Source organism: Folsomia candida, unplaced genomic scaffold (assembly GCF_002217175.1).
Source record: "Folsomia candida strain VU population unplaced genomic scaffold, ASM221717v1 Fcan01_Sc043, whole genome shotgun sequence".
In the NCBI taxonomy this organism is placed as follows: domain Eukaryota; kingdom Metazoa; phylum Arthropoda; class Collembola; order Entomobryomorpha; family Isotomidae; genus Folsomia; species Folsomia candida.
The window spans coordinates 682,785-820,784 of NW_019091235.1; the positions used below are offsets into that span (position 1 = coordinate 682,785).

The window sequence follows — 138,000 nt, forward strand, 5'->3', positions numbered from 1 at the left end:
CGTATTTATTACAAATAGACACCACTAAAGGCTCTGCAAATTCTTGGCTTGCGTCGGGATTCATATAGTATTTTTTCGTGAAATGTGATGTATGCTACTTTGAAATAACCATTACTTCGCACTAAAGTTCTTTTACTGCTGCTTCTCTTGCCCCATAGCAGGATCGTATTCCAATTACAAATTAACATGGAAAAGCATGTGCAATTTGTTGCAATTATACTATTTTGTTTTATAAAATGTCAATCAAGTAATGGATCTCTTTCGGTATTTCGCACCCTGCTAAACAAATTGGGAACTTGCGACGTTCAAGTTCTCCATGATGGACCAGACGAAAAAGTTGATTGGTTCAATATCAACGTCCCGGCAAAAATCATCTACATGTCACGATTTTACTGGATTCGTGAGGAATCCCTGCAGATCGACATATTCAAATCACGAGTGCTTTCACACTGCAAATTTGCAATATTTATATCAAAATATGGAATAAGTGAAAACGTCATTGAAACACAGTTGGAGTTAGGTGACTGGATTGAACAGATGAGTACTGGGCACTTGTTTTATGCGGACAACCACGAGAGAATTCATGTACGAGGTAATCGCGTTGTAATTACTTTTGTTACTACAGAAACTAACCGACATCGAATTGCCCGAGTTTATTTTTTTGCGAAATCCTATTTTAGAATTACCGTCTTATTTGTTGCGAATGAAAATGAATTTCAAATGTGCGCGTGGTCTACTATTAAGTGGGAAAAAATGATGTCAAACTATTCCTCCTTGAACGAAAACTTGATCTGTTTGGAAAAAAAATCCGATACTATTACCTTTTTTAATGATATTCAAATTATTTCCACGGTTCCGCCATCCTGGTGCCAATTGAATCTAGAAAAAAGATCATCTGTTTTAGGGGGCAGTGCTAATGAAGAAAAAATGAAAACTTCCATTATCTCTGACCGTATTAGTTCTCATGTCGAAAAAATTATCAACGACATATTCCTGGCGGCAAACGAAACACTTGGTATGGTCAATATATGTTCAGAGTTGTTTCCAATATTAGTCGCCACCACATCCTCACCAACCTTGTTTTCTCGTGAAATTACGTTTGTAATCACTGAAAATGTAGGCTATCAATATTTAACGTGTTATAGAGAGCACTATATTACTTTCGATTTGTTCATTACGCCATTTAAGCCATCGTTATGGGTGACACTGGTTACAACACTAACCTTGATTACTCTAATTACAACTGGCTACGTCTATTGGAAAAAAATTTCGTTCGTCCCGTGGCTCTTTCTCCTTGCTACAATGTTTGAAGATGGTCACCTGCCTTGGATAGCAAGAGGCAATTTGTACTTACGCCTAGCTCTTGGTTCTTGGTGTATTATGTCTGTGATTCTCACAAATTGCTATAATGGAATAATGATATCAGAACTTAATTCACCTCTAAAAGCCACACGACCTTCTCTATTTAAACACCTCTTGTGTGGAAGAATGGGTGCTAGTGATATATCCAAATTCATCCAAAGCTATTCAGCACAACGAATAAGACACACCAATTATACGGCAGTGAAAAATAGAATTTCAAAATATGGTTATGACCGAGTTGCGTATTACATGCTACACTTAGAGAAGTTAGAGCTTAACTACGTATACCTCATGTTAGGGCATTCATTGCCTATTCATCAATTTAGTAACCCAATTCCATCAAACAAGTGCTTCGATTTGATTTCTTTACCTCAGGGGTATGTTTCAGGGTATCCTAGGCATCCTGAATTTTTGGTATACTTGCACCACACTCTAAGAGATAGATTGGTTGTCGCTTGGCGGTCAAATTCTGTTGATGAAAAGATCCTTAGCATATTTAATTTATTTGATCCAAGACACTCCCATTATCCTAAAGGTTTCCAATATTCGAACAAAAACCAGACGTTAGCCCAGTTGCGAACGAGTGTGGAAAGTGAGTTGGTGGAATGCAGAAAGTCGGTGTTCATTTCAAAATCAGATCTAATTGCTACAGAATTTCAATTTCTGGAGAGGCATTATCCCACTAGAAAATTTTACCGGGGGAAAGAAATCCTGGAGACGATGCCTTCAGGTTGGTGCTTCTATTATTCGGGATTTTCCAAGGTACCGAAATATTTCAATGACGTGGTTGAGTCCGGAATATTTCGGCGATTACGAGAAGAGGAAATGTATCGGAGACGTTTATTTCGGAAGCCTGTGAGACAGGCTAAGATAGAACCACCGGTTGGATTGGGTGGCGCAATTTTAACGGTGTTCATAATTCGCGGAATTGCCTGTTCTGGAGCTTGTGTTGTCTTTTTGATCGAAATTCGTTATAAAATTTACGTTTTGATTGCGAAAATTTTACAATTTATTTGCAACAAAGTATCCAATAGTTTCTTGAAGGTTTGCGTAAGGAGAGTAATTAAGTGCTTTTATTAATGTGGTTTCATGTATGTATACATGTTTTAGTAGTTTCGTTATTTAAGGTCTACTTTATGCATCAAACTCACAATAAAAAACCCACACGCGCCGTTCATATGTACCTATGTATGTAGGTACCTAGGTTCATACGTGTAAATTGTACTAAGTAACAGAAAAAACTTATCCTAACCTGTCCAAAATATAAAATGTCCCTTATCGGGGTTAGTGCAACCTTTCTGGCACTCTAAATAAAAGTTGTGCTAAAATTACATACTTATTTTAAGTACATAAATGGATTTAAAATGAGAATGACACAACAATTGGGTAAAATTTGCACAACCATTTCGTAGAATTAATCTAAAGTTGGCAAAAGAACCCAAAATTGTCTAAAGTTTATCCAACCGTTGTGCAAATTTTTCGTACAACGACACTATCTATACATATGTACATGTACGTATTTATCTTATTAGTCATCAAGGTACAAGTAATCGTTGAGATTAATGTATGCGTATTCTCAGTCGTTACAAGCTTTGCATGTACGTTGTTTATGAATTGTGGAAATAAATTTAATTACAATCTATGTAAATTGACAAGCATTTGAACAAATTTAGCTTGAGTCCAAAATTTCAATTACAAGTTTGATTCATAAATATTTTTGTTAGTTTTACTTTTATTGAGTTACTTATAAGTTCAATATCGATTAAACTTTTAGTTTGGTTGGATCATGAAATTTTTAAAGGTTGAAAGTGTTCATAATATCAACTTCTTGTTTAGTGGTTTACGTCAATAACTATGTACATACATACATACCATGGAGGAAGTTGGGTAAGGATTTATGTATATACAATTATACATTTTTGTATGAATTTTCCTCCGAGGTTGAATATTTACATTTTTACATATGAATTGAATCCATGTACGCAATGTTTATCGACTTATATTATTACTGGTACATATGCATGATGTAGATAAGGTAGATGAGACTACACAATTTATCTGGAAAACATTTATTACATGTAAGTAGTTATTACAAATTAAACTCAAATTGCGGAAGTTGCAGTTCCAAAGTATTTATTGTATTGCAAAATAATATTTTTATGACCAAAGTGTGGCAATTTGGTTAACCACATTATGGTAATCGCAGCAGAATTTAGTATCTACATCCCATTTCACAGGGGCAAATGTGGGACCAAAGAATTGAACAAAACATAACTGCACACAATTTAGACCGTGATACAGTAAAATATCAGTTGATTACAAAAATGCAAATACTATACGGCGTAGGATTTTTAATCTGCCTCTATATTTTGCGATATTATCTTAACTTTTACAAAAAGTGGCGAAATGGTCCACCAGGTAAATAGGACGGCTAATTTACATAAGTGCGAAGTTGAGTAGAACTGAAGTAAAATATTTTTAGGGCCATTTCCTCTCCCACTTGTTGGAAATTTGTTGCAACTGGCGAGACTTGGGGGACAACCATCGAAAGCAATTTCTACCCTGTCAAAAGTTTACGGGGATATCTATCGACTTCACGTTGGAGTAAAAGACATTGGTGAGAGATAAATATGTACATAAGTATTTACCGCTTAAAAATGTGCCTTTTTCTACTTAAAATACTTATATTGAAATTTTCTTCTTTAGTCGTGGTAAGTTCAGTGGACACAATTATTGACGTTATAAGCCGAGAAGAAGCCCTTGCTAGAGATTCTGATGTTGGGCTTTTTCATGAACGAAGTATGGGACAAAATACAGGCAAGTTTTTGTCTTAAATAGAAGAAGGATAAGGGCTTATCCATACGTCATCAAAAATTCTCGATTTTATCACCCACCCACCCAACGTAAACCTTAAGGGATAGGGAATTTTAACATGGGAAAGATAGGAAGACCAAAACCACTGGACGTTCCCTAACAATAAAAGCTAAATAATTGAATGTAATCCGATCCGATCTGGACTCCCAATTTTATGGCTCTATTTTAACAAATTTGTTAACAAAATAACAAAAGGACTGCAAGTAACTGCGAACTAACGAAATTGCTTTTCCTGACCACTTGTAAATACCAATTTCAACATCCCTCCATGAATAAGATGGCAGCTTGCTGTAGAGATCTTGGACCAAGGAATGTCATAAATGATACCTGTTCATAACCCGTTACAAACAAGTAAATAGTGTGACGTTTTTGAGACATTTACATTTAAAACGTAAAAGATGCCAGGGTATTAATGTAATATCTACTGTTAATTTACGACAAATAATTAGCTCTATACAAAATATGTCTATTTATGAATCCATTAATACATAATACCTTCACAGGAATTGTAACCTCTAATGGAGAAACCTGGAAAAAAACTTCGGGCCTGGACTTTCAAAACCTTGAGTAAAGTCGGACTCAGCAAATTTTCTGGAATTGAGGACACCATTCATGCGCAATGCGGCAGTATAATTGCTGTTTGGGAGAAGGCCTTATCCTCATCGGAGATGCCATTCGCAGAAGTCGAAGTCTCAGATCATGTCATGATGATGCCATTTTTCAAGGTCATCTTCACCTCAGTGATGGGGGCTGATAGGATCAATGACGCCAAGAATGGGGCCCTACTCACCGAGATGATTCACTTGAATATGGAGTACATAATGGGCCTCTCGTCTTTTGCGGCCGGGCTGGATGTCGCATTTCCATTTTTGAGTCGAATTTTTTCGAACGCGACGGGGCGCAAGGTGCAAGATAAGTTACATTCAGCGGCAAGAAAAGCGGGCCAAGTAAGTGAAAAATATGTACATACGTTGATAAAAGTGAAATTGGTATAAAAATCTGACCTTATTGTTGTCAGAGTCTCCTTGACGATGTTAGAAATGAAGCATTAAGCTCATCAGTGGCACACAAGGGAATGTCAGCTAGCCTTGCACACGCATTTTTGAACGTGATGCAAAACAATCCATTAGATCCAGATTTTACAGGTAGGATATTTACCATACGTATAAATTAAATATGTACATAAATATTTGTGCACACATGCCACGCTAAATCAGTATCGGTGTAAGCGTAAACGATCTTAACAAATTATAGTAGACCAGAAAATCTAGTTCTCTCTTCGTGTAATCTCCGATAATTATGAAATTAGTGTTAGTCGATTACAATTTTAAGGTGTATGATGTCTGCAAAAGAAACTGTTTTACCTCCCAATGTAAAGAAAATGTTTGCATCCAAACATAAGAAAATGTGGAGTGAATTTGGGAAATAATAAATTTGCCAACTTTGTGCATCATCGTTTCTCCTCTTTAGAAATGTACAAATATGTATGTAGTGTCGTTTTTAAATTTCATACTAATTAAATTTATAAGCAATGGGCACCTTTAATCAGAAGTTGTATGTGTATACATACCCTTGGAGACCTCCATTGTTAGTAATCTAAAATGCTATAAATCTTTCAGATTTTCATTTCACCAGCATTTACATGGACTTACTGCAAGGGTCCGGGGAAAGTACGAGTGCTTACGTGCAGTGCCTCCTCTTGCACTGCGTCACCCATCCATACTGGCAAGAAAAGATTGTAAGCGAGATTTACAGCGTCATCGGGGACGGAGTATCACCCAAATTGGAGCATCAGCGTCGGTAATGTTAAGGAACGAACAGTGGGGCTCCTCAGACACATCTCAAAAAATTCGCTTGATTCGCTTGGTTAAAAATTTCGCTGCATTAAGCGAATTAGCGAAGCAAATCTGACTGAACTCTTTTCGCTTAATAATTCGCTCCAGAATTCGCTACAGTAAAGGGAGACAAACAGACAAAGTGAGACTGTGCGCGAATTTTAAAATTTACAACAGCAGCAGGTGAGGAGCAAAAAAGTAAGCGACACTAACTCTACTCTGGAGCTTCGCTTCCCCAGATTTTCGCTCGCTTAGAATGGCGAGCTCTGATTGGTTGTTCAAGTGACGGTGATGATGCACCTTCGCTAACACAAGCGAAATTTCTAACCAAGCGAAGCAAGCGAGATTTTTGAGAACTGTCTGAGGAGGCCCAGTGTAAAAACCCTGACGCATTTTTCTTATCATTCTAAAAACATGCCTGTAATCAAAACGGTAGAATGCCAAACACTGAAGCCTTCATGCTTGAAGTCCACAGGACGGCTATACTAACACCGAACCTGGTTCCACATTGGTCCACGGCGGACTTTAAATATGGCGAATTTACCATCCCAAAAGTAAATATTTATTTAGCAGAATCTTATATTTAAAAGAATACATACACCAAAGAGAACGATATTTTTAATTCGCACTTTTACATATGTTTGCAGAACACTTTGCTAATGGCTGATATTGTGTCGGCTCATTCTGATCCACGAATCTGGAAGAATCCGAGCGAATTCGACCCATCTCGATTCCTTCGTCCGAACGGTGAAGGGCTCTGCTTGAAAACTAAACGTCAATGTCTACCGTTTGGAGCTGGTATGTCCGGTGGTCTGATTTATTGCATCCGTTCACTTTACGTATTACATATTATACAACTAATTTCTTTAAGTGTTTATGAAATTTTGGGTTTCAAATTTATATGTAATGTAATTTTGTAATTCTTTTTTGAACTTGACACGTTTTAAGGAAAACGTCGCTGTCCCGGCGAGCCTTTCGCTGATGCCATGGCGTTCCTCTTCTTCCTCAGTATCCTTAAAACTTTTAAACTTGGCACAGCTCCTGGACAAAGCCTGCCAAAACTTAGAATGAATGAAGGCGCTGCAACGTTCCCGCTTCCGTTTAAAATGACCATTTTCAAACGCGAAAAACTGGACAGGACTTACTAATATATTATATCAAATTAATTGACATCGAGAAACTTAAATAAATCTACCCATCAATTTCGGATCAAGCGTGACTATTTATTTTGAACTTTTAATATGCATAGTGTGATAATAGTACAAACCTTATTTAATTATACACTACCCCACTTTTCCACTGCTTCTTCTTCCATTCATCAAAAGCAGGGACACGGTTTGATTAAAGCAGAAATTCTCAATAACCAATGGCGTCCCTTTGTCTACAAAATTTTGCCCAAATTGTATTTTTACTGCTGTGCAGGACGCCAGCTCCTTCCGAATGGTAGCCTTTCTCCGAATACCGTAGCTCAACCCGCGATTCAAGTCGGACAGTATTTTGGTCGAATTCGTATTTACGTTCGCCGCCAGCGTCTCGATGACCAAATTATTTACAGTGGCGTCCACCAGGAGGAGGGGGAATATTAGGAAGCCCGGCATCGGGATTTGCGAATACAGTTTGATGCACACGAACATGGAGAAAACCTGAATTTGCGGTGCCACGCCGATCATGGCCGGCACGAGTTGTCCCTTCAGTGCGTGGTTCAGCGTCTTCTCGACAAGGCGAAGGCATCGGTATGTATGGATAACTTTGCCGATATGGATTTCCGTTGTGGGATCCTCTCCAAGTTTCCGCAACTCGTGTACCATTCTACCCGGGAGTTTAAAAAGTTTAAAAACTTAGCACTCCAAAAAATGTGTATACATATTTACTAATTTTTGTACCACCCTGTACTCAAGTTTTATACCGTACTTTTCGAAATATTCCAAGTAGTCTAGCATGCACACGATGGCAACCATGAAGGCATAAATGATATAGAAGGACCCGTCGTACGCGTGGTGGAGCCAGATCCAAAAATCCGCCCCAATCATGAGTACATGGACCCAGCAGGGTGGCGGGATCCAAACCCCTTTATCGCAGTAGGGCGACATGCTTCCAAGGAATGGGAGAGCGCAAGGATTGTGGAGCTGAATTGCCACCACGATTAGCGGGATTAGGACGGCTGTTGTTTCCAGCAAGTTCAAAAATGCTAGCATGCATCTGTCCCGCGTGCCAGGTTGACGGGAGGGGTTCTCTATAAAAGTTTTAGAAGGAAGAACAATTATCAATTGGCTATTACACAACTGGGTAAACGCCGTCAGGCGGACACACTCTTCAAACTTAAATCTGCTTAAATAAAGAAGTGTATTAAAAAAATTCAAAAAATTCAGATACAATTATGTACACAATTATGCATGTACATTGATCGAAATATTTTGAAATTAAGTTTTTTCGGTATATGAAAATACCTTCATCAGGTAATAGATACATGGGACAGCCATGGGCGCAAGAATTATAACTTAAAATTAAGACGTATAACTTAACTTATAATTCTAAATATCTATACGTCGCCTTATGGCGTTTCTATGACTTGCAACTTATAAAATAAGTCATACGTCATAATTTTAAGTTATAAGTTCATGGCTGCCCCACGTATGTAATAAATTATAGTAAAATCATGAATGACATGCAAATATTTGATTTTGAAAATACGGATAATCGTAGTTTGGGAATTTTAGTCAGAGTTACCAATTAGTTAAAACTGGCCGCAATGGTACAAACGAGAGCCATTTCAAAGATTACAAATTTCTAAAATTATAAAATTTCGAGATCTTTCTATTTGTGAAAAAATTAATGCATATTTATTTCCAAATTAAGAAACAGTAAATCTTTAAAGTTTTAACATTCGACAAATCAAACGTCCTACATTTCAAACGTTCAAAAATGTCAAACGTTACAAGTGTTACAACTTTTAGAAAAAGTCACACCTTATTTAATAATTTCGTGACTGATTACCTCTGATAAGCATCTTTTCGAACTTGAAGCACGCATTCAGCATTCTGCACGGTTCGCTCAGCATCCCTCTTACTGGCCAGTACCACCTGGCCAAAACCGTGATGAGGAATAACATGAGGAAGACGAGGCCTTGCGACTTTTCTGCGACGGTGTCCTGCCCCAGGGAAATTTTCAATGTGATCCCGACCGTGTAAAGGAGTCCTGCCATTAGCTGAATTTTCTGATAGAAGAGACCCAATTTTGTGCAACGGTGTGGCACGAGGAGTTCCAGATTTGGCTCCCATCGAGCCAATGTGCACTTTAATAGCTTACAAATTCTTAGGTGATGGAGCAACAAGGGTTTGAACGTGGTTGTTAACATTTTCCCGTAGGTAGAATTACAATTTACTAACGGAATTTAGGTGTGTGTTGCCCGACCACGTCACAACTATATCAATTGTAATTCCTTAATATTTTTAGCCCCATTTAGAATTATGTATCTCGTCCCAAACAACCCAGATTTAGAATAAGGGTTCGTTTTCCAATTAACCAATTAATTAATTAAGTAACTACGCACTTCTGTACGTCAGTAGAAATTGTCATTAATCTCCCAAATTCATGAGATATGGATTTTAGGTGATAGCGGTAACTTCGAGGTCGCGCTGGTCCGATAAACGATTATTTTTTGAATGGAGAAATTCACATGTTCATGTTAAATTAATATTTTACGGCCTTATTTATATCGGAAATATGTAACTCTACTCAGGGCAGCTTAATTTGCGGACGAGTAATTAATTGCAGCAAATTACCCACTTATTTATATATGCATACATAAATATGTACGAATTACAGCATGCACTGCAAGGAAGGGACCTTGCATGCAGGATACACTCCATCTCATGTTTGCTTTACATTCTTAAATATTTAAATCGCATCCCTTATGTATACTCCTTAATTGTGCATAACGGTATCAGTAGGCCAATTGCTTACCTAAATTAGTACATGTATGTTTGATTGAGCGAGGACATACCTTATCCTCAACCCTATAAATTTTGGAGGATGTTATTTCTAGTCTTGCTTTTCAATAATTTTGTTAGCCAACCTAACCTAACCCAAAACTTTAACTTCATACTTACAAATGTTAAGAGTCTCATTGCGTTCTTAGTTAAGTTTCATATATGTCCATTAGTAGATCATAAAACTGTGCATTTTGTGTACAAACTAGATTAAATCTTTGTAATAAAGTTATGTACATATGTGCATATGTACATACGTCGCTTGGTAACTAGGGAATTCAGAACCGGACCCTTTTCTGAAAACCGGTTTTCGGTTTTTCCGGTTTTCCACCCACCAAAACCGTTTTTCCAAAACAATATTTTGTGCACTATAGGGGTAGAAAAATTAAATATGTGGGTATCGTAGGTTTAACAGCCCTAACCGTAAGAACAATGGCTTAACGGAAAGATGCACGAAAAACGTCAAACTAATTAAAGAATTTACCTTCTCTAATTCTTTGAGGAGATAAATATGCTAACTTAATGGATTATTTGTTAACGTAATATGAAGATGCCAATTAATTCTAAATATGTAACCGAAGCCTAGTTTTATTCTAAAAATTATAGGAAAGCACTATCCAGTTCGATATGTAATCCAGAAGAAAATGCTAGATTCGTAGGAAATGAGATAAAAAAAGAGACCAGTGTATCAACTTTAAGATTTTACCCATTTGCAAGGTTGAATATTTTTAGCGAATGCCTACACGAGCAACCTTACTGTAACATTTGCATTGGATTTCGACCGGAGAAATTTTTGTCTATTCATGGACAAGATAAGCATTTTCTTAAATGCACAAGTCGGACAGCACATAAATACATACATATTTACACATGTATGACTTTTCAAAATACGCATTCTTGCAATTTTCAGCCAAAACTTAAAGCTGTTAAAATGCTATAACTTCAGGTTTTTGCACGGGGTTCTAGGTTAGAACCACATTCGAAATTTATTAGAAAATATAATTTACGCAAATAGAAATTTGAAGTTCCGAATATTAATTTATGAATGAAGCACGGAAGAGGTTACAAAGTGGTTATCACAGTGGGATACGAACCCACGACCACGGCCGAATAATTTATGTAGTTTTTCAAATTCATTGCTTTTAATTTTGTTGATTATTTTTGCAACTTTTTAAATTGTGTTAATCCAAAAAAAATAGCAAAATTCTGTTAAAAATTATCCAATGGTTTTGCAAAATAATTACAGGCCTTCATTTTAAGCATGAACGTTATTAATTTTGTTTAAATAGCTTCAAAATTAGAAAAATGATAGCGTTTAAAAATTTTAAATTTTGGCGAAAATCCGGTTTTCAGATTTGCCAAAACCGGTTTTCGGTTTCACCGAAAACCAGTTTTTCTCCGGTTTTTCCGGTTTTGAAAAACCGGTGTTGAATCCCCTATTGGTAACCTCTTACAATTAGTTAAGTAGTTCATTATTTACCACAGTTCACGAACATGCAAAGAAAGTAGAGACATTTGAAACACAATGAGTAAAATAAATAAATTACTTATCTATGCGGCACCCCCACTAACATCTACCCGGTAGCTGTTAGAGGGGGTGGGAGTGGAATTATCTGTATAAACCTCGAGTTGATTTATTTTTATTTTTACATCCAACTATGTATAAGTTTGCATAAGAGTTAATTATTTTAATACACATTAAACCACCAGCATAGCCTTACTTTAGTATAAATATACATACATACATAGCTACATACATATTTACATACATAATAAACTTGAAATACAATTTTGCGGGTTGTGTTGTTTTTTAGGTACATACTTATCTAAATTTACATAAGTCTGCAAGTACGTATCCACATATGTATACATGTGTCTAACTCTGAATTGCAACATTGAATAAGTAATTTAAATTATTTGCAGACCACAATAAATATTATCAAATAGATCTTACAACCAACTAATCCAAAGTATTGAATTATGTATATTACTAAATATTTTTCATAATTAAAGATGTTAATAATTATCCTTTATACATACATATGTAAATATGTATTTATATACTTTCTTATACACACCGTATCTGCATGTGAAACCTGCAAAAAAATTATTCATCTGCATAAATCTCTGCCAATTTTGGTTGATATGGACTCCCCGTGAAAATAAACTCTCGTCCATTTCTCAAACTAAATAAATATGCAAATGAGATTACAGGCCGGATTGTATAGAGCAAGCATCCTAACCTCTGCTCTGTTTTGGGAGAAACTAAATATTTAGCTAATTGCAAGAAATTACAGTAAAAAAAGTTGTATTTTGCATTTAAAATATCTAAAGCTATTTTAAGCTCTAGATTTTCAAGTCGCAACAACTACTTCTAGCCACTATTGTTTCGTATGTACCCATACATATTTAGGTGGCGTCGTTAGATGATGCAAATTTTTTGCCCGTTCTTCCAGTTTTTTGCACCTTGTATTTTTTCCTTTGTATTACAAGAAATACAACGGCAAACCTCCACGAAACGAAACACTGATCTTCTCCACTCAACCAGGAAAATCACCAATGCGACACCAAAAAGTATCATTACAAGCACTAGAAACCCTTCCAACGCAGAAATTGATACTGCTTCCTCCTCTTCAAAAACAATCTTCTTCCTTACCCGAAAAAGTCGACTAATAACCGCTTTACGGTACAAGTCCCGATTTTTCAAAGCCTTCACCTGAGCTATCAATATCTTCAGATTTTCTAGTTCCTCCCACCTTTCATACAACCCAGACTGGGCTAACTGCCCAAATCCAATCGATATTAAGGGCAACAACATTTTGCCGCCGATACAGATTGGATTATTTATAAAAAATATGGGCGCCTCCAAACTTCTGACTACGTGGACATCCCCCATCAACCCGATAGCAGATAACATCTCGACTAATTCATTTTCCGCATTTATAACTGCAAACGTATCGGAAACTTTGTTAACCTCTCCGGACCCAAATTTCACCCTTAATGATTCAGAAATGCTGAGACCTACGGCGAATGAGGACGAACTGTCGATGAATTTCGTCCTCTTTTTTACCTGAGTCAAAGTATGGAATAGATTTGATCCTGGTTTTGTAGTATTGATGACATCGTCAATAAGGAAATTTGTCAACATGGACCTGTACCCGGAATCATATACCCGCGTTGTGGTAATAATCTGAATTTGTGAGTCCACCAATGACTCCAGCGTTGAGGGAAGAATTGGAGGAAGAGTTATTATTAGGGAGGAAAATATGGATCCTTGATAAAATACGGAACCCACGAGGAAAAACATGAGGACCCGGAGGACCACAAATAACACAGAGGACACCCCCATCAATCTTATTATGGCGGGAGTCTCATGGTATTGCCCGCACAGACAGGAGAAGATCCAATACATGCTTTGAGAAAAAATTGACCCAAAATCTCTCCAAACCCCAGACTTGCTATATTTAGTACCCGCCAAGAGAGCAGATACGAGAAGAAAACTAGCACCTGACGCGGCCCACGTGGGGACATCAAGGGGCGAAGTGAAACCCTGGAAACCATCAACTCTCGACTTTTTGTAGGACACAGCGGCCAGTTTAAACTGATAGTATTGTGGACAATGAGACAGCCAAGAATAATGTTCTCTTGAGTCATGGAAGAAATTGTAGCAGCGACATGATAAAAAATTTTATGTCCGCTGTCCTTCTGATATTGGGGATACTTAATCCCAAATATTGCCACATCGGTAAAGTTAAGTTTCCTCCCAAGGGCTAACTGAGCGCAAATGAACTTTCGCGAAAATGCTCTGACTCCCCGTTTGATGGCGCTGCAGGTTTCTTTATTTGGATTAAACTGAGACATTCCATCCGACTCAATCATGAAGCCGTGCAGGTTAGAATTTTGTACTTTCCAGAAAGAGTAGAGGGAATCAATACCGCCAGAATTAGGATGTGGGACTTCAATTAATTTTAATCTGCAGGTGTAACAGACTACAGAGATGTTGACGGAGTTTGTTGAGGATTTAAGAGGATGGTAAATTACGAAAAGAGCTGAGGACAGTTTTCCCTCTAAATTGATTTGGAAATATCGTATTATCACGACAAGAAACATGTATGTCGGGTTCTCCCCGCAGGTGTGTAACCCGTTTTGGGTTCTGTAAAATATTTCGCGAGTTTGTAATTTGGGAAGAAATATGATAGAAATCTGGGTAGCGAAATGCCCCAAATTTTTTGGACAGGTGCGTCGGCAATTCTGGTAGTAACGGTTGTCCCTGATGTCATTGTTGGGCAGGTGGTGCAACAGTTTAGGAAATTTTGAATTGTACAGGAGAAATTTGAAGAGGTTACGGTTCCAAAATTTGTGATATGAGTTGTTGAAATTTCCTAAGATGTGAAGGACGGAACTTTGGGGGAATATGCGATCAATGTTGGTAATCTCGATTTTGCTGCAGTCAGAGATAGGGATTAGGTGGAGGAATATGCTCAAGTATATTTTGAAGAGCATATTATTTGATTTTCTGGGGAATGTTACATTGCAGAGTTCAAATTTTAGTGTGCTAGAGTCCGAAAGGCTGACTGATAACCCTAACGTGTGAATGTCCTTCGTTTATTTAGTTGGACACGAATTTAATAACGCAAAGTGATTTCTATCGAGTCTTATATGTAAGTTGATGCGTGTAGATGCGTGTTCAGATGTATGGAGGGACATGTACGTAGTTCAGGAATATTTAATGAAGAGAAAGTGTCCAATAGTTAGATATTCAGAAATTTTCTAAATGAATTAAGCATGTGGAACATATCGTAAAGTCAGCGCCGTATTTAGATACGTAATATTGGTACACTCTTAGAAATGGGGTTACGATTATAACCAAAAAGTAAACGTATGTGACTCTACCGCCGTGGTTATAAATTTGTCACCAACTGGTTACAATTGTCTCCGACTAATTATAAAGTTTCACCGACTTGGTATTAAATTGTCACCAGAGCTAATAAATTTATAACCGGTTGGTGACAAATTTATAACCACGGCGGTAGAGTCACATACGTTTACTTTTTGGTTATAATCGTAACCCCATTTCTAAGAGTGTACATATTTACATAAAGTCAGCCAAAAGAAAATGATAAATAACAATTTTAATCATCCGAATATTTTATCAAAACTAAATTACTTCGACAAACAAGCCAATAACGCTATATGTTGAAATTGAAAGTCTGTAGTTCTTGCATATTTTATTCTGCGGGGCATTACACCGAATTGATATTTACACTCTTAGAAAGTTGGTATTACATAATTACTGACCGGAGCACATATGTATGACTTTTCTGGTACTGGTATTAAAAACATGCATTATCGCAACATCCTCAATACGACGAATCAAGAAGTAATCATGGGTACCAATAAATACACATGTATAAAAATACGTGGGTTATTAAAGGGTTTTATTTTTTACGTATTTACATTTGTATGTAGATATGTCTGTAGATATGTAAATCGTCACGAGGTGACTGCGTGACTTGAGTGAAGAAAACTGCCCGTCACATCGAGGATAAAAAAATATTCCAGCCGTCCTTTGCCACAGATGTTGTAATTTATATTCCCAGTTCCGAATTATTTAGTCGTGGAGGCTAGTGTTCTCAATGGTCCGGTCCACGGACCGGACCGGACCGATAACTCCGGTTCGGTCCGGTCCTGGTCCTGGGCTTAGACCGGACCAGGACCGATAAAAAATTTCGGTCCGGTCTCGGTCCTGACTGTTTAGGACCGGACCGATAACCTTCGGACGATAACTTTTGGAGAAAATGTGAAACGGCTACAACATAGCGCTTTAATTTTATGACCACATATATCTATTATATCTGGCTTTTGAATTAGCTTATTAACCTCTTTCGTATCAATGATTTTTGTGTAAAATTTCCTTGGGTACGATGTTGATTTTTTAATTACACCGAATAGCAACCAATGAAAATCTTCATGATTTCCTACAAAAGACGGTATGTTTATTTCAACCAGTTTCCAAGTACCGGTATAGAGAAAATTCCATAATTTGGGATGATTTTAAACAATCGACTATTAACCATCTAATTTGCCACAAAATTGCCAAACAAATACTCAGATTTTTTAGAATTTTTTTTTAGTTTTAGCAGTACGCAAATGTGTGTACTTCATCTTTGAAACGTTAAAATTAACAGAAATAAGTATGAAATAAGCCAAGCCAGCTTGCCCTTTCTCAAATGTTTCACCCTACTGCTACATTGCGTTTGCTACAGTTTATGACGTTGTTTACTTGCTTTCACTCTTGTCGGTCGCACACATGCCGACCACTTTCATCTATCTAATTTTTTTTGCAAGGTTGGGGATAATTGTTATTTATTTACCAAAATTTATGGTAGATTCGCCAACCAATATTTGTAACAGATGTAAGCTTAGATTTAACTTAGCGTGCGATTCATTCTGAGATTAATCTCTGTAAATTTCCAAATTTTTCACAAATCGTTTTAAAATTTGTCCCATTTTTAGTCATCGTTTAACGTAAAGAGTATTTATTCAATGGTCAGGTTCAAAAAGTTCATGTGGATCATTAAATTTTATATTGCGCCGCAGGGAATAACAAAATTTCTTTTACTCAATCAGATAAAAGACAGTAGGTGAGACATTAGTAATGGCACACTACTGAAAATTTGGTGACCCTCATAATCTGTACTTGTGAAAACTTGTCACTATCTTTAAATCTATCAAAAAAATAAAATTCTAATAAGAACTTCGAATTTTACGACGTTAAAATAAATTTTGAAAATTAAATGTAAACTTAAATTTTTCTGTGAAGCAACTAACGTGTTCTGAAGTAACTTGTAAAATCCGTAAGGTTTGTCTAATATTGAAAGCGAAATCTTATCGGTCCGACCGGGACCGACCGATAAGACTCGGTCCGGTCCCGGTCCGGTCCCGGTCCTGTCAAAAAATATCGGTCCGGTTTCGGTCTAAGCTTATCGGTCTTCGGTCCGGTCCTGATCCTGCACTGGACCGGACCGAACCGGACCATTGAGAACACTAGTGGAGGCATTTACGTTAATGCACTTATGTGAATGTAAATATTTTTGGGTAATGATTACGGAGAGGGTCCGCCACCAAGGGGTAATAAGTCAAAAACTCATATTTTCATGAAAAAATCTTATAGTCAGATAATAAAAATGCCTACATGAGTTCGACAACCAAGTTCTTTTGTTAAATATGATCTTATGTACATGATAACCCTGAATTCACATAATACTTAAATTCCCTTCAGTCATACAAGTATAAATATTATCCTCCAAAAACCCCAGGCGAATCCGGCATTTATAAAACCACCCCCACCCCCACCCAAATCCACCCCCACCCCCACCTAAATCCACCCTCACCCCACCCCACCCCCATCCACCCCCACCCCCATCCACCCCCACCTAAATCCACCCTCACCCCCACCCCACCCCCACCCCCATCCACCCCCACCCCCATCCACCCCCACCCCCATCCACCCCCAACCCCATCCACCCCCACCCCCACCCCACCCCCACCCAAATCCACCCCCACCTAAATCCACCCTCACCCCCACTCCACCCCCACCCCCATCGGTTGCAGTTTAGGGTGAAAAAGTTAAAATTTAAAATGCTTATGAAGACAACTATGGCAAGTAAATTCCTTACCCCAGGAATAGTTAAACCTTTCTAAATTCACAATATATATAATTGTATATTCACAACCAGGCGAAAAGGGTTAAATCGAATGTAGCTATTTTTACACGACAACTTGTTCATATCCATACATATATGTACATATGTACGACCGAGACCTTATAAATATTACTCCACCTAATCTTTACGACATTTTTAAAAGGCTTAATTCCAGCTTCAGCGTGAAAAAATATGCATGTGTGAAACTTGATCTTTCCCAATCTTTAGTCGCACATCGTGAAATTCCTCTTGAAAATTTCAAAAAAATGTCAAAAGCGATTATATGGAAAGTATGTAATTATGAAGCTTTTTGTTAAGACCGTTTTCAAAAATATGTATTGTCCTAATATCTGCGAAATATTAAAAAAATGCAGCAAATTTTGAGAGCCGCAATTTGACGCTACTGGCACCGATACCACTGGAATGGAGAATTAAACGTTTTCGCGAACCTGTGGCGTCCCAAACTTTCTGACTTTTTCGCATCTACCCAATTACCGCATTAAATGTTGTTTCGAAAGAGTTGCTGGAAAATGACAAGCTTAAAAACTTAATTTAAATGTTTAGAATCATCCTTCGTGTCGTAAATTCTAAATTTCATGCTGTACAGACCGCTATGTCGACATTTTTAAGTTGAAAATTTCAACAAAAGTTTGTCTACACGGTCAAAATTGGTTGGGATCAACTGCTCTGGTCATATGCTGCATGTTCCTGTCGATTTTTCGCTAATTTAAAAAATAAGATTACCATTGTCCTTTTGTTCCTTCACGGTCCGTGAGAACTTATGCAAATCTGTGAATCACGGATTTGCATAAGTTCTCACATAGCCCCGTTGACTTTTCTTTTTTTTACCCCGAAACGAAACCCAGCGTTCGTTCAAGTGCAAAGCAGCTGTTGAAATCGAGACAAAAAAGTTATTTTCGGAATCGAAAATTTCGCTCGATAAATCAAATAATTTGCAGCTGCAAATTCAAATTCACGTTTTAAGCTTAAATTCCCCAAAAGAAACGAAGTAAGTCTTACACTGCCAATTAATCAGAGTTATGAACTACTTATTTATTTTACTAATGTTGTGTATTTTGTATTTAATGATGATATTATTGTACGATGTATTTTCCTCGGCAGTCTAACAACTTATCAAACCAAGTCGTGTTAAGCTGTCCGTGGACCTTAAATCATGTCGCACTCAATCGTTGCCAAGTCGCACGTTAGTAAATATAACGACACTCAATTTTTTTTTTGTATTTCATCCTTGGACTTAGAATTTAGCTCTTATCTTTCAGGTGGAGACCGAGGAGCACGAATTTCTCTGGACCATCGACAACTTCGACTTTCTCTCTGCCAATCCGGAACTTCTGGACGCACACGTTCTTCCCGTCACCATCGTCTCCAGCAAGGACAAGATCTCGACATGGAAAGTGTTCTTGTCGCAGGAGGAGGAAAAGACGTCACTATTCTTCCAATTAGTAGGATACACTGGGCTGGACGGGAAGATTTCCATCGCCATGAAGGTCCGCGTGCAGAATGGACCGTTTGCAAAGTTTGAATGGGGTAAGAAATCCATGAGTCAATTCCCAGAGGCCTTTGTAATTTTGTAAAATCCGTAAATTCTGTAAATTTACAACCTTCTATAAATATTCCAAGGAAAATTGACCAAGAAATTTATATAAACTTTTTACTTTGCAAAAGTTTGTAAAATTATTTTGCGAAACGCACGGATTTTACCAAACCAATGACTGCGCGAATTCTCTCAATAATTTAATCTCATATTTCTTTTTACTAATAATCCTTCCATTCGTAGTAATGTCCCCCCGTAACTTCACATTGGGCAAAGAAGATAAGGTCAAGTGTAACATGGGAAAATATATTGGAGACTCGCCCATTAAGTTGGATCAATGCATCGCTGAAAATTTGTCCTTAGAAGAAATTTGTCACCAACGTGGCGACAACATGTTGAAGTTGGTCATCACCATGAAGATCTTTGGCCAACAGAGCTTAACAGTTACGAAGAACGATCCGCCCCCTCGCGCCCTGGAAATGGAACAAGCACAAAGTATGCTGAACCATAAGGAGGTCATGTTGGCCATGCTGGAAACCGGGGTGGGAAGCGACGTGACCTTTGAAACGAGGGACGGCCAACGGATCGAGGCGCACACGTGCATCCTGACCATGCAAAGTGCCGTCTTCGCCGCTATGTTTGCCGCTACTTGTGAGATGAAGGAGAAGACGGACGGAGTCGTCAAGCTGGTCGACATGGGGGGCGAGGGGCTCAAAATCTTGTTAAAGTTTCTTTACTCTGGTATTTTGGACAAGACGTGGGGCAAGTTTTATGAAGAGATTGTGAATGCAGCGAATAAGGTGGGAACTTATGTATGATAATTACTCTGGACTTTACACTCGTCAAAATCCATGCATTTTTTTAAATCATTTCTCGGCTCTGGGAATTGATTTCGAAATTCTGAAGGACAAAGTTGTACTCAATGAGTGAATGATGTCGAGTTTTTAAATCAGTTTTGATGAACTTCTCCTTAAAATTGTGATCTCATCCTTCAAAAACTGTCGAAATCTGGGGTGTATATTTAAAAAAAATTGACAACTCTTCTTTGCTCTGCAAATTTGTCATCCAGAATTTTAAAATAAATTCCCAGAGCCAAGATAGGAATTAAAAAGTGTGACGAGTTTGACCCTTGTGGCGATAAGTCAACGTTACTGTAGAATTCAGCAGGTTGAATTTATATACTTCTCGGAAGGGTGACATTATTTTTAAGAGCTTATCTGTCATTTTGATATGTTTTATTTTTCCAGTATCAAATCACACGATTGATCGCGATATGCGACAAGCTGCTTCCAACCGTTGTCTCCTGGGAAAATTGCGTCGAGCTGTTGAAATTTAGCGAATTACATGGGATGACTAAGGCGATGGAGAAAATCAAGAAGTTTATGAAGGGGTGAGTAAATATTGATTATTATGGATAAAATTGTATCCCTATTTTTGTTAAATAAAGATAAAAATAATTAATATTTTGCTTGCTGTTTGTTTAGAGATCCAGAAAAATTGCTGCAATTGTGGCACGTTGCTGCGTTTGGGAGTCGTCTTGAAGCCGGACCGTCGAGTTATTCAGTTCCTGAGAACGATACTTATCACCAGCGAGACCGTCGACGCGATGACATTCTACGTTGCGAACTTGATAAAGATGATGATGATTTCCCGGAGTGTTAATTATGTATTTGGTAACCATGTTTCGTCTGACTTCGTTTAACGGACACATATGTAAATTAACTATAATTTTATTATCTTTGTTGACGATTCTTGGGAATTGAATTTCTATGAAATGCTTGTCATGTGACTCTTGAAAATAATGAGACCTTTTTGAAAGGTAAATTTGCCCTGAATTCTATATTAAGTAAACTGCTCTAAATATCGCGTGTTTTCCACCATAAATAAATGCATACTTAAAAACAGTACCTCCACCTCTGGTAATTTGTTAATTATGTTAATTTGTCCCTTAATGTTTTAACCATTTCCAAGAAGTTGATGTGATAAACGAGTGGATAAGTCATGTCCTAAATAATATAAGTAGCAGACAGACAAAGTTTTATCCTCCTCCCCAAACCCATGCTTACATAACTGACCCTTCGACTTTTCAGGTAGGAAAGACGCTTTACAGACACAATAATTCCCGTCTGGCAATTAAAAATCCAGTGCATATGCACCCGTCCCAACTTTTAAATGAACCTTTCCAACCCACATGTTACAAAATCAACCTTTTTTACCCAACAAGTTCACCTTCTGGACATATTAAATAATCAGCGTCCCTTCACTTCTCTCCAGTGCTCGCTTGCTCTCCTTCGAATCCACATCACACAAAATTTTTGTGACACAAATCCTCCCATAAACCACCCACAAATAAACTGAAACTACACTTTCAAATCAATTTTATCCCTTAATAACTTGTTAAATAAATAGTTCTTCGTGCTTTTTATTAAATTCCACCAATGGATAAAGATGAAAGTCCTGGTAAGTAAAAATAATTTCGTAAAAAGTGTCGTGTCCGCGGAAGCTGTTGGGACATTGTAGGATAGGGGGGCGGGTCGGGTTTATAAAACAGATGATGGGGGCAATTCCCTCCCTCTGTCCCCTCTAGCTTCCGCGTCAGTTCAAATCCTTGTAAGAAATTTAATTTTAATTATTTCATCATCTTCTCTTTCGGATAATTCAGACTCCGACTCCTTCCGTTCCGACCGTGAGCTGGACGTGCGTCATAATGTTCCTATTCCCTGCTCCGGTTATAACTCAGATACCAGTTTCCACCCCACGGGATACTTAGACATGTCTGAACTTTTGCAGACCTCACCAACCGCCACGGGCGAGACAAGTTCCGCCGCAACCGCCACGGGCGAGACAAGTTCCGCCGCAACCGCCACGGGCGAGACAAGTTCCGCCGCAACCGCCACGGGCGAGACAAGTTCCGCCGCAACCGCCACGGGCGAGACAAGTTCCGCCGCAACCGCCACGGGCGAGACAAGTTCCGCCGCAACCGCCACGGGCGATACAAGTTCCGCCGCAACCGCCACGGGCGAGACTAGTGCCGCTGCCCCGCCACCGCCAATGCCTCCACCACCGCCCGTCTGGGACCGCCCCACGAGAGACACGGCTGCAGTTGTTCAGACCTCTACGACAACCACCGCCGCCGTCACGAGCGAGACATGTGCCGCCGACCCGCGGCAACCGCGGCCAAAATCGCCACTGCCCTCCATCCCACGTGTCATTGACGACGGCCGTGTCCCTGACCCCTCCACCACGCGTGTCATTGACGACGGCGCTATCCCTGGCCCCTCCAGGGTAATTGTGGAAAGGATAATTGTGGACGAAAATGACGACAGTACCTCCGAAGCCGAGCAATTTATCGTATGTGAACGTGGTGCACTAAAAAGAAAGAGCGACCCTCAAGTTGAAAAGAAGAAGGAGCAAAAATATGACGCGGACGATGAGAACAGTGATCCCATCACTGAAACATCATACCTTGCTGACGAGGTGGCTGATATCGCTGTCACCTCCAGTAGCGGCATCACTTCCACGACCGCCGTTAGTGACGCACCCGTCCCAGGCACCTCCGCCAGTTGCCCCGCCCTCCCGGAGGACAAAAAGACTGAGGAGAAATCTAAGGAGGACCAAAGTCCTGATCCAGGTACCCTGACTGAAGACGATCTTGACGACGCTGTTTATGACGAACCTGGAGAGGGGGCGAATGCCGGGGCTGAAGGTGGAGATCCTGGAGAGGGGGCGAATGCCGGGGCTGAAGGTGACGAACTTATGCCGGATGCCGGGGCTGAAGGTGGAGATCCTGGAGAGGGGGCGAATTACCTAGTTCCCCGTCTCGCACCTGACGCAACGGTGAATGGCCGAGTTGCCCGTAACACACCCGAAGAAGGGGGGAGTGATCGGGCTGAAAGTGACGAACCTGACGAGGGGGCGCATGGCCAAGTTGGACGTGACGTACCTGACGAGGGGGCAAGTGACCAGGATAAAGATGACTCACCTGGCGCAGACTCAGTTAGCCGGGCGTCGGACTCGTCTGAATATGTAAGTCACATATTTAAATCCTACTTTAAACCCAAATTTTGTGGAAATTAAGTTTTAAACTTGAAATTCTCACCAAATTAAACTTCCAACTACATAAATTTGTACATTTTTTTCAGATTGACGTCGAAACTATTGACACATCTGAACCTGTAAGTCACATACATAAATCAGTTGTGCACTTATTTGAAATACAATTTTTTAGAAATTGTTTAACATTAATTTCTAATCAAATTTAAATTCTTTACAGATTGACATCGAAAGTATTGGCACATCTGAACCTGTAAGTCACAGAAATTAGTTATGCATGCACTTAAAATTTTTTGAAAATTACTTAAAATTCGTAAATTAAATTTCTACCTGAATTTGAATACTTTACAGATTGAGATCGTAAGTACTGAACCCTCCGACGGTGAGGACGAGAACGCCGATGGCCTCGGACTTGGAAACTAGAACGGGACAAGGACGACATGGATTTTATACTGGCTTGTGACTGCTAATTAATTTTAATGTGGCTAATTTACATATTTTTAAATACTTCCTCTTATAATGTATCGACATATTTTTCAATTTCTATTTACGAAAACAAGTTTTTCGAGTTAAGAAAATTGCGTATTTATTTATGTACATATTTATTTGTGACAAAATTCTGAGTGAGTAACAGTTTATGATACGCGTCCGTAATTTATTTTAAAATTTAAAAACTTAAAAATTACTGAAATTGATGTATGTGTGCTATACATGTAAAACTTGAATTGGTCGAAATGCAGACAAAATAGTTGTTTTGATGTTCTTAATAATTTTAATCTTTTTGGATAAGTTTAGTAAATGTGCAAATGAGGTGGAGTTGGATAAGTTTTGTTTTGAGATAATAATGAAAGGGAGACTAATTATAAGGCTAAGATAAGATTTTAATCGACATAATTTTATAATTTATTCAAGTTTACATTAATTATGCAGTTACAATTTTACTGATGGGATTTTTTAAAATTTATCTTTGTCGATGCAAATTTCGTTTTCATTGTGCTGATGTATTTATATAAGTCTGCATTAAAAACAGTTTTTTTAAAGTGTATTCTGAACGTGTGTACGTATTTATTTGTTTCTATGAAATGAAAATACATAAATACATATGTTTTTATAAATGTACATATGTATAGGTACACTTTTTGAATCAAAATTTTGTCAACGTTTTTAGAAATGTTTGATTATTTCATAAAGTACTGAAAACTATTGCATATTATTTAGTATTTTGTACATATTTACATACATGTTCATTGTTCGTTTCTATTTTTATGTATGGCCCCTTGGAATATTTTTATGTATTTGTTTATGGGAAGACTTTGTCCGTCTGTAAGCAGGGTAACTCGGGAACGAATCGAGATAATCGGTTTGCGGAATCATACGTATGGCCTCAGTGGGAGGATCCCATCAACTGTTGGGGTAAATTGGACCCCTCTCCTTCTCGGCGTCAAGGGGTGCGGTCGGGGCAAATTGAGACTTTATTTAAATTGAATTTATGGATGAAACACAGATAAAGTAAGTCCTCCCACGATGTCATGGATGTGGTTTGGGTAAAGTGAAGCTACTTTCCTAAGGTTTATTTACTCCCAAAACTCAGAGAGAGTTTGACATCGTTCGGAACGCTACTAGTGTAATCTGTATACTGGTTCTCCTTCGCAAGCATTCCCTGTAACACATACTGTATATGATCATACGTCGGAATGAATGAAAAATGACTTTTTCCATTTATTGGCCTACAGTCGCCAAACTTTCTGAGAATGTTTATGGTCACAAGTAGGTCAAAGCATATTTTCTCATATTGGTCATATTTTCGGGTTTTGGGACATATTCATATTCCCAATCATATTTCGGGGTATTTTCGTTCATTTTATCATTTTTGGCCAAATTCTAAGACTTGGCAACCAAATCGACAAAAAATGACAAAAAATTCAGTTTTTTCACAATGATTCATTGTGAGAAACTTTCAGAAATTTACGTTCACTTTCGCCTAAGGTGATTTAATTCATTGGGAATGCATTAAATCACCCCAGAACTTGTTTATTTGATAAAAAATGAGCATTACAAGAAAATATATCAGAAAATTAAGCCAAAAATTTAAAAAATAAAGTCATTTTTATAGTCATATTTTGGGGATTTTTACGGTAATTTTTCATTCATATTTTGAGGTTTTATCGGTCATTCATATCCGACGTTTGTTATGATATACATGCATGGATTCAACTGGTAAAATACCACCAAGTTGGTTAATCACAACGTATACGTTGAAATACGTATATGTGTATGTATATACCTGTCTTTAATAATTATTATAACCGTAGCTTCCTCAGTCATCAATGGGGAAAATACGCTTTTACCACCCACCCACCTATTTTGGGTGGGAAATGGGAAAAATGGCACACAGTTTTGACGAAATCTGATGAAAACAACTTGTTTAAAGCTTAACATTTTTAAAATTTGGCATGATACTCGTATTCACCTTTAAATTACGAGAGAATAAGTTGGTAATACGGTTTAATTCGAGTAATATTTAAAATTAACATGCATTCGGATGTGAAAAATAATCAAAACTGTTCAATGCATTGCATATCAAAATTTTCAGAAATTAGTGGAGATGACGAATATGACGTCACATTCCATCTTTGCAGGTTTTCCCCACTTTTTCCCCCTGCCGTGCGAAAATATAGTTTTGGACGGGAAAAACGAAACCCCGGCGATTCATATTTATGAATTGCTAGGGAACTTTTCTCAAGTCGAGTTTGCATACATACATTACGTCACCATTGAAACAAAAATGTAGAACCAGGTCAATAGAATTTCAAACTTCAATGGGGGAATATCTGTCTGTTTTTCTGACCTCGTGAGCGGGTTAGTAGATGAATGTAATGTGTATATACAATCCTCGCATTTAGGCGTGTCACCTCATTTGCATAAATCTCACTATGCCCATTTTCGGCGATACGTGCTTTCCGTGTTGAATAAACTCTGTCTCTCGCGAATGCGTCAAATTATGCAAATGAGGTGACCTGACCGGCTATAAAAATTCTTTAGTACGTACATATTTGTGTGTAAAATTTTTATTTATGTATGCGTACTTATGCAGTGGCGGCAGAAGCAGGGGGACAGGGGTCATTGTCCGCCCCGAAATTCAACAAAATCTTATCTTGCCCATATTAATATGTAAGTCCCTCGTCCTCTTATCTCACAATGCTAATGTCCTCACATTTGCCCCAACTTCCGCCGCCCGCGCCCCCGTATGATGTATTTATATGCACGCTATTTGCTCTGCCATAAGCATTTTTGCTATCAATGTCTTCATAGAATTTCTAATTTTTAAATACATAAGTATCTTTCGTATGTAAAAACGGTTTATGTATGTACGTGACAAACCTTAAACGAATATTATACATGCGCTCGTGCACATTAAGAAGATTAACTTGGGCTAGTTAATTATTAACTGGAGGAACTTTAGCTAGTTACTTTTAAAGTTTTGTCCGTCTGTCCATTGATATGTAGTTCGCATTTACCCAGATTTATGTACATTGAGCTACATTTAAGGTGATTGCATGTCAAATTGACCCAGTCACATTGACCCACGACAAATTGACCCGCACATATTAAGAGACAAAAGGCATCAAAAAGCCAAAACATAAAAGGCTGACTTCTTTGCACACACTGCTTGGACTACACTGTGCGGTAATCTTCCAAATCTGAACAAAATAAAATTTTTATCAACCGTTTGACGACATTTTCTTAATTTTTGCCCCCATTGAGTGGGTGTGGCAGGCGCAAATGTGGTCATACAATTAAAACACTTCAGCCTTTGCTCCTGGGGCAAGATCGCGACGGCGCCCCTCTGGTAGAATTTTTAACGTCAGCCTCACATACATAAGAAAAAGAGGACAATTATGTCCAGGTATAGCGTGGGGTCAATTTGTCGTTGGGTCAATATGTGCGGGTCAATTTGACGCGTCACCATTTAAGGTAAAGCATAGGCTATAGTTAAAAAACGTTAGGTCGCCTGGTTGTAACTCATTATGCTCAGTAAGTCGGAAAGATAATGACGTATTTACGGCTTGTTTGTCAGGCTATCGCCAGTTTATTACATCGATTGTGTCAGTTATATACGTTTGAAATGCTTATCATGCACGGAACCTCGAAAGTATCCATATATGTACCAATATGTAAAATGGAACTAATCAACTTAATGTAAAGACCACTGTCTTTACAATCTCCAAACAGGAAAACTTTGCATAAAAGTTTAAAAAATAAAATATTATTGTCTGTAACTCATTGCACGTATGTAGACATCGCAAACATGGAGATCTACAACTTAGCTCACTACATTAGTTTATTTTCGGGTTGTGTCGTAAACCTCATAAATTACGAAAATATTAATATTCCATCCACCATAAAAATCCCAATTTGGATCACAAGATTCACAACGATTCCATTTTGCAATAACGCCGAATCTGAGTATGGTGCCTTCTTTTCACTGCGTTACAAATTTATTCTGCTTGACAGTAACCAAGAATCGATTCCGAAATGTGTCCCTGTCGAAAAAAAGTCTAAAACACCCCATCGAAAAAATTCGGGCCATCCACGAGGTTGGAAATGCTTGACACGTTTCTACATTTATCCCCCAAAAGGAAAACCTGCCGGGGTCTTACCTCCGAATTTATACGAAGAACGTTTCATCTTGGAGGAAATATATAAAACGTCCGGAAATTACAGAACACACTATCACATTTTAGTACAACATGTTGCTGCTGATCTTAAATTGTGGGCGGCTGAAATGAGGAAAATTATGCATGGATATTCCGGGATTAATATGCTTTTACTTTTAACAAGGAACAATTTAATAGAAAATTTTATGTTCTGCTGTCGATATTGTCGCGGCTGCTTCCAAATAAGCAAGGTGGCAGAAGTGTATAACAAAATTAGCGGTAAAACACCCTGGTGTATTCTTGGCTATAAAAACCCTTTGGTGCATGGAAACATTCATTTCTCAGAAATATCAAGGGGCAATATTAAACGGGATAGTATTCTTTTAAACTTAGTCTTGGGCGGGAACGCCTCATTAAGTTTTTATGACGTAAAGTGCCTCCCATTAAGAGAAGAGATGCCTTCAAGTTTTGGGGAAAATACGATATTTTTGCAAGACCAGTGTTCGTCTGATGTAATTATTCGTCCAACAATTATGACGAAATATAACGTCAGTGTTGAACTAGTGACAAATTTATATCCGTATGGATTTCTTCGTTGCTCGAAAGCCCGTATGCCCCAGACATCTCTTAGAAATCTGGTAAATGTGTTCCCCATGAACGTCTGGATTTGTGTAATAGCGACTTTAATTTTGCCGGGTTTATTCATTCTCCTAGTTTCAAAGGAACACTGGTACAATAATTTATACCTATTACTAACCGGCTATTATATTCTTCTAGAACAACACTCTCCAAACGCGGTTAATTCAAAGCGAGAAACGCACATCTACTTCGTTTCTGCCACGTGGATTCTAATGTCGCTCGTGATAACCAACTTAATCCGAGGAGATAACGTGCACAGTACGATATCCCCAATTCGGGTCCAACCTTACGAGAATTTTAGGCAATTGATCAAGAACAGATTTACATTTGTAGATGAGACAACGACAATCGAAATGATGGGGATGAAGATGTATAACTCAGGTTTTTACGCGGCAGAAGCACTCGCCCTGCTAACGATCGAAACATCCTCAAGTGTGGTTTCAATACAGATACGGAAAGACATGAGGGATTTAGGCGTTTTGAAGAATTATACGGGAACAAAGGTCGACATTTGGACAAAGTTCCCGACACAAATTATGGAAACTTCGAGCACTTTTTCTTGTGCAGAGGAGAAAATTGCGTATCTCTGTTGGCTGGGGAAATTACAAGAGACTAAAGCTTTACTAGAGAAATATCGACCTGGGCCAGAATACAGTATTGGAAAAGAATACGTGGCTGTCGTTCCGAGTGGGTGGGTGCTTCGGAATGTCATAGATCCCCAGGTTTTGAGCAGAATTAAAGCTTTGCATGAATCTGGCATTGCAAAGAAATAGTGGTGGTATGAGGACATGGCGAAAAAATTAAAAAATCGTAAAGCAGGACTAAAAACCGAGCCAGGGCCGTTAACCTTGTGGGGAAATATTTCGCAGATCTTCGTCCTATTTTGTCAAGTCTCTTTCGGAACAATGGGGATATTTCTAGCAGAAAAAAGTTATCATGTTTACAGGAAAATTAAATGGGTGTGGGTACAATCTTGGTTTGTTTTATATTTTATGTTGCTGAAAAATATTTTTTATAAATTGTGTAAGCGCTAATGGAATCGCATACCTGGATAATTTTGTGTCTTACAAACAGAGCTAGGTGATTATTGGTTTTTGAGGGTGGATTAAGGATTATGGATTAACCACAAAACAATGTGGATTGTGATTAAATTATTTTCGTGAGATTAATTCATGTCAGGATTAATCCGGATTAATTTATAAATTCTGAAAACTTCGGGATTATGGATTATGGATTAATAATCCGGATTAATTTGGTGATTAATGATTTTTACACTATATCTAGCGCAAAAAATTTCAACTATGTGGTTTCACATAAAAATGACGCCAGTTTCAATTGATATATGTATGTAGCACAGGGCAGCGAGAACATGTTGATTCTTCAAATGGTAGCTGACAGAACAACATTGTGAGACTTCAAGCTAAACTGTGGGATGAATGGAACTATGGGAATTGAACTGAGTAATCCAGATTGAGAATTAATCATGAATACGTAATCATGATTTGGATTAATCTGGATTAATAATCATGATTAGTAATCATGATTGGGATTAATCAGGATTAGTAATCCGTAATCACTATTATGGATTAATGAAATCAAATGGGATTATTCCCGGATTAATTCTAATTCCAGAAAAATCGGGATTATGGATTGGGATTAATCTACAAAAAACTGACATTGCCGGATTAGGGATTATGGATTAATAATCCATAATCCGGGATTAAAATCTATAATCCTTAATCAGGATTATCTCAGCTCTGCTTACAAGTGACATGGTTTGCAACGGGTACATGTTAAATAATTAGATTTATAACTCATTGAACTTATTTAATGTTAGTACTTACTTGAACTAACAAAAATATATATATGTAATGATAATGATCGAATCTACTCATTGAAAATTAGGGATAGGTTAATTATATGAGGGTAAGTTTATTTTGTGACAATTAAATACATAAATCATACATAGAGCTACATATGAAAACTGTTTTCATATGTAGCTCTATGTTTTGAGAAAACATAATCAAAAATAAATCTTTTAAAAAAATTCATTAAAATTGCAATAAAATACTTGAAGCAAAGATTGCATATATCTAAAACAACAACAGTAAATTAACCATTTGCATCGTGCAAAACTGCTGGAAAATTAATGGGGTCAGCCCATCCACAAAATTTTGACCAAATCGTACTTTCAGTTGGGTAAATGAAGCCAACATCTTTCTATTCAAACGCCTATTTTCTCCCATTTTACAATTCCGCAACCATTTCACGCTTCCCGTGTAAATCTTTCCCGCTCCGGAATAGAAGACCAAATTGAACGTCATCACCATTAAAGTTTCCATCACGATGAAAGCAAATATTAAGGAGTTCATCCCTTGGCGGAGACGGATGCACGCAAATCCCCCAAGAATTTCAAGCACGGGGCTGAATGATACGATCACGGGCAATATGCGACCCTGTACGCAGGCGTTGAACAATTTCTCAAATGTTTGAAGCTCTCTATATTTTAGCGTAAATTTTGCGTTGCAAAACAGCTGCGAAGATTCCAGCCACAAGTGGATCATTCCACCGAATAAGAGACAAGCTATGAAGACGCCCGTAGTAATGATCAAGTAGTGTAACGCGGCAAATTCAAACATGGCCAAACTTAGGCGCGCAAGTATTGGAACTGTTTCAGTTTGGCAGGACGTCTGCGGGAGCAATATTGAACCCAGGAATGGCTGCTGGCAAGGGACGAAGAAGACTAGTAGAGCGATAGTGGCGGAAAATGAGAAATATGATATGTCCATGGTGTAAAAGACGAGTTGCACGATGTTTTCGACGACACGGTGGGACTTTTTAGGTGGACCTATATAATTAAATTGTGGAATTAGCTTAATTCAAATTTCCATTATTCGCAGTGTTTACTGTATAATAACTATTGCACGAAATTTCTGCAAGAAACTGTTTTTTTTACAGGCATAATTTCTTGTCGGAACGTAACAGATGTATGAAAGTTGCGCCATCTAGCGGAATATACTTATCATTAAGTATAGCGCAAAGGGTCAACCGCAAGGTGGCGCCTATTTCTTGAATTTCCTGCAGTTTCTTGCAGAGCAGTGTAAAAAAACGTGAAAATAATGCAAGAAATAAAATTATTCAGCCAATCACACCCTTGTCCCCATCAATGGATCGTTTGGTGATGATATTCAGAACCAGCGGGATTCCTTGATTGGCGTCATAAGAAAGGAGCGTAGCGATGTAGGGTATATTGAACAGTGCAGAATTTAGCTTTGTTACACGGTCAGAATTGTCAATCTGCCAAACAATTCCAAACGTTTGAACCACTACGTAGATTAGATAGACCGCATAACTTATACGATCCAACAACGCGGAGTACCATTTTCTCCCCGTCACGAGTTGCTTATCTTCGTCAAACGTGAAGGGCAGCCAGACAAAACGGTCGGCATGGGAGAAAGTTCGTTTCAAAAAAGGGAGCAGGATTTCTGACAACATTTTGGTAATTATCAATCTGTATCCACCAACGGCAGAAGTTATTTAGTGTGAAATTTACACTACACAAATTATTAATGAGACATGCCCTTTATACGTACGGAAAAAAGGTGAAATTGCTAATAATTAAGAATAATTTCGTACTTTAGGAAAGTATGTATACGCGTTTTTCTCCAAGATTTCAATAGGAAATACGTACTTCACTGGTTTTATTTCACTTTGAAAATATCTGGAGTGCGACTGGTATCTAGATATGGATGCGTGCTATATATATTATAAATAAATTGTTCAGAGTTGATTTAGTTACATATTTATTGACATGAAACGGGTCGGGCCGGAAGCACAATACGCACTATATTGAGAATATGTACATACATATTTACTTATGAAAAAGGTATGTACAAGCGTCGCTTATTTTCTATACTCGCTGGTCAGGATGTTATTGCATCTAAATTTCTATGTAAATTATTCATCCAACACTATACTTTTCGTTACCATTTCCATTCATCGAAATATTACTAACCTTTGCTATTAAGTCTTTAACACTATTCTATGCAATACACACAAATGTGATAAGCCACATAGGCGAAATTCACTGCTTTCTCATTTTCAGGAATATGTACATAAATGTAAAAATACTTATATATTCATGTAAGCTAGATATGTAAAGACGAAATAAAACGTATCCATATACGGTCATCATATCATTTCTAGAGCTAAATGCTACGAAACCCAGATCTTGGTTTCGTGACCGGCTAAATTGTATTCTAAGGAACGACAAGGGGGAAATAAAACACGTCATTATCATAATAACGGTGTCATCTATGCTTTAGTTCGTTCCAAGGATACTTCATTGTCAAACATTAAACTAGCACATATATTTGTTTGATACATAAGCACAACCAATTATTTTTTCTCAAGGACTAACTAAAGTGTCGATGTAAATGCTACCTTCAGTTTTATTCTGCTCTTGATGCTTTTTCGCATATCCAAGTTATTCTAAGCTAAACATATTAATCTCTACTACGACATGATTTATATAGGTATATACTTATTTAATTGACAAAGCATGCAAGATCCGACCAGCATTATTCTTAGTTAATTTCTCCGTATTCGTAAAAACTGACTTGGTTTGGTAGAGCAATTCTTTTACATAATTATTAAAAACATAATGTTGCAGCTCACTTCACTGATACTTATTTTGCTTACATTGCACTTACAAATCTGCTCGGCAAGTTTCTGGTTAATTCGTAACTATTTTTATCACTGTAACATCCAATTTGTAGAGTTGAGTGAAAATTTTAGACACGTAGAGGATCCTCCCCCATATTTCTATGATGTTTTAACCAAAAATCCGACCTCACCCGTTATCTTCAATCAAATTGAGATGACCAACACCACAAAGAAGAGGGAAGTTGGATCGGTCGGCTCACAACATGGACGATCTGGTCGGCTGTACATTGTCGTTCTCCACATCAGCGGTGCTAGATCAATGAGCAGTAGAAAAATATTTTACAGACTTCATCAAACCATTCTGCGTAATTTCAACCCAAACTATATATTTCAACACACTGACGACCCATGGAATTCTATAAATGTCAAATATTACTTTGACCATTTGGGTAGCTCAAAACTGACAATTTTCAGCACGAGTTTACCGCGAAAAATTTTCATACCTTGTCTAACTTGCCTGCCCTCAAGAATTGTAGGAATGAGTACAATACCAATTAATGAACTCGAAGTGGTCTGGTGGTCAGAAAATAATAATTTGCGACAACAGATAGTCGAACTTTGGGATGATGGTGATCTGAACGAAACAAATTGTGGAGTCAATTATGTCCCGCACAAAAATACGTGGCCGAGCTTCTGCAAAATTGTACATCTCTATCAAAATTTGAACTTCACAAGTGTGCGCAATGAAAGATTTCCAGTATCTGTATTGGCAATGTGGCAATCCCTATATAAAACCATTCATATTCTAATCAGGAACCCCTGGTTTTATTCCCCATTCTCAGTTGAGTTCGAGTATGTGAAATTTTCTGTTATAACACAATATCCGAATGCATTACAAGGCATGAACGCCTATTTACTACCGTTCAGTGTCCCTGTGTGGGTGGGACTTCTAGTTTCGTGTGTTACACTTTGTCTAATTGCACAAGTGCAGAACTATACGACAAGTGCCTTCGAAATCATGAGAAAAATTTGTTTGAATATTTTTAAGGCTGCTGCAATACTATTAGGCCAAATAAATTCAAGCAATTTGAACATTTTTAACAGACGATCTTTTGGTGCTCCAATACTTATGGTTTGGTTATTCTGTGGAAGGTACATAATCATGGATAATCTATACACGGGATCAATATTTTCTTATTTAAGTGCTATTAAACCTCCAATAGTGCCAGAAACATTAACCGAATTGGTGGAGAGTAACATTCCAATTGTTTCAACGAGCAGTTTAACAAGTCAAGAATCGATTTTGAAAAAAGTCATCATCCCTAATTACGTGGATAATTTGAAGATTGCAAACAAGTCGATTGAATTATTGCAAAAATTGGTTTCAAAAATAGTTTTTGTCAATGCATATAGTGCGTACGTGAAATTTTTTAAGAACATCTTAACATTGGACTTGTTGACATATTTTAACACATCTATAGACACAAGTCGAACTTATGCCATTATTGATGCTGATGCCGAATTTAGCATTTTTACCGATCTCTTAAAAGCAAATGGAAGGCGATTAGTGATTAATGGGCAGGGAGACATGCCATTTGTTTATGTCTCGACAAGTTTTGGTCTAAGGAACTGTTTTCATCAACTATTTTCCAGAAAACTTAGTCAACTAGCGGCGTCTGGTATTGAAGCGAGATGGCCAAAAGTCAGACAAATAGGAAATTCAGTGCATGTGTTGAGGGGAGTATGGGGCGACGATTATAAAACACATTTATCCAAGTATATGTCGGGAAGTAAACGTTCGAATAAGTCGCTGAGCAAGGAGGGGCCCATTACTTTGAAAACGGTGGAAACCATTTTTGTGCTATGCTCAATACTTCAAATTTTTGCATTCATTAGTTTTATCATAGAACGTAGAAAAGTAGTATCGTATTTTCTTAAGTATATTGTCAATTAAATATTATGTAAATAAAAAGAAATATGTAAATTGTGGAATGGAATGTGAGGGTTGGGGTGGGGGTGGATGGGGGTGGGGGTGGATTTAGGTGGGGGTGGGGGTGGATTTGGGTGGGGGTGGATTTAGGTGGGGGTGGGGGTGGATTTGGGTGGGGGTGGGGGTGGTTTTATAAATGCCGGATGGAATATGCTCACGGGGATTTTATTCAGTCCACGCTCAAATTCATTTGCAAGTAAGGTTTTTTAATCTGTGATCAACTCTCTGATTAATCAATTCAAGTTTTGCACAATTATGTATTCTTGCCTATGAGCAGAAACGCAAGAAAGATTTTGGAATCCGACGACTTTACCAACCTGCGGCTGGAATGTTTGATCGAAATTATTCAGCAGGCTTCACTTAGGGTCGGGAATGAGATGGAAGTCTTTGAGGCTGTGAATCGGTGAGAATAGGAAAAATTTATTAAATGAATAAATTAAAACTAAACTAAATAGCTTAAACATGATAATTCGTGTACGGTTATTTCTAAATATCCAGGTGGGGCCTGGCCGAGTGCACGCGTCAGTCTCTGGATCCGGAAAATACTGAAAATCTTCGAAATTGTCTCGCCAAACCGTTGACTCACATCCGATTTCCATTAATGAATCCTAAAGAGTTTGCTCTGAAAGTCACGCCAAAGAAACTTCTCACTATGGATGAGTCAATGGAGCTGCTCACATCGTTTCTTGTCCCACTAGTGAAAGGTGACTAACAAATTTTAAATGACCAATTTCATGTATTTACATATCAATAAGTCAATTTTCTCCGGTTGCTAGAAATATGCTCCCAGCTGGAAGATTTGTTTCAAATCCTCGCACATACATAAGAACATCATTCTGACACGGGCAATTTCTGGAGCTACACGAGGCGTTGGAAATGCAAACGGCAGCGAAACGATTATGTAAGTATAGTCATGGAAAAATGTTTGCAGTAAATATTAGTAAATCTACTACTTCAAGAACCGCTGGCGGATGATGGTTCGTCGCACGCGAGCTATTAATAGCTCGCAATATTTGTTTTAATGAGCGCTCCTTTATACGCCCGTTATAGCCCGTCACGTCAAACAGAGAATTGAAACATTAATGCTTTAATTAATTCGCTAATTAACTACTAATTTGAATTAGATAATTAGTGAAGTGGGCACCTCCTTTTCACTCTCTTATCTCCAGAGAGAAAAGGAGGTGTCAACTTCTCAACTGTGTTACTGACCAGCGATTCTTTTTTAAATAAAGTATTAATATTTTTAATGATAATTAATCTAATCTTTTGTTTTCAGGATTTGCGCAAAAGAAGATGTCGTACTGAAATTCATTTCAATCCCGAAAGAATGTTTTTACGTACATTCTGGCTAGGCATAATTACAATTTGATTCAGTGCACTGTCTCATTCGCTAACGAAGTCAGGAATATGGGCACCATTGTCTGCAAATTCGATCCTTACGAGAGTGGGAATGATTACTTGCGCCTTTCCATAAATCCAGCTTGTAAACTCGACGTCGTGGACGGCTGGGTCAAGATGACGATAAGTTTTTCCGGTCGATACGGATATCATAAGGCGTCACGCGGCATGTCCACTTTTAGGGAAAGCTCGGACTTGGCGCAACAACTATTTCCAGCCAACGGGTACAACAGGGTGATTACAAATTATGCAGGATTGCCCACTGTTCCCACTAGTAGTATAGTATAGTATTTATTGATATATGGCCAGCAGCCCTCATCAACTTTAAATATTACAGAGTTAGATATGTAAATGTGAATGTAATGTAGAGAGTAGTCAGAGGAATAGTGGGAAAACCTAGCTAGGATGGAGAGCTAGGAAAACCACTATCACCTCTGGGAATGTGGCCCAGAGGTCCATTCGGCTCTGACTACAGAGACACCCAGGCAGGACAAATGAGTGATAGAGATCATAGGTAGATCTCACGGGAGAGTGGTGATATCCAAATGAGGACGGCACCGTGAAGGCGGAAGCAAGACGAATGAAGGTTGTTGGGCGGGGCGTCCACGGACCACAAAATACCCTAGCGCCCTTTCGGGCTCGGGCTAAGTGTCCCCATATGGCCTCAGCCGGGGCCGATCGACACTACCCACTTGCCCCTTCATCCCTTACAGCACAACCGGGTCATGGGACCCCCGTAGCCCCGACTACGCTGCCCACCGCCGCTCCCACTCTTCCACCAACCACCCCCCATGGTCACCACCCCGACATATCAAACAATGACCTACCTGGGGGAGTCCTCCTGGCGTAGATCCTCCCGTGCGCTGAGTCCGGCGAGATCCGTCTTCGCCTGATGGCTCAGCTTGTCGTTGCTGGGACGGGTGTGGCAGGGGGTGTTACCAGGCACGCAGGTGGGGGGTGTGAGTGGACGAGGCTCACATGGCGAAATGGCCTTGGGACACACTTTACTAGCCCTGGCACACCCGCGACCCAGATGGAAGAGGATCCAGTTGCAGAGCGAGAGAGAGACACGTCGTGCACGGTTGGATGCCAAAGAGGAACTTTCACTGTTCCCACTATGGAAGAAAGTGTCCTTATTAAACGAGTTGAGGGCGACCGACTCCCAGTTAATCATGGGTTTATTGAGAAACTGGAATTTGAAGTGGTTTAGGATTTGACGTTTTTTTGCCACTTTTGGCAATGTTTGCTTTTTCTTATTTTCCAATAATACTTCAAATTTTACTATTTTAGTTGAGTACGAGTACATGCGTTGATACATTTAAGTAATTTAATTTTCATGTTCAACTTATGAAGAATATTCTGAATCAGAATTTCTGATCGACTAATAAATCAATACAATATCTACATACTTATCTTTGTTAGTCCTTATTTTATCAAGCCACAAAATTACGAGATTTGCTATAAGGGGACGTTCATAAACTTCATAACGCAAATTTTGGCTTTTTTGGACACCCACCCCTATGTAACGCTGGTGTCACAAAAACTGGAAGCCCACCCCCCCCCCCCCTTTGTCACGTAACGCAAGTTTGTAATTGCAACCTTTGAGTGAGACAAATTCTCAGTGTTGGTTTGGATTAAGGTGTTCAAAATGTGACTTAATTCAAGCGTGTATAAATTCAAATTCTTAATGACGGAAAATTCCAGTTTATTTTAAGTATGATATTTGAATGCATTGAAAAATTTCTTTAACTATAGATAATTCAGACCAATACTAAATGCCTACATACATAATTACTTTTTGGATTTAGAATGAAATTTTAAGCATACATACATATATGTATTCATGTTCGAGTTAAATAGTATCATTGACATGTAAAGTAAATCCTAGTTAGCTATTTGCTTTGTATGCAAGTCCAATTCATACAAAAATACTTTTGACTTAAAAGCAGCGTTTCTGATATATTATCCTTTCCTCGTCTTTTTAGTGTTTTAATTTCAAAAGTATTTCCACTTTTATTATCTAATATGAAAAATGAATAAGACTTTTAACATTGGAAGAATTATAACTTGACGATTTTGATGAACTCTTTATACACGCATGTACATACTTTATGGCGAAACAAACCCTTTTTGAAATTTTCGTTCTTAATAATATGTTCATGTTATTCGATGTGTATAAAATTTCAAGTTTACAAGCTAAGTCTTACGAGTAGGGTTGGTCATCCGACGGATCGGGGATCGAATAAGCAGGCCATCGGATCGGATATTCCATCGTGTCGGATAATCCGATCGGATATCTTGGTCAATCCGATCCGAATCCGAGTAATCCGACGGATATCCGATCGGATCGGATAATTGTGTGTAAATTTTAAAAACACAGTTAAATCCATACAAACATTAATAATAAAGTTATTTATGCAAGTGCTACTTTCCTTCTGTCATTATTTACTTAAGATTAATTACTTTAGAAATTTATTACTTAATTTATTACAAGCAAAAATCGAGAAAGCAAAATTAATTGGTAATTTAATTGGTGCTGGAATTTAACTACCTTGTGGCAATGTAAGGGTAATTAGTATTTAATTAATCCATTTGCTTCAATTGAGTCGTAAACAAGGCAGTCGCTGGTCGTGAACTTCACGACGTGAAGCAATTAATTTCTAAAATTTGAAAGCTTATTGTATACAATCTTAATTCGAGAGATTTTTTTGAACGATGCAAGTTGCCCCATAGGGGAGACAAAGAAGAAAGCGGAGCAACAACTGCATGAATGAATGCATGCATGAACATGTACATGCTGCTACCCCACATACATACATCACTCATCAATAGTGGTTATCATGATAAGTGATCGTGATAAACACTATTAATTAATTATTTTAGTGTGAGAAACTCCACCCACAGCGAGTGGCATATTAATTCGAATGTATTTTTGACGCTGAATCCGAATCCTTCAATAGCTTGGCGTTAATTGTAGAAGTTAACGGGGTTTATGGAACTTAACGGGAGCGTGAAGCGTGGGAATTTAAATAGTTAGCTATGCAGTTACTCCCACGCGACGGGAACTTAAGTAATTAGCTATTCAACTACCCCCACAAATGGAAATTAAATTGTACTGTGACCAGGTTAATTAAAATGCAGTATGACTTGGGCAAACCCTCACTCTGATGTATGTATATAGTATGACAAAGTCTCCACTGGGAATTATTTAAAGTATAGTATGACGGATTTTTCGCTTTGGGCACACCCCCCACTGGAACTCTAGAACCCGGCCTTGGCCGGGCTATACGCTAGTACTTTTATAATCATGCAAGCCTAAAAATTAAACTAACCTAAAAATTATATTGTGCGGACAAAAACAAATTCGCGTTACAGTAACATGTATCAGCTCACCCACCCTCCCCCTGTCACGCTGCGTAACGGAATTTCTAGTACCCACCCACCCCTCTTTGCGTTATGAAGTTTATGAACGTCCCCTAAGGATTTATTTTTGCCTGTTCCTTGTGTTCGCCGATTTGTAGAAGTTTCCCCACAAATCCGTCATTCATTGCCGCTACATATTGCGAACTAAATAGAGAAGGGTGCGTAGTTATACTGGGATTTGTTCACCATTTTGGAAGCTAAATTTCAGATCTCATCTTAAAGGGACGTTCATAAATTATGTAGCGCGAGAGGTGGTAGGGGGAGGGAGGTCTAAGCCTCCAATTATAGCATGTGCCTACGTGACACATGTTAACGGGGGGAAGTCTAGAAAATCGCGATTTTTGCGATTTTATATAACAGGCTGTGAGCGACCCTCCATTCAATCTTGATCCCCCTCTCGCGTGGCATAATTTATGGACGGTCCATTGCACTCGAATCATATAATTTATGTTTCGAGTGCTGGTTTTATGTTACATAAAACCACAACAAGGGAGAGTAATTAGCAAATATGTAATGATGTGGACATAAAAAGATTTTTGATGAGCAGAGAGTTTTATCAAAATGCCTATAGATATGAATGATGAATAAATAAAAAATTTCAAGTTAAAACATACACAATTTCCGTTTCAATAAAAACATACCTAGTAAAATGTAATTTGAGAAAGCAGTTTATTTCGACGTCCATAAAATTAAATCAAGTATTTGTAAAGAGTAAAAGTACACAAACTTTAGCTAAAATGAAATGCACATGCGGTACACTCGAAATGGTTACAACAAAAGCGTATTTCAGCATCACAGACTTTACATAATCATTTTTCACTTTTGAAACCTAATTAATACATATCCGTCTTCCAAAATTTTCTAGACAACACTAGACATGCCACGGAACAAATTGGTTACAAATTCGAAATGACACATCAAAGCAAAACTTGAATTTTTCCACTGGTTCCAACGGGGTGCAAAATTTCAGCAAGATTGACGGCGGGATGACCACATAACATGAAAACCCTCTCCTACTCACGGACTGAGAGTGGAACGCCACGACCGGCATCTTCCAGAACTCGATCTGTGAAAAAGTATTTAACAATTAAAGTTTGTCTTTCCTTCCGTACAATTTTTTAAATCACCTTGTCCTTCCCGTCGTCCATCTTTTTGATCAATTTCAATTCGAACATGTACTTCGCCGCGACTTCCATGCTGCCCAACACCGTCATCCAAAAGTAGACTGTATCATCGCCACGAATTTCATTATGCAGCACAAATATTTCCTCATCCTCCTCCAAGATTTCTACCGGCCAGGAGCCCTCAGCTGAGGAAAATTAGAACAGAATCATTAACGCGATTCAACACATTATTCACGCTTGGTAAAATTGTAAAATCTGTAAATTCTGTAACTTTTACAGATATTTATAGAGGAAATTAGCTCAAAAATTTTTGGGGGTCGGATTATTTGGTAAACGTTTGTACCATTATTTTACAAAATTTCCGCATTATAATTTGCATCCGTTATTGTCTAAATTCGTGCAAAACTTAAATACGTACCTAATAACTTGCCATCTTCCAAAATTGACAGGCAACGTCGCGTTGATGATCGCAAGTAGTATTTGTGGCGTTGATTTAAATGCTTTGCGTAATCCGACATGGCCACTCTTGAATTGCGGCAAGGTAAATTGTCCGTCGAGTTGCAAATAATGTTCCTGCATTAATTTAGTGAATTATTTACACAAAATTAAATAAACTGACAAAAAATGGTAAATAATTAATTACCGATGGTAACAACTTTTAATGTGTATTTCCAAATCTGTAGCGGAAATTATTTCAACACAGCCGGCTTTCTTGTGTGGACACGCATATTTCAACGAGAGCTATGGAATAATTAAATGTTTACATTAATTAGGAAATATTTAGGTCGGAATCTTGTATTTATTTAAGTAAACCAACCGGTCGGGCAAGTCCGTTCTTCGTAAAGTTGGATCCTGGCAAATCCACGTCACAAACGTAACACTGCTTGACCTTCTTGATGCAGATGTCGCAAATGTAGTGACCATTCGAACAACGGTGGAGGGGGGAAGGGTCCAGACAGTTGTTGCAGTAGACGAGGTCCGGGAGGTCCCCCATATTTCCGCGAACGGGTGGTAGTGCCATTGCCATTTCCTGTTGTGGGGGAAGAAACAATTTGCAATTAAAATAGTGCAGAAGCTTAATTAGTAAACAAAATATTAATTGCAAACCGTGAAATTCGAATTTGTAGAGTATTATCAATTATGAAGGGATAAAAATTGTAAATTCTGTGAAAATAGTAAAAGCAAGCAAGCACAACAGCTGCAAAATTTGTATTTGCTCGTTCCTAAGAAAGAAACTGGGGTATCGCAATACGCCCCGGTTCGAGCAGCTCGATCAAATCCGCATTTTTTGTCGTTTGTTCGATTCGTTCGTTGAGCAGATGTTTTCGAGCTATTTTTCGAATTAGTTTTCGAGTTAAGTTATTAACTCTGCAGCATAAAAATTGATTACAAAATCGTTGACAAGGTATTATCGAAGCTTTTGCGTGACAAAGTGGGTATTTTTTTAATTGCGAATCGAATTATGGTTTATTTAAAGTGACCAACAAACTAATAATTGTGCATACATTTAATACTTTTTATGCTTTATATTTTACAGGATAAAAATCGCCCCAAACGGTTCACAGTTTAACAAAGAATTTGGAATTGGGATCTTTACACGAGGAGGACAAGAATGAGTTTTCCAAGTTTAGGTAAATGTTAATCACACATGAAATTATGCAACTTTTTCGTGTATTGAAATGATAAAGCGCGCTGAAAAACAGAAATTGTTGTCTGTTTTACGTGTTGATTTCACAATTCTTATTATTTATCTGAAATTTTAGTCGTGGAAGGTGTCGGCGACTCAGGAGACATTAACAGCGGCATGTCAATGGCGTTAAGAAATCCTTTAGTAAGTCAGTCATTCCACACTTATCATTGCATTTAATTTAATTAATTACTGACCATCTAATTCTGAATATCCCTCCCTCCCTCCCTCCCGCAGATTCTCGACGGCATTTTCGCCAATCTTGATCTCGCTGATTTAAAAAACTCCCGTCTCGTGTGCCGAGTCTGGAGCGACGTGGGCGCCACTGCGCTGAGCAAACGGACCTTCCTCCGCGCCCTTAAGATGGTCAGCTACGAAGGCTCCAAGTTTTCCGTGATACCTCCCGTGCACGAAAAGTTACTCCGCCGTCTCTCCTTCAACTACAACTCCGAAGCATTCGACCCATCCGTTCCCCCCAGAAAGACGAGCGAGGTCTCCACAAGAATTTTTACCTGTGTCCCCCATCTTTCCCAGCTCACCCGAGAGATCGACCTCCTCGTCAACGAGAGAAAATATGCCAACGCTTTTCTCGACGGGGTCCGAAGGCTTAAGTCATCCTCAAATATTCGCCACATTTCCATCGGGATCGAGTGGACGGGGTCCAGTGCGGGGAAAGGCGAGTATAAAGTGCGCAGAAAAATTCCCCCTCAAAACAACCTAACGTCAATCTGGTTCGTCGTTTATGGAGACGTACCGAAATTCGGATTCCATGCATTTCAGCCACTACTCCAAGCCTTGATGGATGCTGCGCCCAATTTGACTTTTCTGGACGTGACCCCCACGTTCTATCCGAATTTGGAGGGGTGTACGAATCTAAAGATATTAAAATTTTGCGTAGTTAAGTCAACTCCTCCCACGTTTTTTGATGTGGCGGCAGGAATGAAGATGTTGGGGCAGGTGAAGGATTCCTTGAGGAATTTATGTATGAGGTATTATGGAGAGGTCGAGCTTGTTAAACTTCCTGAGGTAAAGATAATCGAATACAATTAATTAATGTATGTTCCGTGTGTTAGGGGACGTTCATAAATTATGCAACGTAAGAGGGGTCTAAGGCTCCATGTTAAAGAGGGGGGGTCTAGAATATCTGGATTTTTGCATTATATAATTTATGGACAGCCCATGATTGATTACTTCTGTAATTAATTACTATAACACTAATTTTTGTACAAACAGCTGGCCCAGGATCTTGAAGTACCTGTGATGTCGAAACTTGTCTCTCTCTTAATCTGCCAATCACCAGTGTACCTCTTTGAAGACTTCTATAATCAAGACCGTCTCCCAAGTCTAAAACACCTCACGCTCCAAATCGACGTAGAGGCGTGGAAGTTGTCGACTTATTTGAGCCTGTGGAAGCGGCATGATGGAGTTACATCGCTAGTCTTAACGCTGGATAGGATTTGGTGGATGAGGGACACATTTTCGGAACGGATTGCTCACCTATTTCCATCCATGAAGAAATTAGAGTTAACCATTATCCTGCCAAGAGCCGAGATCACACAGGAGATCAACAGACTGCTGGAACCTTTCAAAATATGGGATCTCAAAGAAGTTGATGTACTCGCCAAGTCGGTTGTTGCTTCATCGTCGATAGTTGCTGTCCTTCGGAACATGTCGATGTGGAAAGGTATTTATACACTTTTAAATAATTCGGAGACAAATCGTCACCCGTGGAGGTACTTCTATTTTTTGGTGAGACGTTTTGTCACCAATGGAAAATTAGTCGAAAACTCGTGTTCCAAACGGACATGGTTATTTTTCAAATTTTGAATGTATTTTTGGTGACAAAACATCTCCTTAAGCATTACTGAAAAATAGTGCACTATTTAAGTACCTCTGAGGGTGACAGTTTGTTTCCAGGGTTTAAATTTTTTTTAGAGAGTGCATGCTTTTATACATACTTGTTACTTCGTATACTTATCATATAAAATTTAAGTTTCCTAATTTTATACATTATAATTTTTTGCAGGTGTTAGACGTGTCCATTTCAAAGAAACCTACGTCACCCAGGCGGACTTTACCCCCTGCATTCAAGACCTTGTTCTATACAGTGGAGGATTTGAAAGCGTGAAAATAACTGGTTACAATTTTGAGCCCAGGGTGCGTCGATAAACCAGAATTATTAAGCATGCAGTAAAAAATGTGCATAAACATTTATCATTTTTTATGCAGGTTCCGGAAATTCTGGACACAGTACAACCAATCTTTGACGGCGCTGGAGTTCCTATTCAGCTAATTGGAGGTGTGATTCGTGACGATGATGATGACTAGTTTACAGCAATTAAATACTAATTAAATTTGGGATTTATTTGACAAATGACATGTAGTGTTCTATGATAATAATATGTAATCGTTTCGCATTTATGGTGTATTCGGAATTATTAGACGATCAGTCAAAGTATTTTTAGTTTGTTAGTGACGTAATTTGTAGGGAAATTTGACAATAAATTGTTCAGTGCATGACTTTCATTGTTATTTATACTTTGAATTATTATTATTATCACAAATACATTGTAATATTATCATCAGTATAAATGAATCATATAGTTTTGATATGTTTTTAAACTAGAAATTCGGATTAGGTTCGGATGGGTATTTCCATTTTGCATTTAGTACTGGTTGTTGATTTTTCGCTATGTAGTTCCTGATTGAAATTTACGACAAGATTAAACTATTCCGTGTTTATTATTTTTGAAGAATTAATTCAGGTTGGTAAAACAAAACATGAAAAACGACGGAAAAAATGCTAGATTTGCAAATTAAATATCGTAGTGTGATTTAATTTTTAATGCAGGATAGGCAATACGTGTCGCAGATTTATGGTTGAATGCTTAAAATGTACAATGAAAACTGCCCAACACGAAACACAAATTCAATTGGGTCAATAATTTTTAATTATGGCGAAACGAGGTCTCGGGCAAAAAGTCGCAAGGACGCTCAAAATCCGCTTCTTCCACAGAAAGGCTCCGGAAACTAGAGGAACCAATAATGAGAGATCCGCGATTGAAACTGTCCTATATAGCAGATGAGATGGGTGTTCCAAAACCAGCAATTTGTTCCATGTTAACTGAAGACTTAGGTATGAAAATGGTTTCCGTCCGTTGGGTACCAAAATTGCTTTCGGCATCTCACAAACTTAAAGAAAAACATCAGGGGAAAACGGTTTTCGGATGATAATGAAATCAAGTCGTAAATTTTGGCATATTTTCGAGGTAAATTTTAATGAGTTATTGCTAGTGTTAATGTTAACCTACAGAACTGAAAAAAATCACAGCATCCTAAAAGTATTTGAAGTTTGTTATTTCATCAAAAGTTTGGTCAGAAACAGTGCGGAACATACCTTTTGAAAATTAATAATAAAACACCCACGTAGGTATTTATACTGTGGTAACGCAATATATAATTTTACTGGAAAGCTGGTATCTCATTTTTTGCCTCAGCTTACTTAAGCACAATAAACATATATGTAAATTCAGGGCCTCCGCGTGCAGGTGGTAGGTGGTGACGCGCACCAGGGCCGGGCCCCGAAGGGGCCGGGCCCACGTTTTAGAAAATTATGGATTTCATAAGATTCTTGGGATTTTCTTGAATTCACATGTTTTCGCCTGTTGCTGAATTCTTAAATTAATTTTGACTGATATTCAGGACTTTTCAAATCGTTCTAAATTTTCGTATCTTGCCCGATTTCAAAAATTTATAAACTTATTTGTTCAATATTATTCTCTTCCTTAAAACTCTGATTTACAATTTCGTGCTATTTATGAATTTTAAAAATGCCAAAACCCAAAAATTTTGTAGTTCAAAGTTTTTGAAAAGTAGAATTTTTAAAAATTATTTGTATGCTTAATTTAATTCCGAACAAACGTATAGTTTAATTTCTTAAATCAGTTTAAAATTCGAAAAGAGTTTTAGCAAACTCTTATGTTTACTGAAAAGTTTCTTAATTTAAGTTCAATTTAATTACAAATTCCGCCAACGGTAGCTCAGTTAACAAAACGCAAAAATGTGGGTCTGCTTATTTATCTACAGAAGAATTTAAAATTACTCAGTCGGGCCAATTCATATCACACTTCCTCATTGTTTATATGGAGCGTACTCACGTGAACCTTCGCATATCTCGCATATCTCGCAAATTGAGCATAGCAACATAACTTGCGAAGTTTTGCCAGAAACGCGAGATTTCGCAAAAATTTTGCTGGAAAACCATGGGATTTTTTCGAAAATTTACCCAGCAATTGGGCTTATTTCGCAAAATTATTTCGCATACTCATCCTCACCGTCGCCAGTAAGAGAAATTAAAGAAATCCATGGATACAATACAAAAATATGTGTTTTTCAGTAGATTTGCAAGATTGACGAGATTTGCGAAGTCATATTTTGCGAATCCCCTCACGACAGAAATATTTTGATCTTCGCAAGTTTGCTAAATGAGTTGCGATGGGAAATAAGAAGTTGTCGTGAGTACGCCCATGGTTTGATTAGCTAAAATTTTCAATCAAAGTACGTTTTAAGTTATGACTTTCAACTAAGAAATACTTTCGCAATATTAAAGTAATAAATTGATGCTTTGCTGATAGCCGTGGGGGTTAGCTGCTATTTTTGATGGCAGTGAGCTTATCTAGGGCGAAATTAAATAAAGATTGAACTGTCCATACCCACGCGGGTACGGGTAGTTCTAGCTAAGCACAAAATAGGCGGGTATGCTGGTAACAGTAATCTGGGGACCCAATTAAGCGCTGATTAAAAATTACAAAAAATAGACAAAGGGCCGGGCCTGTCTAAATTTCCCCAGGGCCGGGATTTTTACGCTTACGCACTGTGTAAATTAGGAGCACGTTTGTTTAACATACCAAGTGTGACGCATCTTGTACAAATAATACAGTTATATAGTTAGTAAGACGACAATGCTTAAACGAGGTACAATTTAAAGTATAATTAAGTACAATTATACGGAACGGAATATTGAATTCATAATTATATAACTGAGTATATTCAATGGCATGGATTATTTGGCTTTTATCAGTATTTACATACATTTTAAATCACAATTTCGCAACGAATGGCGCCTGGTGATAAGTTTTGACATAGTAAAGCCCACTATTCCCCGGCTTGAGGTGGTACCCCATTTCCACCTGCGTTTCAGACTGGACGGTTTTATCACACGGACGAACAATGACACCGGGACGCCCCTCGATTTGACTCACTTCCGGCGCCCTTTCTAAAACCTGGTCCGTAACGAAGAAGCCTGGATTCGTGATGGACCACGTGAAGAGGTCGTACGCGAGGGAATGGTTTCCGCGGGCCGTTCTTCTACAGCTGTGTCCGTAATTGGGGTAAAAGTCGATCGACCCGAGGGGGAGGAGGGTGCCGTAGTAGTTTTTCGCCCCGGAAACCAATGGCCATAAAAGTTCGATGGATGAGTTACCGTCGGTGTGGATGATGTCGACGGTTTCGGCGTCGTCGCGACAAATTTGGCGATATCCGGGCAGACTAGTTTGAAATCCAGGACCGGCGGGGTCAAGTCCTGAAAGGGAGAAAACTGGTTATAATCGTAATTTGTTTTAAATTCAGTCGGATGTTTGCAACTTTGCAAGTTGTGTAAAATTATTTCGTACAAACTTTTACGAAAGAAAGAACCATTTGAGTTTACTGGATTACAAATTTCGGAGCGAATTCTACAATTTATGTATTTAATTGTGCATTTGAAAATATGTTGCTGACCTGTTATCCGATCGAATACCCGGGTAGGAAGTGAAACCGGTTGGGAACGAAATATTGACAAGATGTAGGAACCCCATCCACGAGATGAAGTCTGGAAATAAATAAGTACATACATCAGCATGTTCAAGTTGTACTTGCAAAAAGCAAATTGCGTCGAGAAGAAATTACAAAATATGTAAACCTATCTGCACAAGCTACGCAAAGTTGTTAAATTTGCAAAGATTTGCTTTGTGAAGCTTTCGCAATTTTACATTACACTCCCATTTAGGTAGCATAAAACAGGTTGAAAACTACCCTGTCACATTTTAAATTTCCGAGCATGGTCAGAATTTGTAATTTTACCAATTTTTATTTTACATAACAAAATCAACCAGTTTGCAAAATAATTAACTTTGCAAAATTTGTCGCAAAATACACTTACCTTTAGTCTCATGCCCGCCTCATGGCCCGCTCTCCCCATTAAATGTGCCCCCAAACTGTGCCCAATTCCCCAAAGGTAGGGCTCTTTGACGCCAAGACGGACCATATTTTCATACACGATCTTCGCCACGTTGCCCAACCAGCGCCCAATTTCTAAGCAATTTGCGGCCGCTTGGCGATACCCGCCGTGCATGGCGTGGATTCGACCCGCTCTGGCGGCCACGGCCCAGTCCAGCACGGCGACAAGTTGGGCGTTGTCGACTTGGAGAAGCGCGACTTTTAGGGCCTCCACCCACCTCGCGGAGCCCGCCGATTCAAGTCCGTGAGTCAGAAAAATTACGCGACCACATTTCAGTTCGGCGAAATTCTCGAAATCTTCTCGTATCTTGGCGACGTCATTGTTGTATTTGGAGCTTCGGAGGTGTGTGGCGAAAGTACCGTCCGAGTTGGTAGACCCCGCAAAAAAGTGGAGTTGTGGCGTGAGTTGATCGAAATCGATAGGGGATGGCATTCCATCGTAGAGGAGGCGATCTCCGGTCCGGTGAAGGTTTTTGGCCATTTGTTAAATAGTTCACCTGGTCAAATTGAAAGAAATTAGGTAATTCATTCATGCAGTCCTTGGTAAAATTGTAAATAGTGTAAAATCCGTAAATTCTTCACTTTTACCAATATTTCGAAGAAACCTAGCGTATAAATGTTAGTAAACTTGCATATGTAAATTCATATGCACTCCGATCATAGGCGTCTTTTTATTTTGTAAATGCTTATAAAATTATTTTATCTATGCATAAAACTCGAGATTTTACAAGTTACCAGTGCATTATTTGGTTGTAAAGTTAAAAAGCATTATATTTACAAATACACATGTAAGGAGGACGCCGCCACACATATGTATGTATATGTATTTACATACATATGCACTTATGAAAATATGCATAAATAAATATGTTGCACGTACATTAATACGATTAAGTGACTAATTCCTCAAATTATGTACAATTTGTACCAAATTTACCTGTCCAGGCAAACTTACTATTAATACTTAATAGCGGATCGAAGTAGTGAAGTAGTAAAATCTTACCTCAACTCTGTATGTATTCCGGTACAACTTTGACGTTTGTTAAAGGCAAATTTTATAATTGTGTATGTATTGACACTATGCAAAATGTAATTAAATGTTTAATTAATTATTTGATCACGTTACAAATTTCGGCTGAGTTAAAGATTGTATTGTATTTTCACTGTAAATTCTAGAAAAAAAAATATTTTTAGGATTTAAAAATTTTACGTACTCTTTACTATGAAAAAATGAATGTCCAAAAAATTAAACATTCCCATTCACATTGTTTAAAACTCAATTTGTGTATTTATGTAAGAAGTACTTTTGTGACAACGTTTATGTAATTATTTCCACCGACGTGGAAATCGTACAAATATACTTCTGCATTGGCAAACTCATCCTCAGCTGGATGACTAACACAGTAAAGTAAAACCATGTGTTGTGTGTGAATACCATGCTCGGTTTACGTAATAAAATTTGGGCATGACGCATGCATCAAGGCCGAATCATAGAGGAATTCGTGGAACACAAAATGCATGATGCATCTGTATTATGCATCTTTGTTAGACAGATGAAAATGTGGGCTAATTCTGTTGTACATACATGCATACCTATGTTTGTTATAAACATAGACAATGCATATAAATTGGTGTTATGTTACGATGGAATGCTTTGTTAGGAGAACCGTAAGAACGAATAGGTATTTATTCATACATATTTATGTCCATTTCCCTAACATTTAAATACGCTGGACTAACTTTACCCCATCCGCAATAATGTAAGGAACCCAACGAGTTTTACAGTTTGCTTGGGTAGAGAAATTTTTAAAACTTTTTTTAGGCACATTTAGAATGCATTAAATTCGAATGGGGACTGAAAAACGTGCATACACGGTCCATAAACCGAAGTATATTTACATACATTGCACATATGTCATAAATATGTATCTACTCACTATAGTCTTGGAATTTAAGACAAAACCAAAGCCAAATATAGTACTGCTTATTTATGTAGTATACATTCAAGTATGTACAGTCAAACTTATTTATTTCAGAGCTTCAAATATGTAATTCAGTATTTACATCTTTACGATGTACATTTTAGAACATAAATATGTTTCATTATAAGAGGCTACGGACTAAAAAGACTCCTATCATAAAGGCTACTTTTTCCTAAACTCGAGGCAAATTAAGACAGGACAAATTAAAACAATTTAACTGGATGATATAAGATAATCTCAGGGCCCATTAATAGCCACGCTTTTTTCACCCAATAAAGCCATGTAAAATAAATTTGATTAAAATTTATTCAAGGTGGTTGAGTAAAATTTGGGATGACACAACTGGTTGTGTAAAACTTACCAAATGAAGATTAAAATGTATCCAATGTTGTCGAATTTTCGCTCAAAATTGTACAAATTTTACCTTCGTCGGGTGAATTTTGCACAACCCGTTATGTCATCGCAAATTTTATTGAATTTTGTTTAGTATGTAAATTATTATGTGATATGTAAATGTGGGTTTACCCTGAAAAGTACCCAGTGAAGTATTTAATATTAATAATACTGAATGTTGCCCAGATAAATTATTTTATGCACCCAAAATAAACCCAAAAATGCCCAATAACATCGTGATAACGACTTTGGTATTAAAAACATGAATTAGCCATTTACTTCTTCCACATTATTCAAAAATAAGTTTTACATAGTAAGCATAAAAAGTATTACCTTCCCCTTCCCTCTGAATTTTAAATGTACTCGTGTTCCTAGCTCTTCCCTCCTCTCAGCTCTCAAATTTCTAGTCCTGATCCTCCCCTCTCCTTACCAAATCCTCCAATTTTTAGTCCTCCTCCTCCCATCTCCTAACCCCGATTCCTCAAATTTTTACTCCTCCCCTCCTCTCCCCTAAGTTTGGAGCAAAAACACTAACTACTCCAACTCTTTACTTCCCCTCACTCAAAAATGAGGACGAAGGGCAAAAATCCCACCACTGTTACAAACACACATTAAAATATAACATACATTTCAATTGTATTTAAGAACAATTAATATTTACAACAATAAGGAATGCTAGAAATCATATCAGACATATGTATACCAGGGTAGAGTATGGTATTTTTTCAAATTTATCAATTTATAGAATTTGAAAAAGTTTCACTTGCATCATGACAACTCTGATCTGCAATATTTTCCGTTTAAAATTCTTAAGACGAGTAATACAGCGGACTAAAAAAATTATTAACCTTTCTAAAATCCGTTTTCTCCTCCCAATCCCAATCTCTAAAATAAATATGACACAACAAACACACACAGAGGTGCTCAATATATAAAAAATGGTAAGAATATTAGAATTGAGTTCCTGTTGGACAACTGTGTCCTCCAAGTGAATACCGATACCTTTATCCGTATGTAAATTAATGTACAGGTCCTCCCAAAATTGATAAAACCCTCCCTCAATAATTTTCGCAATTCTTCCCTTAAATCGGTCACCTATCGGGCCCAATTTTGTAACCAATATGTACGCCCTGCTGGGGAAAATGGTGTCACTAGTTTCCAAATATGGTTTCCTACTCAAGTGTGACTTCTTCCCTCCCAGAATATTGAGTAAAAATTGTCTCGACTTGATATAAATGGACGGTGCTACAAAGGCAGTTTTGTTACAGCGGGCGACAATTCCCGAAATTCGAGAGGCGTTGATTACCTTGAATATTTGTGTAATCCTACCAAATTCCTGTTTCAAGAATTCTACTTGAATTTGCTGAATAAGATTTTGATTGTTCTCGATATAAGAGGTCCAATTGTACGCTGGACAAATTTGTATTAAGTCGGAATCAAGTGGACTTGCCAAAGATCGCGTGCTACTAGGTTACTTACCGCAACCATTAGCTCTGCAGAGAGTGATTTAGTCCATTTTATATAATGAAAAAAGATTTCTAAATCAAACTCGCTCCCAACGGCCCGCCAATTTGTCCTGGTTTGTGGAATTGAACTTGTTGTGAGTAGCTTACGAGTAGACCCGCTGTATATGTGAAACCCGCCATTTACTAATTGATCAAACATTTTTGGTGGGCTGGATACAAAAGGCGCGGTAGTATCTTCGGTGACGATACTTTTGTAAATATCAACTACTACGAAACTCGCTAACGTCCAGAGAGCAATTAGTTTCAAGGATGTGGGACTCCTAAACATTACAATCAACGTGGAGCTGGATTTCTCCACCACGATCAGCCCCATCTCCAGAGCCGCATTAAGGATCGCGTATCCTAACTCGTACCAAGTTAGGGGTGCAAATTTTTTGTAATTTTGAACAAGCATAATGATTGGTAAGAAAATACAAAAAGTCATTAAGGAATACCAAACGGACGCTGAAGGGTTTAAGATAACCCCAATAGTTGATCCGAACTTGCGTTAGGGACGAGCACGTGACCAACGAGAAAGACCTATTTCCCACGAGAATTGGAAAGTTGTCGGACAAATCATCTGAATATTCGGGAAGCGGGAATCTCCTGTCCTGCATATTTGCCTGTATGCCTAGTCTGTGTTTTTCTATGGATGCATTACCATTATGAGCTAAGTAACTCAGCACGAGATCTAGTGCCTCGTCAAGTAAGGATATTTTAAAATAATCAATGATTGACAAAAATATTTCCCTTTTGCTTAGATGTTTCCAAGGAAACCAGATCACCAGATCGGCATGTTGAACGAATCTCATGCACCTTGTGATCAGGGCATCCAACTCTAAGCTTTCTGCTAACCTGAGTCCCTTGCAAAAAGCGGTGAAATTACGTTCAACAAGATAACTGTTGTCTGTGTTTTTGACCATTGCAAAAAACAGACATAATGGCTGCCTAAAGAGCATACTAACGAAAATTGAGGATTGTTTGTAAGATCTACCCGTATCACCAAATATTACGACCAAGCTGAAATCAAAGTAGGAAAAGTATTTATGACGAGGTTTCATGTCCCAGTTAGTGTGGAATTTATCCTCTGACTTTATAATATAGCTTTGGACGATTTCGTAATTCTGAGAAAACCCGGGCGGGATGATTATGATGTATATCAGACAGGGATTGTGATAATGAGATCGGAATATTGGGTGGATGGGTTGAATGAGTAGGTTGGCTTGGATAGGGTTCGGCCTAGATTAATTATTTGAGCTGAAACTATGCCAAAGTTAAGGAATTATTTGTGTCTCAACTTACGCATCTTCCATTGCTGTATATTTGCTTAACTGGTACGGTGTGTTAATATTCCGAGGTACGTGAAAATTTCCGAAGTGAGCAATGCTTAAGTAGCAGGAGGAAAGTGAATGCACATTTTCCTCGAAATTTGAAATTTCGAAAAAACTTTGAGCCAAGGGGATATTGGTGATGCAAAGCTGTATAGTTATAGTGATTTTGCATAGAATGGCTGTCATGTTTACCGATATGTTAATAGCCACGTAAAAGCGTCACAGGCTGCGGATTAATAAATTCCAGAACATTTCCACCTCTTTAAATGAGGTAGTTCTTGAGATAAATTTTCATGGTGACGATGCGTTAAGAACTGATTTTATTAACAAGTAATTATTATTAAATATTAAAATTTTAATCCGAGTAAAGGTATCCCAACTAGGTTTTATATAAATGAAGTCACGATAGTTGAAGTTTTTAATAAATATGCGAATCCAAGCATACTATTTGGTCGCAAGGGTAGTGAAACCTAGAGACAAATTCATGTACGTGCTTACGTAGGTAACTTCTGAACAGTAGGTAGTGTCACGAAATATTAAGTGCGATTAAAATACCCTATTAATGAATTGAGGAGAGTCTATGCTGACTAAGGATACCACGTATGTGTCAACAAGTCCAAGGTGAGTACCTGCCTACAACGCGTGCACCAAAATGCGAACCATATGTACACTAGGTTTAAAGCAGTCCTCATGAGGGAAGAAAACATGCTCAAGATGTACTGATCAAAAATGGTGTTAAGATTGTCTTAAAATTTTATTGTCGAACTGAAATTTTATTACACCTCATTTTGTCAATGACACCTTAACTATTTGATATATATGATAAACTGTTGGGTTTCAAAATTTAAAAAAAATCCAAGTGTTTCAGCTCCTTTCGTTTAGGACACGTTAACCACTTCCACGAACAGTGCCGCAGAAGCATGGGGACATACATATTTATGGACAGTGGAAATTTTGCCGGAGGGAAATGCAAAACATTTGGGTATCATTGGTGCCAGAGTGACAGGAGAGGAGACTCACCTGGAGGTCACGAGATCCAGGAGTTCCTCGCAAATTCCTCTGGCAAGATCGACCACCGGTCAAAATGATCGTTCCGTCAGCTCAAAAATGAGCTTCACTGTAGCAGAGCTCGGCGGGTATCAAGGATATTGGATATTGAAAGGCGAGAACTTGGCCTAGATGTTTGAGGTTGAAGGGCGAGAATTCAACATGTAGAACCTCCACAGATATTGGAGGTTTGGAGGTTGTAGGGCGAGAATTTGTCACCGATATGGATACTTGGAGCTTGGAAGTAGAGATTTTGGAGGCCAGATTTTGTCCTGGATATGGATGTATATATCCGGCTATTTAGAGGTTTTCACTCGATATCCGCCGAGCTCTGCACTGTAGCGAAGAAACCCCTATTAAACTGCGTGGGGCGTAAAACAATAGGACAATTAGATCATGATATATACTCGTAACTTTCCAACTTTCTAAGCTGTCCTCGGATAAAATAGCCAGATAGGATAGCGTTGGCACGTGTACAAATTACGGACTAACTTAAGTTAGTCCGTAATAATTTTTAATTTCCTATTTCGTTTTTGTGTATCAACAGAGCTGGGAAAATCTAGATTAAAATAATCAAGATTAAGATTAAGAATAATTAATCTTAATCCATAATCTTAATCAAGAAATTTGTTCGTATTAATCAATAATTTTAATCTTAATCTCACGTCAATTTAATTTAATTTTTAATTTTTAATCTTTCAATATTCGACTTTAATTTTAATCAGGATTAATATTATGATTAAAATTATGCCATCTGTTACTTGAGTCCTTGTAAATCTTTAAATTTCAACGCACGATCATCTCTCAGCACTGGAACCATTTTTAAAAATCAAAACAATTCTAAATTGACAGGTTCTCTTTTGAAAGGAACGTTATTTAAAATTGTGTTCTTTAAACAGATTAAAAAGTTTGTTGCCATTAAAAAAATTAAGTTAATTTTAAAAAATTATTTTTTGAAATATAAAAACGCGTTGCATTTGAGGTGAGACTGATTTTTACTCGTATTACAAGTTATTGTATTCCCCTTAATTTACTAGATAAAACTTTAATAATTTAGAATAACAATTATATGAAGTGCTGATACTTCATGCTTTTCTCAAATTTTAGAACTTATGATATAACTAGCGTAGAAGCCCGTCTCCCACCGGGCGAGAGTGAATTTAGTTTTTACAATTCTACCGACTAAAATATTATATATATATATAAAATATTATATGTAATATCGGTAGGGATATCAGGATATTGGGATATCGGTAGGGATATCGGGATATTGGGGGCATATCTTACCCAGATAATCTCCTCCCCCAGATAACCACCACTTCTAGTTAATCACCACCCCTAGATTACCACCACCCCCAGATAACCACCACCCCCAGATAACCACCACCCCCAGCTAACCACCACCCCTAGATAATCACCACCCCCAGATAACCACCACCCCTAGATAATCACCACCCCCAGATAATCACCACCCCCTGATAATAAAAATGGCACGCCCAAGACTTTTCCTGCTTTCACTTCCGTCACGGACAAACTTCCGTCACAGACAAATTTACTTTCACTTCCGTTGCCAACAGACATTCTCGCTTATAATATAGATAATAAGATATCGATGTAAACTCTAAAAAACTACGAAAAAATAAAATTATTCTTAATTAATATAATTAATCTGGATTAATTAATCTTTAATCTTCGTCATCAAAACAGATTAATTTAATCTTAACTAATTTAATTTAGTAGCGGAAGAATAATTTTAATCTTAATCTTAATCTCTGATTCGGGGATTTTTAATCTCAGATCTTAATTTTTAATCTGGAAACTCATTAATTTCCCAGCTCTGTGTATCAATTGATACACAAAAACGAAATAGGAAATTTAACCGAGTTACTGTTTTTTTATGTAATTGATTTTGGAAAATGCTCCAATTTGTTTTTCTTCACTTTAAAGTAGCACTAATGAAAAGTGGAATTTCGAAGACAAAGAATTGATTTGGTTAAGATGTGTACAGTTCGCAGAGCCGATTTTTGTGGGAACATGGGTACAAATAATGTGGTCACAAAAATAATCAAGTCCAATCAAACGCAAACTGCACTCTTAAAAAAATCAATAACCGTTGGTATTGATACGTGACTTTACCGCGTACTGACTCTACCGGTATTGATCCGGTATTGAGTTAATACTACGTGGTAAAAAATTTAATACCAATTAGTATTAAAATTATTACCATGAGGTATAATTTCAATACCGGTTCTATACCAATATGGTATAACCGTTTAATACCAAGGCGGTAGAGTCACGTATCAATACCGTTAGGTTTTTTCAATACCAATTTTCTAAGAGTGTGTGTTTTGTTCATGTGTTTTACTGACTTGTGTATCAATTATGTCAAACAATAAATATACAATTAAGTTTACATATATGTGTGTGCATTGAAATTTACGACTATTCTAAACACACAAATTAAAAGTTGTGAAAACGATAAATTAAACTTGTGGTACATCCACAAAAATGCCATACATAAAGACGACACTAATAACGCCAAAGTCTACTTAATGGGCTTACGGATTTTGGGCATAAATTAAGAAATAATACTCTCATGAAAAAAGGGCATCAAAAAATTTCGAAAAATTTCGACAGGTTATAGAGAAAGTCGTCCATGACATTGGTGAAACGAGTGGCAAAGCGCTCATGAGAAGTGCGCGACAAAGTATTCTCTCCACCAGTAGCGAAGGTGTATTTGGACTACTTAACGATTAAAAAACCTCGGTATGATCATCGTTAGTATTGCACAAAAATTTGGTTAGATTTGATTCATGCATTCATTTTCTGCAGGTGAAAACGTCCTAACACCTACAATATACGGACAACTCTTACTTTTACTCTCGTTTGCATGCGTACAAGTAAAAGCGATGATGGTGACTAGAAATACATATATACTTTTACATATTAGTGATGAGAACAATTAAACTGGAGATTTTAAAACTCGTTTGCATGCGTAAGGTAAAATGATGAATATTGGATATGGTAACCGCAAATATATAATTTAAACAAACGTCTACGTCTGAAATGATTGACGAACAATTATTTGCATGTTGATGAGTAACGCTCTATCGCTGATTACACAATTAAGATTTGGATAAGTTAAGTATTAAAAACAATGCGTGTATTTATCATGGGAGGATATTGGGTGGGAGGCGATTGCCCTGGGAGGAGATTGCAATCTCCTCCCAGGCCAATCGCTTTCCTCAGGAGGCTATTGGTCGGAGGTCATTACTGGGAGGCTATTAGGGGGAGGGGATTTTCCGCAATTCACTTAAATGATTGCATAACGTCGCGTCTGATTTCCTCTATGAATGAGCATCATATCATGGAACGGACATATGTTAGTTTCGACCGTATATCGTCATTTCGTATTACATAGACTAGAGCAGTGAGTGACTGGGGTCTCGAGAAGGCAAAAATCTTTTTTATCAAAAAATTAGACAATGCTCCAAAAGTGCATCACACGCGTGGTAAGTAAAAGTACTGTGCCAAGTGTGGAACACAATTTTCTAAAGGAGAGACATAGCCTAAAATCGTCCACGGATTAATAATTTCACTTTATTTCATCTATAGATTAAATTTTTGTGAAAATTAATTTTCCCCAGACCACACCTCCTAATGCAAAGACGAGTGGTCCGATTGACCATAAAAGTTTATAGGATCCTCTCCATGCGGTCATATGAATGTATGATGCCGCAAACCTATTTCGGTTATCTCGATCCGTTCTCGCGTTAATGCGTTATCCCACTGACAGACAGACGGACAAAAGTCTTCGCATGAAGTAGCTGAAGCTATTTAATATATACACGGCGTACTCACGACCAGAGCCATTCATAAATTATGTAAAGCAAAAATCGCGACTTCCTTGACCCTTGATTTGCAAATTCATAAAGAAATAATTTTATTAAACATAAATGTACATACACAAATAGTGAATTAATATGTTTATGTAAGATCAAGTAAGTTATTCAAATTATAATGGTTATTAAATAAAATGGTAGAATTTACCATTTTAATAATTCCTCATAAATTGGAAACTATTGATTAAGCAAGGCTGCCGACATTTTTTCGAATGCATCCATAAAGCCACGCCAAGGCTTCTTCTCAGGCGACGAATTGTCCCCAAGGACTTGATAATCGGCAATAAATTTCATCGCTTTCTCCTCCAAAGTCTACAATGAAATGATATAAATAAAATTCCAACTAAATATATAAATATGACATCAACAATTAGTTAACTACATATTTAATTAATATTTCGTACCGAAGCGTTCACGGAGGAAGCGATTCTCGCAAAAAAGAAAGCATTTTCCTCGCTGATGTTGTTGATCAGAATTTTCTCACATTCGTTATGAAGTTTGACTTGGCAATAAAAGTCGGCCAATTTCATAAGTTCTAAAAAAGAAATAATTCAGAAGATAACAGGGTTGTCTTTAAAATTGTAAAATACTACAAAAAATAGTGACTGTCAACCATACCAAAAATATTTTCATCCTCGTCCTCCTTGAATTTAATCAGATCAGTGTAAATGTAAAAGAGCAATGCTTCGAATACGTCGTACTTCGTGTCCTTGACCTCAATCGCCCTGCATGCAAAATTTGGATTGGACGCAAAGAATTAAAATTTTTCGAAAAAAATAAGTACCAATAATACTCACGATGATGCCCCTCCCGTCGCCTCCATCCACTCGCGGCTGAACATAATTTCGAAATATTCACTTCTTTCGGCAAGAATGCATCTGTGCGCCGTGATGACTTTCCCTTCCACGGAAAAGGCAACGTCGGCAAGTTTCTGTAATGGAAATAAGGCAAATGTAACTTAATTTCTTATGAGATTTTGCAGTCAGCATGTGATCGATTTTTTTTGGGGGGGGAGGGGGAGGGTATCTTATCCTTCCCATGTTAATGCTAACATGGGGCATTTACGTCTCACTGGCGGGGGTAGGTAGGGGTCAAAACTTCCCGAAAATCCATCACTTGCTTTATCAACATACATATGTATAAAAATAGATACTCTATTTATAGCCGGGTCTAAAAACAGAACAGATCCAGCTACAATTACAAATCGGGTATAATTAGAGACCCGACTAATTTTTTTCCATTATACACGAGTTAAAAAATTAAGGAACAGGGATTCAACGAATACCATAATTAGATACAAGCCTATTAAATTTTGAAAACTTAGACCTGGCAATAAATAGAGTATTTACGGTAATCTACATTCATGTCTACCTTATTCTCCCACAAGTTGCAAAGCACATCACTCGCTTTGTTTCGTGTTTTTACTTGCGCGGAAATAGTCTGGTACGACGTGTCCCCATTTTGAGAAAAAAGTTCATCCATTGACAAACTACTTGGCAGTGTGAATGAAGGAGCGTGGTGCGATGCCTCTGGGAGAGGGGAAGAAAGCACAAAGCGTGCGTCCTTATTCAACTCGACCACAAAGACCTTTCCTGGCCAAGTACAGGATGCCATATCTTGGATTTTGTGATCCTTGAAGATCGTCTTCCATTCAGTCGTCGTATCGCCGCCGGATATCAACCCTGGATGCTTGATCTTCAAATAGCGCATTTCTCCTTTTAGAGTGAGTGCAGCAATGAAGTCAGAACCTCCCGTTACCTACGACACGAATTACTAAATTAGACAATCCGCAACCAATTTCGCAAAATTATGTGGTATGAAAAATTATGTTATTCAAAATTTTCATTTATTTGTGCCACAGATCACTAATTCTTTTTGCTTTTAATTAAATTTTACCTTTTTAAATGGTACGGATCCCGCGATCCTGACTTTTTTTGGCATCGTACCGCCCTCGCCCGATATCCATTGATACAACTGTTCCCAAGATTAGCAGACAGTTAAAACTTTGCGCAAAAAAAAGTAAAGCATAATTCTCACCATTCCTTTTGAAGTCAAAGCGACGCCGGTGAGCTCCACGCAGGCGATAGAGATGACCTCCTGGTTGCCAAAGTGTTCCTTTGGAATTTTCGTCCAGGTCCAGGCTCGCCTCCAATTCTCGGATTGAGTTAAACCCCATTGATGGACATCCCCACCCACACTTAACGCCAGGATCCCCTCGAATTCTGATAGTGCGATTTGACGTGCTTGGACCCCCGTCAAGCTGCCCGTCACGGGTGCAGGGGGAACCCCCCAGTACCAGGAGAAGACTTGTCGGTCCACGGTCACGGCAAAGTTGATGGTTCCAGTGACGAATTCTATAAGGAAAAAACAAAAATTCTATAAAAAAAACAAGGATGGTCAAAACCCTGTCAAAATACAGTATTTTTTAAGCTCCGTTCTGGATTTCCAGGGATGTTACACCCACAAAAAGATGAAAATCTATGTGAAGAAGACAACCAGACAGTCGAAAATACAGGTTTTGAGAAGAAATTAACTTTTCATGGCTGTCAAAATACATTTTTTCACTATTTTAAAAAACAAAGTATGGTAATCTCGGAATACCAAATTGGTGTTACCAATAAGATTTTCAATAAAAATGTTTACCTTCCACCTGAACGCCGGAAAGTTCCGGAATTTTTAAAATCTTGCAAACATCGTCGCCCTCACGGACGAAGGAATACGTTTCGTCAGTCATGGTGACGACTAATCCACGATTGTAGGCGGCAGAATGTGCCAATTTTGCCGTTTTCAAAATTTCCTCTCCATCTGGCCCCACGTTGCGAAATATTTTCCAAATTTTCAACTGTTTTTCGGGAATGACGTCCGACGACGGGGTGGACGGCTCCATTGCTCCGAGTTCAATCAGGGAATTAAGTAAATGTGATATTTTAACTGGATTAGGTAAAATTTGTAGTTAAAAAAGTGCAAGTTGATTATTATAATTGGACAAAAAATGCAGCCAGCTGCAGGAATTAAGTTTGAGACGGGTGCCACTCTTTTTAGTGCGGATATTGACTCAATATCCCCACTCATAACATAACATAATATCGAGACTGTTATCTTATCTATGTACAAACCAAGGAAAAAAAGGTGACCACGTTTTCATGAAATACATGAACTAACTTAAGGGGAGATCCATAAATTATGTCACGCAAAAAAGCCCTTTTTTAGGACCCCCCCTCCCCTGTTGTCACGCCTTTGTCACGGTCGTCGTGACCCCTCCCCCCCCTCTTGTCACGTCACGCTTGAAAATCTGAATTTTTCCGATACCTAGGAAGAATAACATGTATATTCGTATAAAAGGGGGCGCGTAGTGGTTGTAGGTCGAATTGCATAATTAATTAGGGATATATGGTACATATGTAAGGTACATAATGGTACATGGTACATAAGGGATAAATTAAAAAGGGATAATTATACGAAAATCAAAATTACATTTTAAATTAAATTTTAAACAATCATTTAGTTGTGAAGGCATTTTCCAATACCCTTGAGATAGTCGAAGGTGTCAAGATCAGTGTTGTCGGTGGAGTCGCTTCTCCAGGTCACTGTAAATTTTACGCTGTGGCTCGACTTGCCCAGATTTCAATTTTTCGATTTCCAAATTCCAATGGCTTTGCTCATTTTGTAAAATTTCAATGGCTTTCCACATAGTATTTATGCGTAAATGCCAACCCTCCACGGCATTGTTGGTATGTACGAGGGACTTTGTCGTGAAATCTAGAGTAGCAATTGTTGAAAAAATGCACCAAATTTTTCACTTATTGCTATACATGGTTTTAATTGTTAACATTTTTAATCATGCAGCTGTCTTCAATTAGTACACATTTTTGAAACTATGGCTATATGGTTCTTTCGGACGAATTTTTTAAATTGTGCAAATTTTTGGAGATTTAGTAACGTTTTTTAACTGTTTAATGAATATCTGCAAAATTATGATGATTTTTGGAAATTATGCAAACTTTATACTTTATGGCATCATGAATTTTAATTTTTTAATGTACAAACAATCGAATATTGTGCAAATTATTTGAAGGGTTGAACAAAATTTAGAAACTTGGTTGAAAATCATAAAATCTAAACCTTGGTTGAAATTTTGGATGCATTTGATATTCGGCTGGACTAAATTTCTAAATAATTGCGAAACTGTAGTTTGGTCATAGTCGAAGAATGAAAATTTGAGTTAAAGTTTGCATTAAGTTAGGCCTAGAAAACGTGATGTCACGGATCGGCCGAACCCCCCCTCCCCATATGTCACACTTTGTCACGGATGCTTGGCACCCCTCCCCCCCATCTTCAGCGTGACGTAATTTATGGATCACCCCTAAGTAGTTGTTCTTCAGTTCTAAATGTTCTTCAGCGAGGTTAAATTAATTCATGCTTCCAATTAATAAGCTGATTAAATAGCATATTTGAACTTATTACTAATTAATGATTAGAAATCACCAAGTAATTGGCGAATTTTGTAATTTAATTAATTAGTATACTTAAATAGTAAAAATCAACCCAAAGTCTCAATTAGAGACTCTCTAATCGCAAAACAAGGTGAGAACTATTCGCGCCAAGCCCAAAATTTCACTCTGGGTTTGAATTTCACCTAATTGAGAGAAATTCTCTCAGAGAATCATCTGGGTAGGAAACTAAAAAAATAAAAAGTGGTAAGGGTATATTCGTTTGCATTATATAAATATTTATGTATGGAATTAAAATTATATTTAATAAGAATTTGATAACCCGGTGAGTTGTAAAAAAACGTGTTTAAAATTCGGAGTTTCGGAGCATTGTTTTATTTTAAAGTTTTTCTCTTGGGAGTTTAGTTTTTCGTAAAAACGTTAAAAATTCCTACAATTCATATGAAATGTGCACTAATAACTGTATTCTATGATTTAATAGTTTCCTAGGACGGGTTGGAAATCATGGATGATTTGTCGCCGGAATCTCAAGCCTTATCAAATCCCGTTGTAAGTTGTTAATTTTTGCAAAACGAAATGATTATAAACTTATCAAAAGTTAACCTCCCACATAGCGTCATATTTATGTTGTACATTTTCGAAATTTTTAGTACCGATTTTTACTAATCTCTGAACTTTTTGAGTAGATTCCTTTCTTTGAAATTAGTTTTCTGCAAATATAAAAGATATAATTCTGAAATTAATGGGTATAAATATTTATGAAAAGTTTAGTCATCTTTTCAACATTTCTGACACCAATTACAAAACCTTTTCGGTACAAAAATTATAATAGCAAGTTTTTAGAATAATGCTGAACACGTGGACTACAAACTTCTAAATACCTCAAATCATTTTTTACAGATTTTGCAAGAAATCTTCCAATACAAATCCCTCTCCGGAAAAGACCTCCGTCTCGTCTCCAAACTATGGAACGAAGTAACCCTTTCCCTCCCAAGACCAAAACTTTGCCTCAAATTGAACCACTCCTTAAAGCAAGCTTGCTGCGACCCGTCCAAATTTCTCGACACGATCTACCCCACCCTCTCCACCCCCAAGTTGGCCAGATTTATCAGGATCTCGGCAGGATGCACCTACCACGTCCAACAAGACCCTGAAGGCATCCCCCACTCTCGAGGAGCATCTGACGTCTCTGCAGAAAAACTAATTTCCACCGTGTGCCAAAAATACTCGGAAACCATTCAAGAAATCAAAATCCACTCGAGACTCGTCGTTCTTCCCACACTTTACGAAATCCTGTCTAAATACTGCCCAAAATTGAAGCGCTTAAGTGTCACGTGTCCCCGCCGGCGGGGCGGGATGATGGATTCCACGTTCGATTCCCCCCTCCCCAAAAAGTCTAATCTTGAATACATCCGCTTCATCTTGGACGATCCGCCCCACACCTTTATGCAGCAGGTTTTAAACGCCGCGCCAAATTTGAGGACGCTATTCATCGTGGGAAATTTATACCCGGATTTGGACAAGAATACAAATCTTTACCGGCTTTTTCACTATGGTCGGGGCAAGAATGGAGCGCGCGGGTCCACCCAGGCGTTCAATGGAGGGTCGTTAACGCGATTAATTTCGCAAGTGGCGAATTCCTTGGTCTATTTGAAAATCGGGCTGAACACGGACCAAGGAAAGTATTGCCCGGACACGAATCGGGATGAATTTACCCTGCCGGAAAGCATGCCCAAACTGAAGCAGCTGCATAACAGATGTGTCGATATTTTTAAATGTCCCGATGGAACAGGAGGATTGATTTGGGCGGGAAAAAAGTTTCAAAATTTGGACCAAATTATATTCGGGTGTAGCGTCGCGGCGGCGGGGAAAGACGTGCTGGATACATTTTTGAAGTTGTTCAGTTCGAAAGTTGTCTTGTCAAGGACCGTGAGGAAAATCGTGGTTCAAGACTTGACCGAGAGTTTGGGTCCGTTGGCGAATTTGAAAATTGTCTACCCCTTCGTGACCGAGGTGGAATTATTTTTTCTGCACATGGGGGGTACGCTCCAGGAGGAGGTGAATCCGGCCGTGTTTAGCAGTCAGCTCGAAGTACTACTGAAGAGTGGAGGGTTGACGAAGATTACGTTCAATATGACGCTGGAGCTGAAGCTGTCGGACTTTGTGAAGGCACTGTCGGACAATAAGGAGTTGTTTAAAGGTATGTGGAACAAGTATCTGGATTTAGGTTAGTTTGTCATGGAGCATTTAACTACAAGGGGCACAAGATTGGAAAAAAATGAGGCTTCATAAAAATCGCAAGCTTAGGTAGAACCAGTGGCTGCCGAAGCGACTGTGGGACCATAGGAATTGCTGAATGGGGGAGGTAAGGGTTTAACATGGGCAGATGATGGGGACATCGATTAACCGTGGGGACATTGTACCTTTACCTTTGACCCCACGCTTGCGGTTAGGTGATTTTTTTATGAAAAAATCTTACGACGCTAACAAAATCTGGTAACCGTCGCTACTGATTTACGATACGAAGGAATAATGAATACCGAAAAGGCCTCAAGCAACTCTTGCTTCTCAGAGAATCTCCCGCAAAGGATATTGCCGATGACTTGTACGAGTCTGGAAAAATGGAGAAATACGGTATTAAGGATTTCATCAGAGAGTTCGAGAGCGTCCTGTTCGCCATGAAGGAGCTGGAACTCGTAGTGATTTCCGGAGTAGTAGTAAGTATAAACTTGAGTAATTAAATTTTTAATATATTTATACATAATTGTAGAAAAACTAATCAAGTAATTTTGCTTTGTTTCCTAGTTGCGTGGACCGACGGCTCAGCTTATTATAAATTTTATCCGTGATGAAAAGTTACCTGTACAATTTCTGTTGGGTGGCGGAAATACTGATTGACATCGCTGTGTTCTTCCTTCTGCGTTATTTTTTTACTTCTGCCTGCGATGATCTGGTCAAAAGTGTGAAATTTTCTATAAAATGACGCACTCTAAATAAAGTTTCGTAAAATTTACTTAAGCTTGTGTAAAATAGAGGAAGACACAACAAGTAGGTCAAATTTATTTGATGTTTTGCTCAACGGTTGGATCAATTGTACCGAATTTTTGTATCATCCTTTATTTTACTCAATCTGGAGTACAATTTACGCGACTTTATTTAGTATGCTGAATATTCAATGTAGAATTATAGTACTTCATTATGTATAAGCATTGTTTTGTTTTAGTTTAAAAATATTCACAATTTAAACTTCGTAAACTTGGTACAAATAGTTTTAAAGCAATACATTTTTTTAGTTTATTGACTTAGGTATTAGATATGCATATTAATATATGTGAAACCAACGTATATTTATTTATTCATATATATTTGTGTACAAACTTGAAATTTTGAAATGTCCAAACAATATAATTAACAATTAGTTTTACGGATGATCCATGAGGATATGCTAAAAATGGAATAAAGATTAGGAAAGGATAAATTAACGCTGTTGGGTACATGGACTATCAAATCTATTAGTGTAATTTGCTTAATTAAATAGTTCTATATGTACATACACTCTTAAAAATCCGGTGGAATGACATATCATTCCACCGGATTTTTACGGACCAGCACATAATACATACATATGCATGTACTGTACATAACCTTATTGTTTCAATAATTATTTTTTATGTCAACTTCCTGCTTTTAGTTTATCTATGCATGTAGGTCATCTAGAATTAAACAGACAAATCGAGGCCAATTCCTGTTCACTTCGCCATACGCGAAAAGAACATCCACGTCTCAAATTATTTATCACATGCTGAAACTGACCATATTTTTTTGAAAGTTTGCAATAAAACTAGATTCTCACAGCTATCCGGAAAACTGAAGGGATACATATTTCGTTAGTGGAGGTATTACGAAGCTTCCTTTTCTGCCGATTTAATAATTAAAAAATAATAATTTATCAAAATTTATCCTAATCCTAGAGATTTGCTTATCTTCTTCCAGTGGAAATTCCCTACTTATCAACGAGAATGTCATCAGACGGACCGATGTGCGTAAATTATTCCACAATTTTAATTCCCGTACAAGTATGCATACTAATGTTACCTTTCAATTTAATGAATTACAGCCGCGGACATCATTATGAAATCCCTTCCTTATTTACATATGCCTGTTACTCAGAATTTCTGGTGGACACACTTCACCGAGTCGTGGGTAAATTGATTAATAATCGCAAAACAAAAAGTTCAAGGGTACTAAATTATCTTTAAATTTTCAATTGAAACAGGATTCACTGGAGCAAACTTCTAAGCTGATTTTTTTAGGATCAAGATTCTTCGAATCTTGAGATTCTAGACGATTTTCGACAATCAAAAAACGGTGGGGGAAGATCAGAATAGAATTAAGGATAGTTAGCCATTTGCTCATCAAGATTTCAATATTCTTGTAGGTACATACAATTTTTGAAAGTATGCAATTTATATAAACCGAGGATTTCTTAACTTTACGTCATGTTCAGTATAATATTGACTCATAGCCTTTATTTTATGGTTACGTTATGCTTCATTGAAAGCAGACTTGCTAGTTTGGGTCAGCGCACCACACTGCGAACCACACCGGCCAAGTCGGAAACTTAGCGCACCACACCGCGATCCACACCGGGTGTGGTTCGCGGTGTGGTTCGGTGCGCATATTTTGCGAACCAGTGGTGCGCCGATCCACAAACTAGCAAGTGTGATTGAAAGCATAAAATATGGAGAAATCGGTATTATCTCCTGTTTTAAAATTACCTATGTACCGTCAACCGTAGAAATGTTTTGTTTCGCAACGTGGGAAACGCATGCAGTCTGACTTTTGGGTAGAAAATAGCCACTAGAATTTACATGTTAAATATTTAGTTTTTTCACGACCGAAAAGTCTCATTTTTTTTAGACAATACCTGGATTTCTTGTTGGTCCAATTAAATTGTTGATTTCAGGATGATGTTACATAATTTATGTAATCAAGATGGTCAGTTTACTATATATGTATGTAGTAAACTAGTATTTTAGCTTGTGTGTACACGAGCAAAATTATACAAGAATTTGCAATTTTGTAGTTTGACAAATTCTTAAAAAAGTAATCTCATAATACGAAAATTTTGAAGAAAATGATACACTTTCCGGACAGAATGGCAGGAGATTTTATTCCCACTTCCATTTATTGTTGGAAACGAACCTGCGCTTTGTCGCCATTTACGAAAACCACTACCTTTACACAACTCTGTGTAGAACCTGACGAAATCGAGATACCAGAATTATCTATTTCGCTATACATATTTTGCATGGCTTTCCATCATGGAAATTCCATGTCTATTTCAAGTAAATGCATGTCAGTAGCTCGTATGTAAGAAGTTACTTTCAGTTTCACTCTATTTTTCTGCAACTATATACATACATATGTGTAAGTCCTGTTGTAATGGATGATCTAAATATGTACACATGTATTTATATGCATCTTATATGGATTTTCTTAATGGATGATAGACACTTTGATTAGCACTGTTTTAATCAGGTATGAGGGTATGTGAAATAACCACCTTTAAATATTATAATTAAATATAATACAGTATATGATATAATATTTATTGTGTATTTAGAAGATAAATAAGTAAAATTAATTATGTGTTCTAAATAATATCCATATTACCATAGTTTTTTGGTCGTTAAAACTTGTAAGCTATAAATACAAATACATATCTATGTATTACATATTTATGTATGTACATATAAAATAAATAAAAAATAGGTGGAAAATTTGGAATAAGCAAGGAAAAAATGTGATATTTCTGACTTTTAACTGCTATTTTTTTCATGGTATGGTATGGTATGATTTATTTCACTACTCTTTTAGGTCTCCGGCCCATAGAGCACAACAAGAAAATTTTACATCATTCAGTAATTATAACTAAAACATGGCATGCAATATATAATTTTCCAATCACGAACCGGATATCCTTCACCGAGTGACTTTCTCTTGGGGAAAGGTGATTAGCAGGGTGAAAATGCAATTCGCTATGAAATTGTAGCTGAGGAGAATTGCCATCTTTTTCACTTTCTGGACAACCCCAAGCCGTACGCCGAACGGTTGTAACCCCGCTATTCTTTTACGATCCACTTTTTTATCGGATTTCCTCTGTTGCCGAATTTTCTCGCAAAGTTTATTCGAATTTTCGAAATCGGCGGTCAACGGGAAGAGAACCAGGGTGAGGACGACCACCCCGTTGTTGGCCAGGACGAGGAATGGGACGTATTCGAAGATGGGGAGAAACCCGTGGCAACGAATGGCGCCAAAGGCACATAACGTGCAGATGACGAAAGGACAAAAGATTGGGAGAATGGGGGCCACAAGGGGAATAATGGCGTTGTTATAGTAGGAAATTAGGATGTGAAAATTTTGGTAGTTCGAGATCAGCAGAGATGTCGGGATGCTTCTGGTCTTCCTGAGATTAAATGTTTAATCAATGATTTAATTAATTATGTATTACTTATTGATGTTAAGATTGTTGTCGGAAATTTGCGAAATAATTTTTCAAGACGGTTTAAAGGCTTTACTTAAATTAGGTGGTTACTTCATGAGATATAAATTTTTAATTAACAAAAAATGGAGATAAATATAAATTAAATCGTATCGAGGTATGATTTTGAAAAAAAATTACATTGCAAACCAAAGTTGAGGCACTAGCAAGTTCGCAATTTGAATTTTCAAGCCATTTTTTTGCGAACTTGCGAACTCGTAATGAATACCCTTAATAGATATTTAACCTGTATGTGCTAATTATATTTTTACTTTCCTCTTTTTATTGGCGAAATTGACGTATTTCATCTTGAATTAATGCATTAACAAAAAAATATGGTTCCTTAATTTTGACCAAAACACTAAAAAACATCGTAAATACATATCTAGTTTTTTATATGTATTTTTTTCGATTCAAAATTCAAAAAGTCGCACCACAAATTCTTCATAAGTATTTCACCAAATGTTCAAATAGTTTTGAATTACCCATAAAAATATTCCACCCAAACCGCTGTCGGAATGAGCGTTGGTAGTATCGTGTATGTATCAGTTGCCATGATAATCCAGGCTGTTGAGGCCTTCACGTACACCTCGATTCCAATGAAGAGAGTAAACAGAAAGTAATTATTTTCCCAATTTTTCCCAAATCCGGGGATTAAGGAGTACAAATACTGTGGCTTCGTCGGAGCCACAATGAACATCAGAGTTACGGCGACCGTGTATAATATCGCGATGTAGATAAGAACCAAGTAGAAAACATCGATCTTGTTGAATTTCCAGACCAATTTTGCAATCTTGAAGGCTTTATACTCTGCAGGATTTAGCAATCAAAAATATTTGCAAACACAAATTTCGCAATTTGCTGTATCTACAGTATAATTAAAAATAAGTAAAATTTACTCAAGGTTGAGGATGACCCAAATTTATCCAACGTTGAGCAAAATTTACCTACGGGTTGGACAAATTTTAGACAACGGTTGGGTAAATTTTACCTTTTGGTTGGGTCATTCTTGTTTACTCTAACTTGAGTAAATTTTACTTATTTTTATTTGGCGTGTAACTGTTAAAAATCATTTACATATTTATTCAATAAGGAATGAATAAACTTAGATATTTATTCATTATTCCATAAATTCATGAAAAAACGTGCCAATAATTTTTGCAAAATTTTTGAATATTGAGTAAATAGTTATTCATTTCGTACTCATGAAGAATTAATGCATAATTTTTAATTTTATGTACAACATACATATGCATCAAATGAAATAAGACGAATTTGAGATACCTAAAGTGAATAAAAATGAATAATGATTAATATTTATTGTAGATTTTGAATATCTACGTGAATAATGAATGAATAATTTATTCCAATTTTTAACTTGATGAATTAATCTTTTAATATGGAAATTTTTTAAAAATATATATATATATGGTTTGTTAAAAACAAAAAAATAATAATTGCACACACAAATTTTGTAATTTGCAACCATAGTGCTCACCCCTTTCCAAATTTCCGGCGAGCAGTTTGACCCCCTTAAACAATGCAGCTACCTCCTCCTTCTTCATATACGCGTTGACATACCCAATTAGGCCCCAACCGGTGATAAACATCCAGAGCAGCAACCACAAAATGACGGGGACGGATGGATTCGGATCACTAAAATTTTGCACGAGACGCCAAAACAGGAAACACGAGTACAAAAAAGAAGTCACTGTTCCAACTGTGAATGCAATTTTTCTCCGATGAGTGGAATGAACGGTGATGGAATTTCGTTTAAAATCCCAGTCGTACGGACTGCTGCCAAGAGAGGAGCAAAGTTTTACGGAAATTTGAATTATTTTGAGGGTACGAGGATTAAATATCGCTGAAGTCATGATGTGTGAAAGATGTGCTGTAAAATTTCGACAAGTTTTTTGAAATATTAGCAAAATGTGAGAAACCGTATTCGATAGTCGGAGCTGCCGGTGCTACAGTTATATGCAACTAAATTGATTGATTCTATGCAAATCCAAGTTGCATATATGCAACTTATCGATCATTTGATTATCTATGGATAATCGAATTTAAGTATTTAAAGACGTCAGTGGTGCAATTCCTTACGTAAAGTTAAGGTAATTGCACCTTATCAATACGTAACTAGATATATTTGTAAGACGGGTATCATTATACCTAATTACATATGACTATCCGTAGAAGGAATGCGACTCATGTAATTTACTAATTGAATTGTAGCTATGTTTAGCTACGAAATATCGATATGGATTGCGTACATATTTTTGGGCTTGAGATAAGTGCATTTGGATTTTGCATGATTATCAATGTTCCAGAGTTAATCGCCCGGAACTATTTATATCCCAGGCTGCACCAACCGAGAAAATCACATGTATTATTGGTGTCCCCGGTGTCAATTTCGTGTTTGGGGCATTATTCGTGTAAATATTTTTTTAAACACGTTCGTAACACGTATTACAAAAACGACTTTCAAACGGATTCTTTATCACCAATTTTCTCGTTCATAACACATGTACAACCCGACAATTACAACAACCCGAAACTCGTGTTTTCGAACACCAGAAATTCACGAGAATTTCTAGTGTTGTTGGTCACAGAAACCTAAATGCTGCTCTCTCCGTTGTAAAGAAAGAGGGACAATTCTTTAGTTCGAGATGAGTAATGGAGAAAGCACGATCAAGAAAAATATTCCGAAAAGTAAGGCAAGGAAATTCGGATTTTGCATTAATTTCAGAAAGTGCAGAAAAAATAATACCGCTGCCCTCGTCATCCTTGCCAGAGGCACACACACAGAGTTCACCATCACCCGAATATTTGATTTTTGAAGCAGATGACATCTCGGATTATTCTGACAATAATTTATCCACGCAGTCAAATCTAAGTGATAGTGATTCTGAACAGTCTAATACGGAAAGTAGTGCAAGTGATTTAAGGGGGTGGGCACTAAAGCATAACATTACATTCTCTGCTTTAGGAGATCTGCTGGAAATTTTGAATCGACATCGTAATTTTGATTTACCGAAAGTTCCTAGAACACTTTTATGCACTCCAAGATCGACTACAATTGAAAAGGTGGAGCCTGGCGAATACGTACATTTTGAGTGGATTTCATCCGTCGAAAAGTTAATTCAAGTTCCAACAGCAGACTATATTAAAATTCAAATTAATATTGACGGAATCCCCCTCTATAAAAGCAGCACAAGACAATTCTGGCCCATTTTAGCGAAAATTGTAGAATATAATCAGGTCGTTGTAATTGGAATTTATTCTGGTTTTGGAAAACCTACAAATATTAATAATTTTTTGAGACAGTTTGTCAACGAATTCAACACCATAGAGCAATCTTCGAATTTAAAACTTAAAATATCTGCAATTGTGTGTGACGTCCCAGCAAGATCATTTATTTTGAGGACAAAGTGTCATAATGGTTATAGTTCTTGTGGAAAGTGTGACATAAAGGGTGAATATTTGGATAATAGAGTTACCTTTCCACCAGGAAATTATAATTTAAGAAATAACGAAAATTTCCGATCAAAATTAGATACAGCACATCATAATCAAGCCTCAATAATAGAATTACTACCCATTGATTTAGTAGAAGATGTGCCAGTCGATTTTATGCATCTTGTGTGCCTGGGAGTGACCAGAAAATTACTATTTTTATGGGTGAAAGGAAAAAAATGTCCAGGTCGTCTGCGTCCTTACCAAGTTGACCAATTATCCACTAATTTGCTAAAAATCAAAACCTCAATACCAAAAGAATTTTCAAGAAAACCACGTCCAATTAGAGATCTCGAACACTGGAAAGCAACTGAATACAGACAGTTTATTTTATATACTGGCCCCACAGTTTTGAAGAAAATCCTGGCTCCTCAATTTTACCAGCATTTTTTGTGTTTCCACGTAGCCATCACGATTCTTGCAAATCCTAACACTTATCTGAGTAAAAATAATTATGCACAAGAGCTACTAATATATTTCGTTAATAACTTTGGTGAATTATATGGGAAAAAGTATAACAGTCATAATCTTCATAATTTACTACATTTATCCCGGGATTGCATTCGACACGGTCCCCTTGACCAATTTAGTGCTTTCCCGTTTGAAAATAAGTTACAACAAATAAAGAGATTGGTGAGATCTCCATCTCTCCCCTTGCAACAAGTTTACCGGCGGTTAGTTGAAAGAGAAAAAATAGACCTGTCCTCTTTCAAGCAGCCAGTTTGTCAAGTATCGTTTTTCCAAGTCGACATTAATTCACCCGAGTGTTTCAAAGTGTGTAAGTCTGCAAATTTCGAATTATCCAACAAATTAGGGAACAATTTTTGCAAACTAAAAGATGGAACTATAATTAAAATTCACCATTTTGTTAGAGGATCACCTTCAGAATTATTTGGACAGAAGTTTAAAAAACGTGAAGATTTTTTTCAATCTCCTTGTCCTTCTTCTTTAATTGGTGTTCAACTTATCTCCGACTTGAGTGCAGTACGAAGATTTAATATTAATTTAATCGAATCAAAATGTGTAGTACTTCCATTTGAGACTGAATTTATATGCTATCCCTTGATTCACAGTGAAATTCAGTGAAATTAAGTGAAATTCACTTTTTACAATGCCGTACTCTATAGTTCATTTTGTTGAAACTGACGAGGTAGAAATTATCCCAATCAATTGGCTGTCAGCAAGTAAAAATAAATGTTGGTGGCCGCCGTACAACTCTTCAGAACGCCAATCGAAGGCCGTCATGAGTGGGGACACGCCAAATCAGCAAGTTTGGTTATCGTTTGACGTAAAAGTTTTAGGCGGAGGCAAAATATTTGGTGAGTCTTTTTTATTGCATACATTGATAAAGTTATTTATAAGAAAGAAAAATGATGTTTATTTGTTTGTTAAGGTTCTTATAATCAAGCAAAAAATAATGTTGGAAAAGCATTGGGAGAAACTGATCCGGAATTTGAGAGCGACTTGGAAGTAACTGGTCGAGGGCAACGACACAAGAAAACTGTTCATCTACCATCGCCCGGCGACTCCGATAGTGAAGAAGAACCGCCCAAAATGAAGCAAAATCGTTCTATTCCCACGAAGACAATACCGCCACCACCACAATATTTTAGTAAGTTAAAATCGCGCATTTTTTATATTCCATTGCACCAAAAAAGTAGTATAATAAATAATACTGTTTATCCAGGTTTAGTGGGAGAGGGCTTTCAATCAGAAAAGGAAGACGGCCACGAATCAAGTTTACCAGGACCGAGTGACCCCCCATCGCCAACTAATTCACAGCAATACCAAGGCACACTCTCTAGCGAGCAAGTTTTATCTAGCTCTCACGAATTGGAAAGCCGTTCGATTCCTCAGGCAGAGGACATTGATACAACTTTCGGCAGAGATAATGGCACGTTACCAAACGCAGGAAATTTAGGTAGGTGTGTGACAATTTATGTAATGTCTCAGTAATAAATAACTTGTATTTTACAGAATTCCAAAAGTGGATGGTACGTCAAATGAATGTGATGAAAGCCCAACTGCGACAACTACAGGAAAGCGTAGACGTTTTAGTGAGCAATTACAATTGGGGGACCAAGACGGGTGGTCAAAACGAAAAGTTTCCAGTGGGTTTATTACCAGTGGATGATGAGTCTGACTTGAAGAAACTCGAGGATTTCGCCAAGGCATCAAGAATCACATTGGTAAAATATTTATCAAATAATATTGCGAATTACCATGTGGCGTAATATAAGTATTATAATATAAGTAATAATATAAGTATTTATATAAGTATTATTCATGTTGCTATTTTTAACTATGCATATATTAATTGTTGCAACTTTGACAGATTACAGAACTGCAGAAAGGCATACGTGCGACCAAGGATGTAAAGATTGCTACACAGCGGATACTAGCCAAGTTGCTGACAGATAAGTATGCATCGTCATACAACTGGATTGGTTCAAGAGGACCGAAGTCACCTTTTTCAAAATCATGGATGAAGCACATTATATATGGTAAATTAGTTGTATGTGAATTAATTAAATATATAATGCGCTCCTTTAAATTAAATTCACCAATGAAATTGCTGTGTTTTCAGAGGCAATTCAAGGACTGGAAAACTTGGGCAACGCTGACGACGACGAGATTTGGGAAGCAATTAAAAATTGGCTCAAAAATTCCAACAAGCGTATTGAATCGGATAGGTAGGACAAAATGCAATATTATTTGTACCTATTTATAAAACTTTCATAATTTTTACTTTATTTAATTAGGAAAAAGTTGGAGAAGTCCAATGCAGCTCTTCCATTAAGAAATACTGGACCAGAATCAGACAATTGATTTTTTTCACAATTTTTTATTGTTATTTGGATTTAAAAGTTTATGTAATGTTAATGGTCAGTAATAAATCATAATTCCCGCATCTAATTTGCAAATAAATCTCGTGTTCTGAACGTATAATTTCACTTTTTAATACGTGTTTTTTTGGGGTTATTCTCGTGATTTGGTCGCGAAACTCGTTCCTTCAACACGTGTTTAGAACGAATAAGATACGTTAAAAATCGCGACACTTGCACCCAGTTGAGCACCAAATCTATACCAGTCTCCCACGTCGCTAACACGAAAACTGGGGTCGCCAGATTCGTTAAAAATTGGTGATAATCTCGTGATTGTGCAGCCTGGGATATATACATTCAGATATAAATTTCTAGAAGTATAGAGCTGAGCTGCGTAATTTCTCGTAATTAAAATGAATAATTATAGATGATAACTATAAATTGAGAGGTTTTTCATAATTGAAATAACGGGTAGAAGATAGAGTTTTGATCACTTCCGATGCATAAATATGTATATATACATATGTACACATGCATAAAATAATGCTCCTCCGAACATGGATTACATAAATATGAACGTCACATGAGGTGAAACAATTACGAAGTTTGACACACATTTACCGCTTGTGCCAATGGGTACATACATATGCACATTTAATACCCGACAATTTGTATCACGTGTAATTGAGGCTGTATGTCTAATTTCAATCAATTACACACAATTCCATATAAATTTTAATGTGTCATACAAATATCAAGGACTTGCTGGCCAGTAAAAATAAAATGGGTCCACCCTTCCTAAATTAAATACTTGTGGGCTAACTTGCTACCTACACACTTTTACAAATGAACTTGGCAAAGACATTTGACAAGTGAAAATAAATCCTTCTCACAAATCTTTAAATTTTGTGCCTTAACCAAATAAGGACTAACCAACATAAACATGTAGATATTACTCACTGTATTCATTTATTAGTCAACCAGAAAATTCATAAAAAATTGAACATGGAAATTAAATTATTTAAATGTATCGACGTACATATGTACTCAAACTTAAAGTATTATTGGAAACTATGAAGAAGCAAACATTACCAAAAAAAGTGGAAAAACACTTCACACCTTAAATTACTTTAAACTCCAGCTTCTCAATCAACCCATAATTAACTGAAAGCCCGTCGCCATCCACTCGTTTAATATCAATAACGCCTTCAGCACTACTTCCCTCCATATTTGGATCATTGGGCAATCCTGCATAATTTGTAATCACCCTGTTGTATCCGTTGGCAGAAAATAGTTGTTGTGACAATTTCTGGTTTTGCCTGTTGGCGACGGTGCATCCAGCTTGATGAAATCCAAGTTGACCGGTAAAGCCAATCGTCACCTCGATCCAACCGTCCAAGACGTTAAGCCTGCAAGGCGGATTAACGGAAAGGCGCAAGTAGGCATTGCCACTCTCGTAAGTATCGAATTTGCAGACAATGGTGTCCATTCTCCTGACTTCATTAGCGAATGCGACAGTGCACTTAATCAAATCATAGTAATGAACGTATCCAGAAGCAGAATATAAATCAAAAACTTCTTTTGGGACTGAAATTGAGTTCATTTCGACATCTTCGTTTACGCGAATTCTGAAAAATATAATATTAACGCTCAAGATAAATATTACCACCACCCTTGCTAGCTATCCGTTCGGCTAACCATCTTCTAAGTAACTTGAAGACAAATCGTCACCATCGGAGGTACATAAAGTATGTACTATATTGTTGGGTGATGATTACGTTTTTGTCGCCAACGGAAATTGAGTAAAAAAATCATGCACCACTCAAATGCTACGCCGTAATTAAAAAAAATCAATGGATCGTTGCTGCATGAGTTTTTGACTTGTTTTCCTTTGGTGACGAAATATCTCTCTTAATTACATAATACTATCAACCCCCGCTGATGCTGATTTATTTCAAAAATTAGTGCGACAACATTTTTCTGCGTCTATACTCACATAATTGTTTCACCTCCATTCGCACCTCCAGTACTTAGGCTTTGAATCACTCTTGTCCCCCCGGAAAATCCCCGTGTGAGAACGATGTCCTCATGTCCGTATTTGCGCGGATTTGAAACAAATCTTCCAGCTGGGAGCATATTTCTAGCAACCAGTGTAAATTTAGTTGTAAATTTCAATGATTCAACTCATAGATTTGTCTGATTCGTCATTTAAAACTTCTTACTCACCTTTCATTCAGCGGGACAAGAAAAGATGTCAGCAGTTCCATTGACTCCTCCATGTTGAGAAGTTTCTTTGGCGTGACTTTCAGCGCAAACTCTTTAGGATTCATTAATGGAAAACGGACATAATTCAACGGTTTAGCGAGACATCTCCGAAGATTTTCAGTATTTGATGGATCCAGAGATTGGCGCGTGCACTCGGCTAGGCCCCACCTGTGTATATAGAAATATGCTACAATTAACCGAATGGCATACTCGCATACTTAATTTACATATTAGAAATGCTCACCGATTCACGGCCTCAAAGACCTCCATCTCATTCCTGACCTGGAGTGAATCCTGCTGAATAATTTCGATCAAACATTCCAGCCGCAGGTTGGCAAAGAGGTCGAACTCCAAAATCTTTCTGGCGTTCCTGTTCGTGCACAGATACAAAAAACGGTGTAAACATGAAGTGTATAGTTTAGATACCACGGATTTTAAAACCTTACTTGCAAATGAATTTGAGCGTGGACTGAATAAAATCCCCGTGAGCATATTCCATTCCGCTTTGAAACAAAGAAAGTACATTTTCCACGGTCAAGTCCCCCTTCAAGACAGCTGCGCACTCGTCCCTTAAACCGTTGACTTCATATTGGGTCGCAAGCTGCAATAGCGGCAATGCGTCGCCCATTCGTACGCCCGACTTGCCAGTGTACAAATACTGCAATTAGACGAATAAAAATTAGCCATTTTCCACTTTTTAACTCAAATTACACTACTTTGATTGTAAGTAATTTTACCTTGAGAAGCATTTTGAACACACGAGTATCCACATTTTCAATAATTAATTCCTCCATCGTCGCCTTGAACCTTCCATTCAGCACGGGAGAGCCGGCCTGAAGAAATATTCGGTGGACCGGAATCTGCCCAACAGTAAATCGTAGCTAATTAATGATAACAGTTATTTAATAATATTTAGACAACTTTATCTAACCTTTCGCTCTTGTGGGCGAAAATCCAGAATAAAATCACTTTGAAAACCTTTCTCGAGCAGATTTCCTAGTCGATCCCCATGACTTCCGGTCCAATCCCATTTTGGTTTCCTGACCTCCGACTTTTCTGGTCTGGTACTCATTTCACCTTGTAAATTAGAAGTTGTAATTGAAAACCTGACGTTTAAATGCAATTTAATAAATATGAAGTTATAATAAAGCAGCGTATAAAGGATACAAAGAGAACTGATCGTATTTTATATTTTAACCTGATGAATGAATTGGCTTAAAACGAGTTAAAGCTTTCACTTTATTTTCGAAACGTTTTGTTGAATAATTAATTAATCATGTTCGTTTGCCTGTGCGTAGCTGGGAACTGAACAAGTTGTTTGTTGGCCAGCAAAGCAAATAGAAATCTTGCCACGATGTCAAGTTGTTCCTTTGTTTCCCATCGCAATTTCTCCGCTCATGATTTTTCACTCGATGACTCGCCTCACACCGTTTGCAATTTATTATTTACCACCAGTGCCGTATCTGTCCTTGGTCCGGCCTGGAGAGTAAAATTCTGGTCCGGCCTTTTATGTGCAAAATTATTAAAATTGATTCAGCGGATTTCGGTCGCTTATTTCTTATCCAAGGCTATCGTCACAAATACAGAGGGTGTCCCATTTATTCGTAGAAGGGTTGAATAATTTTTTTACCCCACAAGCGTATTTTCCTAAGGCGAAACTTGTTCCATATGACGGCCCTTGTTTTTAACTGTAAAAATGCATCGCCCTTTATCCCATAAAAAAACTTCCAAGGACTTTTCTTATTTCGTATATCTTCCAGTCATTATTTTAAGCGTTCCAACGTGCGTGAAAATTCCTAAATCGATTCGAAATTTTCATGATTGGTTAAGTCTATATTTTTGTAAAAACATTACCTTTATCTAGCCACAAATATTCCTAATTGCTGATATACATAAATATAAAATACCCGAAAATCTCAAGTTCATATTTAAATGTGATTTTAAATTAAATTATAGCTTATTACTGTACTGAGAAAGTTTTTTTAATTCTAACTAATACAAGGCTTTTAAAAACGGTTTGGAACCGTTTTTCATAGAATAGATAATCGGGTTACTTAAATTTGCAACAACTCCATTTCAAACCGGTTTTCAAAATCTCCCGATTTTGGATGTCGCAGAGATGAGACTTGATTGCCAAATTTCACGAAACAGAAATTATTGAATAAGTTATGTACATTAAGACAATTTTGGTTATCGTTTTCAGAATTCAATTTCTACTTGTCCACTGTTTGACAGATGCGTATTAGCATTTGTAACCCCCCACTTTCGTGAATTAAAGCTCCTAGAAAAAAGGTAACGCATGCAAATCAGTTTTTTCGCCCGGAAATGCTAGAACGCATTCATAGATTTTGAGAAAATTAAAGAGGAAATGCTCCTCGCCATTGTTATGAAGACTTTAAAGGTCGTTTAGACAAAAAAATATTTGGTGAAGTAGGGATCATGTATTTACGCCAACATTTTGCATGAGTGGGTCGACACAGATAGAATGGTTAAGTTATTAATGCTCGATTGATAGTGCCACGCCCTTTTCAATTACACATGACAAATTGTTTGATAAGGTTATTAACACAAACTTGAAAATTTTTCAACTGCAGGATTATTTATCTTATGTTACCTCAACCGATTTACAGAAATCGTCACAGAAGGCTTAAGTTTGAGCATTGAATCATTTTGTGAGATCATTGAAACTTTTCAGAAGTGAACAAAATCAAGATTCAATTTATAACTATGTAAGCGTTGGTTTGGGACATTAGGTTCTTTGTATAAGTTAACATGTACTTCGGAGGGTCAATAATATCTAGTGTCTGCATCACCCGGCCGGTACGGCCCTTCGGGCCGTCCGGCCTGGAGAGTGCTCTCCACTTAAAACCAGTGCTCCTACGGCCCTGTTTACCACAGAATATAGATTCTGTGATTATTTACATGCATGCATAAATAATTTCATACAAATACCGCAAATTATTCATGAATCAAAAATTTTGATTCAAAATTATACAAATTTTCCAATTTTTAAGTAAAATCATACCTACACATGTACAAGGAGGTTTCCCAGCGTGTGCTATCCGATTGTCCAAACTATAGTCTCCATATAGCAGAAATTTAATTTATATGAAATTAGCAAAAAGCATGATCTCGGGCTGGGCACGTTTGTCAGAGAGGTTTGCATCTAAAGAGGAGAAACCGCAGCAGGAAGTTGACTAATTTTATCTACGTTTTTCAAATTTACTCCTCTTTGGATGCAACTTTCTCTGGCAAACGTGACCATTGGGAGATTGTGTCTTTCGCTAATTTTATATTAACTAAATTTGTTATCTATTTGACCCTAGTTTGGTAAAAATCTGTGAGATCTCAATTTTGACTAACTTTACCTGAAACAGGCATTATCATAATTTATCTAATTACGATAATCTAAGGACGAAAGTGCACTCTAAGTTAGACTCTCTAACTAAATTGTATTAAAATTCAATCAATCAAGGTTAAGTAAAATTTAGGATGGCACAACTGATTGTTTAAAATTTATATACATTTACATAATTCTACAAAGTTTACAACTTTGAAATAGAATTTCAATTTATAATGTAAAGTACATTTTATACCTTCGTCGGGTAAATTTTACATAATCATTTCTGTCATCGCAAATTTTACTCGAGTTTATTTAGCTATAAAAGCTAAAAAATTGTCTTCGCCATTGCAGAAATAATTTTTCGTAATACGTAAATTTTGCACTTTACGACATCATACTAATCAGAACTCGATTATTTATTTATTCAGAAATAAAATCCAATATTTGTAATTTGGAATAAATTTCCCAATTTAGAAATTCTCCGATCCAGGCATGATTTCAAATTAGTATCCCTAATTCTTTAAACGGATGAGGAAGACGCCGTCGCGAAAGGGAAAAATCATCTGGAATGAACATGCAAAATTTTAAAAGTTATTTCAAATATCGTGCATGTAAATAACGAAATTATTAAAAATAATCATTTATTTACTTGCTCAACTCGGTCGTCCTGCTTGACGAACTGGACGAAATCGAAGAGAGCTTGTCCCTGAGGGGACGCTTTCTCCAGAAAAGTATCGTTCCCCCAGAGGATGTTGTCGCACAGGATGACGCCACCCTTCTCAAGCAAGTTGTTGGCCAGGATGAACTATAAGTGAGAAAAAATACAACAATATGTTTTTCATTACATGAAAATGGTCACATTTCAAAATTTGACACAATAAAATTTAATTACACACATACATAAATTAACTTTGTGTAATTGAATATGTTTGCGAGTCACTAATTGTACGAAAATTTGCACGACATGAGTTGCGAAATTAAATGTATTTGTACAATAAAATGCATCGTAACTTAAAATGATTACCGGTTGGTACATAACTTTGTTTTAAACCACTTTTAATGCACTCTAAATAAACTTGTGTGAAATTTAGTCAAGGTTAAATAAAACACAACAATTGCATAAAATTCTGCAAAGTTTGGATACATTTTACCAAATTGTTGTGTGATCATGATACAGGGAAAAATAAAATTTATCAAAATCTGTGTAAAATTTTACCCAATTTTCGTCATCCCATATTTTAACTCAACCTTGACTAAATTTTACACGACGTTATTTAGAGTGTGTTTGTACCTTGTAGTAGTTGATGTAGGATGATTTGTCCGCATCGATGAAAACCAGATCGAAACGTTTTCCCTCCTCCTTCAAGAGCTGTAAGGATTCAATCGCTGGGCCAATGACAGAACGAATTTTGTCCTTGAGGTGACCCTTGCCCTCCAAATGTTTTGCCAAAAATTCTTTACAATACGGTTCGTTATCAAGGGTGATTACCTCTTTCTAATAAAAGAAACAAGTTTCGAAAATTTAAAGTAAAGTTTCCTAAAAAGGTTAATAATTTGTGAATTTACGCAAAGCGAGGTCTCCGCCAAAGTTACGGCGCCGTATCCCGTATACGTGCCAATTTCCAAAATTGATTTCGCCTGCGTCATCTCCGCCACCATTTTAAGCAATTGGCCTGGAAATTTAAGGAATTGATAAAATTCTGAAAAAATGTGTACATGCATACACCCCTAGAAATACAGTATTAAAATAATACCGTACGGTATTCATTTCTGATTCTCAATTATTTACCACGCAAAAATCGATATTTTTATGCTTGTAATATTTTTAATTCGAAATTATGGAAATTATGATAAATTACCGACAAGATGACCACTCAGCATTCCTGCACTTCTCGAAAAGGTGGGATCTTTCAAAGTTTCCTGGACAATTTCCGTCTGCGTGGGGGTCTCGGGGGGGATGACGTCCTCAAGAAAGTTGACGAGTGAAGACGTCACTTGGTGGCATTGGCGGATCATGGCGAGCTCTGGCTTTTCGGCGGCGTCATCTCCACCAGACATGGAGATCACGTCGTGTAAAATGAGTTCCACCTGACACGCGGCGTATCCCGCACCTGGACAAATAAATATGTAATTAGCAATTGAAATTAATTAGCCAAGTCACGCAGACCTTGGTAACATTGTAAAATCCGTAAAATTTTCAAACCTTTACAAAATTTTGCAAACTTACATACATACTCAAACCAAGTGCGTCTTATTATTTTCTAAAAGTTTGCAAATTTGCCTTACAAAACGCACGGATTTTTCAAGTTACTAATGAATTGTGTAAGAAATTTTACTTGTAAATAAATGACGGTTAAAATATTTACTTTGGTCAATCTAAGTATATAAATACTTACAAAAAATAAAGTTTCACGGGGTCAAATTCTAAATTGCATAAGAATCAAATTGGGATATTAGTTTTTAGGAAATAAACATGCATAAATTAGTTGCATAATATGATTTATGTAAAACGTCGTTTTAAATACATTTATGAAACGCAATATGAAGTTGAATCTACATATAAAATCCCTTCAATAAGCAGCGAATCTAATGCAAATCTATTTCTAATCTCTATTATATTTGCACATTTTTATTAAAAAGTAATTAATAAAATTGGTTACGTTTTCTCTCCGAATGTGATGCCATTACTGCACTGGTAAGAATTCCTCTGTGCGACATGACTCAATTATTTTTCAAATATTTCCTTCTGGCGTGTATGTACGGGCACGACTGGATATGACAATGTGCAGCTGAGGTCTGACACGTACATATGTCGATATTTATTCCTATTTACAAAGTGATGACGACGAATATAGATTAAATAAACCGATAAACTAATCGTTTTGACAGGTTATGTGATAATTTTGGTGGAGGGGAAAAATATGACCAGACAGAAAAGGTTTATGTAATCTATGTACGTATGTATTGAGGAAAGGTACATATGATGAATGCGCATTTACCATACACATGTTGCTTCTTGGATAAAGCTGGAAACATGCATGAGTGAGTTTTGGGCTGTTAAAGGATAACTAAATTTTTAGAAATGAGAAATAAGCATGAGGTCAGCATGAAGGAGAATTATATAATGCTCACACGTATATATTTAGTGTATTTATGTAAGTAACGAGGATTTCATGCTACATGGGTACATATGTAAATTTGTAAATACATTTTATATATGAAATAAGGGATTGTACATATTTAAACCATGTGACATATTTAGTTGAGGTAGGATCTAGTAACTAGTAGTAACCAGATTCTGGTTCAAGGCATTCGAGGCAATGAGTAAAACTAGGAGTCAAAATTCCATGAAAATCGGATCGGAAATGTTTCATCCGCTTTTTACAAACGCTTAGAAACTAGAAAGGATGACGGACAGACAGACGGACAAACTCTTCGCATAAACTAGCTGCAAACTAAACTTAGAATAGTAAGAAAACAATTATCAAGCTTTGGCGCAATATGACACACACGAGCATATGCTATGCATTTAGGAGCTATGTATTTATAATTCAAAAAGAAAATTAATCCTGATTTTCTAACTCTGCATATGTACATACTTTGCACAACAAACTTAATTATTTGCATGCGTAATTTGCATAATATGCAAAGTGGGTACTGAGACACGGCGATATTGAGATGTCGTCTCATGCCGATGAGAATTTGAGATTTGAGAACTACGGGGGCAAATTTGAGACAATTTGAGACTCGCTTTATTTCTCCACTCCGCAAAACGTAGAACTGGTCCACTTCACGTGTCGGCACTTCGGCAGCCACATCGTTCTCGTGACAACAAATTTTGGTAAAACTTTTTCTTAAAACTTATTCTAATTTTTGTAAAACGATTTATTTCAACTAGGTCTCTGCTGCAGGTACAGGTGCTCATCACTCAGATTTCCATGTCGGAAGAAGCAGCTAGTCGCTCTCTTTAACCAAGAAAAACAAAGTGTCTGATTACAAATTAATACAAATAGGGGTAAATTTAGTTATAAATAGCAATTTCTCATGCTTTAGTTATAAATAATTGAATTTATGTAACTTCCACCATTTTAAATACTTTAATAACTTCTCATTACGCAGGAACACAGGAATGACTGGGAAAGGTGTCAAAATGGAATTTAGAACGTTGTCAGTATCTCTGCCAAGGTTGGTCGTCGTTACTCCTCCACCTCCGATGTCTGCGCCAAACCTTATCAAGCATGAGGACGAGTCCAACGACGCGGTTGTTCGTATTCCTGGACCCGATCTCGTCGCTTCTGGAGGACGAAGACGGCGACAAGATGTCGAAATCGTGTCGAAATCTGCAAACAATCCAGTCCAGCCAAGGTCAACTACTTCCTCCGCCGCCGCCGCCGCCGTCAACGTCTCCAACGCCCCGGCAAATGTCCGAACTTCTTGTGCTCCTCCACCCGAAAAACTACCACGATTCCAACCCGAAACTAAAGTCTTGAATGTTGATGAATTTGTTTCCTATTTCGAAGCTTTGATAAGCCCTGATGGACTTGTCGGTAATGGGAAGCCTTATAAATTCAGCAGCAGGAAGGAAATTGAGGTCATTTTAGAGTCGATGATTCTCTTTGTTTCTAAAAATGATGGGAACGAGGGTTTGAAATTATTCGGCGATGATAATTTTGACACGTGGAAAACCCTGAGTTACAAGTCCACTTTCTTTACATCCCTGCACAAAAGTTCAGGTGCTCGATATAATTTAGCCGCAAAATATGCGAGATACTGCGTAATTTCAAAAGTTTGCCCGATTTTTCCAAAATTCCTTAAATGCCTGTCATTCTTTGTGTATTATTTGTACCAGGCAAAAGGAGAGGACTTGAAGAAAGTGAAAGGTCAAGATTTCGTGGTGGGAAAAATTCTGGAAAATGTTACTGCTTTTGAAGAAGATGTATTTCCTGGTCAAAATAATTTGTACAAGTTGAAGCTAGATTTTCAAAAATTGTCAATTTCTCCAGAAATCTTCCCACTGGGGGAGGGTCCTGAAGGGAAAATTTTCCCTGGGAACAGTAGTCAGACACGTTCGATGGAGGTGGGTGGAGTAGATCCCATTCTCCCGTTAGTTTACGATTTTACTGCCGATTTACGAAAGACGGCCGACGATTATTCCACCTCGTTGAAAAAGCTGGCTCGAAACGTGGAGGAATGTCACGAATTACAGACAAAACTTGAAAAGAAGGTTCTTGAAAGTAAAAGTGAGCATGCAAAATCCTCCGCTCTTAGGGTAGATTTGGTCCGAAAGGCACATTTTCAAGGGACACGCGATTTAGGGAATGCTTATCAATCGGAAAACGTAAAAGTTGTGAAATTTCTGACTCTTTGTGAAAAGGAGCCGGAAATTTATGACGAAATAATTGACAAGGTTAACAACGTTCTTGAACCTCCTCCGAAGAGGACAAGTTAAACCTGTCTGTCTTTGTTTAGAAGAAATTAATTAATTATGGCTAATTAATTGCTATACCTTAATATTTACATTTTCTTGATTGTTAAACAGTCGATATTTTTTAAAGTACCATTTTGTATAATTTATTACAATTAGTTCCATCGCCCATAATTTTGTAGAATTTGTAAAATTTTAACTGACTGATGATTTCATTGGATTAATTATTAATTATGTAGTTAAATATTTAGTTATACGACGTTATTGTAAAGCGCTGGGCGTTTAATTTTTTAAATACTGATATGGTTGTAAATATGAAATGAAACATGTATTTTTTGATGTATTATTTATTATTCAAAGCGTGCTCTATAATAAATATAAAGATGTGTTTATCATGACCAAGGTACATTTACAATTCCTGAATTAATATCATAAAAATGGGAACTTTCATTATCTGATTGTATCAAAATGCTGCATAAGTTATAGACTGACGAAGTTATAGTTTATAATTTTCATAAGTTATAGTTTTGAGAAAAAATATCTTCCACAAAATTTTACATGAAAATGATAAATACGTAAATGAGAAGAATACAACTTGCCCCGTTCCACCGGCAAAAGTAGAACTTTTCCATCTCAGCTGCCGGCAAGAAATTTTGTAAAACTTTTTAACTTTTTCACTTATTTGTTATTCTTGTAAAAAAATACGAAATTTGTTTTAACGAATTGTTCATTACAGGTGCACTATAATTTCCAGAAGACTCCTCTCAAGTCGTTCTCTTCCCAACGAAAACGAAGTGTTTTTTATAGGTAAATTTACATCAAGTTTTTAGCAAATTTATCCATTTTTTTTGTTTACAAATATTCGAATCTAAATTCCACCTTTTCAAATACTTTGTAGGACAATTTGAGTCGCAAGGCACGGGATTCAAGGCATTCTCTTCCCAACCAAAACGAAGTGTTTTTCACAGGTACTCATCAAATTTTCAAATTTTTATATATACATACAAATGCTCGAAGCTAACTTCCACCATTTTAAACACTTCCTATTATACAGAAATGAGTGGCAAGGGTCTCAGCAGGTCACAGGGGTCGGGACAAATTCATGTCAGCGAACGAGCCGAATTGTCGTCATCATCATCGCCCAACTTTTTCGACGAGGACGACACCATGGTCGTCGCTGGTGATCCTATTGTTCGTACCGATGTGGAAATCCTCTACGTGGGAAATCCAGTCAGACCAATTTCAGGTGCCTCCAATGTCGACAGCAAAACTTCGGCTGCTCCTCCCCCACCAGAAAAACAACCCCGACTCGAAACCAAACCGGAAACTAAAGTCTTAACCCTGGACCTATTTGTTTCCTACTTGGAAACTTGCATCAGCCCGGTTGGACTCCTCTATAAAGGAAATTGGGTCTACAAATTCGACTGCAAGGATGAAATCGTCGCCATTTTGGAGTCTGTGATCCTCTTCGTTTCTAAGAAGGATGCCCCCGATGGTTTAAAAGTATTTGGAGATGATAACCTGGACACGTGGAAAACCCTGGTGCAAGACTCAACCTCAACTTTCTTCAAATCCCTAAAAAGTCATAGTGTTCAGCGTAATTTATACAAAAAGTATGCGAGCTGGTCCGTAATTTCGAAAACTTTTCCAATTTTTCCAAAATTCCTGAAATCCCTCTCCTTCCTCGTGTATCATTTGTACAAGGGGAAAGAACAGGATTTGAAAAAGGTCAAATATCAAAGTCCAAATCTTGTCGTGGCACAAATCCTGCTAAATGTGGTGGGTTTCGAACAAGACATTTTTCCCGGTCAGAATAATGGGTACAAGTTGAGGCTAGATTTTCGCTCAAATTCGCCCGAACTTTTCCCCCGGGGGGAGGAGGAACCTGAAGGGGAAATTTTACCGAGAAAGGCAAATGCACCTTCTTCTTCCTCCTTGATGGTGGGTGGGGTGGACCCCCTTCTTCCCAAGGTGTACGATTTTGCTGCAGATTTACGAAAGAGGGCGGACGATTATGCGACTTCGGTGAAAAATCTGGCTCGAAATGTCGAAGAATGTTACGAACTCAGGAAGAAATTTCAAAGCAAGGTCGTCGAGGCGAAAAATGAGCATGCGAGGTCGTCCGCCCTCAGGGTGGATTTGGCGAGAATGGCAAATTTTCAAATTAATGACGATTTAGTTAATACTTATCAATCTCGGGATGCAAATGTTGTCAAGTTTCTGACTTTGTGTGAAAAGGAGCCAGCAATTTATGACGAAATAATTGATAAAATTAATAAGGTTCTGGTTCTTGACGGTCGAAAGGGGAAGGTTGTCGATGATGTGGAAAAGTCGGTGAGTACGAGTAAACCGTAAATTAAGCTGTATTTATTGGAATATTTCTGACGATGAATTTCATGGAATAATTTTTTCTCTTGGTAAATATTTAGTTAATCTTTTTTAAAGGACTATTTTGTATAAATTTTAGTTCAAATTTTGTATTATATGATTTGATTATAGTTAGTTATTAATTGGCTCATGTATGAATTATGTAAGTATTTATATTGTATTAATATGCAATTTTTCATGTTAATTATCAGACAAGGGTCTTATTGTAAGGCGCTGGACGTTTAGTTTTTTTTAATGTTGATATGAAATATGTATGTATTTTACGATGTATTTGGACTTGAAGCGTCTTTTATAATAAATATAGGAAACAAAAATGTATTAATCATGACAAAAGATATATTTTTTGTAACTATAAGCAATGTCCCAAAGTTTCAATTCAATCGAGTTGTTATTGAAAAACTTTTTCAGAAAAAGTTTGAAATACATTTACATATACTACAAATACATACATAGCCTACAAAAGCATCAAAGAAATCTCAAAATTCCCCAATGTATGTATCTACATAACATGCTTACATGAGGGAACGTCCATACATTACATCGTCAAAATAGTGGGTGGGTATTGGTATTAGGTCTTTCCATCTTTCCCATATTAAAATTTATTAAATATGTATGAGCAATCTTGTAAGGATTGCTATTCCTATTCCATGAAAATTTCTTATCCCTCAAATTAAAGGCCTTATCGTGTAACTTGGGTTGGGTGAGTGGGTACTAAAATCCAAAATTTTGATGTAATACATGGATGGGCCCTGATCGTTGTGTTTTTCCGTCGAGCGGCAGATTAAGTTTGGTTCCGGAACATGTGCTTTCTCCACGCGACACACTAATAAAAAATATAAAAATATATTTCCACCTCTTTTCTTTTGGATTAAATTGAAGAAAAAAGCTGAATATTAAATAGGTAAATCATTGGTAACGCGTCGGGAATATTTGTTACATAAATTATTACACAAGTTTTTAATAATTTGCGGAAGGAACATTAAATTCAAGTTAACAATTTAATTAATTATTATTTTTTATTTTGTATTTGCTCTTTAGTTGTTAGTACATCAATTTATCGATGGAATCTGCACGGAAGATGGAACAGATCGCCCAAAATAATCCGATTGCGATAGTAAATACATAATTTTACATAAATAAATACCTAATTTAATTCGTTAACAATTCACAATTAACAAATTAAATGTGGTTACTTCTGCTTTTAATTACAGCAATTTAACTCGACGGCGATGAATTCTCGTGCTCCATGGGGGACAAGTATGGTGCAGGTCGCTCTAAATAATCCAATTGTACGTGGGTGTTTTATTATTAATTTTCAAAAGGTATGTTCCGCACTGTTTCTCACCAAAATTTTGATGAAAGAACAAACTTCAAATACATTTAGGAGGATGTGATTTTTTTCAGTTCTGTAGGTTAACATTAACACTAGCAATAACTCATTAAAATTTACCTCGAAAATATGCCAAAATTTACGACTTGATTTCATTATCATCCGAAAACCGTTTTCCCCTGATGTTTTTCTTTAAGTTTGTGAGATGCCGAAAGCAATTTTGGTACCCAACGGACGGAAACCATTTTCATACCTAAGTCTTCAGTTAACATGGAACAAATTGCTGGTTTTGGAACACCCATCTCATCTGCTATATAGGACAGTTTCAATCGCGGATCTCTCATTATTGGTTCCTCTAGTTTCCGGAGCCTTTCTGTGGAAGAAGCGGATTTTGAGCGTCCTTGCGACTTTTTGCCCGAGACCTCGTTTCGCCATCATTTAAAATTATTAACCCAATTGAATTTGTGTTTTGTGTTGAGCAGTTTTCATCGTAAATTGTAAGCATTCAATCATAAATCTGCGACACGTATTGCCCATCCAGCATTAAAAATTAAATCACACTACGATATTTAATTTGCAAATCTACAAAACCGCTTTACTACAGGAATTCAACAACTTCCACCAAAGTATTCAATTTACACATGAAGAAGAAATAAATGGACAGCTTTCATTTCTTGATGTCACTCTTATACGAGACCAAAATGAAAAACTGCGGAAGAAAGTCTACCGAAAAGCTACGCATACTGGTCGATATCTAAATTATTCGTCTTACCATCATCCTTCATAAAATCTCAGTAATTGATGCTTTGTTATATCGGGCATTATTAATTTCTGACCCAGAATTTTTAGATGAGGAGGTCGCACACGTGAGGATACAACTTCTGAATAACGGTTATCCCAATTCCTTGATCTCCTCCCGATTACGTCGAATGGAATCTAGAATAATGAATCAAGACGAGGAACAGGAACCGAAAAAACGTATGATACTTCCATATATGGGTGCAGTGACACACCACCTTACCACATACCTCAGGAGAAAACTGGACTGCGATTTCGGTTTCATTCCTGGAAAGAAAATTGGTAACCAAATATGCTCGCACAAGCAAAAAGAGCCACCGAAACAAATTGGTACATATAAAATTGAATGCGCCACTTGTCCATCCACCTACATCGGAGAAACATCGCGATCAGTGGAAGAAAGAGTTAAGGAACACGTACGAGATATAACAAAGAAAAATCTCAAATCTGCCGTCGCTCTACATATAATACAAAATTCATCCCACAAAATAAATCAAGAGTCAGCAACTCTAATTAATAGGGAACCAAGATATTTCCATCGGAAATTCAAAGAAGCATTATTTATCAAAAACACTCCACATAGAATGAACAGAGATATGGGGATGGACATCAATCCTATATGGAGTTCATTATTACTTCCCCTTACATCGAAGCTGATAATTCCACCAGCGCCACGACCCCAGCGTCTGTGACAACAACTTACTGTCAACAACTATTTTGCTATTTATTACCCATCTTATTTCTTCACTAAACTTTGTCAAGTGTAAATAATTATTGTAATTATTTCTAACCACCTGAGGAAGGAAACAGTTGTTTTCCGAAAGCTTGTGTTAAAATAAATCACTACACAATGTCATCCATACGATCTGTCAATCCACCTCTTAATTGCAAATCTAGCATTTTTTCCGTCGAGGTAAAGTTTGCCGATTTATTGCTAGTGTTTATGTTGACCTACAGAACTGAAAAAAATCACAGCCACCTAAATGTATTTGAAGCTTGTTATTTCATTAAAATTTTGGTCAGAAACAGTGCGGAACATACCTTTTGAAAATCAATAATAAAACACCTACGTATGTAAATAATTCAAATACATAACTTTAAACGGTTTTCAAAGTTTTAAATTTTAAATATTTCTCAAATCTTTCTGACGCAGATTTTGACTCAAATCCTGCAACAGGCCTACACCTCGTTGAAAACTTGTCGACTCGTCTCTCACTTTTGGAACGACATGGTCCTCTCCCTCCCAAATACGAGACTCGCGTTAAGGCTCCGAAAACTTCCCCTCGCCGAAGACAATCTCTTCCAGTTTGACACCAGCGAAGAAGATGACGACGATGAGGACATTGACCCCGGTCCCGTTCCCTTTCTCACGCTCTGCCTAACGTTAGATGCCCGACTTGCGAAACGCATCTGGGCCTCGAGCTCGGCGTCTTCTCGATTGGCTCCCAAAACCAAAATCAACTACTTTGGGACAAAGTTGCTCCACGTTTGCGACAAGTTTAGCCAACGTGTACAAATCCTAGAAATTTCCACCCATTCGGAAGACTACTTACCACCGATTTACCACGTTTTGAAGAATTGCTGTCCAAATTTGACCCAGTTGAGAATCAAGGTCACACCAGGAACGGCATCGTCGAATTACAGTATTTCTGAAATTTTATTCCATCCACTATCCCCGAAACCAAACTTGACCACGGTGGCCGTCACTCTCAGCAACCCCCGGAATCTTGCAAGGTTTTCGATTCTTCCCCACGTTACACAGCAGGTGGTCCACTCGGCGCCGAATTTACGAGAGATTTTCCTTCCAGTCGGATTCTATCCAGATTTCGCAATTTCGCCTCATCTCGAAACCTTAGCGATTGGGCAAGACCTCTTTTGCCGAACAGAATCCTCCAATAAGTCTGCCATGTCGATAATGTTGGCACAAGTGAGCGACCATTTGATCAATTTGAGCCTGGGGAAGACAGGGATCCAAAACATTGAGAGTTTCGAAGTCCTCTTGCCTGGGATGGCTAAATTGAAGATGTTTCGGAACATGATGGTGGACGTTTTTCGATGCGGCGACTTCTTCAAGAATATCGCAGGCTTGATGCCCTCTCTGACCAGGATCGTGGTTGGAGAAGCGTTTCAATGTTCGAAAGGTGTCGATGAAATTTTGCAAAATCTCCGAAATTCGGGACAGATCGTGGCCACCGTGACGGATCTGGTGCTTATTGGTGTGCACGAGGTCACCCTGCTGGACGGATTGGAGACCGTGTTACCGAACGTGGCCGAGTTGAAGGTTGATTCGTTGTATGAGGCGAGAATCCTGTCTGGCGGTGGTGGTGGTGGAAGAAGATGGGGGTTTCCTTGGGGAAAGTGTGACACCGAGATGGGCGCCGTGCTCGCAGCGTGTCGGGGTTGGAGGGGGTTGAAACATCTAAAGTTGGGCGTGTCCACGTATCCTAATGTCGAGGATATGATTAAGGATCTGCTGGATAACAGGGAATTGTTTAAAGGTCAGTTTAAATTTTAATAAAGTAAGTTGCAGAGTTCTTATCGATATTAACGTTAAATGAGGACAGTTCAAAATTTTTAAGAGCAATTTTTCCTAAATTTATTTATTTTTTGTGAATTGAAATTTCAGAAAGATTAAAAACTTTGGAAATTAGTCTAATGAAGTGCATGTATTATCCGACCCACAACTTGACTCAGGGCGAGATGAACCTGTTTGAAACTCTCCTCATGGAAATGCGCGACATGAACGAGGTCACGATCTTATTCCTTTACGTGAGTATTTACTGATATGACTTTATTATTAAGGGAAGTCTCCCAGTGTATGTTGTCCGATTTTTATAAAACTATTGGCAATCGATTATTTATTGTGAAATTTGTGAAAGACATGATGTCACAATGTGCAGGTTTGGCAGAGATATTTGCATCCGAAGAAAAGACGCGTCTTAAAGTCGACAAATTTTACACTTTCCAAATTTACTGTGCGTTTTCTTCTCTTCGGATGCAAATATCTCTGTCAAACGTGCCCATTTGGGGATTGTGTCGTTCGCAAATTTCATCCTAATAAAATTTGTGATCTAGTGACATAAGTTTGGTCGAAATCGGAGAGCATACGCTGGGCAACCTCCATTTTCAGGACTGATTAACTTTGCTGGAAGTAATATTAAGTACAATTTATTTCAATTTTCCAGTTTGGCGCAGAATCCCGTAAGAAGATGCTGGATTTCATGGTGTCCAACAAATTGGAGGTGTCCAAGTTTAAGATGTTTCAAGGAGGAAAAACGTGTCGTGACGGGGAGTGATTTTTTGATTAAATGATGACCTACATAATTTATTTGTTATACATACGTTATATTTATTGCTTGTTAAGTTAAACTTGTTACCGGTGTAAAATTTAGTAAAGTTTAGTTAGTGAATCAAATCTCTAGACAAATTTCACTTTATTGATGGTTTATTTTTATTTTTTATGGTTATAAAGTTAGATTAGAAGTTTAATTTTTTTCTTCTGTAAGTATACAGATACAGATATGTATGCACGTGCATAATTGTGATTAATGAGATTCGTAAAATTTAAATGAAATCTTGCAGATTTTGTTTTTGACAAAAAATTTCGAAATAAATGGGAAATTATGCAAAAAAACACTAATTCAACCAATAATTGTGCTTACACACATATGTATGTATGTATACATTATGAAGCTGCTCAATATGCAAAATTATTTATACACAATTTATGCAAATCATGTATATACGAGTATTTATATGTTTGTAATATGTATGTACATATGGATTTGACGCATTATGCATTTGCCATTGCGTCATCTGTGAAAATATTTTTCACGGTTTAATACACACGGAATTTCCGACATATGGTTCCCACGCAATTAAGATTAATTAAGTAGCTAAAATAAATTTATAGTTATCCTCAAATGCTTCGAAATATGTACATCTTTAGGCAATTGTACCCTGAATTTTTTTATTGCATACGTTGATTTTGCATAAATCATGCATACCAACGAGTCAGAATTTGCAAACATTATTTAGTTACACTGCAACATATGTTGATATGTACATACGGTAATCTAATTGATAAATAGGTAAACCAGTCTCCGTAATTATGCTAATTGGTTGTGTACATATGTTTCACTAATTCGCCAAGCTTTTCCTCCACCAAGAAACGTACATATTTACCACTAAATACTTGTTTACGCATGTAAATGCATCAGGCCCGTAGCGACGTTTTGTCCGGCCTGGAGAGTTTGGCCGTGGTACAGCCTAATATGCCCCCAAAAACTTAGAAACCTCGATTTTATCTGGTGTATTCTATTACGGACCCCCGCGGTACGGCCCCTTGGGCTGTACGGCCTGGAGAGTGTCTCTCCACCTCTCTCCACCGTCGCTACGGGCCTGAAATGCATATGTCATCATTGATAAGCCATCAATAATTGAGTACCCAAAATTGTTCAGACTTATCCTCAATTACATAGAAAGATAATAAATAGATGTTAAAAATTTTAAATTCCAGGTTTTATGCGCATACAATTTTTCAGACTTTAAATTTTTGTCGGTATTTGTCAACACATTTTATGTTTCCAGTTTTCCTGCAGACTAAAAATTATCCTGTAACGATGATGTCAATCAAACGAGATGTTAACAAGATAATGAACTTCTGTATTCAAGTACTCTAATTCGTGGACATGAATTCATTAATTTTATTACCCAATCGATTACTATTTAGACCTGCAGCGAAGAATTTAATTTACGTCATTTACATAAAAACCAACGAGTTTGTAACTTTTTATAGGTATTTATGCTAATTTGTCGGCTTCCGTCCTCCTATAAAATCAGGGAGCAAAATCTGCCACAGATCAGTATAAACTTTGAAACCTGAGATTGACAAGATGTTCAAGAAAATCGTTCTATTATCCTGCCTGGCAACCGTTGCCATGGCAACTTCTGGAAAACTACGAACTGAGGACCACACCCGGTTGACTGGAGAGCAAAGGGCCGCGTTAGATGAGGTAGCCACAGATTTAGTAAATTTTAATTAATTAATTTCTCATCTTAATTATTCTTTAAATTTAATTCATAGCTGATGAGGAGAGTTCTGCCCAAAATTAAGGAGGACTGGGTCAAGGATGAGTTGTACGTTTTGAAATTTCTTCGAGGTAATTTTTGTTCATAGTTAATTTAATTATTTTTCTTATTTATCATTATTTTTAATTTTTCGATTTTGAAAATATTTAGCTAAAAACTTTAATGTGGACGATGCTGAGCTGTTCTTCCTTGCGGTATGAAAAATATTTCTGATTAGCAACGCATTCAATTCGCGTAGTCATGACACCCTTCGCAAATCTCGAAAGTTTTCGAAAGTTCCGAGATTAAACAAAGTTGAAAAACTATTTCAATTTTGTCTCAAATTAAATATTTAGCCAGCTTTATTTTGAAAACTATGAGTTATGATAAATACGTACATATTTCTAAGAAAAACTTAAATTTAAATTTCCCTCTTCTAAAAAATAGCATCTTTCTTGGCGCGATGATAACAAAATGAAATCCATTTTAACCGAGGACTTTTCCGATATGAAGAAAAACTTTCCCTACAAATTGGACGGTTATGACAAACAAGGGCGACCACGTGAGTGATAATTTTCGAAAATAAATAAATACATACATAAATACCCTCAAAATTCAAAATTTCTTAAAATTTTGCTCCAGTTTTGATCATGGACTTTGGCGATTGGGATTTGGACGGGGCTGCGGAACGTGGCGAGATTGACCGCGTGCTCCGCTACTATGACCGCATGTTGGAAGAAGCTGAACAAAAAGTGCTCGATTTGCAACATCAAGGCAAAATATTACACAATTCACCTGGCTCATGAACCAAGATAACAAAGCTACCGTCAGTTTTGCAGGTTAGACAATTTTTAATTAAGAAAGGACATCGCAATTTAAAAAAATTGCAAAAATCACGAAATTGGGAAAAATATTTCAAGCTGTACAATTTCGCCAATCTCAAAATTTTGGGCGGAATTATGAAGCCCCTTCTTGCGAAAAATCTTATTTTTCCGAATTTTCCAATTTAATAATTTAAGAAATAAGTTAATTTTTGTTCCGAACAAATTCGAAATTTTTATTATAAAAGTTTTCTGAAAATATTTGTTATGTATATTTCCAGCTGCCCGGTGTTACTGGCATGCCCCCAGTGTTTATGAAAAACATCATCCCGGCTCCAGTGCGAAAACAATGTTCATAAACTGTAAGAAAATTAGCGTTGATTTTAAACGGATTAACTCTATAAATTTTCGCTCTTTTTCTTAAACCTAGCTCCGTCTCTCTTTTCCCCGGTCATGTCTGCCATGCGGCCCTTGATGTCACAGGACACGAACGAGATTATGGACAACTACGGGGATGAGAACGAGTGGAAACCCCTCCTCTTGGATTGGGTCGACCCAGAACAACTGCCCCCTTCCTACGGGGGAACGAAGGGAGTTAAAGGCGGGAAGGGCAAAATTCTCGTGGGCACGTTTCATGGAGACGCGAATAAACCGAGGTCTTGGTCCTGGCCCAAAGCTTTCGGATTTAGACATTGATCCGATTTCTGGCCTGGACTACCAACGAAAAATATTGTTTTTCGAAAAAATGTTTTTCAAAATGTTGCTTCTTGCCTGGAATACTTATTAACGGAAAAATACTGATTTTTGAAAAAAAATATTTCTTTTAAAATATTGATTAGTGCTTTAAATTCTTATTACTCGAAAACTTATTTTATCCCGGTTAAAAAATATTTCTATTAAAGATATTGCTTCTTCTGCCTTAAATACTTATTAATTGAGAAATATTGCTTTTAAAAATATTGATCATCTGTTATACTTAATATGAATTGGTAAAATAAAATTTTGAAAATGTAAAATTTTGACTTCCCCTGTATTCTTTACGAGTTACCATTTTCATATTTGCCTTGGACGTTGTATTTGTGGCCTAAATATCTACTTCCTTGCCGAGATTTGTTTGCACACCATTTTAAGGAATTTTTTCTTTTCGTTTTTTTTGCTCAATTCGAACTCGTCGCGGATACCTCGGTGGCAAAGTTTTCTCAGAATTCCGACAAAGGCTGCGTGATAGATAAGAGCGTTCCTTGTATTTTTTCCCACTGGATAAGGGGTAGAATTGCTTTCATACCAGTTCTTCCCTGCCCTTATATAGGCCTGTACAGAGTGAAGAACTGACGAATTTTTGACAAATTTCACCTACATAGGTATGGACCAACATAAATAATGCAACAAGACGCACATTACTCAGGATAAGAGGGAAGAACAATATGAAGGCCTGCACCTGTAACCTCTTAAAATCATGGGATTATAAGTCCACGCTTCATGCTTGATCCGAAAGCCAAAATTTAAACAAACACCCAGTCCAGCAATGCCTTTTAAACGTTTTTATATTTCACTGTCTGGGAGGCGCATGCAAAAAATGTTCCCATGTTACGAACGATGTACATACATATATAAATATGTATCACATACTCAAAGATTTGCAAAAAGTACAAATGTGCATAAATATGTATATATGTATGTGTGTACACTATATTGACACAATGAAGCACCTTTACATAATTCTATGACTTACAGTGTCACAAGATACACCTGCACGCATATTTATGAACATATGTACATACATCGACAGATGCACATGTTAGCTTATAAAATTTGTATCGCGTATAACAAAATGTGTCTTCTAAAATTAAAGTGCATGCAAAACTACACGCCATAAATAGACGATATTGATACATACATATTTGCATATGTACATTGGGAGTGGGACATATATGTACATACATATTTAGGTACGCAAGTATGCAAATATGTATGTATGTATGTGTATGTACATATTTACAAATTTGCATATGTACATGCAGGAATCTGCACTGCGCTTTACCCATGTTTATAGTGATCCAATTTAAAATTCTTTTGTCTTCTTTCTGTAATACATATTGGTGTGTAAGCATTGCTCTGGCACACTTCATACACACGTTTATGAATGTCTATATTGACTAAACTAGGTTACAAAATCATATGTATGTATGTATGTCGAAGTTATGTACAAAATGGTAATCAATATGCAATACATACATATTTACATGTATACATACATAGATACTGAATGTAACACATTTCACAATAATACCATCTTAAAATATCTGGGGCTTAATTAATTTTCGAAACGAATCTCCGAAATTGGCTAATTTAAATTGAGAATTTTGTTCATATGTATGGAAAAAGCATATAGGTATAGGAAAAAATAAATTTCTGATATTTAACACTTCCCGAGTAAATGGCACAAGTCATACATATGTACTTATGTTGTACTAATGTACGTATTTACATACATAAATTCGTACATAGATTCGAATTGAATTTGAATTGAAGAGATCCTCTTTGGCTTTCAACCGTGCACGACGTGTCTCTCTCTCGCTCTGCAACTGGGTTCTCTCTCTTCCATCTGGGTCGCGGGTGTGCCAGGGCAAGTGAAGTGTGTCCCAGGCTTTTCGCCCTGTGAGCCTCGTCCACTCACACCCCCCACCTGCGTGCCTGGTGACACCCCCTGCCACACCCGTCCCAGCAACGACAAGCTGAGCCATCAGGCGAAGATGGATTCGCCGGACCAAGTGCACGGGAGGATCTACGCCATGGAGGACTCCCCCCAGGTAGGTCATTGTTTGGTATATCGGGGTGGTGACCGTGGGGGCGGTTGGTAGAAGAGTGGGGACGGGGTCGTGCATGGCGGTGGGCAGTGTAGTCGGGCCTACGGGGGTCCCATGGCCCGGTTGTGCTGTGAGGGGTGAAGGGGCAAGTGGGTAGTGTCGCTCGGCCCTGGTCACACTGTGTGACCGTGAAGGGGACACGTAGCCCGTTCCCGTGAGGGCGCTAAGGTATTTCGTGGTCCGTGGACGCCCCCCCCAACAACCTTCACTCACCTTGCTTCCGCCGTCACGACGCCGTCCTCATTTGGATATCAGCAGTTCCTCGTGGAATCTGCCTATGATCCCTATCACTCATTTGTCCTGCCTGGGTGTCTCTGTAGTCAGAGCCGAATGGACCTCTGGGCCACATTCCCAGAGGTGATAGTGGTTTTCCTGGCTCTACACCATAGCCAGGTTTTCCCACTATTCCTCTGACTACTTTACTTTATTTACATTTACATATCTAACTCTGTAATTTCTATTGATGAGGGCTCATGGCCATATCAAATGCTAATAAATTGAATATTGAATTGAATTGAATTTGAATTTTATTGCCAATAAATTTTATTGAAATTAAAATTAGAATTTAATTTAATATTAATGAATTTTATTGCCAACATGGGCCTATGGCCCATAAAGCTACATGTTCAAGAAATATTGTACAACATTTGTCATTCGCGTTTTTCCATAAAAAATATAAAACATACATATAGATTTAATCTGTACCATGATCATTGAACTTTTTATCCCCGTAAAATAAGTGCACATTTGTACTTGTATTTGTATTTTTAGCTTATTTACAATTAAGTAAATGGTAACCTGAACCTAAAGACTGGTGCTGTCCATAAATACATGCTGTTAAAAATCTGGTAGTCATATATACACTCCACACTGGTACTAATTTTAATAAAGTCTTATCGAAGTTGTACTAGTTTGTTTCTGCGTAATTTATTTCTGTGGTAAGTAATTTTCTATTACCACAAAATTACTAAATGATAATGCCCATTACTACCAGGGCCGATGGAGTTTGTACGTATGTACTCCGGTCAGTAATGATTTATGTAATACCAGTTTTCTAAGGGTGTACATGAAAATTTGCATCAACTCGCTTACCAGGCACGTTTCTCGGTCTAAATTTCATGGATTGGAGGACCATTCATAAACTTCATTATGACGGAAGGCAACTGAACACACCAAATCTGACGCCATATTGTGTCCACTATAGAACATACATAGATTAAGCGGGTTTTTAAGTTATAACCCTTGGTACACTAACCTCATGAATGCCCTCTCACTATCTGAGGAGTAAAATGCTTTGTTGTAAAAAAATCGTGCACCTTTGTCTCCTCCTGGCTTCTTGGCAATGTTTTCGCCATATGCACCATACATACATACTTACCTACTTTCCCCGTCTTAATTTTTACACTGACCAGTACAGAAACAATGACCAGCAATTAAAATGACGCATCCTGCAGTGGCCACGTATATATGCTTTAACCATCTTTAGCCCATGAAAGACCAAGCCCAAATTCTTACACCTACTTTCACCTTTAATCGAGACCCATATCAGTCTAAATTTTATTAATTTTTATCATTGAAATAATCAAAAAAATAGCTACAAATTTTATTTCCGTGCTTATCATATTTTAATTTTCGATCGTGTTATCACTTTTTTTGTCGGGGTTGTCATCATGCCGGATTGTGTGCAGGTAGTGTTGGAATGGTTGGTGTGGTTGCGTCTTGAGATCGTGTACGCTTGGCGGGGAGGGTGCGAAAAGGCGCGGAGGGGGTGGATCTGGTTTCGTGAATGTCTCGCCTGGCAGCCTCAGACGACCAACTTGTGCCTCATATGTCTCGACGTGACCGCCGTCCCTGGATTGGAGGAAGCTGGGAAGGAGGGCGTCCACGTATTGTTGAGGTAGAGAGGGACCATTTTCTATTTTTTGGCATAATTTATGTACGCTGATACGGAGAAAGTTTGGGGGTTGTTGCCTGTCGTGATTCAGCTCATTAGTTGAAAATCTTCACTAATTCAAAATTTGTCCAAAAATCGTGTATTATATTAATCATAAGCTATTTAGTTTTTAGCGGAGATGGACATTTCGTTAAACTTATAGGCATGCATATGACTGCTAGATACAAATTGTAAAAAACGCGTTCGATCAGTCATTTTCAAGAGTTTAAGAATTTTAAATTAAATAAATAGTACATTTATTCGTTGCGTCATCGCTTCTTCAGGGTTTCAATTTTAGACGTAAAATACATAAATATTTGTAGGTAGATATGCATATTCCTGTGGCCGATAGATCAAGGGTTTGAGTTTTGCACAGATTTCCTGGAGAAGTATAGTAAAATATGAATTTTTTATTAATTAAATAAACAAATTTAATATGATGTTGGGTCATAATTCTCACTGAGCGCATCCTTTTACGTTGTTCTCCGCACAACTGTCCAAATTCACTGGTGGGGGGGCAAATAGTGAAGGTCCTGCAGTAATTTCCCTCTCCAGGTTAAGTTTCACAATCGGCTGTCAAGATTGCTTCTTTCTGTCCATTAATGCATCTGTATGCCCCTTCCTTGCGACAAAACCCGCCTTCTTTCGGGTTCAGTTCAGGTCCGCAGAACATGTAAAAGGAGCCTGTCGTGTTGAGACTGGAAGGACACATACAACTCGTGTAACTGTCCGGCTTCCCAGGACGCAATTTTGAATAAGGGTCGAGATATTTCTGAGGAAGGAGTTTCAGCCTAATCTTGCTGTAGTCCACGTTTCCACACGCCTGGGTTGCCATGGCAACCAGTATCAGGACAGAGGTCGCCATGAAAATGCTCTACACCAAAATAAAGCTTAGTTTGTAACATATTTATATGTTAAAATTGGCAGATTATACGCGGAAAATATAAAAATGGGAGTCTTAATTCGATTCATTATTGGAATACAATTAGTCATAATTGAATTTCATATAAAGCAATTTTGAGTTTCATGCAACGGGAAACTAGTGCATAATTAGACCAAACTGGAGGCTGCAAAGATAACTAATTATGTACATTTCAATTTAGAATTACAATTTGTCCAGAACCCTTTATTTTATAAAAATTAATGTGAAAGGTTTGTTCAATTAATGTTGACTTGGATGTCAACATTTGCAAAACGAATCACATTATCATACGTCGGATATGAATGAAAAATTACTTTTTCCATTTATTGACCTAGAGTCGCCAAAGTTTCTGAGAATGTTTACGGTCACTGGTAGGTCACGTAGGTCAAAGCATATTTTCTCATATTTGTCATATTTTCGGGTTTTGGGACATATTCATATTCCCGATCATATTTCGGGCTTTTTTCGTTCATTTTATCATTTTTGCCCAAATTCTAAGATTTGACAACCAAATCGACAGAAAATGACAAAAAATCAGATTTCTCACAATGCTTCATTATTAAAAACTTGCAAAAATTTACATTCACTTTCGCCGAAGGTGATTTAATTCATTGGGAATGAGTTAAATCACCCCCAGAACTTATTTTATTGCTAAAAATTGAGTATCACAAGACGAAATATAAAAAATTAAGCCAAAAATTTTAAAAATAAAGTCATTTTTATGGTCATATTTTGGAGATTTTTACGGTCATTTTTCATTCATATTTTGAGGTTTTATCGGTCATTCATATCCGACGTCTGCACATTATACCCAACTCCGCGAGGTGCAACGCTCGGTTAAGTTATGACGTAAGTTTGAGAACTTACGAATGAACAGAGTTTGGGCTATACATAATTGGTATTGCATGTATCTAACGATTTACATAAAGCGACCAGCTAACTTACTGCTCAAATTGTACAGTTCTACCCAGAAATTATTATCTAAATATACAGAGCCTGTAAAATCACCGAACTTCGTGAAGTTGCGAATATGAAGCTTAGGCGATACAGCAATAACTCAAATTCATAGAATCACAGTTAAAAGCTGGTGAATCATTCACCATGAAAGATTACCGTTGTAGGGTTTAGCTACATAAATAAGTAACTGCACCGCATATAATTTTACAGTTGTTCCAGATTGGTAAACTCTAAAAACTTGACGCTGAATGAATTGTTCGGGGTTTATAACGAAATTAATTATATATATTAATTATATATATTAATTTTATAAGGAAATTCGTAGTAATAAAAAACACTTGTTGTTTCTTTGTTGCACATTGTTCCACGTGTCACACATATGTACAAATATCTATAAAGAAATTTGTGAGCCAAAAAATGGTATTTACAATTCATGCGTAGATTTAGCATAATCACGGAACCAGGGTTGCAGAAATCTCATCTCACCTTCACAAATCTCATCTCACTGAGATATAATGAGAAATAGTGAGATATGAGAAATATGAGATTTAGCGAGATTTATGAGCCATGCACTAGCGCCACCTAGCGGACGTAGTCCTTAACTGCATGTTAATCTCATTATTTCTCATATTTCTCACTCAGCCCCAAGTGAGATAAATGATATAAATCATTAAATCTCACTAAATCTCACTCAGTGATATATATCACTTGTAACCCTGCACGGAACATTTTTCTCTTAAATACCTGATGTTAATCGTCACCGCACGTTGTGCATAATATGTGACTTCACCAAATCATGTTTCCCATAGCAAAGGGATAAATTTTCCTCGCATGGTGGCAAATTGTCATTGGCTGGTGTTAATTTTACCACCATTAGGTGAGAAAGAGTGACACCACGCGGTGAAGTCACATATTTATGTACACCTATCGGTGACAGTTGACATCGGGTTACTATGAGTGTAGCAAATTACACGTCTGTGTTTAAACTATGTATTTATATGTACAGTATGTAAGAAAAGTATAGCTACGATGACATATTTTTTATCTCGACATGATGCCGTAATATTTCAACTTTGAAACTCCGTACAAAAATGTCAAAACTATCTACCGACAATTTCCTCGTCGCCGATTTTTAATGTCGCAGATAGGTCAAAGGTCAGGATTATTTTTCTAAAAAAATTTGAGGCGTCGAAAAAAAAACTTCGTGGATAATTTTTTTTGAAACTTGCAATATTTTTTACTGAATGCGGCATGCGTTTTGAAGAACAATGAGCTTTGTTTGGACCGTGTACGATTTTTTTGACGCCCACAGGAATTTTTCGCCAAAAAGAGGTTGAAGGTCTAAAATCGCCGCCTTGGCGAAAATTCAAAAACTGAAATATACGTTTGCATATCCGGACCCTCTATATGCAAACGTATATTTCAGTTTTTGAATTTTCGCCAAGGCGGCGATTTTAGACCTTCAACCTCTTTTTGGCGAAAAATTCCTGTGGGCGTCAAAAAAATCGTACACGGTCCAAACAAAGCTCATTATTCTTCAAAACGCATGCCGTATCCAGTAAAAAATATTGCAAGTTTCAAAAAAAATTATCCACGAAGTTTTTTTTCGACGCCTCCAATTTTTTCAGAAAAATAATCCTGACCTTTGACCTATCTGCGAAATTAAAAATCGGCGACGAGGAAATTGTCGGCAGATAGTTTTGACATTTTTGTACGGAGTTTCAAAGTTGAAATATTACGGCATCATGTCGAGATAAAAAATATGTCATCGTAGCTATACTTTTGTTACATACTGTATCTAATTAAATGATAATCCAAAGGCTGCACGCACACGAATATGTATGTGTATCAGTTCGCTTGCCACGCACATATATATGTCAGGGTGCGTAAACATTTTTGTTGTCCGTGGTTTCTCCTAAGGGGGATGCAAGGATGAATATTTTTTTCAAAAAAATCGAAAAATCAAAAGTTGGGGAATTGCATGCAATTTTGCCATGCATTTGGTTGTTAGCCAAATTTTACAAATTCTAATATTCTGTACCAACGACCTTATCCGACCTATATGACCCTTACTGGTCAACCACTTGACCGCTCTTAGCAATCTCCGAGCTTATTCTTCATTTTCGGAGATGGAGGCCAGGATAAAATGTATTTATTTCATTTTTGAAAAGTGGTTGACAACCAAATTCATGGGAAAATTGTATGCAATTCCCCAACTTTCGATTTTTCGATTTTTTTGAAAAAAATATTCATCCTTGCATCCCCCTTAGGAGAAACCATGGACAACAAAAATGTTTACGCACCCTGATATGTACATACATACATACATCTCTCCATCTACATACATACATACATCTCTCCATCTACATACAAATAAATTTCATGGCTTGGGGGTGGTTCATTAATTATTACCTCTAGCAGAAGGAAGGAAATCGTACACACACCAAATTTCACATGATATTGGAGCTCATGTGGATCAAGCTGGTTTTTAAATTTTGATCCTTGGAACACGGTCCACCTGAATGGCCCCTCACTATCAGAGTAAATTATTCGTCCACCTTTGTTTCCTCCTGATTTATTTGTATAATTTTAGTAATATTCTTTTCACTTTGCCCGTCTTATTTTTTACACTAACCAGTATAGAAACAATGACCACCAATTAAAAGGACTAGGAAGTCCAACATTGGTCACGTAGCCCCTGGCAACAAATTCTAATACAAACTTTCGCCTTTAATGGATACCCCTATCCGTCCAAATTGGACTTTGTTTCGTCAATGTCTCGTCTCTCACCAGCAGGCGACTAATTTGTGCATTCGTAAAGTGACTGCATTCGAAAGGTTATTGAGATTTCCCGGGTTGTGGAGGCTGGAAGAGATGGCGTCCACTTTCTCTTGATATAATCAGAAATGGGGTGGTTTTCAAAGTTGTGGCAATAATTTGTGGCAATTTAATTTACGCCAATAAGAAGAAAGTATGTGTGATGTTATTTGAACCCGGTTTAGACATCCGTTGCAATCTTGGCGCATGCAGAATAAAATTTTCATAATTTTTTGAAAAAGCTAGTTTTTGTGAAAGTAGGCAATTTCATTAAATTCTGACATGCTAGAGGTTATAGAATATAGTTTGAAAAGTAATTTGGTTCGTTTGACAAAGTGAGTTATACATACGCTGATTGAAAAGTAAATTTAATAGTCTTCTGGTCGGATCTTTCTGGTCCCAGTTCCTAACATGACGCATAGTATATAATTTTGAGGAAATTAAAATTTTTGTCTGCCAGGAAGATCAAGGGTTTTTCCTGAAGAGGTTACAAAATATTAATTTCTTACTGATTGAGTATATATGTATGAATATTTTACAACTCACGCAACACATGCTTTGGGGTTGTTCCCTGAACAGTCTTTCAATTTCAATGGATATGGGCAAGAATTGAGGCTTTGGCAGACATTTCCCCCTCCGGATGAAGTTGCGCAATCAGCTGTCAAAATAGCTTCTTTCTGACCGTCAATGCATCTGTACATCCCTTCCTTGAGGCAAATTCCGCCTTCCCTGGGATTCAAATCCGGTCCGCAGAACATGTAAAATGAGCCCGTCGTATTGAGACTTGCTGGACACATGCAGCCCGTTAGCTTGTCGGGCATACCAGGACGCAATTTAGAAAATGGATCGAGATACTCCCGGGGGGTGGGTTTTAGTTTTATTTTGCCGTAATCCATGGTTCCACAGGCGTGGCTTGCCAGTAATATCAGTATCAAAATAGATGTCCCCATGGTCGTCATGGAAATGCTCTAAACCAAGATAGAACTTAGGCAATGGAACTTGTACTATCTTAAAATTGTCAGGTTACATTCTAAAAAATGTCACTTTTTGGGGTGAGGTATGCATGGAAATATGTATATACATACATACATTAGACAAATGGATATGCTTAGGAATGAAAATTTTCTCCGAGTGGGACCGGTCTTTGTATGTGAAAAATTTTCACGCACTCAAAAATTAGGCGACGCATACGTATCTATTTCTGGGTTTTCATGAATACAGTTTTCGCCCGTTTGTATACAAATTTTCGATCATTATCAGTATTTCCGCCCTCAGAATTTGCCCAAACCAGATCACAATTATACTTTGTATGAAATCTGCAAAAGTCAATTCGCAGATTTGCCATATCGAAATCTGAAGAGGAGAAAACGCGCCCCAAATTATAATTAATCCAAATTTATGGCACGGTTACTCCTCTTCGGAGACAAGTTCGTAAAAATGTATGCATGTAGCCTTGTCCAACCTGATTTTTGGAGAGTTTCGAAGCCTCCGATGTTCTTATTCTGAAAGATTACATGGTACGTGATTTTTGATGAGTTTTTAACTGCACTGCAGGTTAGAAGCTTTAACAGAAATTTGTTCCAGATTGGGTAACGATGACGCTCATGTAATCGTACCGTGTTTATAGCGACGATACAGGAAATCGTAGTAACAAATTTCGCTTATTGTTTCATTGTTTTGGATTCTTCCACGTTGTGATGACGCTGGCCTGTTTCTGACTGAACATTTTTTTCAATCCAGCTCCACCAAAAAACTCAAGCTAAAATTATAGGTCACGTGATACTTGTTTTCCCGTTAAGTATTTTTGAAATTTCAGGAATAGTATGAAAATGTCAATTTTTTAAGTAAAAAAATGACTTTTTATTATTTCAGGCAAGTAATTCTGACGTGTGTGTGTTTAATTGTGTGCTTAATTTACGAAATCGGGTTAAAAATTTACAGTCACTGCGTTTTAGTTTTTGTCATAGTCATATACAATATACTTTCCTTATCTTAAGAACGGTAACAATTACCAAAAATTTATGGGACACATTTGCCACCTAGGAACCAACTCGCTTTAATACTGATACGGAGAAAGTATGATTTTTGTAAAATTTCTTAGCTTATTGCTTCTATTATAAATCCTTTCACATCTACCGGGACGAAGTTAAGTATTTTTAGTATTTATAAGTGTTATTCAAAGACAGTTATTATTGTTTCAAATGTTGATTTATTTTCTGTAACAAAAAAATAATTTCTTTCTATCAGTGAATGATTATTATTGGATAAATATGGCATAAATAATGCTCACGGAGTCGGCCAGCATCCTTTTGGGTGGTTCTCCGAACAATCTGTCAAATGCAGAACGGTTGGGCAACTCCCATCGACGTCTTTGCATTCATGTGGTCTCTGTTTGGATAATTTGTCACAATCCAGCGTCAATATGGCATCTTTCTGACCGTCAATGCATCTATACATCCCTTCCTTTAGACAAGTCCCACCTTCTTTTGGATTCAGTTCCGGTCCGCAAAACATGTAAAACGAGCCCGTCGTGTTGAGACTGGCAGGACACATGCAACCCGTGTGCCTGTCAGCCTTACCCAATTTTGAATATTGATCAAGATACTGTCTCCAGTTTGAACTAAATTATCCAGCTGAAATTATACAATACCTTGCTCCAAATCGCTACAATACATAATTATAATGTCGAAGGAATTTTCGTACGTGCATACTGATCAGGAAGTTGGTAGTAATAAAATTGGTTTATTAATGCATTGTTTCCGATTATATTATGTGACGACGTCAACCTGTTTGTTCCTTGGATTTCTGCTGTTATTTATTTGGAAACAGACCTCATGGGTGCCCCTCAATATCTGACAAAAATCTTTTTGCTCTAAAAAACCCTACACCATGGTTTCCTCCTGACTTAAATTTTCTCAAAATTCTCTGAAAATCAATTTCATGCTTTATGTACATACGGCACCTTATTTTCCCCGGCTCCTGTACTAATGCATGCACCTTATTTTCCTTGTCTTATTTCTCACACTGACCAGTACAAAAACTATGACCAGAATTAAAACGATGCATTTACCACGTAAAAAAATAGTAAAACCAATATGGGGCTTTAACATACTTCTAATAAACAACTGCACGAACATTACTTACTATACACAAAATGTTTAACTACTTGCCTGGAAGCTGTTGGAGCACATGGGAACATTAACACCGCAGGACAGGGGAAGGGGGTTTTTATAACACGGGAAGGCGATGGGGCATCAAATAACCGTTAGGACATTGTCTTTCTATTCCCACGCTTCTGCGGCCACGGTTAATCATACCCACCAAAAATTTGGAGAAGTGCAATGAAAATGAACAAAAAATGCACTGATCATGTAAGAGACAATAATATGGTACTGTTGCGCTTGCAATTCACAAGGGTTTATGCACAGATATGTCATAAATTTTATGAATTTTAATAGATTGAAAAGTTAGTGTATTGGTCTTCTCGTCGCGTCCATCTATTCTCAATTCTTCAGTTGACGCAAAATTCATCTCAACGTTTGATTTTTGACCTGGAGAAGTCATAAAATATGAATTTCTTACTGATTGAAAATTAGCAAATTTAATGTTTTATATTGCTCACCAATCGCATGCTTTGACGTTGTTCTCTGTACAGTCGTTCAATTGTATTGCTGGTGGGCAATACTTAGTGCTATAGCAGATAGTTGCCCCGGCGGTCAGTTTTTCACAATCCACTGTCATAATCGCTTCCTTCTGACCGTCAATGCATCTGTATATACCCTCCTTGAGGCAAACCCCGCCTTCTTTTGGATTCAGTTCTGGTCCACAAAACATGTAGAAGGAGCCTGTCGTATTGAGCCTGGTCGGACACATGCAACCCGTGTACTTGTCCGGTGTCCTACTGCGCAGTTTTGAATATGGATCGAGATATTGTCGAGGAATGGGTTTCAGTTTTATCTTGTTGTAATCCATATTTCCATGCGCCTGGGTTACCACAACTACCAGTAGCAGAATAATGGTCGCTATGGGGGCCATGGAAATGCTGTATATCAAATTTGAGGTTAGTTTGTGAGATTTGTAAAAGTTAAAATCTTCAGATATGCAAGGAGCTAGAGAAAAAGGTATTCATTAGAATTAAGTTATGGGAAATTATTCTCACAATGGAGCTCTCCCAGCATATTCTCTTAGAATATGACTAAACAACATAGTAGTGTCTATCGATCACAAATATATTTAGTATGAAATCTGAAAAAGCTTGTCTGTCAATTTGCGGATTTCCCAGACAGATTTAAGGAGAAAATGCGCCAAATTTGCACATTCTACATTTACTGTGCGTTTTTTCCTTTTCGGATGTAAATATATATATCCTTGAACCCCATGAGAGCAGATTACCATAGCCAAATATAACATCATAACTGCTTGTATCATACAAATTGTATGGCAAATTGTAATCTCTGCATATGGGTATCTAAATCCTTGCAATAAATGCAAAAGAGAAAGTTACATAAGTCTGTAAATCTGCAGCATTTATGTAGCTTATGTGTCCATGTCCGCTCATACAAATGGCTCAATGGTCTAGGGGTATGATTGTTGCTTTACAAAATATTGTGCGATTTATTGCTCGCAATAAAATGGTCCATGGTCCACCACAACATGGTCCATTATGGTCCATCGATGCACCATCTGAAAAATGGTCCATGGTCCATCAATGGACCATATGAAAAATGGTCCATGGTCCACCAATGGACCATATGAAAAATGGTCCATGGTCCATCAATGGACCATATGAAAAATGGTCCATGGTCCATCAATGGACCATATAAAAAATGGTCCATGGTCCATCAATGGACCATATGAAAAATGGTCCATGGTCCATGGTCCATCAATGGACCATTTTGGTCCAGTGGACCATGGTCCATTGCGAGCTATGTTGAACCCTAAATACATATATGCAAATATACGTATCCTTGTCCCACCTGATTCTTGTTTTGAAATAGCCGACGTTCTTATTTTTAGAGCGGTGAATCTGATTGTTTACCGATAACTCAAATAGGACGAAGAACACTTCAAAGCTAGGGAATAATTGATCGTGAAAGATTACTTACTGAGCTTGTAACTGTACCGAAAATGATTTCACAGACATTTGTTCCAGATTGGTTAACTTTGACGTTGAAGTATATAATCGTATCCTGGTTATGGCGATAATACAGGAAATAGTAAATTGGTAATAAATTTCATTTATGATTTCATTGTTTTAGATTGTTCTACGTGGTGATGACGGTGGTCTGTTTGTTCGTCGGGTTCGTGCTTATTTATTTGGCAACTGAAGAAACCGTGAGCGAGCCGCTGGCCATGATTTACGACCCACAGGAAATCGACACAGGATTAATCCCGTTTCCAGGGACAATTTTATTGCCGCCTGGGAGCTTAAAGCGATCTATGGTTAAAGGGATGTTTCAGTAAGCCAATTTCGTTTTCTGAAGACTTTTTACTATTTGTTATATTTTTGTTCGCCAATTCTTGAAGAAGTTGAGATAAAACTGGTAAAAATAAATATTTTAAGACTCAAATATTTTGAGCTGGGTCAAGAAATATGATTCTTTTAAATTGTTTTTTGTGAATTTCTTTCAAGTTTTACCAAGCTGTCAATATGTAAAATGCACGAAACTATTTTATTTTGATTATTATTACAATTTTTGCCGCGTATATTATTTTATTATTCTGCATATCTAGCACGTTTTGGGGGATAACATATGAAGAAAATCCAACCGCACCTGACAACGAGCTCTGGGAGATGAAAACTTTTATGGAAGCTGTCTTGGATGCATCCCAAATTTGTGAGGGCACCCAGTCTTTTCTTCAGCATCACCACTTCGTCAATAACATTGACGTGTCCACGGACTTAAGGTCCGAACAATATGAAGCATTTGTAAAATCTTACACGGCCCAGAACGTGACGGGGCGTGATGATGCGTTGGATTATAACATCACGGCAAAGATAGCGCCATTTTTAGAAGCAGTAAGTCGATGATTGATCGCATAATTAGTAAAAACTACCTCTGGTTAAATATTAAAGGCTTTTCGGATTTATCTAGGGTATGACGGCGGTTAACGAGATGTTTACAGCTTGTGCCTTAGGGGGCGAAGTATACAACTGCAGTAGCCTATTTATCAATTCGTACACCGAACTTGGAAGATCTTTCACCTTCAACGGCATACCGGAAATAGCTGTCAAGTGAGCAATATTAAATACTTACTCTGTTAATAATTATAAGATATTTCGACAAATTCTAGTTTCCTATGACTAGCTATCATAGATATACCTTTTATCCACATTTTGTATTGTCATCCAGTTTCCATCTTTATATAAACCTGCGTACACTGGTCAGCGTAACTAAATACACATGTATTTGCCAAATATTCACATATACCGTAAAACCTCTATTTATAGCCGGGGCTAAAATCCAAAACTGTGCGTCACAGACCAGGCTACAATTAGAGACCGGCTATAATTAGAGACCCGGCTAAAATTTGTTCCGCGCTAAGTTTTAATATCATAAAATGACTTTTTGTATGATTAAATGCATTCTTGGTCAAATAAAATTAAAAGTTTTGTAATTTTTGACCTCATTCGTGCATTCACCGAATATACAGCATTTTCTTTAATGTGCTATGAGCGGGGACACAGCGGACAAGACAGGTAATTAAAGACCCGGCCATAATTAGGGACCCGGCTATAATTAGAGACCCGGCTAAAATTTTGAAAACTTGGTCTCTAGACCCGGCTATATTTGGAGACAGGCTATAATAAGAATAGGGCTATAAATAGAGGTTTTACGGTATGTATGGCGCGAACATTAAAAAAAGAGTACAATTTTTGAGTACTCGTCAACCATCATCTATTGCGAATCTTAGTTGAACCATCGCCCTCCGAGGTTACTGAGCAAGGGTGATGGTTTAACTAACAATGGAGGTCTCCCAACGTATGCTCACAGATTTGGACCAAACTAGTGTCAATCGATCACAAATATAATTAGTATGGAATTTGCAAATGGAACTATCTGCCAATATGCAGGTTTGGCGGAGATATTTGCATTCAAAGCAGAAAAAATGCGCAGGAAATTTGGAAAATGAAAAATCTACCGGCCTTTTGGTGCGTTTTCTCCTCTTTTTATGCAAATATCTCCGCCAAACCTGCATATTGGCAGATAGTTCCATTTGCAAATTTCATACTAATTATATTTGTGATCGATTGACACTAATTTCGTCCAAATCTGTGAGCATACGTTGGGAGACCTCCACTGTAAGTTTCGCGATTAATTGAGCATTACCTGTAAGGTGAAAAATTGATCCTAACTTTCCAATCACCTGAACACAAACAAAGTCACTGAGGAAGGATGAAGGTTGACAAGTACTCCAAAATTCTACTCTTGGTATTTATAATTTTCGCACGTACTGCAAAAATGACAAATTTATGCAAAAGAAAGCGATCTTTTTTGCCAGCGGAATCATTATTCAGGTTTGAGGACAACGAATTCGTTGATTTTAATTTGGCAAAGGGATTGCTGTTTTATTTGAAAATTAAAAAATACGTGAGTGTTGCATACTTGCCTGAGTTTTAAACTCAAGGTTAGCTGTATATAGAAAATGTATGCAATTATATATACATTCATGTTGTAAAAAAATTAGGAGGGAATTAGCCAGGCGTACCAATTGTAATAATAATAATTGATTTATTGCATCATTCCCCTGTACTGTATCCTTGGAGAATTTCTAGACAAGGTCATGTCTTCAAAATTTCTTAATTTTTTTACCGATTTTAAAGTTTGAGAATATGGGCGATTTATACTAGGAGAGTTTGGTTGTCAAGTAAAATAAAATTCTTCATGAAACCTCATAAAATGCCAACGATTTATTTTAGTTGTAAATTAGACTAATTATAAAATAATTGAACCAGGATCGGTATCAAAAACGGTACCTACAAATTATTTGCGTGCATTTTATAATATTTTATGACTAGCTTTATTTCTTGACAACCAAACTCTCCCAGCATAAATCGCCCATATTCTCAAACTTTAAAATCTGTAAAAAACTTTGAGAAATTTTGAACTGACATTACCATGTCTGGAAATTCTCCAAGGATACAGTATAAGATGTACACTTACAATGGGGGTCTCCCAACGTATGCTCACAGATTTCGACCAAATTAGGGACATTTTGTTACCAAACCGGTAATAACCCCGGTCGCGAAATTTGAAAATATTACTAGTTGGTAACTAATCTACCACTCAATAATAAATTAATTACTATGCGGTAGAGTCACATAGATACTCCACCTGGTAACAACTTAGTAGCCTGGTTTCTTAGAGTGTACTCAACAATTTTAAAAGTGAGAATAACAACAAGACAACAAGTCTGAAGGATTTATTAGTTCATTTGAAATGAGACTTTTTCATAGCCTAAATCAATGTTTGCTGAATACAGAGGGGTGGGACAGAAGAAGGAGCCACTTGAATTTTAGGGGTGGCGTGTGATGCACAGTCGCGGCATTTTCAAAATTTGCATATGTCATACCCAGATAGTTAACGAAAATTTAGCACTATTCAGAATTTCCCTACGGTTAAAAATGCCCCTGCAGCACCCCCCAGAGTGCGAGGCACGCATAAAAGTGTTTTCCAAAGACATACTGAGCCAGAGAGCCATTGTTAGAAAATTTGCTGCAAATGGATTTATCGTCGATCGAAAGTATTTTTTCTAATGTACTTAAAAACGTTGGAATCAAGCGGAGGGAAAAAGCGGTTAGAGCTCCACCCCCACGGAAAGGATACCCAAGATCCGCTTGAACCAAAAAGTTTATCCGGAAAATCAATTTTTCGCCAAAACGGTAAATCCACCAACTAAAAGTTGCATGGCGAAAATGTTAAACGTTAGTAGGAGAACATTTCTAGAGTCATTCACAATGACCTACAGCAAGTGACTCGTAGGAAATCCCGAGATCATGCTCTCATCCCAACTTATTTCTCACAAAATATCAGCCTACACGAAGGATTTTAAAAAAAGTTTGGGTATAACAATTATTCCTACTATAGAAACTCTCTGATATCAATCCGATGTTTTTTTTGGATTCGAGTACTTAAAACAGAGCCTTCTTGAAAGGAAAACGCGTGCGTTTTGATGCACTTTGGAAAAGTGTTCAGGACGAGTGGTGCAGAATCACTCTGAAAATTGTGTCAAAGGTCATGACTGGTTGGAAAAAGCGACTGAGGCTCGTTAGATAAACTAAAGGGCTTCACACTGAACCAATTACCAAACTTCACAAACGAATAATAAGGCCGGAATAAATTTAGGCAAAGTGGCTCCTTCTTCTGTCCCACCCCTCTGTATACGTACACGCACGGCTAAAGAACTGTCCTGCGATTGTGAAACTTTCATATTTATGTAAATTACATATACTTTATTTTATTTACCGCAATCATTTCAAAATATATACTTTTGCTGTTCACCGACCCCAGAAAGGTCATCATTGGATGATTCTCCAAAATTTGGTTAGACAATGGTCCAAATTCTAAAAAATATCAATTTTTCACACTAATTCTTTAAATTTAAAGTAAAATTGATCTTTAATCGATTTTCAGCTGTACCCCCAGTCCGATTTCGGAAGATAGGCTCTTTATCCGATTCCAAAGATTTCCCAGCCTTGGCACAAAGAAGCGTTAAAAATAAGAATTTCAACATTTTTATGGATGGATTGCTCCGCTCATAGTAAATAAATTTCGATTTCTGGCGTCGAATGACTCCACTGGTCAACTTAAATACTTCCACCAACTCTCAAGTTTTGGAACATTGCGTCATATTTTACTATCCGAATGGTACAAATCCTTTCAAGTCTGATAACTATTATTGATTACGGTTTACTGTAATCAATAAAAATTTGAGTTTTACAGTGCACATTGGGCCAGAATCCGACACATGCGGACGCTGTTTTCGGAGAGGAAATTGACGAATTACAAAGACCTCGTAAATACATATCATACATGTTCACTTTCATTCATTTTACTGATTTCTATACAGAATGAATGTTATTATAAATAATGAAAATGAATTTCATGTCATTAGAATAAGAATGATTGAAGGATTCTGTCATTTCAGATGAATGCAAGGATTTTTTCAATTCTTTCATTTTTCACACTAGCCTTAATATATTGGGCGAACTAAGAAATGAAGTCGGATGAAGTGAAATTAAATGAATTCGAAAGAAAATGACTGAATGTGAATGACAATCTTCAGTCACAAATCGAGTTTTGAATAAACACAATTTTACAAATGGTCCATGGCCCATGGTCCATCGATGGACCATCTGAAAAATGGTCCATGGTCCATGGTCCATCGATGGACTAATTTTTTGGTGGACCATGGTCCATCATGATGGACCATGGACCAATTTTTAGGTGGTCCATTGTCCATGGCCCATCATGATGGACCATCTGAAAAATGGTCCATCGATGGACCACCTAAAAAATTGTCCGTGGTCCATGGTCCATGATGACCATTTTGGTCCAGCGGACCATGGTCCATTGCGAGCTATGCACTGGATGGGCGTCAAAGATGCTACAAAGTGACCATGGCATAATCATGCTGAGTAAATGTACATATTCTTACAATTGAGCCGCAAACCATGTTCTGCATAAATCATTTTTTAACCAGCTTAGTTTGAAACATACCTGTTCACTTTCATTCATGTGGCTGAATATGATAGAGAATGATAGTGAATGAAAATGAATTTCCTGTGATTTGAATGAAAATGAGTGAAAGATTCAGTCATTTAAGACGAATGACTGAATGAAGGATTTTTCACTCCTATCATTTTTCACCCTATGCTTATGTAGTACATGGGGCGAAATAAGAAATGAAGTCAGATGAAGTGAAGTGAAATGAAATGAGTTTGAAAGAAAATGAGTGAGTGTGAATGAAAACCTTCAGTCAGAAATCGAGATGACTGAACTTTGAATGAAAAAAGTTTTTTTTGAACAGGTATGGTTTGAAAAACAAACTCTTTCGAAATAGCATTTATTTCGATGAGCAACATTCATTATGGGCGTCGTAAGTTCGCCAAAACTCTCGATTTTCGAACTTATTTTTTGGGTACCGAAGGCAGCTCAGATTTTTCTCGCATTTATTCCTCGTGAAAACTTTCGGCTCCACGGAATTCTCGTAATTTTTAATTTTTGCGAATTCCAGTTCCGCGCTAAACCTTGGTCCTAAGTAGTTGGTCCTTCATACTGAGGTGGTCTAAAAGTAATCTGGGTTGAACATAGATTGATAGTACGGGAAAATTATCATTCGATCAATTATCCTCATTCTTTGGAATGTTGCATATTTATCAGCGGGAGTAAAATCCAGGTTGCATAAATTACATTCGGTTCGTCATCGACCTACATACATACGTGACCGCTGCCTAATCGCTTGATAAAATAGCACCCGCTCGGTGAATTAAGTACCAGTGTTAATAATGCCAAATTATTTATTTATGACGGCTAGTGTTGATCATCAATTATTTAGCTTACAGACTTAAGCCGCATTGGAGTAATGTTTTGAACGTGATTGATTATGTTTAGTACATACATACATTTTTATGTCCACAGAATTAATCCTTGTTTCAGTTACCTAAATATCTAATTAATGTCAGGTTTTCAATAAAGCATTGGACATAAATATGGGAAGTAATTTAATGTCTCTCCAAAACATGGGAATTACCCTCCTGGGAATTAAAAATTATGGCTTGTGGATATATACATTATCTTAAGAAGTCCACCTTTGGCAGAAGTTTGCCACCAAAATCCAATTTCAAGAATACCTTAAGAGGCAGGTATCCATGAAGGGTACTTCTGAAATATTTGGAGAGTACTTCCCATTTAATTTGAGAGGTTTTGAATGCATGCATTAGTTTAATACGCATGCTTTAAATGCTTAAAAAATATTTCTTTCTCACAAAAAAATCTTTCATGAAACTTTCACTTTTTCAAGTTGGCTTATGAACTAGTCCTGAATATACGAATATGCACATCTAACATATATGTATGTACATATGTAAATGTGAAATTAGTAAGACATGTTTCATAAGTGAAATGAAAATTTTAATCTGACATAAGTTTCTGATGGCGTACATGAAACTTGAGCATATGTATACTTCAACTTCTTGTATGTAGGATTTCTTGTACTTGGAAACTTGAACAATGATATGCAAATCTGCTAAATTTACATACACGCTGTCACTTTTAATATGTTCTTTTACTTAATTGCATGCATCCAGATATTTAAGTCTCCATCGTAAATGATATATTATTATGTAAATGATGAAATGCACATTCAACAAGCACGCAAGTTATACCCGAAAAATCAATTTTTACTATTTCTCGGTTCCATTCTGGCGAAACATTTCCCAGAATAAAAGAGAACCTGTCTATAAGGATGAAGTTACGCTCCGAATTTTCTGGTTCACATACGTATGTATATTATGTGTAGATGCATACACTCCCGTGTTTAGTACTATCTCCAACCGATATTATAAAAAAAACTTGCTCTGGGCTTACATTCATTCAACACATGCTACACAACTCCTCGTCATTTCATTATTACAATTTTTGCAGTGTAATGTTTACCAATTCAAGGACATATGCGGTTTAGTGCAAAAGTGAATCGACAGTTTTTCGCAGAGGCGCTTTGCATTTACAGTGTCGGACAGATGTCTACGTCCACATAGTCGCGTCAATTTCATTTTCAAATTGTCACTGAACTACTGAACCAATTTTCATCATTGATATATCAAATTCTCACAAATTTAACGTAATTTCATAGCACATTATTAGTTTTCCGCTAAAAAATTTATTTTAGGCCAGAGATGTATTTTAATTCAAAATGAAAACAATTGGATGGACAAAAGTCAACGTCCAGTAAGAGAAAACATACAAAAAAAACTGTAATTTATAAGGAATGTTATAACAATTAATTTTTAATATTTGGTTGGGCCTCCGTTCGCTTTAAGGACGGCTTCAAGGCGTCGAGTCATAGAGTTTACCAAATTCTTGGTCACATCTTCAGAAATGGTTTCCCAAACTTCACGAATTCTGGATTTAAGGGCCGGAATTCCTGAAAAAGATTGTTTTCTTATTTCTCTTTCAATGTGGTCCCACAGATGCTCAATGGGATTCAAGTCTGGAGATTGGGGAGGCCATTCTAGCTTCGAAATTTTTTTTTCTTGAAGTATTCCATGGTGTACGTGGCAGAGTGTTTCGGATCGTTGTCTTGTTGGAAGACAAATCGTCGTCCAAGTCCAAGTTTTCGAACAGATTCCTGGATATTACGGTCAAGTATTCCCTGGTACCTGTATTGGTCCATAATTCCGTCAACAAATTCCATTTTTCCTGCCCCACTTGAAGCCATGCATCCCCACACCATTACCGACCCGCCGCCGTGCTTAACTGTGGGGTTGAGATTTTTTGGATACCTCCACACTCTACGACGCCCATCTGACCCACAGACATTGAACTTTGACTCGTCAGTCCATAAAATATGTCCCAGAATGTTTGTGGCTTGGAAATGTGGTCTCTGGCAAACTTCACTCGTTTGGTTGCATTCCTCGGTACAATAAGAGGCTTCCGGACTGCTCTGTGGGATTTCAAATTTCCCTTGTTCAGTGTTCTTTGGATGGTCCTAGGACTAACTTGTTTGTCGAACATCTCCTTGATCTCGGTAGATAGCTTTGGAGCACTAAGTGAGGGTGTAACGTTGACTTTGTTGAGCACGTGGCGTACTTCTCGGTGAGCCAAAATGGGTTTTCGACCACTTCTGACCTTGTTTTGGACTGAACCATTAGCTTTAAAGTTCTTAATGATTGTCTGGATGGTTGTCCTTGCTAATTTATACTTGGTCCATATTTGTCTCTGCGACAGCCCCCTTTTTGTCCACCCTTCCAGTCCTGAATGACAAGATCTGGAATAGCGATAGGAATTTCCTTGCGTGTCGACGCCATCATATTTTTCTGGAAGAAAATTATTTAAAAATTAATGCGGCATATGTTATTGATAGATTTATTAAGTTACCTGATTTTATAAATTGGAGAGATTTTTGTTGTTGACAATTAAAGTGAAGTGGACGTAGACTTTTGTCCGCTCAAATTTCATCCTCTCTCGCTCTGCACTATGATTCTCAGTTTTCCCAGAATTTTCAGAAATAACTCATATGTTTTATGAAATTACGTTAAATTTGTGAGAATTTGATATATCAATGATGAAAATTGGTTCAGTAGTTCAGTGACAATTTGAAAATGAAATTGACGCGACTATGTGGACGTAGACATCTGTCCGACACTGTATTGCAAACTCATCGTGCAGATATGTAAGTTATCAATCCAAGTCAAATATACATACGCTATACCATACAAGCCATACATATGTGATTGCATCGTCAGACAGATTCAGGATTAACACATACTTTCACGTATTTTTCAAGCACGGAATAAAATATTTCAAATAATAATATCATAGGTAATATTTCAAATTAGCAGCAATTTTTACTACATAAATGAACCCGTTGTTTTGTAGTTTTGTTACTCATTAGCTAAATTCTTCTTGTCCGTCTGTCAGACAGAACACACAGAGCCACAGAGGGGACACACAGACTCTGTCTGTTAACGACTTTTTTGATAAAAAACGACCAGCTCCATTTTTTAATAAATTAATAGCAGGGTTGCTATCGGTAACACAAAATAGTCCCAAAAAATTCATTCAAAACGCACCGATGGTGCAGCATAGTTGAAAAAATTATACCATGTGTATTTAGACCTAAATTATTCAAAATTATGTATCTCACTTCCTTGCAAACGTACAGTAAAATATTAGGGAGTATTATATTCGCTTATTTCTGCACTATTGGTGCAAAATTGTATACAAATGATGGATCTAGTGTGTCAGATTGTTCTGCACTTTTGGTACAAGTTTACATATACATATCCAAATCATTATTACGGGATGAGCTAATTCTAACGTTACAATGGTGTATTTATGTACATAGACCTTATCTCATCCAAGCGACATGGCGTTATCATCCCCACTAAAAACTGCCATCGTATTGGGTGGATCTGGTACCGTGGGTTCCGGCATTGTCAAAGCCTTGGCAAATTGCCCCCTCTACGAGAAAGTCACCCTGCTCGGCCGCAGCCGTATCGAACTTCCTGAGACCGAAAACTATGCAAAATTTACCCAGACAACGATGGATTTTGAAAATATTTCGTCCCAAGGTGCACTTTTTGCCGGATTTTCAACAGCTTTTTACGCCATTGGCGTTTCTCAGAACAAAGTAGATGAGGAAACGTATCGCAAAATCGAGTTGACCAATGCCCTGGCTATTGCCACTCTGATGAAAGAGGCCTCAATCCCGGATATTCATTGGGTATTTTATTTTGGATTGATCTTTAATTATTTACTATTAGTTAATTTTTACAGAATTTCTGTATTATTAATTTTTAGGTAACGGGGGGAGGCTCGAGCAAAAATTCACTCTTTTTGTTTGGCAGGGTAAAAGCGGAAGTTGAAGAAACAATTGGAAAAATGGGGTTTCGTCGAGTGATAATTTATCGACCAGGTAATAAGTAATTTTTTACGGTTAGGGGCCGTACATAAAGCATGTGATCGATTTTCGGGGAATTTTGACCCATACACAGGTGTGACCTATGTAATAATTTACATATGGGAAAGATAGGATGCCATGCCCCCTACCCCCCCCCTCCCCAAATCGATCCCCAGTCTAGATGTAGAATAAACTAATGGGTACACAATATGTATGTAAGTGCATAATTTATTTATTCATCAACCAGGGGGAATTTTGGCCGACAAGTCAAGTTCTATGGGACCCAAGACGACCACGGTGCTCCGAGCAGTTGACCCATTCCATTTGATGTCCGTTGAAGCCGAACTCTTGGGCGAGGTGATGGTGGGGAATTCTATTAAAGAGATGGAAGGGGAGGGTAATGAGATGAAAATTCTGGAAAATTGTGCCATCAATAAGATCGGGAAGGACTTGAAGAGACCGGAGAATTGAAGAAAACTGTCCTTTGTTGTGTATTTAGCTGACTTTGATCCAAATATATTAACACCAATGTACATATGTGCATATATATTTCATATATTATTACACAAAATTTGACACTATCAAATGCAAATAAGTACTTTCTTTATAAACAAGGTCCCAAAAAGTTGGAAATCTTAGTGAGGCAGTGCCTAATAAATAAAATTAGATTAAAAATTTTTTATATCACCGCTCCCAATAAGACGAAATATCGAAGTACCAAGAGCGGTGATGCAAAAATTTTGCAATCTAATTTTATTTATTAGGCACTGCCTCACTAAGATTTCCAACTTTTTGGGACCTTGTTTATTTAATACTTGTAATTGAGTATTTACATGATAAACACGCATTCCTAAAAATTAGCGTGAACATAGCATTTGTTGTCAACGACATTAATGTTATATTGCTGCAAATATATTGAATAACGTCACGATTTCCTAACCGATTTTGATCATATGTAGCTTAAAATTTACGGAACAAAATACTCTACAAGACGTGGGGTTTGAATCTTGTTTTAGATGATCCAGTGATCAACAATAAATGAAAATGTGTTTCTAAGGGGACATTTTTGCCCATAACTGGGCTAAAAATTAAAAATTCAAAAAGGGGATTCGATAATCGTCTTTAAATTGCTTAACAATGATCTGTGCAAAATTTCATTAAAATCGGTTGGGAAATGACTGAGATATCCTGCAAAGTCACTTTTTTTGGGTGGGGTAAATGCATACTTACAAGGGAACATACCGAGGTATCCAACGAGTTAAGGGTCGACACCTATACCAAACTGACCACAACACGTGACTTATTAAACAAACTGAAGGAATTTCCGTGTAAAATTCACTTTTTGTCAACTTGTGACGATATTTGTGACGAGCGCAGCGCACGACCATGGGGTTGCCAGCGGGAGAGGTCGGCCGCTGAATGACCAGGTCGACCACAGAGAAGCGTCGTCGTCTTCACGTCGTCTTCAGAGATTTCAAATTCTTTCAAATTTTGAAAATATCTTGAAATTTTGGAATTTTGAGAAAATATTAAAATTTTGAGAAAACGTTGAAATTTTCAGAAAATATTTAAATTCTTAGAAAATTTTGAAATTTTGAGAAATTTTTGAAATTTTGGGAAAATATTTAAATTTTTAGAAAATTTTGAAATTTTGAGAAATTTTTGAAATTTTGAAGAAATTTTGATTTTTTTTTCAAAATTTCAAGATGTTTTCAAAATTCGAAAGAATTTGAAATCTCTGAAGATGTGAAGACGACGACGCTTCTTTGTGTTCGACCTGATCATACAGCGGCCGACCTCTCCCGCTGGCAACCCCATGGTCGTGCGCTCGTCACAAATATCGTCACAACGTGACGAAAAGTGAATTTTACAAGGAAATTCCTTCAGTTTGTTTAATAAGTCATGTGTTGTGGTCAGTTTGGTATAGGTGTCGACCCTTAACTCGTTGGACACCTCGGTATGTTTCCTTGTTAGTGAATTTTTTTGTTGCTAAGTATTTGCCTCACTAAGAAAAATGTTGTAAATCTGTAAAATTTTTTCGATCGTGTTTTATCATACGTAATATCGTAATAAACTCTATAACCCCACCTGAAATACGGCAAGAGTTTGGTTTAATATTGTCGCATATTCACAACATATATTTATGTAATGTACATATGTATGTACCTACTTGCAAATGTGTGAATATTAGCTTTATCATCACGATTAAAGTAGTGTATCTCAGAGTTCAAGTATTCCGAAAATTACAAAATTACTCAGAGGGTATGCGTAAATATGGGTGTACATATTATTTATGTGTAAAATACACCGAAATTTATATTTCTGCCAAATTTTGAACTTAATGGAATCTCGGAATCTTTAATTTACTTCAAAACTTCATTTTTATGAGAAATTGTACTTACTATGAATTTCTATACCTAGTGCCCGCTAAAGTTCTGTTATAAGACTTCCAGGTAAATTAAGCAGGAAAACATTTTTTTTAGAAAGTTGTAATATTTTTTATTGAAATACACATGCAATTGTCCGCCCGAAACCATATTGAAAAAATATTTCTGACCCAAGGCACCAAATTGATAGACCGGATATTGATAAAAAATTCTGTCGTCAGGATATGTCTGTGGTCAATCTCCTGTGGAACGCGTGCGTACTGCGATAGAGTGGTGGATGCCAAGAGTCTGGGCTCGTGTGGCCTTATAATATTATATACAATTCGTCAGAATCTTCGTATACCTTCCTTCCGTTGAAAGCCCTACATAAAAATCTTCTGCTTGGCTGACGTTATATGTAGGAGCCTGATTTGATATGCACAGTATTTGTCCCATTGATCTATGCTAGCAAATTTCGAATTGTTATTTCTGATGAAGAGTATGGAAAATATGCCACCATAACAATGAAATGACAGCATCGATTGCACATCGGTCTTTTCTGAATGAGTACGACAAAATATTTATTTTCATTTTACTCCTATGCAGCTCCGAACCCCTCCTCACAAAATTCCACTAGAATCCTCAAGTAACACAAAATGTTGTCATTACTCAAGGTTTCCGGGACATGGATTTCCAAGGAACACGTGTGCACCGTGAATCCTCCACCAGCGGTTATTATAACTTTGATGTCCTCCTCGGGAAGAAATGGCCATGCGGTGACTGCACGAATGAACTTGGTCAATTGATCATCTAGAAATCATTAAGGGAATTGACTGGCAGTATTAATTTCAATTTTTCTATAACAGACATATTCTTACTGCTCAGTCGTACTTGACCAAATTTAATTTTAGTTTCTGTCTTACTGAAAGTATTCTTAAAATACTTAAAATATGAAGAAACTTGGGATAAGATAGCCAGAAATTATTTATAAATTCTTCCCGGAGAATACACAATCGGAAACAAATTGAGAACCTTCCAAAGTCGGACTTACTGATGCTTGGCTCTGATGGAGGGATTAATTTGCTGGAGCGCTAATTCGGGTGTTAAACTCACTCCAAACTGCACAGTTATGTGAAATTTTAAAATTTCATCCTAGACACTTAAATGTTTTCATACGTTTCACCAACCTCTGGGGCCTCATACCATATAATCAGTTACCGTCGCTGAAAATGGTTTCAGAAAAAAATAAAAACTGATAGTAAACCTGGGGTTTTACATATAAACATGCGATTTTAAAAAAATCATAAATTTTTTTGAAAATAACATTATTCAAATTTCGTTTTCGTAGATATGCTTACCAGGGGTCGGGGAAGTTTAGAAAGTTTTAAACTAAGACCCTTCCCCATGGGGGTATGGCTGGTTGTGCAATAAAGAATTGTCTATATTTTTTTTTTTTTGTACATGGCAGAACCCAACAGTTATCCAACTACTTAATTAAGCATCATATGTACTTAACCCACACCCTGGGGTTTGGGGTTGCAGATATGGAGAAAAGTGAGATCGATTTAACAAAAGTCTTCTGTTTTAAATTATTTTATATGTATATATTATTCCCATGAAATCTCACTTTTCTCTTTATGTTTTCGACCAGTTTTTAATTTTTTCTGAAAAATTTTCAGTGGATGGGACGGGAACTGATTGAATGGTCTGATGCCCTATAAGTTGGTGAACATGTACATATGAAAACATCTCAGGATTAGTGTGTAGGACGAAATTTTAAAATTTCAAATAATTATGCAGTTTGGAGGGAGCTAAACACCCCAACCAGCGCTCCCAGCGAATCGATCCGTCCCAGAGTTAAGAGCCCATCATTAGTATACATAAAATCTTGTGATTTAAAGCGGGATAATTACTTGGTCGCGCACAATGTCGGGAACTATGTGTCTAAAATTACTAGATGTAGATACAATTATTTCGTTTACCTCCAACGTTGCAGAGAAAATCATAAAATAAACAAGTTATTCTTGCTATTGCGTCCATGCAAACATTCGTTTGGCTCGTGAAAAATTTAAGCTTCCTCGTCACCATTACGGCTGTGTACCTCATCTGGCTCAATCTTGGAAACGCGCTGGACCACAGATGTGGCCTGTCGTTAAGAAAATCCGTTACCCCAGATGTGATAAAGGCTTTTTTGATGAGCTCCAACTCTAAACGACGGTAATTGATTATGTCATGTTTTGCTACAGTGGCCTTAAGAGATTGTAGGTTCTTCTTAGAGGCTGGAGGCATGTCTTTGATGTATCCTATAGTTGTAATAAGTTTCTCGAAGCGTACAGGGGTATCCCCGTATTTGTCAAACGTCTTAAGCTGGAAAATAAATGTGGCAGTTAGTGCACGACACAGTTAACTTATCTAATTTTGTTAGCATTTTGAATATTTTTAATATGCACCAAATAAATAATGCCTACGGGTAGGGGTGTTTTATTTGAGTTTTAATTCGAGTTGTTGAATTCTACCTTGACTGAGGCACTAAAAATTGTAATTTGTAACCTGACTTACTAATCTGAGGTATAGTCGCAATTGGAAATTTCAATTGTGGTTGACGTTCATACATACACAACTGGACATACATATTTTTATAGATATGTATATGGATATTTTGGCAATGAAGTTCATTTTCAAAATATTTGTACTGATATTTTCTAAATCCATAATTCCTACTCGAGTTGATGCATATTGCAACCGTAATATCTGGACACATATCGTGGGAACTATACAAGCTATCTGCTGGGGTAAATGTTAAACAAAACTAATGACACCAGATAAAACGCTATAACGCCATTCAAATTTTGGCGTCGTTATTTCTGGTTGAAACCAATTCAAAATACTGTATTTCCATGTTCTGGGAACCTTGAATTTTAATGAAATATACTTGAAACATTTAACTCTAGGACTTAATAGTTTTACTTGCACAATATCTTACAATTTCTATTGCATCACAGGAAATTACATCGTCCACTCCAATTGTGTCATCTCCTGCTTCCCAGTCGTAGTTTAGAGTATTTTACAATGGACAAATGTAACCCGCAAATTGCGACACCGGTGTGCATAAACGAGTGAACTAAGAACCATTCAAGTTTTAGGTATAGAGCATGACCCACATGTTCATTTAAACGTGACGGCACTTTTCCATCGTCACGTCCGTCGAGTATCGGAACACCGCGATACAATTTCGTCAAAATGGAGGTGCGACCAAGCGAAAAGTATTCCCTCGTTAAGGCTTGAGAAAATAACCTAAACCACCTACTACCAGGGCGGCGAAAAATTTGTGAGTTGCATATTCATCTTTTGTAAATGTAGACGTCCAAGGGGTATATAGCGGTATAATAATTGTCGGTCTCGGTGGTGGGGGCGGTGTCGCAGGTGTGGTTGATCTTTCGGCAAATCGGATCATGAAACTAGAAGCAAGACAGAATTTTGTATCGGTACAAATACGTTTAAAATACTATGTATGTGCATATACGACATTTTGGTCTCTAGTATATAAACAGTGATTAGTTCACTAGAATATACCAGATTAAAGTTTTGTTTGAGCTGTGCCATATATCCCCCTCTGAGCACAATTATGGACACAAGGTTATCGTGTAGAGAAATCTACGATTCAATTGCTATTTCTACTAGTACACTTTTAGCCAGTATTTTAAATTTTACCACTTTGGTTAAGATAGATATATACAATGAAAGTTTTTTTCGCGTTCGAACGATTTTCGAGTTGGATGGCTTAAAATTTCCGTAATTTTGTGTACAAAATGAATCTGAAATAATATTGAGTCAGTTAGTATATGGTCAGTTTTTGCCATACGAGCCGACATGTGCGAATTTTTGGCTAATTTTGAGTTTTTTTTGTCAAAATCGTAAAAATTTGGTCACACACTACTGGAAATAATTTTATAAATAATTTTACACCAGAATTTGGCTGCTACACCTGACCCTTGGTTTCCAATAAGTTGAATTTTGCAAAATAATTGCAATTTCCATATTATTAACTTTTACCTTTTAACTATGCACTTTTTCGAATTTTTTTACCCGCAAAAAATACAATTTGTAGCCCGAGTCAGGGCTTATGGAACCATCATGTCCGTCCGTCCGTCCGTCTTACGATAACTCTCGTTAAACTCATCCTATCGACTTGAAATTTGGTACACATGTAGTATGGGGCAAATGAGGAGTTAAGTTCGAAGATGGGCGAAATCGGTCAAGTGGTTGACCAGTGGGGGTCATATAGGTGGATGGGGTATTATGCACCAAAATTTCAAAATCGTCATAGAAGGCAGAAATTTGGCACTGAGGTTGCTAATGGTGTTTAATGAAAGAGTATGAATTCAAGTTGGAAAAAATTTAATTTTGAAAGACCCGAGGGTATGACCCATACTGATTTGTCAAAATCGTCATATCGAGTTGAAATTTGGTAGACAGGTTGCGTATAGGGTTTAAGCAAGAACCTGAAATGAAATTGGTCAATTTTTTTATCTGGAGGGACTCGAGAGGGTGACCCATACCGATTTTTGAAAATCATTTAATTGAGCTGAAATTAAGCTGAAAAGGAACGCAAAAAGGCAAAAAGGCATGAACAAATAGCAAAAAGGCTGACTTTTTGCACACACTGGTCACCCCCACTGGTTTAGAAAACGGGCGTAGACGACTAAAAGTTGGCCTGATCCTGCAGGGTTAGATCAGCTTAATAAATGTGAAGTAAATTTCAGATTTTTTTGCCAGGAGGACCCAGTAGGGTTTTTGGAATTGGTTAAAGAAGCTGCAATTTTGCAGCGACGATTAAGAATAATTCGCAATCGTCAAAAATTTTCCCATAATGACCGGTACCAACTATTAGTAGTTGGTACCGGTCACCTGACAAACATTTAGAAGTGGACTCTGTCCCTGACTCGGGCTATATAAACACTGCACACTGTAGGTTTTTGCTTTGCAGTACAAGAAATGTGACAAGCCCGCACGAAACAAACACTTCATATCACCTCAAATTTAGGTCTCCACAATACGCACGACTTACCTTTCCCCATTAAAGAACGGATATGTATACCGCTTAAGCTTTTGAGCTTGCCGCTCACTCAAAATGTATACACATATCCCCGTCTGTGACTTCACTTTTGGAGAAAGTTTCAAGACTTTATTGGCACTTGGTTCAATCGGATAAATAATAATTCCATGGTAACCCATTCTCTCCGCATTGACGACCATTCTATCCACTTCACACCGAAAATTGGACGAAATAAGGACCCATCTATCTCGTGAATTAGGCGGTGGCTCAAGATTATCGGAACAAACGAAATCCTTCTGGATAACTTTGTACAAATAACCCTTATCTATTTTCGAATTTTTCGGGGTTATCACTTCCTCTATTCCATCCTTGATGACATGCACCAAGCCAGCCTTCCCGTTACGATGGTTTTTGTCTCGAAGTATTTTTATGTAGCAATAACTTTGAGAAAAGAGGAGGGATATGAGCACCAGTGATACAGCTTGACTCTTGTGTTTCATAATTTTACAAGGTAGGAGTAAAACTTTTGTTAAAGAAATGTTAGCAAATTAATACTATGCTGGAGAAAAGTGAAAAGTTTTTTACTGATCGGAATTCAATGTCAAGTCGTAATTTAATACTACATAACTCTCCTTATCGATCACCAGGTGATTACATGTTTATTAGACATATGAAAAGTTTGATGAGGTGATATCATTCCTAAATTATATAAGTGTTTACTCATCAACCTCAAGTTACATAAATGCATTCCAGCTTGAGTATTCATGTATGTATATAATATGTATGAGATAATGTGACAAATTGGGTAACATCTGCATATTATTTAGCTACATATGTACATACATACATACATACATATGCATATTTATGTTCCAAATGCTGTCCAGCATTTGATGCTGATCCTGATCAGTTTCACAATGAAATATTGTCGCATAGTTTGGCAGCAAATACTCCGGAGCTGTGCTAGCAAGCTTATATGTACATATAAGCAAATCATAAATTTATCATGGGGTCGCTCAATACATAAATATATTGATCACTAATAATTATTTCTCGAACATACGTATGCAATGTTTCAATTTCACGAATTTTTTCCTTGGCCACTTTAGGAGGATTGAACCTTTATCAATTTTATGAACTGATAAAGGCCAAATCAAAAGTGCAAGAAAACTCGTTTCCATTTTGAGAAATAAAACTAAATAAGATCTTGGTGGGAAATTTGCAGGATAATAGTAGCCGAGAAAGATTGTAGAGTAGAATGAATCCGTTCCTGATTCTCATAAGGTCAAAAAGGTCGAGATTAATGATATAATTTTATTTTTCGACCAACACAAAGATATTTCTCTTACAAGGGAACATACCGAGGTGTCCAACGAGTTAAGGGTCGACACCTATACCAAAATGACCACAACACGTGACTTATTAAACAAACTGAAGAAATTTCCGTGTAAAATTCACTTTTCGTCAAGTTGTGACGATATTTGTGACGAGCGCATGACGATCGGGTTGCCAGAGAGGGAGAGGTCGGCCGCTGAACGATCAGGTCAACCACAGAGAAGCGTCTTCTTCTTCAGAGATTTCAAATTCTTTCAAATTTTGAAAACATCTTGAAATTTTGAAAAATTTTGAGAAAATTTAGAAATTTTTAGAAAATTTGAGAAAATTTGAGAAAATTTTGAAATTTTGAAAAAATTTTGAGAAAATTTAGAAATTTTTAGAAATTTTGAGAAAATTTAGAAATTTTTAGAAAATTTGAGAAAATTTGAGAAAATTTTGAAATTTTGAAGAAATTTTTGAAATTTTGAAGAAATTTCAAATTTTTTTCAAAATTTCAAGTGGTTTTCAAAATTTGAAAGAATTTGAAATCTCTGAAGACGACGTGAAGACGACGACGCTTCTCTGTGTTCGATCTGATCGTTCAGCGGCTGACCTCTCCCGCTGGCAACCGGATGGTCATGCGCTCGTCACAAATATCGTCACAACTTGACGAAAAGTGAATTTTACACGGAAATTCCTTCAGTTTGTTTAATAAGTCATCTACTGTAGTCATTTTGGTATAGGTGTCGACCCTTAACTCGTTGGACACCTCGGTATGTTTCCTTGTTAGTAGCTTTATATTTTACCGATAACTCAACTCCAGGCAAAAGTTTTGATATCTTGTTCGGTTTTCTACAATTTTTCTGAACAAAAAGACTTTCAGGGGAATGACAGTAAGGCTCACAATATTTTATTTGATTTTGTACCCGTTTTCAAAGCAAAATAACCTAAATACCTATTTTGCATTTAAATAACTAACGTTAAGGAAATATGTCATGGTGAAGCATACTAACAACCACAAGGCTATTCCACGACAGCACAAACTAAAAAGTCATCCATGGTCTAAACCATACTAAAATTTATCCCAGCTGGTAGTGATGTTCGTGTCGCAGGGTCTTGCTCAAGGGTCCTATGAATGAAGAGGATGGTCCAATAAATGGCGCAAAAAATGAAAAATGCCGTGGGAAAACCCCACTTTGAAATATTGTCCAACCGTTTCCACAAAAGTACGGGTTCCTGCGTAGTAGGATCAATCCATTTCAATGGGAGTCTCACTCTCCCCGTTGTAGATATTGTTGCGGGAAGATTTTGATTACAGACCTAAAAATATGCGGGATTTAATTTAATGTACAAAATAAAAATTAAATGTGACCAAGATTCGAACTCCTGATTTCGAACCCACGTGGCACCTTGGCACCTAATTCTTTGGTCGTTAGCTCACCTTCCCCGCATTTTGAATCGTTGCTTCGTTAATGACTTTTGATCTCGCCACTTCTTGCATTTGTTCTTCTTGAAACTTATAGTTGGCATCTAGGATCATGCGGTTGATGACTTTGGCCAGGACGTATTCACACAAGGCGGCAAAGACAAACACCATGCAAACAGCCATGAAGATGTCGACAGCCTTGATATAGTCCACTGGCGGGTGGTCGATGCGAAGTCCAGAAAATTGGGTGACTAAGATCAAAATGGCCGTGATGAGGAGCGACATTCGAGCCGAGAGGGCGTTTAATTCCATCCAAAATGAGAACCAGGAGAGGCACACGATGAGCGAACAGGGGGCAAATGTCTAAGAAAAAATGTGAGTTTTTGTGGGGAATATTAATTAAGAATTTTAAGAAAATTAAGAAGTGTGAAATAATTGGGTATAAAATAAGCTTGCAAAAATTAGTAACGTCGAAGATTCGAACCCGTGCTAAACAACGTCGAAGGTATGTACATACTTACTTGTATCATATGATTTCCAAATAATCGATCAAAGCGGAAGTAGGCGATGCACTGCGAAAAATTGTTGGCTGCATAAAAAGTAATTACAAATTAAAAATGTTACCAATTTAAGATGCATTTCTTAAAGTCTTAAGCTAACCCTGATTGTATCTCGGGACGGAGGCAACACTATATCCTGGCGGTACTCTAGGGAGAAATTGGGGCATAGCAAGACCCCCGTTGATGGTGAAAGCATCTTTCTTGGACCACTCGAACTGAACTTGTTCCTGGTCAAATGTGACTATTTTTTTCATGTCATAAGTCGAATTTACATGCAAAATAGATAAAGTCAACTTTATTTAGGAACTAGAATCAGAATCTCTACATGTGCTTCTATGTATAACTCACGGCTTTCCAAGTACATCGGACAGAGCTGGGAGTCCACGGGAAAGTATTTGTACTGGGAGATAAATTAATTGATGTATTCATTCTACATATGTAAGAAATTGGTTGAACTTAAGGGTAAATACATAAATCCTTACGTTTATAGCACACGCAATCGTGGCATAAATGTTGATGGTGTATTGTACCGTATGGTCCCGAAAGACGTACACGTTAATAAATTTCTGACCCAGTTCGCCCACCTCTGAAAAAATCAGGGATTTCTCCATACATAAACAACATAGTGATTGGTTAGGAAAGATAACAATTTTGGACATTTGTAATTCAAGTATCCACCTTGAAAAAAAATCATGCATACTTTTAATAAATTAATTCACGCCGCCTTTGGTAACTTGGTAAAATTTTGTAAAATAATTTAGCAAACTTGTGCAAAACAAAACAAAACCTCCTTGATGTGGTTAAACTTGCAAAAATCTGTACTCTACTTTTCAATAAATATGTAAAAGTGTGCAAATTTACGTATTTCACAAAATAGCAAACGACTGTATGAACTGCCTCGGTGTTTGGTTTGAGAAAGATGGAAGTAAAGGGTGTTGAATAAATTCGTCAACATTTCTTACTGCAATGAAATTGCTTGTTTGTCAAACTTGATAGTATGACGAAGGCTAACTTTTTTTGAGAGATACTTTAGTAATTGGTCATTCTACAGTGAACTTTAATTATGCCCTAAACTTTTTGGTCTAGGCTATGTGTTGCTTGACATTAGTCGCGTACAAAACACCTAAGCCACCACAACGTCCATCCTAAATTTCAGGGCCCTCATTAATGATTGATCAGATTTTTTTGCTGTTCTATATCTTCTACAATGTTAGTGTAATTTTGTATTCAACACAATTTGAGATTCATCAGTGTAAAGGATGTGACGACGAAATTCTTTACGTTGTCAAATATCCACTTTTTCAAAGCGTTCATGCAAATGCAACTCGGTCATCAATATGTTTGGTGGATACATGATTTTTATTGGTTAGTCGGTAAGTTATGTGACAAGGTTATGCAGATTCGACCTTAGTTTTCACTGCAATGAATTATCTACAACCGATTTTAAGTTAATCCGGTTTTCATTTTTTAACTCCCATGCACCATTTGTCCAAGAACTTCGAGTTATCGCTTAAATCTCACCAAATTCATTATTTTCCAAGTAGGTCCGACCAATTGGGGTTGCTTAGGCCGTCCTTGATTCTTTAAAAAATTTTTGTTCACGCATTGCCGCAAACTTTTTCCGGAACATCCAATTTTTGGCGAAATTTTTATTTATTTGGAATTTCCCCGTTCTAAGACATGTGTCCCAATGTCGTGATGCTTATGATTAGCACTTATTATGCCTCCAACTATGGTAAAAATTTCGAAGAAAAATATTAAAGGGATCAATAACTATAGCTAATTTTGTCATGAGCGGGGGCCGAAAAATTGATGTTGGCGAATTAAATCAACACCCTTTATATACATAGGTGACACAATTTGTGCATGGTCCCACTAATTAGAAATACCGGCTTGTTTGGCGTTCACTATGTACGGACGAGGATGCCAGATTTGGTCGCTAACTGCGCTCGGAAGGATGATTTTCTCCTCGCCGTCAAACCATTCGGAGGGAAAGGTGAGACGGTCATCGGTCCATCGTTGGGTCAAAGTCATGTCTAACCTGAAAATTTTGGAGAACTTTCATAAATTCAAATTTCCAGTCAACTAATAGATTTGTGTGTATATGTAAGTACATATAAATACGAATAATCTATATTTCTGCATTTTGAGTACTTTTTTACCAAATTTGTCTACCAACCTGAAATCCATGTCGATCGTTTTAATAGGATTGATCGTACGGACGTGAATATTGACCGTGACCAAGGTTGCTTCACCGTGTTTCCACGTGGGACGATGTTCTTTAAACAAATAAAAGAAGAGTAAAGTTCTAAAATGTGAATTCCTTTATAAACTTTTTTATTTGTGAAACAACCTTTAGAATAATTTGCTGGAAGTGTAACCTTGACGGAGTCGGGTTGACCCTGTACACATGTAAATTTAGGTGTCATGCTAATTAATAAAAATCGCGCAAGTATTGAAACCACGGATGAAAATCTTAACTCCATCTTGACCGGAAGGTGAGCTCAATTTGTTCCTGAGCTTACTGTGTTCCCTGGTTTTGTCCGGTATTTCAGTCCGATTGGTATGATTAGATTCCAAAAATATGAATATCTACATACTTAAGGTGAAGGAGAGTAATGGGATGGCCGTTAATTTTAGGAGGTCATTGGATACATCTACATACTCCCGACAAATAGGCCATGCACATATCAAGTCGTTTAAAGATGGTTTAACCACCGTGGTTACTATTGGTGATAACTAATCCTAAGTCATTAATTTTCAAAATTTGCATTTGAGAGTTTGGAAATTTAATAAAATGTGGAGAAAAATGTTGGTTCCAAATGCTTCGTGTGCTTTATAGTGGGCACGTTCCCAATGTGAATTTAGACTACTTATCTATGTATGTATGTACCTTGGTTACATTACAAGGAAGCAAGTCAAGGTTGGGCTCTTTGAGCGTGTTTATATAAATACGTGGAATAAAAACAGATTGCTAATTTGTGTCGGATTCGATTAAACCTTGACATAAATGGAGGAATGATTATGCACTTGGGTGAAATTTTATGTATCTACACTCATAAGTAAGCACACTCGTACATATGTTCATACATATGTATTTAGATTATTTGGTCCCCCTTTCACTTATGATGGTCACGCAAAGTATTTCGAATGGAGAATTGATTGTAGAAGAAAGTATAAAAGTATTCTTGTATTAGGATGATAAGAAGCCTTTTGAGCACCACGCTGAAAATAATTTGGTTACGATTATTATCAGAAGTAAAGATATGTGACTCTATGTACCATTATGGTTTTAAAGTTATCATCGTTGCTAAAAAATTTATAGTCAGGGGCGACAAATTGATAACCATGACGGTAGAGTCGCACGCATACATGTTTACTTTCTGGTTAAATTGCTTAATAATTTTAATTTTTTATATTTTTTATATAAATTTATTTTACACAAGAAATTCTTCTACTTAGGTTATGTATGCATGTGTCAATAATTTTCAAAATCCTTTTAATTAATAATTAAATGTAGTCACATATGTATTTTTGCAACAAACCAAAAATTAGACTGTTTAAGCATGTCTATTCTAAATTAACCACATTTTCTTAACAAACATGGGGCAGTTCCCATTAACAATTAACTTCCTAAAATACTCAGGGACTGACACGAAATTTACTTCACGCGATTATTTAATTCCGTCCATCTGCTCTCCTGTGACATAAATATGTACATTCATAAATTTTCTTAAATATTTTCCAAATTTTTCCTCAAATTAGGAAACGTTTTCCGCATTCTTTTAAAAAACTTGGAACACTTTACCCTTTTCTCAACGCATTTGTCCTTACAATTAGAAAATTCTGTGAGCATTGTAAACCTCTTCATATTCCTTGGAGGCAGCTGCACGTGCACATCTCGCACCGTGACGGATTCTCCATGCAGGAAATATTTGTATAAAAATGCCACCGAAACTTCAAACCATTCCTTCTTCTTTAACCTGCT

The 138,000-nt window shown here is 37.2% G+C and overlaps 21 protein-coding genes and 2 long non-coding RNA genes across 39 annotated transcripts in view; 13 read left to right on the plus strand and 10 right to left on the minus strand.

Moving 5' to 3' along the window:
* The first annotated feature begins 3,604 nt into the window (after window positions 1-3,604).
* LOC110861649 (steroid 17-alpha-hydroxylase/17,20 lyase) lies at window positions 3,605-7,280 on the plus strand. 2 transcript variants are annotated; one of them, XM_035844868.1, is made up of 9 exons: window positions 3,605-3,780; window positions 3,845-3,979; window positions 4,069-4,179; window positions 4,740-5,183; window positions 5,255-5,381; window positions 5,856-6,036; window positions 6,508-6,625; window positions 6,719-6,869; window positions 7,020-7,280. In XM_035844868.1, the coding sequence occupies exons 4-9, from the start codon at window positions 4,755-4,757 to the stop codon at window positions 7,217-7,219; spliced, it is 1,206 nt and encodes a 401-aa protein (XP_035700761.1). In that variant the 5' UTR covers window positions 3,605-3,780; window positions 3,845-3,979; window positions 4,069-4,179; window positions 4,740-4,754; the 3' UTR covers window positions 7,220-7,280. The 2 variants fall into 2 exon arrangements, with proteins under 2 accessions (XP_035700761.1, XP_021966472.2); XM_022110780.2 differs by having other exon boundaries at window positions 4,069-5,183.
* Window positions 7,281-18,633: 11,353 nt separating this feature from the next.
* Window positions 18,634-21,228, plus strand: LOC110861610. Its single transcript, XM_022110742.2, has 6 exons — window positions 18,634-18,775; window positions 18,889-18,970; window positions 19,047-19,314; window positions 19,565-20,121; window positions 20,569-20,711; window positions 20,806-21,228. Exons 2-6 carry the CDS (start codon window positions 18,941-18,943, stop codon window positions 20,981-20,983), a joined length of 1,176 nt encoding a protein of 391 aa, XP_021966434.1. The 5' UTR covers window positions 18,634-18,775; window positions 18,889-18,940; the 3' UTR covers window positions 20,984-21,228.
* Window positions 21,229-21,580: 352 nt separating this feature from the next.
* LOC110861624 (aggrecan core protein) lies at window positions 21,581-24,419 on the plus strand. 3 transcript variants are annotated; one of them, XM_022110757.2, is made up of 6 exons: window positions 21,582-21,781; window positions 21,984-22,140; window positions 22,171-23,347; window positions 23,464-23,496; window positions 23,595-23,627; window positions 23,726-24,419. In XM_022110757.2, exons 1-6 carry the CDS (start codon window positions 21,760-21,762, stop codon window positions 23,795-23,797), a joined length of 1,494 nt encoding a protein of 497 aa, XP_021966449.1. In that variant the 5' UTR covers window positions 21,582-21,759; the 3' UTR covers window positions 23,798-24,419. The 3 variants fall into 3 exon arrangements, with proteins under 3 accessions (XP_021966451.1, XP_021966449.1, XP_021966448.1); XM_022110756.2 differs by having other exon boundaries at window positions 21,583-21,781; window positions 21,984-23,347; XM_022110759.2 differs by lacking the exon at window positions 23,595-23,627 and having other exon boundaries at window positions 21,581-21,781; window positions 21,984-23,347.
* Window positions 24,420-40,799: 16,380 nt separating this feature from the next.
* On the minus strand, window positions 40,800-42,494 carry LOC110861637 (E3 ubiquitin-protein ligase SINAT3). Its single transcript, XM_022110771.2, has 6 exons — window positions 42,379-42,494; window positions 42,089-42,301; window positions 41,915-42,012; window positions 41,690-41,844; window positions 41,275-41,456; window positions 40,800-41,213 (listed from the first exon to the last, which is right to left on the minus strand). The coding sequence occupies exons 2-6, from the start codon at window positions 42,296-42,298 to the stop codon at window positions 41,019-41,021; spliced, it is 840 nt and encodes a 279-aa protein (XP_021966463.1). The 5' UTR covers window positions 42,299-42,301; window positions 42,379-42,494; the 3' UTR covers window positions 40,800-41,018.
* A 51-nt stretch (window positions 42,495-42,545) lies between these two features.
* LOC110861620 lies at window positions 42,546-45,490 on the plus strand. 2 transcript variants are annotated; one of them, XM_035844825.1, is made up of 7 exons: window positions 42,546-42,676; window positions 42,809-42,902; window positions 43,035-43,102; window positions 43,196-43,984; window positions 44,192-44,642; window positions 44,985-45,115; window positions 45,188-45,490. In XM_035844825.1, exons 2-7 carry the CDS (start codon window positions 42,884-42,886, stop codon window positions 45,284-45,286), a joined length of 1,557 nt encoding a protein of 518 aa, XP_035700718.1. In that variant the 5' UTR covers window positions 42,546-42,676; window positions 42,809-42,883; the 3' UTR covers window positions 45,287-45,490. The 2 variants fall into 2 exon arrangements, with proteins under 2 accessions (XP_035700718.1, XP_021966445.1); XM_022110753.2 differs by having other exon boundaries at window positions 42,567-42,703.
* Window positions 45,491-46,398: 908 nt separating this feature from the next.
* Window positions 46,399-50,632, minus strand: LOC110861609 (phospholipase A1 4). 3 transcript variants are annotated; one of them, XR_004833212.1, is made up of 5 exons: window positions 50,238-50,632; window positions 49,158-49,731; window positions 48,737-48,827; window positions 47,866-48,539; window positions 46,399-47,038 (listed from the first exon to the last, which is right to left on the minus strand). XR_004833212.1 is itself a non-coding variant. In XM_022110739.2 (5 exons), exons 3-5 carry the CDS (start codon window positions 49,713-49,715, stop codon window positions 48,058-48,060), a joined length of 1,131 nt encoding a protein of 376 aa, XP_021966431.1. In that variant the 5' UTR covers window positions 49,716-49,731; window positions 50,238-50,312; window positions 50,449-50,632; the 3' UTR covers window positions 46,399-48,057. The 3 variants fall into 3 exon arrangements, 1 of the variants encoding a protein (XP_021966431.1); XR_004833211.1 differs by having other exon boundaries at window positions 47,520-48,539; XM_022110739.2 differs by having other exon boundaries at window positions 46,399-48,539; window positions 50,238-50,312; window positions 50,449-50,632.
* Window positions 50,633-59,410: 8,778 nt separating this feature from the next.
* Window positions 59,411-62,450, minus strand: LOC110861622 (RCC1 and BTB domain-containing protein 2). Its single transcript, XM_022110754.2, has 8 exons — window positions 62,038-62,450; window positions 61,432-61,748; window positions 61,291-61,368; window positions 60,766-61,152; window positions 60,192-60,325; window positions 60,013-60,119; window positions 59,799-59,929; window positions 59,411-59,706 (listed from the first exon to the last, which is right to left on the minus strand). The coding sequence occupies exons 1-8, from the start codon at window positions 62,279-62,281 to the stop codon at window positions 59,572-59,574; spliced, it is 1,533 nt and encodes a 510-aa protein (XP_021966446.1). The 5' UTR covers window positions 62,282-62,450; the 3' UTR covers window positions 59,411-59,571.
* Window positions 62,451-63,807: 1,357 nt separating this feature from the next.
* LOC118433180 lies at window positions 63,808-67,146 on the plus strand. Of its 2 annotated transcripts, XM_035844862.1 has the most exons (5): window positions 63,808-64,091; window positions 64,327-64,394; window positions 64,746-66,045; window positions 66,393-66,562; window positions 66,651-67,146. In XM_035844862.1, the coding sequence occupies exons 2-5, from the start codon at window positions 64,350-64,352 to the stop codon at window positions 66,741-66,743; spliced, it is 1,608 nt and encodes a 535-aa protein (XP_035700755.1). In that variant the 5' UTR covers window positions 63,808-64,091; window positions 64,327-64,349; the 3' UTR covers window positions 66,744-67,146. The 2 variants fall into 2 exon arrangements, with proteins under 2 accessions (XP_035700755.1, XP_035700756.1); XM_035844863.1 differs by lacking the exon at window positions 66,651-67,146 and having other exon boundaries at window positions 66,418-66,559.
* A 649-nt stretch (window positions 67,147-67,795) lies between these two features.
* Window positions 67,796-68,340, plus strand: LOC118433137. Its single transcript, XR_004833206.1, has 3 exons — window positions 67,796-67,884; window positions 67,963-68,048; window positions 68,122-68,340. It is a non-coding gene; the product is annotated as an uncharacterized LOC118433137 (long non-coding RNA).
* Window positions 68,341-72,935: 4,595 nt separating this feature from the next.
* Window positions 72,936-75,109, plus strand: LOC118433135. Its single transcript, XM_035844786.1, has 2 exons — window positions 72,936-73,098; window positions 73,181-75,109. The coding sequence occupies exons 1-2, from the start codon at window positions 73,056-73,058 to the stop codon at window positions 74,986-74,988; spliced, it is 1,851 nt and encodes a 616-aa protein (XP_035700679.1). The 5' UTR covers window positions 72,936-73,055; the 3' UTR covers window positions 74,989-75,109.
* On the plus strand, window positions 75,014-76,856 carry LOC118433146. Its single transcript, XM_035844799.1, has 7 exons — window positions 75,014-75,221; window positions 75,296-75,514; window positions 75,590-75,823; window positions 75,880-76,091; window positions 76,238-76,406; window positions 76,490-76,595; window positions 76,665-76,856. The coding sequence occupies exons 1-7, from the start codon at window positions 75,014-75,016 to the stop codon at window positions 76,729-76,731; spliced, it is 1,215 nt and encodes a 404-aa protein (XP_035700692.1). The 3' UTR covers window positions 76,732-76,856.
* An 817-nt stretch (window positions 76,857-77,673) lies between these two features.
* On the minus strand, window positions 77,674-80,346 carry LOC110861615 (kelch-like protein 41a). 2 transcript variants are annotated; one of them, XM_022110748.2, is made up of 8 exons: window positions 80,191-80,346; window positions 79,924-80,069; window positions 79,730-79,852; window positions 79,439-79,650; window positions 79,237-79,362; window positions 78,954-79,160; window positions 78,724-78,867; window positions 77,674-78,355 (listed from the first exon to the last, which is right to left on the minus strand). In XM_022110748.2, exons 2-8 carry the CDS (start codon window positions 80,062-80,064, stop codon window positions 77,848-77,850), a joined length of 1,461 nt encoding a protein of 486 aa, XP_021966440.1. In that variant the 5' UTR covers window positions 80,065-80,069; window positions 80,191-80,346; the 3' UTR covers window positions 77,674-77,847. The 2 variants fall into 2 exon arrangements, with proteins under 2 accessions (XP_021966440.1, XP_035700726.1); XM_035844833.1 differs by having other exon boundaries at window positions 79,924-80,098; window positions 80,191-80,333.
* Window positions 80,347-82,710: 2,364 nt separating this feature from the next.
* Window positions 82,711-85,214, minus strand: LOC110861618 (caffeoyl-CoA O-methyltransferase 2). 2 transcript variants are annotated; one of them, XM_022110750.2, is made up of 6 exons: window positions 84,996-85,214; window positions 84,195-84,446; window positions 83,902-84,008; window positions 83,627-83,830; window positions 82,985-83,140; window positions 82,711-82,898 (listed from the first exon to the last, which is right to left on the minus strand). In XM_022110750.2, the coding sequence occupies exons 1-6, from the start codon at window positions 85,051-85,053 to the stop codon at window positions 82,848-82,850; spliced, it is 828 nt and encodes a 275-aa protein (XP_021966442.1). In that variant the 5' UTR covers window positions 85,054-85,214; the 3' UTR covers window positions 82,711-82,847. The 2 variants fall into 2 exon arrangements, with proteins under 2 accessions (XP_021966442.1, XP_035700746.1); XM_035844853.1 differs by lacking the exon at window positions 84,996-85,214 and adding an exon at window positions 84,732-84,750.
* Window positions 85,215-86,007: 793 nt separating this feature from the next.
* LOC118433181 lies at window positions 86,008-88,158 on the plus strand. Of its 2 annotated transcripts, none has more exons than XM_035844865.1 (3): window positions 86,008-86,176; window positions 86,234-86,350; window positions 86,455-88,158. In XM_035844865.1, exon 3 carries the CDS (start codon window positions 86,465-86,467, stop codon window positions 87,782-87,784), a length of 1,320 nt encoding a protein of 439 aa, XP_035700758.1. In that variant the 5' UTR covers window positions 86,008-86,176; window positions 86,234-86,350; window positions 86,455-86,464; the 3' UTR covers window positions 87,785-88,158. The 2 variants fall into 2 exon arrangements, with proteins under 2 accessions (XP_035700758.1, XP_035700757.1); XM_035844864.1 differs by having other exon boundaries at window positions 86,247-86,350.
* A 204-nt stretch (window positions 88,159-88,362) lies between these two features.
* LOC110861655 lies at window positions 88,363-90,466 on the plus strand. The gene is made up of 4 exons (XM_035844852.1): window positions 88,363-88,415; window positions 88,497-88,567; window positions 88,659-88,728; window positions 88,815-90,466. Exon 4 carries the CDS (start codon window positions 88,817-88,819, stop codon window positions 90,113-90,115), a length of 1,299 nt encoding a protein of 432 aa, XP_035700745.1. The 5' UTR covers window positions 88,363-88,415; window positions 88,497-88,567; window positions 88,659-88,728; window positions 88,815-88,816; the 3' UTR covers window positions 90,116-90,466.
* A 448-nt stretch (window positions 90,467-90,914) lies between these two features.
* Window positions 90,915-95,916, plus strand: LOC110861606. 2 transcript variants are annotated; one of them, XM_022110736.2, is made up of 6 exons: window positions 90,915-91,049; window positions 91,187-91,262; window positions 91,360-91,437; window positions 93,430-94,774; window positions 94,903-95,045; window positions 95,462-95,916. In XM_022110736.2, exons 2-6 carry the CDS (start codon window positions 91,209-91,211, stop codon window positions 95,570-95,572), a joined length of 1,731 nt encoding a protein of 576 aa, XP_021966428.1. In that variant the 5' UTR covers window positions 90,915-91,049; window positions 91,187-91,208; the 3' UTR covers window positions 95,573-95,916. The 2 variants fall into 2 exon arrangements, with proteins under 2 accessions (XP_021966428.1, XP_021966429.1); XM_022110737.2 differs by having other exon boundaries at window positions 91,360-91,416.
* A 1,867-nt stretch (window positions 95,917-97,783) lies between these two features.
* On the plus strand, window positions 97,784-99,416 carry LOC110861594 (SEC14-like protein 2). The gene is made up of 4 exons (XM_035844829.1): window positions 97,784-97,908; window positions 97,989-98,185; window positions 98,449-98,529; window positions 98,598-99,416. Exons 2-4 carry the CDS (start codon window positions 98,149-98,151, stop codon window positions 98,861-98,863), a joined length of 384 nt encoding a protein of 127 aa, XP_035700722.1. The 5' UTR covers window positions 97,784-97,908; window positions 97,989-98,148; the 3' UTR covers window positions 98,864-99,416.
* Window positions 99,417-103,232: 3,816 nt separating this feature from the next.
* LOC118433175 lies at window positions 103,233-107,553 on the minus strand. Its single transcript, XR_004833228.1, has 3 exons — window positions 107,259-107,553; window positions 103,428-103,841; window positions 103,233-103,348 (listed from the first exon to the last, which is right to left on the minus strand). It is a non-coding gene; the product is annotated as an uncharacterized LOC118433175 (long non-coding RNA).
* A 3,522-nt stretch (window positions 107,554-111,075) lies between these two features.
* LOC118433179 lies at window positions 111,076-111,699 on the minus strand. The gene is made up of 2 exons (XM_035844861.1): window positions 111,286-111,699; window positions 111,076-111,214 (listed from the first exon to the last, which is right to left on the minus strand). The coding sequence occupies exons 1-2, from the start codon at window positions 111,696-111,698 to the stop codon at window positions 111,196-111,198; spliced, it is 432 nt and encodes a 143-aa protein (XP_035700754.1). The 5' UTR covers window position 111,699; the 3' UTR covers window positions 111,076-111,195.
* A 10,312-nt stretch (window positions 111,700-122,011) lies between these two features.
* Window positions 122,012-123,873, plus strand: LOC110861633 (oxidoreductase HTATIP2). 3 transcript variants are annotated; one of them, XM_035844857.1, is made up of 4 exons: window positions 122,012-122,057; window positions 122,733-123,110; window positions 123,188-123,302; window positions 123,535-123,873. In XM_035844857.1, the coding sequence occupies exons 2-4, from the start codon at window positions 122,754-122,756 to the stop codon at window positions 123,756-123,758; spliced, it is 696 nt and encodes a 231-aa protein (XP_035700750.1). In that variant the 5' UTR covers window positions 122,012-122,057; window positions 122,733-122,753; the 3' UTR covers window positions 123,759-123,873. The 3 variants fall into 3 exon arrangements, with proteins under 3 accessions (XP_035700750.1, XP_021966460.1, XP_021966459.1); XM_022110768.2 differs by lacking the exon at window positions 122,012-122,057 and adding an exon at window positions 122,080-122,206; XM_022110767.2 differs by lacking the exon at window positions 122,012-122,057 and adding an exon at window positions 122,095-122,649.
* A 2,341-nt stretch (window positions 123,874-126,214) lies between these two features.
* LOC118433141 lies at window positions 126,215-131,257 on the minus strand. Of its 2 annotated transcripts, XR_004833207.1 has the most exons (4): window positions 130,722-131,257; window positions 128,637-129,111; window positions 127,636-128,020; window positions 126,215-126,463 (listed from the first exon to the last, which is right to left on the minus strand). XR_004833207.1 is itself a non-coding variant. In XM_035844794.1 (2 exons), the coding sequence occupies exons 1-2, from the start codon at window positions 127,940-127,942 to the stop codon at window positions 126,252-126,254; spliced, it is 519 nt and encodes a 172-aa protein (XP_035700687.1). In that variant the 5' UTR covers window positions 127,943-128,215; the 3' UTR covers window positions 126,215-126,251. The 2 variants fall into 2 exon arrangements, 1 of the variants encoding a protein (XP_035700687.1); XM_035844794.1 differs by lacking the exons at window positions 128,637-129,111; window positions 130,722-131,257 and having other exon boundaries at window positions 127,636-128,215.
* Window positions 131,258-133,458: 2,201 nt separating this feature from the next.
* Window positions 133,459-134,623, minus strand: LOC118433147 (glycine receptor subunit alpha-1-like). The gene is made up of 5 exons (XM_035844800.1): window positions 134,495-134,623; window positions 134,361-134,412; window positions 134,113-134,253; window positions 133,974-134,041; window positions 133,459-133,815 (listed from the first exon to the last, which is right to left on the minus strand). Exons 1-5 carry the CDS (start codon window positions 134,621-134,623, stop codon window positions 133,459-133,461), a joined length of 747 nt encoding a protein of 248 aa, XP_035700693.1.
* Window positions 134,624-137,470: 2,847 nt separating this feature from the next.
* LOC118433136 overlaps window positions 137,471-138,000 on the minus strand; it is a 2,254-nt gene continuing 1,724 nt past the window's right edge. The window contains exons 3-4 of one of the 3 annotated variants that reach the window (XR_004833205.1): window positions 137,821-138,000; window positions 137,471-137,712 (exon numbers count right to left, since the gene is read on the minus strand). The exon at window positions 137,821-138,000 is cut by the window's right edge and continues 1,063 nt beyond it. The gene's annotated coding sequence lies outside the window, so the exon portion shown is untranslated. The other 2 variants (XM_035844788.1, XM_035844787.1) reach the window with 2 other exon arrangements.

Coding starts and splice junctions, on each gene's coding strand:
- LOC110861649 (XM_022110780.2), top strand. CDS start 4,755: ATGGAGAAACCTGGAAAAAAACTTCGGGCCTGGACTTTCAAAACCTTG. Junction 5,184..5,254: donor CGGCAAGAAAAGCGGGCCAA/GTAAGTGAAAAA, acceptor TATTGTTGTCAG/AGTCTCCTTGACGATGTTAG. Junction 5,382..5,855: donor ATTAGATCCAGATTTTACAG/GTAGGATATTTA, acceptor TAAATCTTTCAG/ATTTTCATTTCACCAGCATT.
- LOC110861610 (XM_022110742.2), top strand. CDS start 18,941: ATGTCGCACTCAATCGTTGCCAAGTCGCAC. Junction 18,971..19,046: donor CAATCGTTGCCAAGTCGCAC/GTTAGTAAATAT, acceptor CTTATCTTTCAG/GTGGAGACCGAGGAGCACGA. Junction 19,315..19,564: donor GTTTGCAAAGTTTGAATGGG/GTAAGAAATCCA, acceptor TTCCATTCGTAG/TAATGTCCCCCCGTAACTTC.
- LOC110861624 (XM_022110756.2), top strand. CDS start 21,760: ATGGATAAAGATGAAAGTCCTG. Junction 21,782..21,983: donor GGATAAAGATGAAAGTCCTG/GTAAGTAAAAAT, acceptor CGGATAATTCAG/ACTCCGACTCCTTCCGTTCC. Junction 23,497..23,594: donor CTATTGACACATCTGAACCT/GTAAGTCACATA, acceptor AATTCTTTACAG/ATTGACATCGAAAGTATTGG.
- LOC110861637 (XM_022110771.2), bottom strand. CDS start 42,298: ATGGCAATGGCACTACCACCCGTTCGCGGAAATATGGGGGACCTCCCG. Junction 41,457..41,689: donor GGAAGATGGCAAGTTATTAG/GTACGTATTTAA, acceptor AATTTTCCTCAG/CTGAGGGCTCCTGGCCGGTA. Junction 41,214..41,274: donor TGGACGACGGGAAGGACAAG/GTGATTTAAAAA, acceptor ACTTTTTCACAG/ATCGAGTTCTGGAAGATGCC.
- LOC110861620 (XM_035844825.1), top strand. Junction 43,103..43,195: donor TGGCGTTAAGAAATCCTTTA/GTAAGTCAGTCA, acceptor TCCCTCCCGCAG/ATTCTCGACGGCATTTTCGC. Junction 43,985..44,191: donor AGCTTGTTAAACTTCCTGAG/GTAAAGATAATC, acceptor TTGTACAAACAG/CTGGCCCAGGATCTTGAAGT.
- LOC110861609 (XM_022110739.2), bottom strand. CDS start 49,715: ATGGCCAAAAACCTTCACCGGACCGGAGATCGCCTCCTCTACGATGGA. Junction 48,828..49,157: donor AGGCGGGCATGAGACTAAAG/GTAAGTGTATTT, acceptor ATTTATTTCCAG/ACTTCATCTCGTGGATGGGG. Junction 48,540..48,736: donor GGTATTCGATCGGATAACAG/GTCAGCAACATA, acceptor TCTCCCTTTCAG/GACTTGACCCCGCCGGTCCT.
- LOC110861622 (XM_022110754.2), bottom strand. CDS start 62,281: ATGGAGCCGTCCACCCCGTCGTCGGACGTCATTCCCGAAAAACAGTTG. Junction 61,749..62,037: donor TTCCGGCGTTCAGGTGGAAG/GTAAACATTTTT, acceptor TTTTCCTTATAG/AATTCGTCACTGGAACCATC. Junction 59,707..59,798: donor CTTCCTCCGTGAACGCTTCG/GTACGAAATATT, acceptor ATTTCATTGTAG/ACTTTGGAGGAGAAAGCGAT.
- LOC118433180 (XM_035844862.1), top strand. CDS start 64,350: ATGGATGATTTGTCGCCGGAATCTCAAGCCTTATCAAATCCCGTT. Junction 64,395..64,745: donor AAGCCTTATCAAATCCCGTT/GTAAGTTGTTAA, acceptor CATTTTTTACAG/ATTTTGCAAGAAATCTTCCA. Junction 66,563..66,650: donor TAGTGATTTCCGGAGTAGTA/GTAAGTATAAAC, acceptor TTTGTTTCCTAG/TTGCGTGGACCGACGGCTCA.
- LOC118433135 (XM_035844786.1), top strand. CDS start 73,056: ATGAGTAATGGAGAAAGCACGATCAAGAAAAATATTCCGAAAA. Junction 73,099..73,180: donor CAAGAAAAATATTCCGAAAA/GTAAGGCAAGGA, acceptor CATCCTTGCCAG/AGGCACACACACAGAGTTCA.
- LOC118433146 (XM_035844799.1), top strand. CDS start 75,014: ATGCCGTACTCTATAGTTCATTTTGTTGAAACTGACGAGGTAGAAATT. Junction 75,824..75,879: donor ACCAAACGCAGGAAATTTAG/GTAGGTGTGTGA, acceptor TGTATTTTACAG/AATTCCAAAAGTGGATGGTA. Junction 76,596..76,664: donor AAGCGTATTGAATCGGATAG/GTAGGACAAAAT, acceptor TTATTTAATTAG/GAAAAAGTTGGAGAAGTCCA.
- LOC110861615 (XM_022110748.2), bottom strand. CDS start 80,064: ATGAGTACCAGACCAGAAAAGTCGGAGGTCAGGAAACCAAAATGGGAT. Junction 79,651..79,729: donor TGTTCAAAATGCTTCTCAAG/GTAAAATTACTT, acceptor GTCTAATTGCAG/TATTTGTACACTGGCAAGTC. Junction 78,356..78,723: donor AATGGAGGTGAAACAATTAT/GTGAGTATAGAC, acceptor TATATTTTTCAG/AATTCGCGTAAACGAAGATG.
- LOC110861618 (XM_022110750.2), bottom strand. CDS start 85,053: ATGTCGCACAGAGGAATTCTTACCAGTGCAGTAATGGCATCACATTCG. Junction 84,447..84,995: donor ATCACATTCGGAGAGAAAAC/GTAACCAATTTT, acceptor TTATTTGTCCAG/GTGCGGGATACGCCGCGTGT. Junction 82,899..82,984: donor AGGACGACCGAGTTGAGCAA/GTAAATAAATGA, acceptor TGTTCATTCCAG/ATGATTTTTCCCTTTCGCGA.
- LOC118433181 (XM_035844865.1), top strand. CDS start 86,465: ATGACTGGGAAAGGTGTCAAAATGGAATTTAGAACGTTGTCAGTATCT.
- LOC110861655 (XM_035844852.1), top strand. CDS start 88,817: ATGAGTGGCAAGGGTCTCAGCAGGTCACAGGGGTCGGGACAAATTCAT.
- LOC110861606 (XM_022110736.2), top strand. CDS start 91,209: ATGGAATCTGCACGGAAGATGGAACAGATCGCCCAAAATAATCCGATT. Junction 91,263..91,359: donor AAAATAATCCGATTGCGATA/GTAAATACATAA, acceptor TTTTAATTACAG/CAATTTAACTCGACGGCGAT. Junction 91,438..93,429: donor TCGCTCTAAATAATCCAATT/GTACGTGGGTGT, acceptor TTTCTGACGCAG/ATTTTGACTCAAATCCTGCA.
- LOC110861594 (XM_035844829.1), top strand. CDS start 98,149: ATGAACCAAGATAACAAAGCTACCGTCAGTTTTGCAG. Junction 98,186..98,448: donor AGCTACCGTCAGTTTTGCAG/GTTAGACAATTT, acceptor GTATATTTCCAG/CTGCCCGGTGTTACTGGCAT. Junction 98,530..98,597: donor GAAAACAATGTTCATAAACT/GTAAGAAAATTA, acceptor TCTTAAACCTAG/CTCCGTCTCTCTTTTCCCCG.
- LOC118433179 (XM_035844861.1), bottom strand. CDS start 111,698: ATGGCCCCCATAGCGACCATTATTCTGCTACTGGTAGTTGTGGTAACC.
- LOC110861633 (XM_022110767.2), top strand. CDS start 122,521: ATGTATCTCACTTCCTTGCAAACGTACAGTAAAATATTAGGGAGTATT. Junction 122,650..122,732: donor CAGATTGTTCTGCACTTTTG/GTACAAGTTTAC, acceptor TTATGTACATAG/ACCTTATCTCATCCAAGCGA. Junction 123,303..123,534: donor AGTGATAATTTATCGACCAG/GTAATAAGTAAT, acceptor TTCATCAACCAG/GGGGAATTTTGGCCGACAAG.
- LOC118433141 (XM_035844794.1), bottom strand. CDS start 127,942: ATGCCTCCAGCCTCTAAGAAGAACCTACAATCTCTTAAGGCCACTGTA. Junction 126,464..127,635: donor TTTTCTCTGCAACGTTGGAG/GTAAACGAAATA, acceptor AATGATTTCTAG/ATGATCAATTGACCAAGTTC.
- LOC118433147 (XM_035844800.1), bottom strand. CDS start 134,623: ATGGAGAAATCCCTGATTTTTTCAGAGGTGGGCGAACTGGGTCAGAAA. Junction 134,413..134,494: donor CGATTGCGTGTGCTATAAAC/GTAAGGATTTAT, acceptor TTTATCTCCCAG/TACAAATACTTTCCCGTGGA. Junction 134,254..134,360: donor TCCGATGTACTTGGAAAGCC/GTGAGTTATACA, acceptor TGAAAAAAATAG/TCACATTTGACCAGGAACAA.